The sequence below is a fragment of the Bipolaris oryzae genome, assembly GCF_000523455.1.
Source record: "Bipolaris oryzae ATCC 44560 unplaced genomic scaffold scaffold_72, whole genome shotgun sequence".
Classification (NCBI taxonomy): domain Eukaryota; kingdom Fungi; phylum Ascomycota; class Dothideomycetes; order Pleosporales; family Pleosporaceae; genus Bipolaris; species Bipolaris oryzae.
This window is the reverse complement of record NW_006911348.1, coordinates 9325-131561: the sequence shown is the minus strand read 5'-3', so window position 1 is coordinate 131561 and position 122237 is coordinate 9325. Positions and strand designations below refer to the sequence as shown.

The 122237-nt window shown below is 51.0% G+C and overlaps 42 protein-coding genes across 42 annotated transcripts; 18 read left to right on the top strand and 24 right to left on the bottom strand.

The window, feature by feature from the left end:
• Positions 1–771: 771 nt before the first annotated feature.
• On the bottom strand, positions 772–1424 carry COCMIDRAFT_96345 (uncharacterized protein; the record flags this gene model as incomplete). The annotated part of the gene is made up of 3 exons (XM_007690176.1): positions 772–1154; positions 1233–1320; positions 1404–1424. 3 exons carry the CDS (start codon positions 1422–1424, stop codon positions 772–774), a joined length of 492 nt encoding a protein of 163 aa, XP_007688366.1.
• Positions 1425–3666: 2242 nt separating this feature from the next.
• Positions 3667–4869, top strand: COCMIDRAFT_5648 (glycoside hydrolase family 76 protein; the record flags this gene model as incomplete). Its single annotated transcript, XM_007690142.1, has 1 exon — positions 3667–4869. One exon carries the CDS (start codon positions 3667–3669, stop codon positions 4867–4869), a length of 1203 nt encoding a protein of 400 aa, XP_007688332.1.
• Positions 4870–5802: 933 nt separating this feature from the next.
• COCMIDRAFT_49975 (uncharacterized protein) lies at positions 5803–6820 on the bottom strand (the record flags this gene model as incomplete). Its single annotated transcript, XM_007690175.1, has 4 exons — positions 5803–6075; positions 6130–6159; positions 6210–6341; positions 6395–6820. Coding segments are annotated over 4 exons (861 nt in total), but the record flags the coding sequence as incomplete, so codon positions are not given.
• A 1969-nt stretch (positions 6821–8789) lies between these two features.
• Positions 8790–9669, bottom strand: COCMIDRAFT_5646 (polysaccharide lyase family 3 protein; the record flags this gene model as incomplete). The annotated part of the gene is made up of 3 exons (XM_007690141.1): positions 8790–9073; positions 9134–9278; positions 9331–9669. The coding sequence occupies 3 exons, from the start codon at positions 9667–9669 to the stop codon at positions 8790–8792; spliced, it is 768 nt and encodes a 255-aa protein (XP_007688331.1).
• Positions 9670–12784: 3115 nt separating this feature from the next.
• Positions 12785–14323, bottom strand: COCMIDRAFT_26652 (uncharacterized protein; the record flags this gene model as incomplete). Its single annotated transcript, XM_007690146.1, has 2 exons — positions 12785–13006; positions 13100–14323. The coding sequence occupies 2 exons, from the start codon at positions 14321–14323 to the stop codon at positions 12785–12787; spliced, it is 1446 nt and encodes a 481-aa protein (XP_007688336.1).
• Positions 14324–15615: 1292 nt separating this feature from the next.
• Positions 15616–16132, bottom strand: COCMIDRAFT_96375 (uncharacterized protein; the record flags this gene model as incomplete). Its single annotated transcript, XM_007690174.1, has 2 exons — positions 15616–15890; positions 16030–16132. 2 exons carry the CDS (start codon positions 16130–16132, stop codon positions 15616–15618), a joined length of 378 nt encoding a protein of 125 aa, XP_007688364.1.
• A 505-nt stretch (positions 16133–16637) lies between these two features.
• Positions 16638–17559, bottom strand: COCMIDRAFT_96323 (uncharacterized protein; the record flags this gene model as incomplete). The annotated part of the gene is made up of 2 exons (XM_007690173.1): positions 16638–17295; positions 17345–17559. The coding sequence occupies 2 exons, from the start codon at positions 17557–17559 to the stop codon at positions 16638–16640; spliced, it is 873 nt and encodes a 290-aa protein (XP_007688363.1).
• Positions 17560–19690: 2131 nt separating this feature from the next.
• COCMIDRAFT_96328 (uncharacterized protein) lies at positions 19691–21130 on the top strand (the record flags this gene model as incomplete). The annotated part of the gene is made up of 1 exon (XM_007690172.1): positions 19691–21130. One exon carries the CDS (start codon positions 19691–19693, stop codon positions 21128–21130), a length of 1440 nt encoding a protein of 479 aa, XP_007688362.1.
• A 2080-nt stretch (positions 21131–23210) lies between these two features.
• Positions 23211–25539, bottom strand: COCMIDRAFT_96396 (uncharacterized protein; the record flags this gene model as incomplete). The annotated part of the gene is made up of 2 exons (XM_007690171.1): positions 23211–25090; positions 25191–25539. The coding sequence occupies 2 exons, from the start codon at positions 25537–25539 to the stop codon at positions 23211–23213; spliced, it is 2229 nt and encodes a 742-aa protein (XP_007688361.1).
• A 1366-nt stretch (positions 25540–26905) lies between these two features.
• Positions 26906–27196, top strand: COCMIDRAFT_96407 (uncharacterized protein; the record flags this gene model as incomplete). The annotated part of the gene is made up of 1 exon (XM_007690170.1): positions 26906–27196. One exon carries the CDS (start codon positions 26906–26908, stop codon positions 27194–27196), a length of 291 nt encoding a protein of 96 aa, XP_007688360.1.
• A 74-nt stretch (positions 27197–27270) lies between these two features.
• On the top strand, positions 27271–29384 carry COCMIDRAFT_26648 (uncharacterized protein; the record flags this gene model as incomplete). The annotated part of the gene is made up of 6 exons (XM_007690145.1): positions 27271–27429; positions 27486–27583; positions 27641–27648; positions 27736–27843; positions 27893–28285; positions 28333–29384. 6 exons carry the CDS (start codon positions 27271–27273, stop codon positions 29382–29384), a joined length of 1818 nt encoding a protein of 605 aa, XP_007688335.1.
• Positions 29385–29791: 407 nt separating this feature from the next.
• Positions 29792–30528, bottom strand: COCMIDRAFT_37111 (uncharacterized protein; the record flags this gene model as incomplete). The annotated part of the gene is made up of 5 exons (XM_007690154.1): positions 29792–30040; positions 30107–30183; positions 30259–30285; positions 30373–30377; positions 30440–30528. The coding sequence occupies 5 exons, from the start codon at positions 30526–30528 to the stop codon at positions 29792–29794; spliced, it is 447 nt and encodes a 148-aa protein (XP_007688344.1).
• Positions 30529–31307: 779 nt separating this feature from the next.
• COCMIDRAFT_96332 (glycoside hydrolase family 93 protein) lies at positions 31308–32453 on the bottom strand (the record flags this gene model as incomplete). Its single annotated transcript, XM_007690169.1, has 1 exon — positions 31308–32453. One exon carries the CDS (start codon positions 32451–32453, stop codon positions 31308–31310), a length of 1146 nt encoding a protein of 381 aa, XP_007688359.1.
• Positions 32454–33630: 1177 nt separating this feature from the next.
• On the top strand, positions 33631–36593 carry COCMIDRAFT_37109 (uncharacterized protein; the record flags this gene model as incomplete). The annotated part of the gene is made up of 3 exons (XM_007690153.1): positions 33631–33633; positions 33747–35576; positions 35625–36593. The coding sequence occupies 3 exons, from the start codon at positions 33631–33633 to the stop codon at positions 36591–36593; spliced, it is 2802 nt and encodes a 933-aa protein (XP_007688343.1).
• Positions 36594–38480: 1887 nt separating this feature from the next.
• COCMIDRAFT_5637 (lytic polysaccharide monooxygenase) lies at positions 38481–39509 on the top strand (the record flags this gene model as incomplete). Its single annotated transcript, XM_007690140.1, has 1 exon — positions 38481–39509. One exon carries the CDS (start codon positions 38481–38483, stop codon positions 39507–39509), a length of 1029 nt encoding a protein of 342 aa, XP_007688330.1.
• Positions 39510–40098: 589 nt separating this feature from the next.
• Positions 40099–41033, bottom strand: COCMIDRAFT_37107 (uncharacterized protein; the record flags this gene model as incomplete). The annotated part of the gene is made up of 2 exons (XM_007690152.1): positions 40099–40740; positions 41013–41033. The coding sequence occupies 2 exons, from the start codon at positions 41031–41033 to the stop codon at positions 40099–40101; spliced, it is 663 nt and encodes a 220-aa protein (XP_007688342.1).
• Positions 41034–41898: 865 nt separating this feature from the next.
• Positions 41899–44392, top strand: COCMIDRAFT_96373 (uncharacterized protein; the record flags this gene model as incomplete). The annotated part of the gene is made up of 3 exons (XM_007690168.1): positions 41899–42829; positions 42883–43536; positions 43587–44392. 3 exons carry the CDS (start codon positions 41899–41901, stop codon positions 44390–44392), a joined length of 2391 nt encoding a protein of 796 aa, XP_007688358.1.
• Positions 44393–45226: 834 nt separating this feature from the next.
• COCMIDRAFT_5634 (uncharacterized protein) lies at positions 45227–45779 on the bottom strand (the record flags this gene model as incomplete). Its single annotated transcript, XM_007690139.1, has 2 exons — positions 45227–45301; positions 45366–45779. The coding sequence occupies 2 exons, from the start codon at positions 45777–45779 to the stop codon at positions 45227–45229; spliced, it is 489 nt and encodes a 162-aa protein (XP_007688329.1).
• Positions 45780–54516: 8737 nt separating this feature from the next.
• COCMIDRAFT_37104 (uncharacterized protein) lies at positions 54517–57560 on the top strand (the record flags this gene model as incomplete). The annotated part of the gene is made up of 2 exons (XM_007690151.1): positions 54517–55671; positions 55722–57560. 2 exons carry the CDS (start codon positions 54517–54519, stop codon positions 57558–57560), a joined length of 2994 nt encoding a protein of 997 aa, XP_007688341.1.
• An 82-nt stretch (positions 57561–57642) lies between these two features.
• On the bottom strand, positions 57643–60184 carry COCMIDRAFT_96310 (uncharacterized protein; the record flags this gene model as incomplete). Its single annotated transcript, XM_007690167.1, has 4 exons — positions 57643–59109; positions 59157–59291; positions 59343–60041; positions 60137–60184. The coding sequence occupies 4 exons, from the start codon at positions 60182–60184 to the stop codon at positions 57643–57645; spliced, it is 2349 nt and encodes a 782-aa protein (XP_007688357.1).
• A 503-nt stretch (positions 60185–60687) lies between these two features.
• Positions 60688–62642, bottom strand: COCMIDRAFT_5631 (uncharacterized protein; the record flags this gene model as incomplete). The annotated part of the gene is made up of 2 exons (XM_007690138.1): positions 60688–61243; positions 61294–62642. 2 exons carry the CDS (start codon positions 62640–62642, stop codon positions 60688–60690), a joined length of 1905 nt encoding a protein of 634 aa, XP_007688328.1.
• Positions 62643–65051: 2409 nt separating this feature from the next.
• COCMIDRAFT_5630 (uncharacterized protein) lies at positions 65052–66241 on the top strand (the record flags this gene model as incomplete). The annotated part of the gene is made up of 2 exons (XM_007690137.1): positions 65052–65347; positions 65902–66241. 2 exons carry the CDS (start codon positions 65052–65054, stop codon positions 66239–66241), a joined length of 636 nt encoding a protein of 211 aa, XP_007688327.1.
• A 714-nt stretch (positions 66242–66955) lies between these two features.
• Positions 66956–70148, bottom strand: COCMIDRAFT_5629 (glycoside hydrolase family 115 protein; the record flags this gene model as incomplete). The annotated part of the gene is made up of 3 exons (XM_007690136.1): positions 66956–67994; positions 68053–69577; positions 69626–70148. 3 exons carry the CDS (start codon positions 70146–70148, stop codon positions 66956–66958), a joined length of 3087 nt encoding a protein of 1028 aa, XP_007688326.1.
• Positions 70149–71249: 1101 nt separating this feature from the next.
• Positions 71250–71432, top strand: COCMIDRAFT_57332 (uncharacterized protein; the record flags this gene model as incomplete). The annotated part of the gene is made up of 1 exon (XM_007690166.1): positions 71250–71432. A coding segment is annotated over one exon (183 nt), but the record flags the coding sequence as incomplete, so codon positions are not given.
• Positions 71433–71835: 403 nt separating this feature from the next.
• COCMIDRAFT_37097 (uncharacterized protein) lies at positions 71836–73466 on the bottom strand (the record flags this gene model as incomplete). The annotated part of the gene is made up of 2 exons (XM_007690150.1): positions 71836–72812; positions 72863–73466. 2 exons carry the CDS (start codon positions 73464–73466, stop codon positions 71836–71838), a joined length of 1581 nt encoding a protein of 526 aa, XP_007688340.1.
• Positions 73467–74021: 555 nt separating this feature from the next.
• On the top strand, positions 74022–77122 carry COCMIDRAFT_37096 (uncharacterized protein; the record flags this gene model as incomplete). The annotated part of the gene is made up of 2 exons (XM_007690149.1): positions 74022–75296; positions 75344–77122. The coding sequence occupies 2 exons, from the start codon at positions 74022–74024 to the stop codon at positions 77120–77122; spliced, it is 3054 nt and encodes a 1017-aa protein (XP_007688339.1).
• A 543-nt stretch (positions 77123–77665) lies between these two features.
• COCMIDRAFT_5625 (uncharacterized protein) lies at positions 77666–79291 on the top strand (the record flags this gene model as incomplete). Its single annotated transcript, XM_007690135.1, has 3 exons — positions 77666–77888; positions 77936–78640; positions 78693–79291. 3 exons carry the CDS (start codon positions 77666–77668, stop codon positions 79289–79291), a joined length of 1527 nt encoding a protein of 508 aa, XP_007688325.1.
• A 548-nt stretch (positions 79292–79839) lies between these two features.
• On the bottom strand, positions 79840–81441 carry COCMIDRAFT_96423 (uncharacterized protein; the record flags this gene model as incomplete). Its single annotated transcript, XM_007690165.1, has 2 exons — positions 79840–79923; positions 79975–81441. 2 exons carry the CDS (start codon positions 81439–81441, stop codon positions 79840–79842), a joined length of 1551 nt encoding a protein of 516 aa, XP_007688355.1.
• A 992-nt stretch (positions 81442–82433) lies between these two features.
• Positions 82434–84304, top strand: COCMIDRAFT_96363 (uncharacterized protein; the record flags this gene model as incomplete). The annotated part of the gene is made up of 5 exons (XM_007690164.1): positions 82434–82555; positions 82606–82636; positions 82723–83184; positions 83248–83326; positions 83385–84304. 5 exons carry the CDS (start codon positions 82434–82436, stop codon positions 84302–84304), a joined length of 1614 nt encoding a protein of 537 aa, XP_007688354.1.
• A 94-nt stretch (positions 84305–84398) lies between these two features.
• Positions 84399–85568, bottom strand: COCMIDRAFT_26632 (uncharacterized protein; the record flags this gene model as incomplete). The annotated part of the gene is made up of 1 exon (XM_007690144.1): positions 84399–85568. One exon carries the CDS (start codon positions 85566–85568, stop codon positions 84399–84401), a length of 1170 nt encoding a protein of 389 aa, XP_007688334.1.
• A 346-nt stretch (positions 85569–85914) lies between these two features.
• Positions 85915–86920, top strand: COCMIDRAFT_96320 (uncharacterized protein; the record flags this gene model as incomplete). The annotated part of the gene is made up of 2 exons (XM_007690163.1): positions 85915–86766; positions 86813–86920. 2 exons carry the CDS (start codon positions 85915–85917, stop codon positions 86918–86920), a joined length of 960 nt encoding a protein of 319 aa, XP_007688353.1.
• Positions 86921–88013: 1093 nt separating this feature from the next.
• COCMIDRAFT_96381 (uncharacterized protein) lies at positions 88014–90011 on the bottom strand (the record flags this gene model as incomplete). Its single annotated transcript, XM_007690162.1, has 2 exons — positions 88014–89750; positions 89802–90011. The coding sequence occupies 2 exons, from the start codon at positions 90009–90011 to the stop codon at positions 88014–88016; spliced, it is 1947 nt and encodes a 648-aa protein (XP_007688352.1).
• Positions 90012–90469: 458 nt separating this feature from the next.
• Positions 90470–91580, top strand: COCMIDRAFT_5619 (uncharacterized protein; the record flags this gene model as incomplete). The annotated part of the gene is made up of 3 exons (XM_007690134.1): positions 90470–90768; positions 90844–91379; positions 91432–91580. The coding sequence occupies 3 exons, from the start codon at positions 90470–90472 to the stop codon at positions 91578–91580; spliced, it is 984 nt and encodes a 327-aa protein (XP_007688324.1).
• Positions 91581–93105: 1525 nt separating this feature from the next.
• Positions 93106–96173, bottom strand: COCMIDRAFT_96318 (uncharacterized protein; the record flags this gene model as incomplete). Its single annotated transcript, XM_007690161.1, has 3 exons — positions 93106–94435; positions 94488–95617; positions 95745–96173. The coding sequence occupies 3 exons, from the start codon at positions 96171–96173 to the stop codon at positions 93106–93108; spliced, it is 2889 nt and encodes a 962-aa protein (XP_007688351.1).
• A 1081-nt stretch (positions 96174–97254) lies between these two features.
• Positions 97255–101681, top strand: COCMIDRAFT_96341 (uncharacterized protein; the record flags this gene model as incomplete). Its single annotated transcript, XM_007690160.1, has 2 exons — positions 97255–97427; positions 97868–101681. 2 exons carry the CDS (start codon positions 97255–97257, stop codon positions 101679–101681), a joined length of 3987 nt encoding a protein of 1328 aa, XP_007688350.1.
• Positions 101682–105103: 3422 nt separating this feature from the next.
• On the bottom strand, positions 105104–105530 carry COCMIDRAFT_96372 (uncharacterized protein; the record flags this gene model as incomplete). The annotated part of the gene is made up of 3 exons (XM_007690159.1): positions 105104–105313; positions 105371–105390; positions 105500–105530. The coding sequence occupies 3 exons, from the start codon at positions 105528–105530 to the stop codon at positions 105104–105106; spliced, it is 261 nt and encodes an 86-aa protein (XP_007688349.1).
• Positions 105531–108448: 2918 nt separating this feature from the next.
• Positions 108449–109746, bottom strand: COCMIDRAFT_5615 (glycoside hydrolase family 7 protein; the record flags this gene model as incomplete). The annotated part of the gene is made up of 2 exons (XM_007690133.1): positions 108449–109087; positions 109141–109746. 2 exons carry the CDS (start codon positions 109744–109746, stop codon positions 108449–108451), a joined length of 1245 nt encoding a protein of 414 aa, XP_007688323.1.
• Positions 109747–111485: 1739 nt separating this feature from the next.
• On the top strand, positions 111486–112147 carry COCMIDRAFT_37084 (uncharacterized protein; the record flags this gene model as incomplete). The annotated part of the gene is made up of 4 exons (XM_007690148.1): positions 111486–111502; positions 111592–111642; positions 111742–112066; positions 112115–112147. The coding sequence occupies 4 exons, from the start codon at positions 111486–111488 to the stop codon at positions 112145–112147; spliced, it is 426 nt and encodes a 141-aa protein (XP_007688338.1).
• A 316-nt stretch (positions 112148–112463) lies between these two features.
• On the bottom strand, positions 112464–113588 carry COCMIDRAFT_5613 (uncharacterized protein; the record flags this gene model as incomplete). The annotated part of the gene is made up of 1 exon (XM_007690132.1): positions 112464–113588. One exon carries the CDS (start codon positions 113586–113588, stop codon positions 112464–112466), a length of 1125 nt encoding a protein of 374 aa, XP_007688322.1.
• Positions 113589–115041: 1453 nt separating this feature from the next.
• On the top strand, positions 115042–117135 carry COCMIDRAFT_96322 (GMC oxidoreductase; the record flags this gene model as incomplete). The annotated part of the gene is made up of 6 exons (XM_007690158.1): positions 115042–115103; positions 115187–115306; positions 115356–115572; positions 115626–116162; positions 116216–116819; positions 116888–117135. 6 exons carry the CDS (start codon positions 115042–115044, stop codon positions 117133–117135), a joined length of 1788 nt encoding a protein of 595 aa, XP_007688348.1.
• A 280-nt stretch (positions 117136–117415) lies between these two features.
• On the bottom strand, positions 117416–119497 carry COCMIDRAFT_96400 (uncharacterized protein; the record flags this gene model as incomplete). Its single annotated transcript, XM_007690157.1, has 1 exon — positions 117416–119497. One exon carries the CDS (start codon positions 119495–119497, stop codon positions 117416–117418), a length of 2082 nt encoding a protein of 693 aa, XP_007688347.1.
• A 366-nt stretch (positions 119498–119863) lies between these two features.
• COCMIDRAFT_5610 (uncharacterized protein) lies at positions 119864–121602 on the bottom strand (the record flags this gene model as incomplete). Its single annotated transcript, XM_007690131.1, has 5 exons — positions 119864–121138; positions 121182–121263; positions 121311–121359; positions 121408–121470; positions 121521–121602. The coding sequence occupies 5 exons, from the start codon at positions 121600–121602 to the stop codon at positions 119864–119866; spliced, it is 1551 nt and encodes a 516-aa protein (XP_007688321.1).
• Positions 121603–122237: the final 635 nt, after the last annotated feature.

Genomic DNA, 122237 nt, shown 5'->3' with positions numbered 1-122237 from the left:
ATATGCTATATAAATGGGGGGAGGGGGAGGGGGAGGGGGGCAAAGAAAAAAGCTACAAAAGTTCACGTACATATATATATATATATACCCAAGTTCCCCCGACTTGACTTACTCCCAAAGACCAGAAAAGAGACTCTCTCTCTCTCTCTCGCACTTCACCGGCAAAATCCCAGACATTTGACATTTCGAGCGAATCGAAACATACGACGTTCGAAGTTGGAAACCCAAAGAGAAATGTGCAAAGATATACACAGGCGCTACCTTCGCTGCAACCACTACGACTACGTTCTCGTCAAGCCGTGTCGCGATGTGCGCAGGGCGCTGGACAGGATTAATGAGCCGTGCTTTCATCTCGAGCAGGTGGGCGTCGTGCCGTATAGCCAGTCGGCGAGGTGTAGGTTGCAGACGGTGTATCAGGTTTATGACGGGTATTGTACGCCGTGTGATATGAAGAGGGAGGGGTGGAGGTTTAGGGGGTATGTGGCGGGGTGTGGGGGGTGGCCGAGGTATATGTGAGGATTTGGTAAGGGAGGAGATGATGTGCAGAGGTGTTGACTTTTACAATCTGAATATGCAATTCACATTATGTTGTTAGCGACTAACCGTAGACCTTATGCTCTCTCTCTCTCTCTTACTTCTTCTTCCCCAGCCCCAATGCAAGATGTACTTGTAAGTTCCACTCTCGCTACCGCGTCACTGCTCATATATACCAATCGCCGACTTCAAATCTACCGCCTTTCCAAGTTCAATATCTCCCAAAGAATCACCCACTCATCTCACCTTCTTCGCAGCCTGCTCAACAGACATATCCCCCGCATCACTCTGCAGTAAAGCCAGTGTAAAAAGTCCCGTCAGCGACAACCAAATGTTGCCCCAAACGCCAATGCCCATACTAGTATTGTAATGGCTCGGCAGCTTATAGTGCTGGTACGCCCCAATCCCCGTCGCAACGTGGTGGAAGATGGTCGCCGCGACAATAGCCTTAGCGTACGGTACCGACGAAAACTTCTTCGCCGACTCCGCGGTAAACGGGACGGCGTTGGTAAGAGAAATGAGGACGAGAGCGAGCGTGATGAGGCACCAGCCGTCGTTGCGCACGTTGTAGGTTTCGAGGTCGTTGGGGGCAAGGTTGAGTTGTGAGGGGGGACGGAACCCTTGAAAGTCATTGTTAGTTTGGTGTGGATTGGCTGGAAGGGGTACGCTGGTTGAAAGGGCGGGTGAGGTATACGTACATCCGATTACCATGATAGGGTCATATACACGGCACAAGCCACGCAGGCCGTACCAGAATGCTGTGCCGTACGCATATGCGTGGAAGACCTGGTAGCTATTATTAGACCCTTCTTTCTCTCTCTCTCTCTATATATATATCTTAGTCTGCTTTCTCAGCGGGAAATACATACGGTAGAGTTCATAGAAGGCATGTTTGTCGACGAAAGGTTGATTCGATATCGCAACGTTTGGGAGCGCAAGTGTACAAACTCAACTATTTAACTCTACTCTCCAATACCCTCCTCCTCCCGTCTTTTTAAATCATATTTGTTGGGAACTAAACCTCCTGGCCCAACATGCATGTTCCGCGACGTCATAATGAGAGCTCCATTGGCTCCATCGGTGTTACTCGTGCGTGAGTTGTAAGCCCAGCAGCCGCATAGAGGGGGTGTTTCCCCGCATAATCCGATCCAAGTGAGATGATCGTGCAAATTGTAGATTCGATGCGATCGCGCTTGATTGTTTTTGGGGAGCGGGGGCTTGTAGATTTCCCGCTCAATGGTTAGCCGCCGGATGGTGTCGGGAGCCAGATCTAAGGCAGATCGACTACAGATCTGAAGACGCCATGCTGTAGAAGATCACGCAACTAGTAATAGTGCAGTGTGGTACGTAGTCTTTGAGACATTCGGGAAGAATGCGTCTGCATGTAAACCTATCTCTTTCTCAACTTGCCAGGTCTGAAGCTGATAGCTCAAAGCTGAGCATGTTCAGTAGTACGATGACGACATAGTACTTCTTATCTTATCAGCTTAGCTGCTCTCACCAAGTTGCTTTTGTTTTCTCAGCGCAGCATCCTCGGAGCTTACGCCTTCCCGTGCTATGACCGTCCAGTTGGACCCTCGGCACGAAAGACGGTGACTACACGTTGTTCATCTCGGCCATTTAGCCGTGTCGCGATGCCATGGCGCCGCCTGGCTTGGTTTAGATGACACGTCTCGTCCACTTGTCGCACTACTTACCCACTGCAACTATTCCATTAACAATCAGTTTCAATCAGCCAGTTACGGCGGCATTTACTTCCATGCTCGGATGCAAGAGACGAAGAAAAGTGTAAGGGCAGGCTGGAAATGCCGGATGTGTCAACGGTGGGAACGTGGCAATACTGGTGAGATTCTCTTGACACATCTAGCTGCGAAACTCACAGAGCAAAGTTGTGATGCAAGAAACGAAGAGTGTTTGATAGAGGGCGTGATGGTATGGCGCATTGATCGGAACATATAGCAGTGCTAACAGCCATCTTCAGCAGTTTAGTCCGTAGCAACTAAACGTGAATCAATCCACCGAAACAATGCGCAAACACGAAAACACGATGAACTCATCTGCTTAAACGATCAGTCCGCTAATAGAACGCGTGGGTTAAAAGTTACCGATAAGAGCATGGGTGTCACATTTGCAGCGCTATAAATCAACGGCCAAAAGTATTATATTTGACCTCGTCACACCAGAGACGTCTTCGTAACCATGACGATCGACATATCCACACGGTCGTAAATCAATGCAATCGCAAAGCGCATCGCAAATCCTGATTGCATGCATAGTTTACCGTCACCACTCCCGCACATCAACGACACCATGCCACCTTCTTCCAGGGCATACGCACATCAGCGATTCAGCATAAACACACAATCTTGATTTGGCTTTCAACGGTTTCGTCCGTCCAAATCGGAGAGGTTTCTTTATTTGGATACCGTTGGACACCTCAGGAATTTTGCACATGCAGCCAATCACGCCTCAGCGGGTACATGGCATGGCGTGTTTCAGAATTTGGCTCGGCTGTACAGGGATCTAAGGACATAAAATTGGGTCGCTACCTGGAAATCAGGGGTACAGGCTCGGCAACGTGGGCAAAAGATACGGATATGCGAATAGGAAGATGGGAAAATCTCTTGTTGCACAACGCATGCGTGTGCATGGATTTGGCGATAAGAGCTGCCCACAGCCTTCGGCCATACAGTGGAATGTGTGGGTGGAGACACCTCAACGGTGCTAATTTACGGTACGACGCGTTCAAATTTAAGTGGATGGCTATGATGTCGAACCGAATTCTAGAATCCGTGCCATGAAAAAGGAGATATGCGGTGGGTGTGGCTTAGTATCAGTAGGCTGAGTCGAATCCTCCTGTGGCAATGATTTGACTGGGTCCCACCGCTCCATCCTTCTTCCTTCCACTTGTCTTGGTTTGCGGATCACTCATTTTTCTTAACGGCCTCTGCCTCGTCGTTTTCGACGATTTTCGTTCTTTACTTCACATTCCTTTGAAGCCTTTGGGTACTGCGTGCCACACTACATTCATTTCACAGCGCAAAGTCGTTGCTGCAACCTCATTCTTTACCTTTTGACGAGATTTACCTACAATCATTTTTCTATTGTTTTTTTGTTATTTTTCTAACCAATATGATACCACCCAATTTTGCCAACGCCATAACCGTCGTTCTTCAATCCGCAGCGATTGCTTCTCAACCACCCGCGCCAGCGCCTGCCACCTTACTCGCTACAGCCCCACGTGTCGCAGGATCCCTCAAAGCCAGCTTTCCTAACCCAAATCTCGCTCTGTTTCCACAACCGTTTTGGTGGTGGCAATCTGGTTGTGCCGTCGATGCGCTGCTTACATATACCGATGTGACCGGAGACCGCCAATATGAACCACTACTCGAACAAACCATTCTCAGCCAAGCGACACCAACCAATGACTTCCTCACTATCGACGCCACCGGCAACGACGACCAGACATGGTGGGCCCTTGCTGCTGCAACAGCAGCTGAGCTCAAATTCCCTGAGCCCCAGGGAAGTGTACCATGGATCGACCTTGCACGCAACGTCTTTGCGCAACAGAGAGAGCGATGGGGCAACGAGAAGAAGGGAGCAGCAGGATGCAAAGGTGGTCTCGGTTGGAAGATTGCAAAGGGCGACGGCAACGATGGCTTCTTCTACAAAAACAGCATTTCCAACGGCCTGATGTTCCAACTTGCTGCGCGCCTGGGAAAACTATCGATGGCCACCAACGAGACCGCCGCCAAGGAGGCGCAAGAGTGGGCGGAGAAGGTGTACGACTGGAGTCTGCATGTGGGGCTTGTGAGCGATCAGTTCGACGTGTTTGACGGCACCGACGAGAAGAATGGATGTGCGGATCTGAACCACAACAAGTGGAGTTACAACGTCGGCGTGTACATGTATGGCAGCGCAGTCATGGCGGTGCAGACTGGCGACGCGAAATGGGTCCAGAGGACAAGAGGCTTTATCCAATCCGCAAACCGCACGTTTGTGAATCAAGAGACTGGGGCCTTGTGGGAGGAGAAATGTGAGGGTCAGACGGGAGAGGAGGCTTGTAATACCGATCAAGTCTCGTTCAAGGGCCTGTTGGCACGGTGGTTGGGCGCGACGGCGGAAATACTGCCAGAGGTCAGCCTAGACGCAAAGGCGATTGTCAGTCGGGCTGCGACGGCGATGCTCGACGGAAAGACGGAGGGTCTGGGCCCGATTGACTCGTTCAACGCTGTTGAGATTCTCGTTGCTAGTCTCAAGACGCAGGGAGTCAAGGGAGAGGGTGGCATGATTGCACCGCGAAGCACAAAGAGGGCACGAAGGGGAATCGCATAAGCTTTCAGTGACAATTTATATGTAGACTGTCCAATATATTGTATCCTACTAGACTAAAGCAATGTGTATGTAAATATGCTACTGGGCATCATGTGATGATGTGTAGTGATGATGTGCACTACAGATGCCTCTGCTAAGATACTCTGAAGGAGTGGAGTGAAGTGGAGCATCAATCGTATGCCTACGACTCATGTAGTAGATCTCTACCAACCCATGAGTCGCACGCCTTCTCGTAAGAATCCAGGGCATCAAAGCGCCTCCTTCCATGTACCTTCCGACATCCATGCAAGTATGTGTGTGTGTGTGTGTGCTGAAGCGACGCTCGTTCGTCAGTTCTCAAACTGGCGAGTTAGCTGTGTTGCTTGCTCAGTGAGTGCCACGTAGCGAAGCCAACGTCCTTGCATTCTCTGCAGCGACGTCGTCACGATCCCTGAGCTCGCGTGAGCTGCTGCCCGTGTTGTGGGAAGAGGCATGTGCGTGCGAACTTGCGGAGCTGGATCCATCTTTCGGATGGGTAGTGAGAGAAAAGGAGGCTATTGTCTTATATACCCTGCCGGAAGTATAGTTTGTACCGCTCGCCAGCTCAACAATGTCATTCTTGTTGATGGTGGTGCCGGAAGTATTCTTTGCACCGCCAGCTTGCTCAGCAGTGTCATTCTTGTTCATGGTGGTCTTGGTTCGTCGCTTAGTGCCACGCTTCACTTCATCATCGCCCTTTGGCAATGGTCCATGCATGAGGGCAATGATCTCGGCGTCACGTTCATAGTCTGTGAAGGACGAGAATCCAAGAGCTGAAGAAGGAGCTGGTGCCTGTGGAGTCGTCGTCGCGTCGTTTGACGCTGGAGAAGGATTGACCGGTGTGTCCATGAGCTTCCTGTACTGAGCTGAGCAATTGAGAGGATCGTCAGTTATATAGTAACCAGGATAATTTAGATATATATAGTGCTTACCGAGCTCAGTGACTGCGTCGCTCTGTGGCTTCGAGGCTTTGTTACCCGTGTCAGAAGCATTGCCAATGACTTCCTCCTGGTCGTCCGCGAAATGGATCGTCTTCCTACGCTTGTTGACACGAGCTTGATGTTCAGTGTCCGCTTGACGACCGCTCTTGACCCATGCTCCGCGGTTGGCGTTCGCAATGGTGTTGGTCAATGTGCTCTGGTACATCTTGTGAGGTGCACCGATGATGGTCCACGCCTTTTCATTCTTCTATAGCGGCATTAGCAAATTGAGGCAGTGATATATAGCTCAGGACAAACAAACCATGAGGTTAGCAGCGACGTTCTTGGAAGTCTATAGTGACAGTCAGCATGCCGTTTGCCGTACGCAAACGAGTATCATACCTTGAGAACAGTGCAGATCCAGTCGATGCGCTCCTCAAAAGTCCATTCCTGAGTTTGACCGATGTAGTTGACCAGGTTCTTGTCGTAAATCGGAACCCTGAAGCCATCGGTGTGTATAGATTTGGCCATCCGCTACATGGCATGATCAGTAACATTTTTATATAGTTTCACAGTCGTGAACTCACAACGATATCCCAAGCACATGCCTCGATTGCCCAATCCTGATAGTACGACGCTTCGCCTGGGGTTAGACGTTTGCGGTAAGCGTTCTCTGCAGTATCCTTAGCCGTGGACATGTCTTTGAAAGACGACACAAGCTTCCTGATTACATCCTGATGGTCTTTGTCAGTCTGCGGGATAGTGCTGTCCGATACTGGTGCACGCCACTGGATGTCGTTCATAACAGCCTGTGCGTCAGCCATATTCTGGAAGTATAGGCCATTGACTTCAACAAGATTCTTGTCGAGGCATGCAGAGGTGGGAGGCTTGGGACGACAACTAGGCTTCAAGTAGCGGCTTGGGCTTGTCGGGGAGTTCTCGTTGAAATCGGAATGGGCGTTGTCTGAATGAGACTGTATAGCAGGTCGTGGAAGCAAGGTGTCGGTAGGCATCGTGCCACCTGCCTTGCTGAGAGCATACTCAACAAAGGTATAATTGAGGTCTTTATCCGACATGATACGACTGTTACTGCTGGATGGAGAAATGAGCCTGTTTATATCGCAAAGGTTAGCCGCGTCTTTCGAGTTAGTATCCGGAATCTAAGGCTCTGGAGGTTCGACTGCGGGTTCGCCGGGAGGTATCGTCAAGAATTGGATAGAGGCTGAGATCGAAATATATATACTCCCCAGAAACGGAGTGAATTGGGGTGGAATTGACGCGTGACACCTTTACCTCGAAGTCGCAACCAAAAATCTGAGTGAATTGGATATCGCATGACAGCAGCAAACGCTACAATGTCCCTATACGCCTCTTCAGTGGAGGAGAATGGTCAGCCGGGCTGTTGCCTTGTTTTGGCGTTTGAACACGCCGCAGTGAAAGGATTTTTATATCGGATTTTGGAGGAATGCCGTATATAAGGTTGACCTGAGTTGAGTAGGGTAGCATGTGAATTTAGTGAATGCGGTTGCTTGCTCGAATGGCAGAACAATATGATCCATATATAGGTAGAGGCGTGTATGCGACGTAGTCCATCTTCGAATTCCTGCCGTCGCCCTTTGGTCCAGTCCAGTGTGTGGGTTTGCGGATGCTGTATATATTGAACATGTCGTTCATTTTGATTAGATAGTCGTCTTACGCGGCGGATAAATGATTGTATATATGTGTCGAAAATCTTTGTTCATGGGGGGCGAATAGTTGCTTCAAATATCTTCCAGCGGTATCAGATACTCAAGATCATCGTTCATTATCACGATCATTGTGAGGTAATCGAAGTAACTCAAAACGTAATTTTCACTGCGTAGGCCGCTGTAGAGGCGATACAATGTTGTGACTCTCACTAGCAGGTGTATGTGGGATAGCTGCGCTACTCAAAACATCATGTGAAGATATCAGAAGCGCTATCCCCCAGAAGCACACTACCTGTCCTGGTATGACAATTCCCGATCGGTAGTTAGTTGCTTTTGGTATAGAAGATACGTTGCATAGTTCAAAGACTCTTCAATTCTGATTTGATCATCACAAATCCAAACATATCTTACAAAGCGCACATATTCGAATCACAAGCGGAAAAGTGTCTCGGCGTTATCTCACCCTACATAACAAGTCGCATTCCCACATTCCCAGACCGTCGCAACGACCATATTTGTATGCCAAGCGCTTTCTTACCACCCGTATTCTTATTCGGTAGCTCTCCCCGCCTTCTAAATAAAGATATCCGAGCAACGATGGTGAACTCGATAATCAGGGTCCTGTTATACGCGGAACTAACATCTACTACAGCACTTGGCCAGATGCTCCATCCCGGTATTCGGGATTACTTTAAGCGAATCTATACGCTCGCGGTCCTTCTCTTAGAGTGACAGTAGTACGGCAGTAAGAGCGCATCCCGATTGGACCTCCCAAAAGGGCTTGTATTGAAAATCTTTGGCTAAAAGAAAAGGGGAACATAGGTTTTGCCAGGGGACTCCCGAATGAGCCCCGTTACGACCAAGCGCACATGAGATAGATTAAACAAGTGGCGTGAAAAAGGACCCCATGGGGTGTTGGCGAGGCTAATAAATTAAGCTGCCAAGACTCGGGTAAGACTTGTCTTGGTAAATATTCCTCCGTCCGCTGCGCGAGCTAGATAGTATTCGGGCCTTATGGAGACGCGCGTTGTGGTAATCTAGATCCGACGAGCTAGTCAGACATCAGCTGTTCATGACATGTTCACACAGCCAAGTACATAGTAGCATCAACAAGACGAAGGGAGCAAACTGGTGTTCTTTTGGTGTTTGGAAAAAACATGCACTGCATGTATTAATATGTGCTGAGAAAGAAGTAGTATATACACTAAGAATCCAAAATCCAACAATTCAGACCATATATCTCAAACTCTCCAAGTCTCACATCGACCCCCTACTGACTCAGGATATAGGGCGTTTAGCAAGTCTTGATGGCGGAAGCGGTGTACTTGCAGTTGGCGGAAGGACCCTTGGAGACGGATGAAGGCTCCTTTCCGGGGGTGGTACCCTTGAACTCCTCGCAGATGGTCTTGACGGAGGTAGCGCAGGTGTTGGAGATGGTGGAGCTGTCACCGAAGTTGGGGTTGATGCCAGTCAGGACCTTTCCGCTGTAGGCCTTGACGTTCTTGACAACAACATGGCGGGTGACGCTGTTCTTGCAGTTACCGCAGGCACGGTAGAGCTTACCGAAGTCAACGGCGGCTGGAAGTAGTTAGTATTTGTAGTTCTCGGTGATGAAGAAGTAGTAGGGGGTGAACTTACTGAAGCCGTCAATGGTAACCGTACCCTTTCCGTTGTGCTGGATGACCTTATCAGCGGCAGCCTGGGCACCTCCGCCCCTGACCACAGCGTTACCGTCACCCTTGAGACTGAGAGCATCCTCGCAAACGTCGACCCACCAGACATTCTAGTTCAAAAGTCAGCTAATCATTCTAGCCCAGAATAGACAGATATCTTACCTCGATCGTGCAGGAACCCTCGCAGTGGACACCCTCGATCTGGTCCTTTCCAATGATGGCGTTCTTGAGAGTACCGCCGTTCTTGACGATGAAGACGGCGTCCTTGTCACCACCCTCAACCTGACCAGTGCAGCTGACACCACGGCCGTAGGTCTTCATGCCACCATCAAAGGTGCCACTGACGGCCTGAGGAGCCTTAAGGGTAACGGATCCCTTGGAGGCGGGGATGGGGAGAGAGGCGCGCTTGGCAAGGGTGAAGGCATCGTTGGGGGTGGGGGCAGCAGGGCCAGCGGCGGCGAGGCCAGAAGCAGCGGCAATGAGGGCGATGGAGAACTTCATTTTGATGGAGATTTTATTGGGTTGGGATGCTTTGGAAAAAGTGGTATATGCAGCACGAATAGAAACGAATTGAAGATATAGGGAGTGTGGTATGCGTCAAGCAAATAAAGGACTGAATGGATTCGGTGTTGGATGCCCTCTTCTTTATGGGGGTGTTTGTTGCACTTATACTCGTTTGACTGCCACTCCCGCTCTCCAGCAATTGCTCCGCGCGCGTTCCAGGTACAGACGGTGGAATGTCTCCCCAGTGGGGGTCGAGACCAAAGCGCAGCGCATCATGCGTCTGAATCAAAGAGCCTGAGGAGGTGCTTTGATTGGACGCCGCGCCTCACAGATGGCAGCTGTTTCGTGGAATGTAAATAGGGCATCGCGGCAATTGAAGTCGATTGGAGCTAGAAACAGACTGCCGCGCCGACGCTAGCCCGTGGAAAGATGCCAAGCTGTGTAGTGAAACGGTAGAGAGGTCCACCTCAATCCCATTCATCTGGGACGCCAAGGCGCGCGACGATTTCCGCTCTCTAGATAGAACGCCTGGCCAGTCAAGCAATTTTCCGCCACCTCCTCACGGTTGAAATTCAAGTCGTTCGCGACTCAAGGCGCGGGGCGGGTGGTCACACCAGAATGCACACTTGACCAAGTGAAGATTGTTCCGCTACACCTCCTTCCGTCCCTCCCTTCCTCCCTATCTTAGTGCCTCGTCGGTACCGAGTTCATTTAAGCTCAAAACTACGCAGTGTATCTTGGCATAGCGGACCTCGTATTACTGGTGGGGTAGACCATAAGGCTTCCACTTCTGCTCTGTCGATCCTGCAGCATCTCATCTACTATGCCTTTATGCGACTAGTGAAGCTTCTCCCAAGTACGTGCCGTGCGCTGTATCTGAATGACTGATTCCACACCGGATTCTGGATTATTTTCCGATAGGTCCAGATTCTTGTCTTGTGTTTGGCGCAATCTCACAATGCCATGGAATTATAGATTGGTGGCTGAATTCGCATAGGAAAATCTGTTTCCGCCTACGGGATTATGGCGTTTCATCACCAGGAGCTATGTTTCTCAATGTTTGGACGTTGCCGTGTGTCGACTCATGGGGCCGCGTGGCATAGAATTGTTTTTCAGAAGGACTAAAGGACATTAGGTGGATCAAATGTTGCAATGATGCTTGGATATGGCTGAGTAGTAGCATCCGTCCATAAGACTGATAGCCAAGGTGCCTGGCTGAGCACATTTTGCGGCAGTAGGCTGTCAAGGAGGTGGCGTTTCGAGTTCTCGCGAAGCCAGATATGTCACTCGAGACCCGTGCGTTTTCCACTGCAGAATGTCACGTGACAAACATGTCAAGGTGATCTCAAAGTTCCACAAGCCGCTGTCAACACTGGAAATATTGTGGAAGTACATGGTTGTTCTTTCAGGTATCGAAATTTGGAAGACAGGGGTCCTCATTTCGTCGGGGATCTTGCGTTCTATTACCAAGGTTCCACATTCTGAAATCTCAATGTACCCTGTACTCAAACACGGCTCTCGGACATGCTTGTTGGTTCCGTTGACGCATGCAGCTACCCGAAAACTGTGGGCAATAAGTAGAACCCGCCCTGCCAAGCAAATTCTTGGTGGAGTCTAAACAAGAGCAGTAAGTAAACCGCTACCCAGGTTTTCTTTGAGATTCGTCATGCAAACGATGAAAATCATGAAGGATCATGAATACTAACAAATCTCATCAGTATAGGACGGCTACGCAGCGATCTTTTTGATTCTGCCTTGTGTCTTTGGCGGAATTACTTGGACGCGTAGGCACTCATTGTCACAACCTCCAATTTCTTGGCTCATACGTATGTAAAGATTTCATGTAGATCGGGCCTTTCCACTCTAAAATGGGGTGCATCGTCCGGTAAATAGTTAATTTAAAGTTGTTATCTGCGCATCATCGTGTAGGCCATCTCACTGGCTGCCTTACCGTCTCTATAATTTTCCCCGGCAAACCTGCCAAACAATTATTTCCCACATCATGCTGTACGTACGTCGTTGCCAAGAGGTCTCTTCATCTCAATGTCTACATAAGTATAGGGGAAGCATCTCTTGATGTTCCATGTTGGAGATGGCTTGGTTTCCTCGAACGATCTTCCGAATAAAGAGAAATGCTTCCTCTCTCTTCTCTCAGAGATTTCACAGACAGACATCCATGCTCAAAACCATTCTGTCATATTGAGACATACGACCGTATACTATGGCATAAAGGTTCACTTTGCTTGCGTCCTATTCGTAAGTAGGAACGTACTTCCAGAATCTTGAAATCATCTGTTGAAAAAAAATGCCCGTTGAGAAAACGCACAAACCCAGTGGCAAGGAGCGGACAAAATCGGGATCAGTAAGCGTAACAGCAGATCGAAGATCGCAGAATGGGTCTGGCCAGTCAAGGCGTGTAAATGAGTCATAACGAGCAATTTCATCACCTCCTTGAGCTCGAAAAAAGTCGTAGCTTGACGTGTCTATGCTCCGGCCACCCTGCCCCGTGCCTTCCTTTCCCAAGACTTATTTCTGAGAGCACACGACAGACTTGCTAGCAATCATGACGATAGCCAGAAAAGAAAAGAAAAAAAACTTTGCTCTTTCGCCGCTACATACACGCAGTCGGCCGCTAATTTCCGCACCAAGTACTGCAAATCAGACATGCACAAACCCTCCCCTCCCCTCCCCCCCTTTTGCTTGCTCAATCAAAGAAAAAAACACCCTCTAACCCATCTTTTCCCCGAGAAATATAAAGGATTCATCAGTTGCAAAGCAGAAAAAAATGGACCATGACATCAAGTACAACAAGTGCGAAGTGAATTTTAATTTCACATATCGAACAGGGATGGCCCCGTTATCGATGCCACCCGCCAACCAGGTTTAAATCCCCTCCCCCTCCAAACAAACAAACAAACTTTAACACTGATTTATTTTCCCGCAGCCTATAGTCTGCCTCTCTCTTTCTCTCTCTGTAAAGTATGCCATGTATATCTCCCTCAATCCCAGTTTTGTGCTTCATTCGCAGTAAGAAACCCCCGCCCCCCGTCTCTCTCTTACCCAATAAACGATATCGTACTTGATTTCCTTTTTCATTTGTGACTACATAGACTCACACACCCGTCTTCGGTCTACCATACGGCTCCGAATCCGGCGGGAGGTACTGCGGACAGATACGAAACGGGATGGCGCCCTGTGACGCGAGGTAGCGCTTGTACTTGAGTGCTTTGCCGAGGACTTGTGCTTGGTTGATGCCGAATTCTTTTTGGATGCGCACCATGCATTTTGCGACAAAGTCTTGGCTCGAGGGCGAGGCGATGGGCATGGAACCGGCCTTTGGAAAGGTTAGAAAGGGGAAAAAAAATAAAACGGAATTAGTAAGAGGTGGTGGGGGAATGTAGAGGGGGGGGAGAAGGGGAATACGTACAACATAGAGTGCCCATACGGTTGAGTAGCCGCCTGCTACGCGGACGATGGGGAGACGGTCTTTGACTGAGCCGGTGCCGATGAGGGCTTTGACGACGCCTGATGGCATACCCTTGAAATTTTGATCGAGGGTCTTGAGAGCGGTCTGGAACTCTGCAGGTGAGTTTGGGGGGGTTTTGGGGGAAGCTGCGGTTGCGGGTGATGCGCTGAGTTCATCGCCGACAGACGTTGGTGTTGACTTGTTGCTGGTGTCATCTGACACTTCGCTTGGTACTTCGCTAGGTACGTCATGGAGGAATTGCGGCATACCAGCTAGAATATCTGATTGTAAACTGTACAAGGTACGGACGCTTGTTTCTAGTTGTTCGTGGTACTTTGATCCGACGAGGGCTGGTGGTGTAGACGCGAAGCCGGCTAGTATACAATTTCGGATAATGTCATGAAAGTATATTCTGTTGTAGCGCACCCAGTTCCATGTCTGAGCAGCTATCGCCGTGTAGTAGACATGGTAGAAGTGGTCGAAGATCTCGGGTCGCTTCTCGCATAGGACAATATCGTAGTCCCATTCTGGTCCTGAGTCTTTGAAGATATTGGCTGCAATGTTATCGAGCTCAAGCGCTGACTCTATGATTTCGGGTAGTGAGTGGGTTTGCTGGTTCAATATGCGTGCTCGAAGGTCAATGGTTTTGATGTGGAGAAAGAAGAAGCGGTTTCTAGGGTCATTGGTGTCCAAGTGCTTTATGACTTCAGTATTGAGGTCGTGAACAAATTTGGGAAGGGGCATGCCCTTTCCCATGCAGTTCATGGTAAGAAGGCCAACAGTATGGAGGTACATGCGCTGCCCAGCTGGGGTTGAAAACTGGTCCATGCCTCGCATCTTGATGAGAGAGGCAGCACCTTCGACATGATTGCTCCACCCTTGCAAACTATTCTCATTCGAAGTCGCTTCAACCATGCCCAACAGATTAATGGATGCGAGGGTGCTATCGGCTGTGACAGCTGTAGGGGACGATATGGCGGCGTTTGTCATCTTGATGGCATCCAAATACCAGCGAGTGGCTTCACGCTTTAGGCGAGGGTCCATGTACAGATTTGCTATTCCAGCGATGCCCAAAGCTGTCATGGATGTGGAGACCAATGGATGGAAGCCATGGGTCGACAGATGTTTCGAGTATTCATCGGACTGTATAGGCGGCTGATCAACGCCAAGCGTATAGTATGACATGAAGAACGAGATTCCTTGATCGATGAGTGACGCTGTTACAGCCGGCGTTGGCGATAATTGGGCTATTATGTGCAGGTAAGCTTCCCGCAAATTACGCGCCTCGATTTCATCCTGAGCATCACGAGCCGCAATAGCTTTTGCCTTTGATTTCTTTGCCTTTGCCTGAATATGGGCTGTTTCATCGTGGAAGAAGTTGTCGATGTTGCGATCGTACCCTGGGCATTGGAGATGGCGATCAGAGCATTTGACGCAGCCACCGGGGCGCTCATCACACTATGGTTTCGATCGGGTAAGTGTCTTGCATTCAAGATGGACCGAGCTCACGGCCTAGTACGCACTTTAATTCTACGCTCACGACATTTTTTGCACCCAGTAGAAGGCCGGCCACGATACACCATACTGACAGCTCCTGAGCTTGAGAACGTGCTTTCGTATAGTACTTTGAACAGATACGATGGGGATATTAACAAACAACTGGAATATTTCCACCAAGAGATAGACTGCGAGAGCCGTCACAAGGCTGAAGGATGGTTTACAGGCACATGGTATAAGGCTTAGTTGTTGATGTGGCTGTGCAGGGGCCATGGTGGGCGGTGACCGGAAGGCCCGAAGACAAAGCCTCTTGGGTACGCACGTCAGATACCGTTAAGATGGAAGGCCTAACACTAAAAATATGTTGTTTGTCGTATCAGTGGCGATGGGGTGTTGGTGTTGCCTCTATCAATTTTGGATAGAACAAAGGTAAAGTGGAAGTTGTTTCTATTCGAAGCAAAGTCAGTAGTTCTTCGGCTCGTCCACACCGTCCAAACAATGAATATAAACATTTTAATTTTAGCTTACGTCATCGAATAACCAAAAGGCGTTGTGGCGGAGTGGTTATCGCGCAAGACTAGAAATCTTGTTCCTTCGGGAGCGTCAGTTCGAATCTGGCCAACGTCGTTCTTTTTCTTTTGCGTGTTGAACATTCTAACGAGTCAGACATGTATACTTTTTTTTTGGCCTAATTAAGGTTCTTTCCGTTGTCGCGGGGTTATTAGTTTGAGTTTTCCCGATAGGTATAATTTATCGTCCTGGTCATAGTGATAATGAGAATATTAATATTTATAATAAGAAGAATAAAAAGAAGAAGAAGAGGTATTGATTATATCGATAACACACAAAACCTTGGCTATAGTCGTATAATAAGTAAGAGTAATAAGTACAAAAGTAAATAGGCATATGACCTCATGCTATACTTGTTATACCCAAGAGAATGTTTGAAACCTACTACTAACTAGTACTATCCACCATGACTAAACCTGACCATCACACACGCCAGCATGACAGTACTTTCCGCAACCTTGTTCCCAAGTCCACGCATTAACATGAGTAGTACTTTTATCATCATCATTGTGATCATCATTGCCATCATCGTCTTCATGTCTCTTGGCTTGATGATGACTCCAAACCCCATTTCCACACTCGTAAATGCAAGTGCAGTACTCTGAGGCGTCGTCCTGGCGGGTGCACAGGGAGCGATCGCCTGTCTGTTTCGCGTACAAGGCACCCAGACTGCCTATGGAGATGTCTGTGCGGGTGTCAGATAATAATCTGTGTTTGATAATAATAGATTCGGGGAGTGATGGAAAGGGTCTGGTTAATTGGTTGGGGGGGGGGGGGGCGAGTAATGTTGTGTCTGTGTGTGTGGAGGGAAGGGAAAGACGCACTGAAGTTCTGCATGAGTTCCCAACCACACGCTTTCTTCTTCTGGGGTGTTTTGGGGGTGTCTGCGATAGAGGCCGAGACAAGGGAGAGTGATAGGAGTAGCATTGCGATCAACATGGTTATGGAGAGTGGATGCTTCATGGTTTGTGGGTGATGGCTGTGGAGAAGAAGAAAAAGAGGCGAATACATGTGGAAGGTTTCAGGGTTAGTCGCAGCGTTGGAAGGTGTTTGGCGTTGGGTTTGCTTCTTTTACCGGCGAGTAGAGCATGTTCATGGGAGGTGGTGTTTGCACGCACACGTGGCTAGTTGCAGGCCGTGCAACCAAGCCACAACGGTGTGAAGAGACGTGCATTGAATATCGTCGTCGTCGTATCAAGGCGTTATGTGTCACTTGGCAATCGCACGGTTATCACGGGAATGGTTGATATGTGGACCAATTGGAAGTGGTATCTGCGTAAGACCAAGTATTTCATTCATACAAGTATCCCATAATTATATGATCATCAACTGGTCAATGTGATACCCCGAACGCCTCGCTATGCAAATGGGTATCAAAAGGCTGTCTCTAGCCAGCACGAAAACAAAAGACAAAAACGGCATAGAGGTGAAATCAGAACCATGCAAGACTCCAGAGCGCGGGCATGTTTGGCCAGCGCTCTTGCCATGTGGCGAGAATCTCCGGCACACGCTCGTCAAAGCCAGAACGAGCAGCACCGCCACCAGACTGCCATCCGCTGTCACCATGTATCTCTCGCTCTTTGGCAGCAGCTTCATTCAGACTGAGAGCAAGATCTAGGATAGCTTTGCCGCCAACAAGGGCTTCCTCGTGGTTGTCCTTGATGTCGACATTGAAGACATGCACAGGACGGTTGAGCTTTCCGCCCTTGTTATGTAGATCCTCGAGCACAGCATCAAAACAACGTTCTTCACAGGTGATGACGACGTCAACTACTCCAGCCTCAGTACCTTGGGAGCCCTTGTCCTCAGCGTGGTCAAGGCGAGGCTTGCCGGGTACCCAGTCCTGGAAGCGCTCAGGGTAACCCTTGATGTTTAAATTACGACCCAACATGTTGAGCAGGCCATTGTTTGTGTACAGAGCGGTGTTTTGCTCGGCGAGCTCATCATGGATGGCACGGTACGTGGTGCTATTAAAGTGATACACATTGGGCTGGGTAATGGTCGGCCCGGGCAGACGCACGAGGGAGCCGGTACCGAAGCTGATAGTTGGAAGATGGGCTGATGCCAGCTGGAGATGAGCTTCCATGGAGCTGGCCAAGTTAGGATCAAGGTGTGAGAAGAGCAAACGCATGTACATACCGATTCTGATTACTAGCACATACGGTGCAGAACTTTAGCTTGAAACTGTTGTCGGGGACTACATTCGGGTCTGGCTGGGTGTCACCGGCACCGTCCATGCCCATAGGCTGGGGCTCGGCGGGCGGGGGCGGAGGAGGTGGAGGCACAGCTGCAGGCGTCGCCTGTTGTTGCTGCTGCTGCTGCTGCCTCGCGCGTAGTCGTGGGTCGGCCGACATTATTATTATTTTTTTCGCGTCTTTGGGCGCAGCTCTGCAAATTCTTCACCAGAGTCAGTCGTGCTTCTACATGTGTGTATGCAGTAACGGTGGCAGTGATCACGCGAGGTTCAGAATTTTCAGTGTATATTATTATTGAGAGTCCTCAAAGGCTAGTGCCTAGGACAGCTCCAATATGTGTTCATCATCTCACAGGCAGGGCGGGCAGCGGGAAGGGGCGGGCGCAAGGGAGGGGGAACTGGAGACGTACAGTATACAGGAGGAGTGGTCCAGGTCATAGCCTCTGACACGCAAAGGCTGAGGTTGAGGCCAAAGGGGGTTGCTGTGGTGGTGGTGGATGTTTGCTTGTGAAAGGCACGAAGCCAGTGGAGGAGCAAGCTTTGTCGAGCTCGCACTCGCACTCAGCAGGTCATTGTGCCTGTAGCGGGGCTGACTAAGCGGGCCGTGCTGGGGGCTACGGGCAGGTGGGGCAGGCCGAGCAGCATGCGTCACGCACTCGCAAACGGCGCAATGGAGGGGCTACACAGTAAAGTCAGTACTAATGCTGCTACTACGACTGTCATGACTACTGCTAATACTACTAACGACTGCTAGTAAGTTGCCATGATGCTACCGGCATGCAAGTATACCATGGCCGCCGAGTACTTACTGTACCCAAGTATGCCGTGGGCCCGGCGCGGTGCCATGGACATGGGCCTCGCTTGCTGTTCCTGGACCTGGACGCTGTCGCTCTCGGCCGGGCGGGCTTGTTGGGCATGGTGAGATTGTGCTGGGTAGGTAGGTATTGCGCAAGCAGGCCATCTGTGGCCCGATCAGGACGCGGCGCGGCTCGGCCTGCCTGTCAGACAGCGTGCCCGGACAGGGACGTGGAGATGCAGCAACACAGGCAGACCAGACAGGCTATGCGTTTGGGCGTCTTTTGGCAGCGTGACAGCATACGGTGAAGGCTGGCCAGGGAAGTTCCTCGCTGCCGTCGCAGCACAAGACGGCGTAGGTCGTCTGCAAGCAGCTAGCCCCCCCGCGCCTGAAACAATCTAGAGGCCAACAGGGCTAAGCCGGAGCGGTTTGCACGCCTCCAAGGCTGAACACACGCAACAACTCACACGCACGCACGCACGCAGACACACAGACACACAGGCACAGCCCCTCGTCCATGCTGCCGGCTAGTACCATCCCGCCCACCACACTCGTCCTACATGGCATGAACCATTGCGCTGCTGCTCCTCTGCTACTACATCCACCTCGTCCACGCCCACGTCCACGCCCACGCCCACCACCACATGGCTCTGGACGCCCGCAGCGCCTTGGACTGATTCTGAAACGCAGAACCGGCGTCTAGCATGTCCCCCGCCAGCCCGTCCCAAAAATAGAGCATCTGCACCCATTCCCAACCCGCCTTCGTCCACCACGCGCCGCTCCACTGACTGCACTCGACGCTGTGTCCTCGCTCCCTGCCGAGACACTCCCGAAGCCTCGACATTATCCGTCAGGCGCGCAACTGTTGCATCCTTCACTGCCAAGCCCTAGCGCCAGTCCTGTGCCTGCACCCCCACAACCCCATCCACTCCTTCTCCAGCCGCTTCACTGCCCAAACATTCTTCTCCCACACGGACCCTCCCCCCAATCGCCACGCCCGCCTCTCCCAAGCCCTCGAGTGCGCCCGCCAACCCATTGGCCATCGCCCGCCTTCTCCCCTCCACACGCCTACCTGGTTCCACTCGCGCCGCCATCTCCCACAACCGCTCCCGGCCCAGCCTCAGAGCCCTCATCTCTGGCTCGCTCCAGCCCTGCGTGTGCGCCTCGCTCCCTGGTCCACTCAGCGCCAATTGCGCCGGTGCTCTTGTGTGCTCATTCCCGATTACGCCAACTTTATCCGTCTGGTGCGCCGCCTTGCTGCCCGCACTGCCCGCACTACCCACTACACTGCCTTCTGCTGCGCTTCCAGCAGTCCATATAGACCATCGCTGACGATTCAGTCTCGACTCTAACCTCCCCTCCCTTCCCCCCCCCCAAAAAAAATCTATTGCGCATGACCGACACCGGCACCGCTCCAGACACGCCTGTCTACACTCAACGGCTAGACGAACCCACGGAACCGGCTGCAGCGCGCGCACATCAGCCTGACCAAAATATGGCTGCCGATGTCCTATCCCCACGTAGCGACCCGAATGCTGCGCAGGCAGGCGTGAACCGCACCTCACTACCCCCACTCGTCACCTCCCCGCCTTCCAAGGCCAAGCTTGAGCGCGCCAGTTCCTACCTCAACAAGCGCCTCTCAACCTTCTCAAACATCTCAAACACATCAAACACACACCAGTCGGTACGCTCACGGCCGCAATCAACCGCCTTTCCCATCTTCCACTCGAGCCTGCCCTACTCACTGGTGCGCGACTTTGCTTACGACCCGCTCCATCCTCTGTTCTACGGTCCCCTCCCGGAACAGCCATCAGACATATCCACCCCCGCAAGCGAGCATAGCCGGAGACTTTCGGACCCACCCCCGGTAGCATGGCGCAACGAACGAAGCGGTTGGTCAGCGGGGTCGTGGGATGAAAAAGAAGGCGAACAACTCCCCCAGACCTCGTACGACGGAGGCCCACCATATAGCGAGGACGAAGACATCTCCAGCCCCGTAGTCACTAGCCACCACGGCGCACGACACAAGAAACACAAGTCCAACATTGTCAACTTTGATCACACACGCGGGCGAAGAGGATACCCGGAAGAACAACGGCGTAGCTCCATTCTGCCCCTCAATGGCGACAGCAGCCAATTCGGCAATGGCAACGACGATACTGCTAATGGTTCTAGCAGCGAGTACATCACATACCCGCCAGAGTCATCCCGACTTGGCGTCCCCGAAGGTGCGTCGCGGCGTGATTCCCATTTTGCGACAACCCTACCACCACGTGCCTATGCCGACGCCGATACAGCTCTCCAACAAGGCCCACCATACGATTCAGACGACGACATGTCCGAGCCTGAAGACTACATATACGACGACAGCCGCTTCTCACGCGATTACCAGTTTACCATTGCTTCACCCGATGAGGAGATGCACGGTAAGGCAGTTGCCTTATTCGACTTTGCCCGCGAAAACGATAACGAGCTACCATTGGTAGAAGGCCAGGTCATTCTAGTATCATACAGACACGGTCAAGGCTGGCTAGTGGCCCAAGACCCAAAGACCGGGGAGAGCGGTCTAGTACCTGAGGAGTACGTGCGCCTACTCCGCGACATCGAAGGAGGCTGGAACGGCCTAGTAGGTGCTATTCATTCGCAAACCGAATTACAACTTCCCGAAGGCAAGCACGGACCAGAAAGTCTGTTGAGCCCCGTTTCTGCTGGGCCAGAAGCCAAAACGCCCACACAGGCTGATCATCCTCAGAACTATACTCCGGTCATATCGACCTTCTCAACTAGCCACAAGGACCTTGAAAAGTACCCCACGGAAAGGCTTGGAACACCCACTACTACCGAGGGTAGTGTCTTTCCACGAAGCAAAGAGGGTGGCGCTATGGAGGGTGTAGAGACGACCCCGGAACCGCAGTCTCAAGAACAGAGGTTGTGACTCCGACATGACAGTTTGCTCCCATTACTATGAGGGTGAGCGTACAGACATTCGAGTAGGGGATTCCAATCCACCTCACAACCACCGGGGGGAGCACCTCCATATGGCTGTGCCATCAGCCCAAACGCCAGGACCGAGAAATTGTAGCAACTCTGACTCACCACAAGGCCTACGCAGCACACGAGCATTCAAAATCGCTTTTTTTTTCTCAACACATTCGCTTCGATCCCGTGTCTTATTTCTATCTATATTGACGAATGCATTGCGAGGCGCTGCGGTAGGAAGTCTCGAGACCCAGACTAAGTCCATAACGGGGCCATGTACGAGCTTGTTTAAAGCTATTTTATTTTTTTACCATGGAAGAGGAAAAGGAGGAAAAGAACCAAGGCGAACGGAAAGGGAAAAAAATGGTTGATCGTAGAAGGAAGGGACTTTCACGAGGCTAGGATCAAAAAGCTATATCATGATCTGGCAGGGGGAAACTTTGAATGATGAACGACGATGTGGAGGATATCAATGTTCTCTTTTCTTACCATTTTTTTTCTCTTCTCTCGTTCCACCATCATTGTCGCTATCATCATCATCATCATTATTATTACCATCACCGTCATCATCATCATGTTCATCAGAGGAAGAAGAAAGAATCCATCCACGGTTTTCAATCAATGTAGTTGTACTCTTTTTTTTTCTCTTGATTGCATCTTCATCTTGCTACAAACCTCCCCCTTTTTTTCTCTCTCTCCTTCCCCTTTCTAGCACTCTCTATCTATCTCTCTTACACCTGCACTCATCTCGCAACAATAACCCCCCCATCGAACTAATCAAACAGCGTGAACTTTTTAGTATCAAACCAACGCCTCCTCCCCCTTTTCCCTCCTTTTTTTTTCCTTCCCTCGTTCCGCGGACAAACCAAAAGAAAGAAAAAAAACTCCCCGGAAACGGAAACGGGAATAGAAACGGCAATGGAACCGGGGAAAAAAAAACCCCCCCCTCGGTCGAGGAAAATCATAACTGGGGGGTTTTTTTTTCTTGTTTTTTCTTTTTCCCCCATTGTTGATTTTTATCTTTATTTTCTGTTTCTCTTCTCTTTCTCTTTTCAATCTCTCTCTCTCTCTCTCTCCGTTTTCGGCGAATATATATATAAAAAGAGAGAGGAAGAGGAAGAGAAAAAGAGAAAGAGGGGGGGGGGAGAGAGAGAGGAGGAAGGGGAAAATTAAAGACGAACGTTCCGGTTAGGAGTTGAACAAAAAAAAACTCTAAATTAAAACTAAACGGCTGGAAAGAGGAGGAAGAAGAAGGAGAAGGAGGAGGAGGAGGGTATTATTGACTAATGCGTGAAATTGGGTTGACAAAAGAGATGGAGAGAGAGAATTTATTTACACACACAAAAAAAAAGAATTGTTTCAAACTTCGACATCTGGTCTTTGTATCTTTCTCTCTCTCTCTCTCTCTCTCTCGCTTTGCATAATCAACGGGTGAATGTTGTGTGATTTTTCTTATTCTCAACACGTTCAAACCGAATGGACATTGGGGATGGTGGGGTACCCAAACACACAGCATGTGGAACAAGAGTACTCAGAGAGGGGGAGGGAAAGAAAAGAAAAGAAAGAAGCGATATAATCGCGATTTCTATAGCAGTGAATAGAGAGAAAGACGACGAAACAAGACGCGAATCTCAATGCATCTAACAATAACCATGATGATGATGATTACCATAGTCCTGAATCTCTCTCTATGTATGTGAATGTGTGTGTGTGTGTGTGTGTCCTGATAACACGAAGAACCGAAACCCCCCAAATCCCCAACCCATTCCAAATCAAACCCCAAGTGTACAAACAAGAAAAAGTGAAAAATGAGAAAGAGAGGAAGAAAGAAACAACGCCAAAAACGCTTACGCTTTACCCCCGACCAAAAAAAATACTCGACTACAAAAAGGGGGAACCCCTTTTTGAGAGAATTGGTTGATACTTGTACAACAAGAAGCCTGATCCCAAACGCTAACAAAATGCACACACCAAGAAAGGAAAAAAAAAGAGTTGGTTAAATAAACGAAAGAAAACACCATTAACGAGGCATCTGTTCAGAGAGTAGGCGCTCTCTTGAGACCCTGACAATATCTCACATACAAGGCGTCGATAAAATGCGAGTGACGAATCCCCGGCGGACGCGCTGTCTGAAACGCATCAAGCGCATCTTCGACCTTGTAACCCAAACGCTCAATGAGGTACGAGACGAGGAAGAAGCCTGTGCGGTTGAATCCGTAGTGGCAATGGACGCCAATGAGACCGGGTCGGTGTTCCGCGCGGATTCTATCGACGAGATCGAAGAACTCTTTAACCTCGGCGGGTTGTGGAGGCTGCTTGGATACGGTGGGGAATTTGTAGTAGGGGATGCCGCCTTCTTCTAGGCCTTTGGGGTCGTAGACGGGGTTGTCGTGTGAGATGTCGATGACGGCGCAGAGCTTGCCGGCCCACTTCTTCGTGAGCACCTTGGGTGTGTGCTCCTCGTCGACTTCTCGGAGCGTCTTCATTGCCCGAAAGACGTTGGCAATGGGTGCAGATACTGGTTGCACTACCTTCCACTTTTCGAGATTCTTGACATCCCATTTGCCTTCGGTCGATAGGTAGCTAAGTTGCCAAGCCAATGATAGACGAGGGTCAATGTAGTCAGCAAAGAAAGTACCGATAAGTCCGGCTATGATACGCGAGGTAGATGGAGCAAAGAGCAGAGAGTGAGCTGCTGGTTTGGGCATGATTGCTGTCTTAACAACAAGCTTGCGTGGGTGAGGTGACGGCGTGGTTGACGATGACGTCGAAGTCCCCGAGAGAAGTGGACCGTCTGCAGTGGTCATACTTCCCTCCCTGGTACCATCCTCTGTAGACATAAGACTGCCATCAGCGGTGGATACGGAAGTTGATTCAATTGTCTTGTTGTCTTCTTCGCATCGTGGCAGATCCTTCGCGTCAATACCCGAGTCTTTGTGCTCTTTCGTAGGCACCTCTGACATGATAGAGGCAGGAACAAATGGTGCGGCTGCGATAGGTAGACTAGCCCTCTCGCTTGGCGGCTCAATGGCACTAACATCTCTTCCCAAAAATTCAACGACGCGTTTAACATTTGAGGCTGGCGTCACACCATCCATCTCACCAGCAGTGAGGAACACGGGCATGTTTAGACCACTCCAGACTTGTCTTCCGGGAAGGCCGCCCCTTGGTGAGCCATCGGAGTAATCAGGACACATGCCTCGTGCCATCCTCTGCCAGACTGCACTTCGACTTTGTTGGTTGAAGAGCAGTTGCATTCTTCTCGTCTCCACGTCTGCATCTGCTCCTGTCATGCGTAAAACACTCTTGCTGCCAACACCCCCTCTCCGATCCCAGCGTCTAGCCAGGTCAAACAGGAATGGTGGTACTGACGAGAGGTACTGCAGTTGTTTGACTTGTTTCTCAGTGGGAGGGTCGGCTTGTGGACATATAGCAATCAAGCCACTGACGTACTGCGACAGAAGATGGGCATATGGAGAGGTAGGAGAGGCTAGGAGGGCGGCTAGCGAGCAGCCCATGCTATGGCCGACCAGAACGATAGGCTGCCTTTCGTCGGAAGCACGGTGCTCTTCAATAACGACTGCAAGAAGACGGACAAGGGCTTCGGTCGTGTAGGCTTCCCATGCTTTTGGTTCAAAAGTCGATGCACCGCATCCAGGAAGGTCTAGAGCCAAGCATGGTGCTAGATTGGAAAGACTGATAAGGATAGGGCTGAATTGGGCAATAGATCCGCCAAGGCCATGGATGAAGACCAGAAGGGGAATCGAGCAAGGGTCCTTTGGTAGCTTGCTTTCTTGGTGGTGTGGACGATAAAAGGTACGCAGTTGAGGATAAGTGAAGCCAGTAGAGGGCACGGTGTAGGACTTGGCTGCAGAGTACTTCTTTATGAGTGCCGGGTCGGTGATGGCAGCATCATCTATGGAGCGTTAGCGCGACAAGCATAGTACTTGGACATGTGCATTAGCTGGGCCACGTGATGGAATGGACGGGTCGTTAATCTGACAAAACCAACGTACCGGTTGCGGCCTCGGATGCGTGCTGAGTTCCCCCAGGCCTGGTCTTGCCCCCCCTTTTCCTCCGGATCCAAAGTGCAGACGCGACTCCACACAGCGCTGTCAACTCAACCATGCCCGCAGGAGTCAAAGACCAATTGCCGTGGCGGAGTACGAAGGGAGTGAGCGGGTTGAGGAAACGGTAGACAGACTTGTTTATATCCGCGGCACTCCAGGGGACCAGGTGGGAGTCGGTCTGTGTCACTTGATGGCTGGGCGAGCCTGCACGAGTGGTCTTCAGGAGTGACAGCAGAGCCTGTGGAAGACGCAACGTGCCATTCTGGGCCGTGCAAGGACGCGAATGAGGCTCCATAGACTTTGGCGTGGAACGACGGTGGATGTATATCCAACGGGCCGTGGGAGTGCTGGCGTGCAGCAAGGTGACGGGCGATCTGGGGCCAGCCAATGGAATCGGATAGAAGGACTCGTGCCCCAACTGCTGGCGGGAACGAGCCGGTGCCTGGAAAGTTTGGTACGGGGGAGAGGCGGGCACGTTGGACGAACAACAAATACAGGGCTAGCAATGCCTCGTCATCAGCAGCTGGACGAATTGTGCGATGTGGATGGGCATCCTGTCCAAAAGGAATTACGCGAGATGGAGTCGTGGGCGGGCGATGACGAGGCTGGGATGGAACTTGCGAGATGGCGTGTCTGCTTAGGGCTGGCAGCGACCAGAGATGGCTTGTTGATGGGCGGTGATGGTAGTAGCCGTGGTGTTGTGGTGGTGGTGATTTCCTCGACAGCCGAATTTTGGTGGTTGCTGTGACTCTGGCGAGCAACGGGCAAAATGACGTTGGCGGTTGGGTGGGCGCTCCTGCCACTCGCAGGCCGGATGCGGGAGCGACGCCTCTGCCTTGCACTTGCATCGTGCAACTTGGCAGGGCTGACTGGACGCCACCACCCTCAGCCCTATCACAGCTGGCCTCTTGCTGTTCACCATCTGCGTCTTCTTTATCATCACCTTCTTCTTCCTTTTCCTCCTCCTCCTATCAACCCCCCACAGACTGCTCTTCCTGTCCGACGCTCCCTCCACTCGCCAGGTCCATCGTGACGTCACCACAGCTCCTCCCCCACGCCCTCAAGCCATCTGTCCTGACAGGTTTTTTTTCGCTCCCCGATGAGGACCAGGTAGAGTATGTAGGTCGACCCATCTCGATTCGCACAGGCGCGCGTTGGATTTACCCATTGACTCTAGCGGATACCGAGGGAAGATGCCGACACGGTATTCATCCTGGGTCACGTCCCACTTTTGATGCGACATGGATACTACACCTACGTAGCAGAGGATTCAGAAACTCCGCACTTGGTCTACATACGCACTATTATCTTAGTGTATCTACATATACTTTACCCCAAGTGTGCCTGTCAATGCCATGGCTAGCCGAGCCGCAAAAGCGGTGACTGGCCCCGGCCTTCCAGAAGACAGGTAGCATTTCGCCGTTGAAAGCGCCGCACTCTGGCGGTGGGCCAGCACATGTCGCGCCCACTGCCCAGGCGCCAGGTCACGCTGCAAATGCAAGTCCGATGCGGCGCACTTCGGGACTTGATACCGCGGAGGAAATCTTTCACGCTACCATCCCAACGCCAGCGCGACCATGGGTCCGCTAGCATTCTGCCTGACCCAATCGCCATAGTTCGGCTTCATCTCGTCCGGTCGCATTGGCTGCTGCTTACTGTCCATGGACGACACACAACGCGTAGCCTTCCGGCCCTGGACTGGCACTTGTCATGCTCCACGATACCCCTCCTCCGCGACGGTTTGGGCCCCAGACGACACTGATAGAGGCGTGACCACGGCCCACATATACGTCGACGCGAGTACCTTAGACAGCCCTGACCATGTTAGACTGTGCAAGTGCCCCTGTTCCGGTAGTACCTGGGTACACGCGGTATCGATTAGCCATCCTCACTATCTCGTTCCCGCAATACCACACCATTTTCCTTTCTGTCAATCTTCCCTCTCGCCCTGATTTCCTTTTTCGCCTACCCGTTCCATTGCCGTACCTGCCATAGACTCCCTTTTTGGCTTTTTGGCTGCCTCAAAATGGATCCCAAGAACCTTCAGAAGCAACGGGAGCCAGAGGAGCCGCGCTTTCTCAGTTTTCCACATCTTCCAGACGATGCGAAAAATGAAAATGGCCAACCAGCACTCAACAAGTACTCGTCCACGCTCACCACGGGCCATAACTTCCCTGGGGCACAGGTTCGCTACCATTGCCATTTGAATTGCATCAGTAGTTGACATGGTCCAAATAATAGGCCATGCTCTATGCCGCCGGGGTACCCTCACGAGAAGCAATGAAGACACAACCTCATGTCGGTATAGCATCTGTGTGGTGGGAAGGCAATCCATGCAAGTTAGTTTTGACCCTCGCGCACAAGAATATTTTGGCCACAAACTGACAATGTCACAGCATGCACTGTAAGTTCCTCAATCTAGCCCACGCGTAGCGAGACCATTAGGGTGCAGCAGTCAATCGTGCGCGCATAATCCACTGACATTCTACAGTGCTGGACCTGGGAAAGGAGATTAAGAAGCATGTTCAAAACGATAATATGCTTGCGTGGCAGTACAATACCATCGGTGTCTCGGATGGCATCACAATGGGTGGTGAAGGTACCATGACTCCTCTACATCTGGCGAACTTTGGATTGATCTCGACTAGGGATGCGCTTCTCTCTCCAAACCCGTGAAATAATAGCCGATAGCATTGAGACCGTTACATGTGCTCAGCACCACGATGCCTGCATAGCGATTCCAGGTTGCGACAAGAATATGCCTGGAGTCATTATGGCTTTCGCAAGACACAACCGTCCGTCGCTCATGGTTTATGGCGGTTCCATAATGCCAGGCTACTCAGAGACACTCAAGAAGCCCATCAACATCTCCACCTGCTATGAAAGCCACGGCGCATACATATACAAAAACCTGAAGAGCGCGAGCGATGGTAAATTCTCACCAGATGAGATCATGGAAGATATTGAGAGAAATGCATGCCCTGGTGCAGGCGCTTGTGGTGGCATGTACACGGCAAATACTATGTCCACATCGATTGAAGGTACAACAGGCTCACATCTGCCATTACGACACACTAACAAATCACAGCAATGGGCCTTACTCTACCCAACTCGTCCACCACGCCTGCGACCTCTCCTGCCAAGATGCGCGAATGCGCCAAAGCTGCTGCTGCCATTCGTGTGTGCATGGAAAAGAACATTACACCTCGCAAACTTCTCACAAAGGCATCTTTCGAAAATGCCCTTGTCATGATGATGGTGCTGGGTGGTTCCACAAATGCCGTCCTACATCTTCTCGCCATGGCCGGCACAGCGGGCGTTCCTTTGACTCTCGACGATTTCCAACGTGTCTCAAACAAGATTCCCTTCCTCGCTGATCTGGCACCCAGTGGTCGCTACATGGCAGCCGATCTATTTGAGATTGGCGGCATGCCGTCCGTTATGAAATTGCTCGTTGCAGCCAAACTACTCGATGGTTCCATTCTCACCGTGACCGGAAAGACACTCGCAGAAAATATCGAAGGATACCCATCTCTGCCCCAAGATCAAACCCTCATTCGCCCCCTAAGCAACCCAATCAAACCCACTGGCCACATCGAAATCCTCCGCGGTAACCTCGCACCCTCTGGCGCAGTAGCAAAGATCACAGGAAAAGAAGGCCTAAAGTTTACCGGCAAAGCCATTGTCTTCAACAAAGAGCACGAGCTAGATAGCGCGCTCAACCAAGGCCAGATTCCACATGGCGAGAACGTTGTAGTTGTAGTCCGCTATGAAGGACCCAAAGGCGGCCCTGGAATGCCCGAACAACTCAAAGCCTCCGCTGCCATCATGGGAGCCAAGCTGACCAATGTCGCCTTGATCACAGACGGCAGATATTCTGGCGCGTCTCATGGCTTCATCGTGGGTCACATCTGTCCCGAGGCGGCTGTAGGCGGTCCCATTGCGGTGGTGCAGAATGGCGACATAATTACGATTGATGCGGAGAAGAACAGGATAGATATGGATGTCAGCGATGAGGAGATTGAGGAGAGGCTGAAGGCGTGGGTGCCGCCTAGCATGCCAGTTACGAGGGGTGTGCTGGCCAAGTATGCTAGGCTGGTGGGCGATGCTAGTCACGGCGCCATGACTGACCTTTTCTAAAGCATTGTCAGTCATGGTCGCGTTTTGTACCCGTAGAAATTTCATACATTAAAAACATTAATGCAATTCCGTTTTCTGTATGAATCGAACTATGAAAAGACGCAGAAAAAAAGTTGCAGTTGTTGAGCGATGAAAACAATTGGCAAAGATATCGTCGTCATAATCATTTCACGGCGAATCGAATAGAGAGAGAGAGAGAGCACCAGACAAGAGTCAAGGGGTATCATGTTGCTTTTCAGGCCCAAGCCCAGTGTCATTGGTTATCCTAGGCTAAAAGCAGGCCCAGCGAAGTCATGTCTTCAACGCCATAAGCCGTAAAACCGTGTAGATCCGTAACCGCCCCGCAATCAAATGCTTTGAACAGCCGTTGTTTTTTGCCCGCGCATCATAATCCTGTGCGAAACATTCTACTCGTCATCCTCCTCCTCGGCCTCGAGGGTGGTCTGCGCAATACGGTCCAAATCACGCTGGCCAGACTGTGTGATGCGGCGGCCACCCTTGTCCTCGTCCTGCTCGAGAACACCAATCTTCTCAAGAGCCTGCATGACCTTGCGGTCAACGGAGCCGGAGGCGTCGACGTGGTGGGAAGGGCGGGAGCCGCGGTTCTTGGTGGATCCGTGGACCTTGCGGAGGCGGCCTACACCGACAGTCTTGCGCTGTTCAGTTTGTTAGTACTGTGCGACTCTTCTTCTCAATTCGTGTGTGCGAGGGGTTTCGCGTACCATGTAGATGTGGCGGGCAATGGCAGCGGCGCGGACGTAGAACCAGTCGATGTCCTGGGGAGGGAGCTCATTGGAGTCTGCACAATGTTAGACGACGGTTTGCGCGAATGAGAAATTTCCTTCTTTTCTCAGGATCTCGGATTTATACGTACGGCTCGTCTTGACAGTGTCAACCCAGCCTGTAGATAAGAGTCAGCGAACTGAGGTTTATCCCCCATTTACGGGATTCAGGCTTTTCATCCTTCACCCGCTGGATAGAGACGAACCTGGACTGCGAAAAAAAGTTAGCGCTTTGGTCCTCTCTCTGTACTTATTTGGGAAAAAGAGGCTTACATGGGGAGCTTTCCCTGACGCTTCAAGAAAGCGGCGTACGCCTTCACGAAAGTGTGAGACTCAATGTCCTTGACGGTAACACCACCCATTTTGTCGGTATTGGAGAAGAGATTGTCGGTTTGGGGGGAGAGGAGGCGTTCGGGCTTGACGGTGGTTGCTGCAAATGTCAATGACTACCGCGATGCTCAATTTGCGCCTTCGGTGGTCTCGCTTAGGAAGAATGGTCGGCCCGGCGCTAGTGGGTGGGTGGGGGCGTGTTGGATCGTCTGAACTATTCCGAGGTTCCAGGCCTGCCCCAACGTTACTATCATTGGCTCCGCGTATCGATTCCAAACAAAGATTGAGCATTGTCCATCTCACGAAACTGCATGCACAAGCATCGCATGATACGAAAGAGCGTAAAAGCGTAAGATTGCAATACGCGTAGCCTTCGTGTCAGCTTAACTCGGGGTTCATATATGTTATAGAAGACAGTTACTATTGCTCCTTCGGAAATTACAGTTGTGTCGAATGTTCAGTTCAAAGCTCTTAACAATCCATGTCATCGTTCTTGTTGCTTACTATGTTTTCCATAAGTTGCTCGGGCAGTATGTAGGGAGTGGGTCGCCCATGTTGCTTCGTGAACCCAGAATATCGTATACATGTATGCATTTGGAAATTCAAGTATAATAGAAGACAATGACTCTACAAAGATAGCCTAGGGCAAGTTTTGGGAACTCACTATGAATTCACATTACTAGGATTTATGATACGACCGTTATATTTTATCATTATGTAGTCTTATGGTACCCGTAATGGTGTGCAATTATGGTAGGGATCCAAAATATAACGAAGAATGTACATAGAATACTCACAGCACGCCACACAATCACCACTTGCTGATATCAACAACGGTAACGGTGATTGAGTTGGTGGTGCTAGGTGGCAGCTGTCCTCCGCCCATAAGCAACAACTTGGTGGGGTCATTGAGGACGCGAAGGTGCCTTGTGTAAGAGTTCGCCTCGGGAGTGTCAATCTTGATCCAGTTGCCCTGTCCAAGACCCCTGTTGATGAAAACCTGCGAACCGCTGTGTGCGCTCGCAATAATCGTGCCATTTGCACCACCGACCGAACTCCAGACTACGTACGGCGATCCAGTAGGAATAGTGCCGTCAGTGGCCTTGAGGCTGATGCCTTGGGCTTGGCCGAACTTTTCGGGGTCGGACACAATCTTGTAGTAGACGGGGAACTGGTAGGAGTTGGGGATAGCAGGACCACCGCCGTATTCGTAAGTCATGATAAACTGTCCGTTTGGCAGCTTGGCGACGGTGGGCATGCCTGGGCGGTCGGTGTACTTGGAGTATGCGACATCATTGACAACTGGGCCCCATGTCTTTAGGTCCGTAGTGGTCTGGTGGACCATCTTCTGGCCGTAGGTGGCGTTCTCGCGCTGGTCCGAGTAGTAGCAGATCAACTTCTTGTTGTGCAACATCAGGAAAGGCTCCCAGACAGGTGTCAAGCCGTTGTTAGGACGAGCTTCACCACCGGCTGCAATATGAGAGACGAAAGTCCAGGTCAGTCCAGAGTCTCGAGATGCGTAAAGTTCAATATGGGTGCTGGAAAGGTCCGTGGGGATGGCCGAGCCTGAAACAAGAACTGTTCCGGCCGGGAAGCCGCCAATGCTCTCAGGTAAGACGTAGATGAAAGGCTGGTACCGCAAACCATAGCCATACTGGGTATCCTGGACGCGCGAGATTTCTCTCCATGTAAGGCCGCCATCAGATGACTTGAAGATGGGAAAGTACACCTTTGGTGGCTCGGGGGAATAGTTCTCCCAGGTTGCGAGCAGGGAGCCATCGGCAAGCTGTGCACTGCGGGCATAGAGAACACTTGGATCAGTCCAGCCAGCATTCCTCGGAGGGGTGAAGATAACATTGCGAGAGAAGGTGGGTTGTGTGGTCTGGCGTTTAGGAAGCGCAGAGGCAGTGGTAGAGACCACGCCGATCAACGACAGGAAAAGAGTTGAGAGACGCATCTTGACGGCTTGAGCTCTTGCAAGATGTCCAGAAATCGAGCAGGAATACACAAAGCTATATAAAGCATTGCCAATGCCTACTTGTTACAATAATAACGGCCGTTCTTGGTGAAAACATCCGCTTTGGGCTGGCTATGTTCCTGGCGCTTGAACAGGCCAAAAGCACGGAACATGCCTATTAACGTCATGATCACCCTAGGATACATGATGCATATTCTTGACTCGCGTCCATCTCGCGTTTCCCAATGGCGGGGAATCTCGAGGCCGCACGACGGAGAAATGGTAGACAGGAGGGATCATCCGTTATTGCGGGGAAGCCGGCGGTTTATAGACCGAGCCATGTCAGTTTGGGTGTTCAAGTGAGCAAATAATCATGTCGGAAGCGTGCCGAGGTGCGGAAGAGAAGCCGTCTACGGACTAGGCGAGCAGACCACCAAGCGCACATGATCGAGCAATTGCAGACTCCGTTTAGCCAAGTCCTTGGTGCCTGGAATAACTAAAGTTATTATGCCGAAGAGCTCGTGAAAAGTAGGTTACATGAGGGTAACAAGGTTTAGACCATGGCGTATGGTATTGTTGTTGGTAGTATTGTTGTGTTGGCGAGGGCGAGGGTGGGAAGGAGCGACATGACTGCCTGTCTACCATTCTGTCAGCCACGAAACGTATCTCAGCCTCACCTCGGTCTTTTTCACAGTTCCGTTACTTGCGCATAGTCTCTACCGGTGACCCATTCTATCTCACATTCAGCTTGATATCGTCATGAGCGCCTCCACCTTGTCCACGGCTTTTCGCTGCTCGCAATTCAGCCGGCCACGGCAAAACGGGGTCGCACAACAAGGAACTCACTCATGTGCCAAGTTTGCAACGCCTGTACAATGGCGAAACCAGGAAAGCTAATAAACATGTTCAAAAGCACGAGGATTTTTGACGTGGAAGGTGCGCTGTATTCAATAGGCTCCTCTCTTGTGGAAATCTCCAATCAGCCTTGCAACACAGCAGCCTTGTCCGTCACACTGCAGGAGGTGGTGGCAGTGCACGAACGGCCGCAGCAGCTGCCTGTGGCCTTCTCACCATCGACCCGTTTGTAGTGCTCACCGGTCAAAAATGTGCATACTTCGCCCTTCTCTGTGCCTCTCAGGCTTCTGTTCCTGTTTTCCACTGGGAATGCTATGCCAACATGGTAAGTCCACTTCTCGACTACGCGCTAATAAAATGGCTTCTTGTTGCCGTTGCAAGGCTGGCAAACAGCAGTTCATGTAAGACCGTTTGATGGCTGACAGCGCGTTGCGCCAGGCTTCCACAATAGCCTCCCCGGTCCCACTGCGCTTCAACCAGTCTCCACGAACGACCAATGAACGCGAGGCTGTCGACCCAGGACGCGATACTCCTCTTCCACAGTATGAGAAGACGCAGTCGGTGCCAGTTACTTTGAAACTCCAGGAAGATGCCCAAAATCCAGGCCGGTTTCAGCTTGTATTGGACATTGGTGCGAAGCTGCAATCACCAGATGGATTGCCCTTGAATACATTGTTCAACCTTCCAAATACGATCAATAGCGCTACCAAGGGTGACGAAAATTCTAGTCGAGATACATCCAGTCCACCTACGACACCACTTTCGGAGAAGCAGGGCTGGGCCGATTTAGATCATGTGCCCCCTGAATTTCTCAACAAAGTTGTACCAGATTGGAATGTATCGTTTTCTCGGAGTGATTCGACAGTATCCACACAGACAAAGCGTCTTGCCGAGATCAAAGCCAAGATCAAGAAGAAGGGAAAGGGCTACGTAGTTCGGCTCTTGAAAGGATCCGCCACAGACTCGAACGAGATTGCTGAAGTAGACTTGGGTTCAGATGCCACCAGATCCCGAGCAAACATCTCTGAGCTTGACTCCGCAATTCTGCCAGCCGAACTTCACTCGGTACCGTTCTCTGTGCCATCAAATTCTATAAGTCCTGTCGATGGAGGCCCGATATGCGAAATCGGTACTTCAAATGAAGATGGCATCAGGCGGCCGCAAGATCCCATTGCTCCTGGACCTGATTCAAATAGTGAAACACATGCGAGGCTATTGGAAGGGAGTCGGTTAGTACAAATCTCAACCACCGAAGAAGGAATGAGCGATGCGGAAACCCTGATATCCGACCTTCGCCCAATCGATCGGCATGTGGACGGGGAACAAACCTTTGGCGAGTCCTTGCGTCAAAGTGACTTCTTGACTCCAATCCGATCAGGTTCAGTATCTAGCATTGTGAAAACACCTACCCGGGGCTTATCGCTTATTGGGCCAGTCAGGAAAAGGGTCGAGAAGAAGGCTCGTCCCCGTATAAACTGCCGAACCGCAAACATGAATCTGAAACGATCGGATGCTCACAAATCTATCAAGAGTCGTTCTAATTCAACTACCATTGAAACCGAAGATTGGTTTGATGAATTTGGAACGAATTCGACTAACATGCGGCAATGTCAGCGTCTGTCACCTCGTAAGTCTAAGGATTCTGACCGAAATTTCCAAGATCATGGGACATGGCAAAATTCAATACGACATACCGGAAGGATGAGACCTCGAAACGCTCGTCATTCATCCGTAGATGATCTCCAAGTACCCGCGAAGTCCAAGTATGGATTGCGGTTGCAAACCAACGTACCCAAAACAAGATCCGCTCACGTATCCCCAGTAACTCAGCGGAAAGGGCCACCGAACGTGCGGAAACAAAAATCCTCGTCGAATTCGCCAGGTGGGGTGTACGATGATGATGTAGCATCTTCACCTGAATTGCAAGAAGCGAGCCATTCAGAGGTGCTCAGAGAGGCTTTGAGGGCTTTGAGTGATATTGTTTCGGACCCAAGCAACGGCAATCAAGGCATTGATGATACGCAAGACCCTGCTGTGCACCGCCTTGCTGAGCCGGTAAATAAAGATTGTATTGGTGATATAGTGTTGCCCTCGGAAACCGAGATCAGGTCGGCACCTAGTGGAGTGCGCAACCCAGCATTGGTGTACTGGGCCCTCGCATTTGGTGCGTTATCAGACAAGGTATACGAAGGATTCAAAGTACTTCGAGATGTTGTCGGTCCTGAGCGACCCGTTCCGAGAGGTCATGTTCGTGTTCGATGGACTTGCGTAAGTGATAATTTCCTAATTGCGATTAGCTATACTGATACTTTACAGTCATGTGGAGAGTCACTTTATGATGACTTCATTGAGCAACGACCGAATGCAGCCCGACTTCTAGAAGCCTACTTGAACCGTCCGAGAGTGCACACTTACCAAAGCCCCGCCAGCCAGAGCAGTACAGTGTCATCCGTGTCCTCTATCTTCGACTCTTCTAGTCGAGCTTCAACCCTGGCGACGCCATCATCTACATATGGTGGATCTGCTCCATGGTCTAGAGGCAGTGATCCATCAAAGTACAACCCGTCCCGTGTGCGAGCCGACAGTGCATTCAGTGTTCGCATGCCCAATTATGCCGAAGAATCGTGGCTTCTCACCTGCGCAAACGAGGGGCGTCTTACGCCCAAGATTGTGCATCTCGACGTCAACGAAGGCCGGATAAGAAGCGATAAAGACTTAGCACTCTCCCTACGAGAGCACTACGACCAGCTACATCGCCGATGGTACGACTGGACACGATTGCGTGGACTAACGACCATCGAATTTGTACAGTTCGAAGTTCATCGTAATCGATTTGCTGATATTCGGGCCGCGCCATCTATGCCTCCGAAATCTGCGACGTCTTCAGTGTCTGCAGCTGGAGGCCCAGAGAAATCTCAGGGGGCATCACAGCATCCATATACTTTTGAGCCAAATGACCTTTTACCTCCTGTCGGCAGCACCTACCTCCTTCATCTTTTCAAGCACCCAAACGATTATGACAGCGAGTTGGTAACGTATCTACGTAGTCCGAAGCGGCGTCAGCGGTTAGAGTTCGGCATGGGGTGGGGTGTTCATCTTGTGGAAGGATTCCTGGCCCAACGTGTTTGGGCGTTTACAGTGGGTATTTGTGGCCTGAGTAGTGCAGTGTTTGCCGCTCTGTGGGCGATTATGAAGGAAGATGTGCAAGGTGCATTTGGAGTTGCGCAGTGGGTATTGGGTCTCGCTGTGCTAATGGTCGGTGGCATACAGGCGTGGCTAGAGTAGACTGCAAGTCAACGAAAGTGGCGAAATTGTCGTCGGTAAACCTACACGAGCGAAATTCCCTCAATGGCCTGTCCTTGTATATCTCGCTCTCTCCACCTACATTCAGTTTACCTACTACGAAGATGGCTACTTAATTATCAGAAACATTACGCCGAACAAGTAGTGCTTCTGTGTTAACGGTAAGGATACTCCAATATTGCGTCCGCTGTGCATGCCGCCCATGGGTGCTTGCGGGAATGACGAAGTTGTGCAAGGCTCCCCCCTTCCTTTCCCCCCCTTGCAAATGCGTCTTCAGGTCTAAAGGCTCGCGACGTCAACGTTATCTTCTCTCTGGCATGGCGTCATGACACAAGGGACGGAAACCTGGCATCCCTTATGGCGACTGAATGAAGAAGGTAATAAGAGATTTCAGCATGTGATTCATCATGACTAGGCTTGGAGGATACTGTAGTGTAAGTAGAGCTCTAGGCATGTGTCTCCATTTTTTTTGTGAAAGCTTTGGTCTTGGTAGGCGGGGGATCACTGATTGCTGCCATACTCAACTCTCGCTCGTTTCGAAAACTATATTGGAGACGTCTACAAACGGCGCCCCAGCGGCTGAAAGCCGGCTAAAGAGACCGAGAACAAGCAACGCATGAACGGCGGCGGCGCAGCACCGGCGATGCTGTCTGGGATTCGAGAGTGTAATCACTGACTGAATCCCCGGCACCGCGTCCAACTCCAATTTCACCGACGATGTTTCGACTGGTCAGTTGTATGCGGGCCATTCTTAACAAAGAAGTTGTCGCCGGTGCACTAGTATTGGGCAAAGAAAAATCCACTGTTTCATGTTTGAAACAATACTGTTGGCAAAGTAAGCGAGCGAGGTCAGGAACAGAGCGGCACAGCTGTGGGGCAGTAGGATTGTCTTCATTGTCAGGGGTGCATGGCCCGTTGCGCACGCGCTGTTCGAGGCGCTTCTATGTCAGTACACTACACACAACGGCCGACTACCTATTTACACTTAGGCTTTGCATTGGGCATGACGCGTATGTTTGGAGCACGCAATGCAATGGTCAAACCAAAGCCAAAGCTTGGAGAGCAGTAATCTTACTGTACTCCTCCAGACCAAACAGTTGCTCATGTTTGTGACGGAACGTTCCGGCGAATGCATGAACACCAAGTCTCCCGTTCATCGATGTCAAGATGCCAGGCACATCAGGTAGCGCCACCGACGGACGCCACGATCAATGCCTCCCTGCCCGGCATCTCCTTTGGCACCAGTAAACAAGCGCTTGACTAACGCCCATATGCACGGGCAAAACACTGGCTACATTGTGGCTACCCAGCTTTCATGCCGCCAGGTTAGACCCGCTCGCTTGAGACCAGAACTACCAATTCTCCGGGCCACCCGACTCATCCCTATGCATGTTAATCATATCATCCACACAGTATGATGGCATAACCATGCGCTGCCGTTCCACAGCTGCGTCTTGCCGCTTGTGCGTGGAGTCCTGTGCATCCTGCCAATGTCGCTTGTCAGGCTCAAAATGGAAATATGGCGATCAAAACAATATCAGGTGGAGGCTCTGTTTAGTCGTTTTGGCTTGGTGCCATTGTGCCGGGCATTCTTCCACGAGTCACCCATGCCATGCATGCCGTGGGTTCCAGGCCACCAAGTACCAGATCTCAACGGAATAAATAGAGCCCTGAGGTTCCCCCATGGCAAGGTACCTTCATCGCTACAGCTTCAATTTGTTGGTTTCTATACCCGTCCCTTCTTTCCTGCACATTCGTTCATCAAGTCCGCTCACTGTGTGAAGCCGGCAGACATTCTTTCATTCCCATCGATCATTCACTTCCATCGAACACCTTGAACCTTCCACAGATCATTCTCAATCTACCACAATGTACAAGTCTCTCGTCTCCACCATCACTGCCATCGCGGCTCTTGCTGCTACCGCCACTGCCCACGGCTCCCTCACCGGTGTCAGCCTCAATGGCGTCTACGAGCAGGGCTTTCTTCTCGAATACTACTATGCCATGCAGCAAGGCGGCAAGGTCCCTGAGCACCTTGGCTGGTATGCCGAGAACCTCGACAACGGCTTCGTAGAACCATCCAAGTTCGGCACTGGCGACATCATCTGCCACAAGGCCGGTAGCCCCAAGGGTAGCTCGGACACAATGGGCAAAATCCCTGCCGGTGGCAAGATCGACTTCCACTGGAACACCTGGCCCGCGTCCCACGTTGGTCCTGTCCTCACCTACGCTGCTTCCTACACTGGCGACCTCCAGTCCGTCAAGAAGGAGGAGCTCAAGTGGTTCAAGATTGAGGGTGTCGGTTACGAGAACGGCGAGTGGGCTGCCGTCAAGATGATTGCCAACAACAACACCTGGACCACCACTGTCCCTACATCCCTTGCCGCTGGCAAGTACGTCTTCCGCCACGAGATCATCGCCCTCCACGCTGCTGGCCAGGAGAACGGTGCCCAGAACTACCCCCAGTGCGTCAACATTGAGGTTACCGGCAGCGGTACCGAGAAGCCCGAGGGTGTTGTTGGCACTAAGCTTTACACCTCCACCGACCCCGGTATCAAGTTCGACGTCTACCAAGGCAAGCTCGACAGCTACGTTGTCCCCGGTCCTCCCGCCATGGCCGCTGGCTCTGGCTCTGGCTCTGGCTCTGGCTCTGGCTCTGGCTCTGGCTCCGGCACCGCCCCTGCTCCCACCAAGCCTTCCCCCTCCAGCGCTCCTTCTACTCCCTCCCCAACCCCATCTGCTTCTGCTGCCCCCGTCACTCCTGAGGCTCAGGAGCCCGCTCCTTCCAGCGGTAACCTCCCCGAGACCTTCACCCTCGAGACCTTCATCACCTGGCTCGAGGGCAAGGCCAGCAGCTCTGCTAGCAAGGCCCGCCGCCACGCTCGTGCTTTCTTGTAAGTAATGTTCATGATGGCTTGATAAGCCATTCCTCACGGCGATGAGATGACGTGATGGAATTCTTTTGAGGTTCGTTCGTTCGTTGGATACGACGAGTGCCTTCGATTCTTTGTGTATAGTACATACCCCCTTTTTTTGTAGCGTAGCGCTCTGAACATATACCTTTTGACCATCGAGATTCTTTTTGCGATATGCATGTGACTGTGACTGCAACTGTACTTTGTGTATTTTTTGGGGAAGAACTAGAGTATACGGCCAAGTGCGCTTGCGATTGAGATGGAACCTAGCACTCGTCGAGGATTGAAGACAACATCACGACAGCATGAAGATTGCTTTGACATGTAGAGGATGAGAAGTATCATTAGGAAGTCGAAGCTCGTTTTGGTAACGCTGCCGAGCTCCCAGCATGACGGCATTATCCATGCTCGTCGAAGACACAGAACACTACTGTCCCACCCAGACGTCCTTATACATGCATGTAAGACGCAAACGAAACCCCTAGCCAAGCGCAATTCGGTACCAGGTAGTAAACAAGAAAGAAGAAAGAAAAGCCGCCATAGCGCTGAAGCCGCAGGGTATAACCCTCTCCTCAACCCTTCTTGTTCTTATTAACAAGCTCCCAGAACTCAGCGTCAAGCCTTTTCTCCTCGGCCACGGCCTCTTCAAGCAGGCGTGCCCGCCTTCCCACCTCGAGCTGCATCTTGATGACCTCGTCTAGCGTTTGGCGCTCTCGCTCGCAGGTGATGTAGAGCATGGCCAAGTTGACTTCGGGATCGAGGTCCACGTAGGGCTTGTACTCCCTCTTAAGGCACATGCGGTAGTGCTTGTGGCTGGCGTCGATGAAAACCTTGGATCTGGAGGCCACCTTGTTGTGGATGATTTCCAGTCTCTTGAGGATCTGCTGCTTGCGGCCTTCATGGTCTTGACTCGTGGTGTAGGTGGGAGTTGCAGTGCCTGGAGGCGTGGCTGCAGTTGGTGTAGCTGGTAATGGTACAGCGGGTTGAGAAGTCTTTGTGGACTTCATAGCTGTGGGAGGTAGTCTTGTGGGAGGCGGGCTTTTTGATGTGCTTTTTGCCTTTTGTAGTGGTGGGTGAGGTAAAGTGCGTGGAGAGGGAGGTAACAGCGGATGTGAAGGGTAATCAGCACGTCTGACTAGCACTCGCAAACGCTTTTTGCACTCATTTTTTAGCCTAGTAAAGGACCAGTGAACGTGACAGGTTAAGACTAGGCACTGGGAGATATCCAGGAATCATGTGGACCCCAACTCCTCTGTTTGAGTGGCACTTCTCCGTGTGCATAGCATTCCTTTTGGTCTTTCTGTGCTGTTACTACGGCTTGATTCGGCCGATGCATCATTTGGAACTGATTTATACTGCTCACGAAGCCCTATAGAGAATGCTTGCGAGGACAAAGTCTTCTGGTTCAGCACAGCGGATATTAGGGCATGTGAAGCGCTCTAGATATCTCCATGCCAACAGTGACATCTGATTCTTGAATACTTACTTCCCATTGTACTTCGCTCATTGTATGTACTTGTGTTTTTTCAAAGCTGCATAGGGCACTGCAGGTTCACGCATGCCGTTGCATGGTGCGCGTTGATCTTCTGTAATACTTATCAGTTGTGGTAGTACAGTGAGAATGGCTCTCATTGCTCAGTTCGAAGTCTGGAAGGGTTATTGTCAGTGTAGCGGTGAGGCGAATAAGGGTTTGAATACCAGTATCTCGCTGAATATCTGGGGGGGGGGGGGGCGGTGGAAGAACTGACATCCAAGCTGCTCAAGTTCTGAAACGGGTCGGGCTTTTGGAAGTGATTTTGAGGATTCCACGCCAAAACAAAGCGCTGCGTGTGCTGAGATTGGCGTTGTGTGATCCAATTAGATAGCTAAGATGCAGCCAAGGGAAAAAAACAACAAAAAAGCTTGGATACAATCAAAAGAGCACTCCGCGAAATTATGTGGACGACAGCTGTCGACTTCACGGCGAGCACTTGCGATTGTTCTGCGTTTGGCTGCTTCTGAATTGCTGTGTAAGTGCCGGCACTCACCCCTGCTCACTGGAATGGCATCATCAAGGCCACCAACACCAGCCCATGCCGGCGATGAAATGGAGATACAGCAAAAATGAGATATGTCCAAATTTTGTTGTAGTTGCCTGTAACTTCAATGTGCACGTAGATGCCGCGGCTCTCTGCACCCCTGACAGAAGATGCGCGCTAAGATACGAGCGGATAAGATGTTCAGTCAGGCAGGTGACGCCATTCGAGCCGAAACAGCGCGATAGCTTGCTGGGTGGAGTTAGCCTTATCATCTCCAAAACCTCTGGTTAGGTATTGAAGACTCATCGTTTCTTGTATACAAAGCTCCTGGCGAGCAATGAAAAGCTAACAGCCATGGCCGACGAAAGAAGTCCATTGATTCAACGCGTCGATGTGCGCCCCCATCGCGACCGTTACCCGCACCATCGCCTTCGATTCTTCTGCACTACCTTCCTGAGCGCTACGATAATCGCTGGTGGACTTGCTGCCATCTTCTTTTTCGCCATTGCGCCTCCTACCCAAGACGACGAAGCTTCTGTATTACGAGCATCGGCATTCCTGCCCTCGTCTGCTTCACTGGTCCCTGAAGAATGGGCACGCAAAACGGCACTAGACTTTGACAACCTACAAAAGACTTTGCTTGAGACACCAAGTGCAGAGAAGGCGGAATACTGGAGCAGGTACTATACCGGCGGGTCACATCTTGCCGGAAAGAACTTTAGCCAGGCACTATGGACAAGAGAACGATGGGAGGAGTGGGGAGTTGCTAGCACCATCGTTGACTATGAAGTGTACATTAACTATCCAAAAGGTCACCGGTTGGCTCTGATGAAAAGGATTGGAGCCGGGCACGAGAAAAATGATATTTCCGCTAGTTCAGAGGATGCATGGAAGGTTACCTATGAAGCGCGGTTGGAAGAAGATGTCCTGGACGAGGACAAGTCTAGCCAACTTGCAGACCGAGTACCCACCTTCCACGGATATAGCGCTTCAGGGAATGTCACGGCTCCATATGTCTTCGTCAACTATGGCACATACAAGGATTTTGAGGAGCTCAGGGCAGCAAACGTCAGTCTGGAAGGCAAGATTGCGTTGGCAAAGTATGGCGGGGTCTTTCGTGGCCTGAAGGTCAAGCGTGCCCAGGAACTAGGTATGGTTGGCGTGGTCATGTACAGCGATCCTGGTGATGATGGTGAGGTCACCGAGAAGAACGGCGTCGCATGTTATCCAGACGGTCCAGCCAGAGAGCCTAGCAGTGTCCAGCGAGGAAGCGTACAGTTCCTGAGTAAGTTGAGCCTTATCCTTCCAGTGCTTTGCTAATATTGTATCCCCCTTTAGGTTTCGCACCAGGTGACCCAACTACTCCTGGCTACCCTTCAAAGCCTGGTTGTCCTCGCCAGCCCGTCGATCATGCTATGCCACGTATTCCATCTCTGCCTATCTCCTACCTCGACGCCCTTCCTCTCCTCAAAGCTCTCAATGGACATGGTCCAAAAGCATCATCTTTCAACGAGCATTGGCACGGTGGTGGCTTGGACTACAAGGGCGTGGAGTACAATATTGGACCGTCTCCAGATGACGTTGTCTTGAATCTCGTTAACGAACAGGATTACATTACAACACCGCTGTGGAATGTGATTGGAGTTATCAACGGCACGATCAAAGACGAAGTCATTGTCTTGGGAAATCATCGGGATGCGTGGATTGCCGGAGGCGCAGGGGACCCTAATAGCGGCTCTGCAGCTCTGAATGAAGTGATCCGAAGCTTCAGTGCTGCGATGGAATCTGGATGGAAGCCGTGGAGAACCATCGTGTTCGCGAGCTGGGATGGCGAAGAGTACGGTTTGGTCGGAAGTACGGAGTGGGTGGAGGAATACTTGCCCTGGCTTTCTGCCTCGGCTGTCGCATACCTCAACGTCGACGTTGGTACAAATGGGCCAGACTTCAAGCTTTCAGCTGCACCGTTGTTGAGCAGGGTAGTTGAGGAAACCAGTAAGTGCACATTGATGCTCCATTGATCGGACATGGCTAATTCAACCTAGTTCAAATAGTTGCCTCTCCTAACCAGACCGTACCTGGCCAGTCAGTATACAACGTATGGGATAAGAAGATCGACACAATGGGATCCGGCAGCGACTTCACGGCCTTTCAAGACTTTGCTGGTATCCCGTCGATTGATATGGGCTTTGGCTTTGACGCCAAGTCTGCAGTCTACCACTACCACAGCAACTACGACTCTTTCGACTGGATGAAAAAGTACGGCGATCCTGATTTTGAATACCATGCTACTATATCAAAGATCTGGGCACTCGTAGCAGCCAAACTCGTTGACTCGCCTGTTCTTCAGTTGAATGCTACAGACTACGCGCTCGGCCTGAGCAAGTACGTCCAAGCCGCCAAACATACAGCACAGGTGGCTTCTCCAGATAAGACATCATTCGAAAGCTGGCAACCTCTTGATGACGCGGTATCCCATTTTCTTGAAGCCTCTGCAGCTCACGAGGAAAGAGCTGCCGATCTTGAACTTCAGTACTCCCTCATCGACAATATCCCCTGGTGGCAGCCCTGGAAGAAGCTCCAACTCTTTGTTGCTATTCGCGCAGTCAACAATAAGTACAAATACTTGGAACGCAAGTTCTTATTTCCCGAGGGACTTGATGGACGAAGCTGGTTCAAGCATGTGGTCTTTGCACCAGGCAAGTGGACTGGCTACTCCGGTGCGACCTTTCCTGGTATTGTGGAAGCCATTGGAGAGGGTGATGAGGCGGCTACCAAACGCTGGGTTGGCATCGTTACCAAGGCCATCGACAGTGCTGCGGATTGGTTGGAAAAGGACGATTGGGCATGAAGCTATTTGCTTGTATATGGGTGAAGCAGTGTACGAAGTGATAGGTACATTGCCTTCATAGTGATATCCCCGGTAGTTGCAGAAGGAATTTGAATCACGCAGTCATGTAGCACGTTGTATTGGTTCAACACAAGAGATTATATATTAAGTAGTTATACTCAAGAAACAGAAAACCAGAATTTAAAGCCAATCTTTTCTTAGTCACTATTTCTTCTCCTTTGTCCTGCTTGCCAACTGACAATGGTGGGGCCCTGTGACCCGTGGAGAAGATCCGACATTTGGTGCAGATGTGGCTTAGAAAAGATTTAAGCGGGTGGGGTGGGTATAAGGCGGAGAAGCAGGGACTGGCGGACTATATATCGATGAAGGAGGGGTATGGCAGAAGTTCAGTTAGGGAGGTTGCTCGGGCTTTTGAGCGATGCGGCGGCAGTAAAGAGGGCTTAACTAAATGTACGTCGTTAGCTTCTTGTTTTTGTCCACATATAAAGTTGAAAATAATGGATAGAAATGTCATCGCTTTGTCTTTACTGCAGGATAATAATCTTAATCGCTGCAGTACAGTTAAAAGTGATGATACCCCTCTGCCCGTACATTCGAACTCTGTACTCAAGAAATATGAGAGCGGGTTATAGAACGTAGGATAGAAAAGGTATTTGCTCTTGCGACTCTGTGTGCCACTGTGCTTATAGGAGAAGCATGAGGATAGAGCGGGAAAGTCGCAATGAATGTGGAGATGGGGAGGGAGATAGCGAAAAGCTAGACGTACCTGGGAATGACTCCGGTGATGTGCGTCGCTGGAGCCCAATCATTGCTGTATTTGCCAGCACCTTTGGTTTACAACCAAGCCTTTGCTGGCCATCGCCGTGGAGCCATGTCTTGGGCCAGAGATAGGCGCTCTTGTTGCTCAGCCTTTGGTGGTAGTCAGTAAGCTTACGGTGGTTTTATCTCCAAGTCACGTGTGGGATAGACTTACAGGACTCAGGGTACTCCACCACTGGTAGAAGTTTCGTTCCCGCTCCCTAGCAGCTTCCATGTCAACATGAGCCCGAAGATATACATGAAACTCGTAATGGTAAGCGTCCATATGTCGCTGGACGATGGCGAGGTCCGAAGTGCCGTCCTCCATTAAGGAAGTGATGATGCGTGCTCTCTCGGCGAGGCTGGCAAAGATTCTATCGGCGTCTTCCCGGAGTTCTCTTGCCAATCCCATTGGTATGATGCGAAATGGCGGTGGAGGGGAATCAGGGCGAGGTGAAGAGGGTGTACCACTTGGAGGAGGTGGAGGATTCCTCGTAAGTGGAGGTGGAGCAGCCCGTGATGGCTGCAAGTTGCCTCGACGACCAACAGGACGGCCTGTTCCTCGAATGTTGGAATGGTTAGTGGGCATTTGGATAGGAATTTTTTATAAAGTTTGTGTGTTAGGTGTATTGTTTGGTGTCAATATCAAGGTATATTGCACCAGTGCGCAAGGTGCGTTTGCTCCAGAGCCGGCGACCACCACGCAACGCCCCACTTTTCAGGTCACTGTCTGACTACTCACTATAAAAACCCCCTCACTCACTTTCTATGAGCTCTCCTACACTCAAATCCAACCCTCTGTGAGGCTCAACAATGGCACTCTATCCCCCTCTTTCTCCCATACCAAGCTGAGTTTACCCCTTACCATCTCTCTCCCACATCAACACCGCGTCCGATGATGATTGTCTTTACGACAGTTGTAGTTATTGACTTATCCATGATAACGATACTTTTGTATCACGAGCACTCGACTGAGGACAGCTCACTGACTCATAGATACACCAGGCGCCTCTTCTGTACATGACTGACGCCCTGCAGGTTTGCCAGGTCTCTGAGAGACATACAAACTCAAACATTGACTGAGGAATATCACCAAAACAACAATCAATACCCCGCATGGTAACATCAAGCTGAGTCTTCCTTTACTCCCCTCACTGCTTACACATGGGAGCGGCCTATCAGCATTCTGTGATGAACGGATAAATTGTAGTTTTCAACGCAGACTTCAAATGAAGATAACATTGCTTCTTCTGAGAGTGCTATAAGTGAGGTTTACTCACTTATTTGCTTTGCTTACTCGCTTTCATTTTTCTCCTTTCAGTCACTGACACACTCCAGGTTTCCTCAGCCAATCTCGAATCACGACAGCTGTCGCGCAGCAGCGATACTTATCGCTAGGATATATGTGAGATTCTGACGCAAATCTTTGTTCTTTGTGTTTGGCTATCTGATTAAGCAGAGATATGGTATTTCAATTACCGCCGTCTCCAAGAACAGTGGCCTAGATCAATATCCCATCTCGAAACGAAGGCGACATGCTCTCACGTTATGGCCTCCGAGAAAAGCATGGGTACATTCATACATAGATCAATGGTAATGTGTTTTCTACTCTACTTTTCAGCGCTACGACTTATCGCGTGTGGAGATTTGCGTGAGTGTGCGTACAATTTGACAAACAAGCGCGCTGAGAGCTCAGCTGAATACTGCAACAAAAGAGTGAACAGCATAGGTGGACACAAATGGAAGCGGCAAGAGATATAAGCAGTACAATATTTTGCGCTCTGCGCTTAGGTGTTATGATTTTTAGACCCGATCTATACCCTAATTCGCTCGCTGTAAAGAAAATAAGCTTACGGTCGTGCCGGTATGCGCTGTTGAGAAACCTATACACATCCCAGTATCGCCTCTCTGGCATGGGGCTCAAGGAGGTGACCTATCTATGCTAATCAAAAGCTCCACTGTTTCTATCACAGCCTTTGTACCTATGCCAGCCGTCCTGCATCTGCTCGAACATTCGTGCCGAGAGTTGCGCCAGCCATGTGGGTTGACAGCATCATGGCATCAAGCTTCAGCCTCATACTGAACATTTTTTTTCCTCTAGATACGCCTGTTTCCTTGTATCCTAAACTCCTGGGCTTATGCATTGTATTCGTGCAGAGTATGCGTGGGTGTAGCGCTCGATATTTCATTTTATCCATCATGATCGTCGAAGTCGGTTGGGGGGCGTGGGCTCGCAAAGAAGGGTTACGGTTGATATTCAGGTCTCTCTACAGTATCGCTCTGTCCGTATTATCAGAAACAAACAGAAGAACTCAAAAAGGGGTGTGCTGCTGATGGGAATGCCGTAACAACCAGTAAACAGAGAGGGTGTGAAAAGGTAGCTGACCTGGAAACCCGTAAGGCTAATGAAACACCAGAAGCAGATATCGAATAGGATCCCAAAAACCTCAACACAAGGAATTTTGGACTTTGATACTTGTTGCCTGATTGCAGCGCTGGGAGTCGTACCTTGTAGTACTGCTACCACCGCAGCAAGCTGTGCCAAGACCTGGCATCAAAGCCTCACCAGTCCGCCTTCTATACAGACAGAGATCAAACTATCACAATATCAAAGGTACAACACAGTATCAGAAGTACTCTGAGTGAATACAAGATGGCTGCTAAGCATAGGTGAGTACTGATCAATACAGGGTACTCAAGTGTCTCAACTTGAAACTCTGGAAGTCAGCCTATACAAGCGCGTATTCGCACCGCTACTACAAAAGACTCCCCTGTTCTCTTCTTCATTCGAAAAAGGAGACTTAGGAGCAGAGGTCCATCTTAAAGTAGTTTTCTGCCCGATGCATGCTACCGCGAAGCTGGTTGTGGCATTACTAAGAAGCATCCTTCTGACTAAGGTTTGTTTCCATAGTAATACCGGTATATCAAGAGACACTTCAAGCTGCAAGATCTAACAGAGGCCTAGGAAAAGCCTCAATAGGCGTACTTTCCCGATACCATGAAAGAAACTCATGGCCCCGAGCCTGTCCCGCGATTACTTCTCGATCGAGCCGCGGACGATACACTGCCAGCGACCTATCAGGCGACATATGACAACCACATAAAGATTCAGATGTCAAAATGAATCAGAGGAAGCCCTGTCAGCGGCATGGCATAGGAAACTTGGAGGAAGCGATTGCGACGAGTCGGCTGATGTCACTGCATGTTTGAGCAAGCATGAGGACGTGTAAGCATAATAGAACTGCATGGACAAGCAGCTGATGGCATGTGCTAGAACCAAGAAATTCGTGCGCCCGAGGGCATGTCGTCATTCTGCGACAGCAAGCATGGTTGGCACCAGGGAAAGCATCCTACTGGAGTGTAGTAACGCAACCAAGGCGAGCGCAAAGATACAACGAGCAGGGCTAGTCTTTCTGGCATAAGGGTATACCAAAAAACAGTGTGGGGCCACTGTATTTGGCAAACCAAAAGACGGTGCTATTGCGCGCAATAGCAAAAGAGATACCTCCCCGCTGTGTAATCCAAGTTAGGCATTTGGCGATGAAGGGGCATGCGAGAGATGGAAATCCAAACTGGGGATCGAGAAAGAAACTGCGAAGGGCAAGAAAGAAAAGTATTTCCTCAAATCGTGTGTGTGTGCACACACACACAAGAAAAGATGCAAAGCTGACGAGAACGTAGGGAGATATGGGTATCTCTTCTTCCAGACCAACCGCGCTCCATCTTCCCCATAATTACTACCACGCTCTTATAGACCCCCTACATCTCTCCTCGTCCACCTTTCGATCCGCATCTTACCGCCCTTCGACCCGCCATCTGCCCTGATACAGCCAAAACCTACACGGCGCGGACCCAGCGGCTCCTTTCCACCCCACATCACAACATACAAAAGAGCAATCTCAGGGCCTGCAAGAGGATAAGAATGTCTGTAGTTATGATACTAGCAAAGTCCCTTGTGCTGGGATCGCTGAAGGGTAGAAGGCGTGGATCTGAACGCTTTTCGGAGTTGATGTAAGGAGAGACCGGGACATTCCTTTGAGGGGGCTAAGATGCGGGAACGACAAATAGATTTGGGGAGAATACTGGGTGTTCAGAAAGAAGGAGGCAGCGACAGAAGAGGATAGGAGGGGGTAGTGACGGGAAAGGGGATTTACGGCATTGAAGGACAGGGGAACGGGCCATACAAGGGGGATAGGGTCAGAGGAAATAGGCAGATGGAAACAGATTGGAGAAGGAGGAGACTGATACAGAGAAGGAGTCTCGCCTGCAGAAAGACAGAGTTGGTATGCAGGATCATATGTGACTTGGGTGCGGTTTTTTTGGCTTACCTTTGCACGAGGGCAAGAGCTTTCATCTGTTGAATTCATTGGTTTGACCCGTGCTGTAATATTTAGTTACTCTGAACGTTAGTGTCCCTATGGGTAGCTATAGAAGTTTCTGTGTATCTGCTAGAAGCCTTTGCCACGACTTCCTTCTATGGCTTTTAGTGTACATTAGTTGCATGACCTTACCTCATCACTGAGACCACATATAGGCTTCCTACGGGACGAACACTATGCCGTCACAGGCGTCTGCATTAATGGTGCCTTGTTCGAAAAGCATGATAACAGAATGGGTGTGGCTGCTGTGATTTCAACGAGCCGCATATACATCAGCTTGCGAACTCATACAGAGTACAGCCCTGTCGTAAGTACAAGGAGCCGCTCTAACAGCATATAGCTGCTATTAATTGATACTGTTTGACAAAGTTCAGGCCAAACATACTTTTACCTCTGTGTCTACTTCAGCAAGAGGAAGTTGCCTCTTTCTTGTACTGGCGACATGTCTGGAATCATATTATCATGATGGTAGCTGCATAATAAGCATCAGGAATCTTGTACGAGCGCTAGCTTTAAGTGTCGACTGGAAAACAGAATCATATCATGCGTATGAAAGTTAGAGACTGTTCTGGAAGTCTCTTAGGCTTTTCAGTTCAAATGTTCATCGGGATGTGAGAATTATATCTCGGTTCCTGATTGTCGCAATGTATCGGCGCTATGGCTTCTGACAGACGCGAAGATGAGCCTTCCGCATCACATCTCACTGTAGAGCACGCAGGAGCAACTCTTTCGTCGCTGGTAACTGACATGAGAGACAAGACCATCTTGCACTCACATCAGCCCTGTCTGTGACACGTGGCCAAGTATCTGAACAGCAGAGTTGGTCTTGCACTCCTCCTAAAGCATCACTGTTCCTGCGAACAAAGAGCGTTGGACAGGCCTCACAGGCCGTCTTGTGATGAATATGGCGTTTCTGGCACGACTGCCTGGCCAAGTGCTTCTCTTTCCGCTAGGAGGGCCCGTAACTTTGACAGTCACTCTCGGCACCATCTTCTCGTTCTCATGACAAGAGCACTATTGTAAGGCGCTCTCTCAGTCGTGATGGCCCGTGCGACATAAGAGGTTATCCATGAGGGTAAAACTTGTTTGCCGCCCTGTCTTCCGACCTCCAACAAAACCGTCAGGCCTCGTACAACTGTCCATGTATCGATCTTCCCTTTATCTCTGATACTACTAAGACGAAATTGCACTCCCGATACCGCTATGATGAAGCTCGTGGGTTTGCCGCGAAGGGGACAACCGATGGGGAGCATCATCACCACCCGTTCGGAATTACACAGACATGCTGCAGCCTTCCGTGAACTCGCAGATGCCTTCTATAAGAGGGAATTGACGAACAAGGCATCTACGACTGCGGTTGCATCAGCCGTAGCCGTCTGCATATATATCGGGGTCGCACGATGAAGGCAGACCGATGACCCAGGTCCACGCACACTCTGGTCTCGAACGACGGCGGCATACTTGCGACATCTAAGTGGGTAAGAGATTGCCTCTGAGAGATCGCCAGCATGAGTGTTGATACCTCCCCTACTGCAACTGGCGAGATGCAACCTTAAACGATATCTCAGCTTGGACAGCTACTACTCCAGAATCGCTTCGTGGCCAAGAGCGATCCAGTATGAAGAAACAGCGTAGCTCGGAATTTCTGGCCGGCGATGACAAGTACAGTGATGCCTAATGGCGATGCTTCTCGCCAACAACACCGCATCCATTGAGAATGGCGCAACGACTACTGCGCCCTCAACATGCCCAAATTGACGAGACCAACGGAATGAGGCTCTGCTCATAACCGTCGGGGAAAAGCCTGGAAACAGATAACGGAAGCAAGACAAATTCCGTGTTTGAGCGGAGATCCCCACACGCCAGACGTCAATCCAGGTGGCTGGTTATCGGCAAACACCTTTGCGAGTATTTTGCGCGTTTTGCCCTACCACGATGTTGACAGATTGCACAGGACAGAGCGAAATTTTCCTGCAGATTCCCCATACCCGCAAGCGCCGCTATACGAGATCCAGTCGACCGCCGACAACAATACATATCCAATATTGGGCCCCCGGCTAGTCATAAAGCCATGCCAATCTCAAGTGTTCCGTCTAGATCATTTTGAACTTTACGGCACATGTTATCCGGGTCGACAGAGCAACTCACGCAGAGACCAAAGTAGATGCTAAACCGGGCCTCCGCGTCGGCGGTGTAAACAATTTGAGGACCCTCACAATGACTTCGCTAATGGGACCACTCCTATGATCCCCCACGTCTAGGCCACAGCGCGAAACAATGGTCTGTGTGCCTTGCTGACGTAGAAGCAATACCACCTTTGCAGAGACCAGATGTCGCCAGTACCCCCGGTTGCCGAGAACTAGCCGCCAGTAGAGTCGCAAAAGCGTTTTCAAGCCGATATCAAGTTAGTGCTGAATTCCGGTTGAGAAGCTTATAAGAAAGAGATGTATCGGCGTGAATCCAGAACCGCGCGCGTGACGCAAGCAGCAAGTTGGTCCATGCGGATACCTTTGGCGGAAAGTATAGGTTGAGCAAGTGTCGTCCATGGATGCAGAACAAGGACAGAATCTTGAGCAACAGAATTATGCTGCTAAAGCAGATTGAGGTCCCCCACACGATAAGAAGTTTGGTATTGTCACAACCAGCTGTATAGGTCTGTTGGTCCGGAGCGTGTTCCACATGGTCGACATTGACATCCGACTTTTGGACCTAAGTACGACGATGGACGCCTTCAGTTTAGACAGTTCGACGCAACGCCACACCCGTTCTGATTCAATACTCGGAAAACACCAGATATCGCTTGCACGGGACCAGATTGGTTGACTTTGACGTAAACTCATGGCAGATAGGCCAAAGGCGAACTTCTTCCCAGGGCATCGATTCCGCTTGATCGAACCATTCTCGGAGGCCATATCAATTTTCTCAAACCAACAATCGGGTCGCTGATTTTTGCTAGACGTCATTGAGATGTGCTGAAATCAAAGCACTGGCATCCTTCCGAAGAACCCTGGAGGATAAAGAGACTTACTTCCGGAGTATGTACAGAGCCATCGGATATCCCGCCATCGAGGAACGCGACATGAGCAATTTTCTGCATTGCTGCATGGTAGTACGGGTCAAACTTCTTTCGGAACGATTAAGATCTAACGCCACTATGCCTTAGATTTCCGTCGAAGCGGATGTCGAGGTTGGTTTTAATAACAGAAGTAGGAGTCGAAGCTGACGAGGGCTCTTATTACATGGCGAAATCGCTCGAAGGTTGACACTGCCGTTACTCGGGTCTTCTACGACAAAATATCATACCTAAGGTCCAAAGGCGGAGAAAGAGCTGGATTGTGCTGTCGAGTCATTGAATGGCGCCACTCCTGGGCCGATCGAGCCCTGGATTTGATATTTGATATTTGAATTTGAATCGACTGCAGTCCCGAAGTTCAGCAAGGCATCTCAACTTGATGTGATGGAGCGAAGCATCGTTGTGTGCACACTCGGCGTTACACAATAAGCTAAATAACAGTGTCCCGTACTTCGTCGCGTCAGCACCGCGCATCAACATAATGGAATTCGTCCGGTCGAAGTAATGGACAAATTACAAGTCGAAGGCTGGCTTTGAGTGCATAGAGGTGTGGGAGCGAACCGAGTGCTCTTATAGATGTGTACGACGACAGCGTTATTTTCGAGTGAGAATATGATGTCGACCCTTTCGTATATTCTAAGGTTTTTCAGGATGACTAGCAAGCCAGGCTCAAGAATTAGGTTGCTATCCTTTTGTAGGTTGTGATCCTGGTAGGCGCGGCAACAGTATCGGGAGCGGCCGCTTTGAGTCTTTGATGATGGAGTGTCTAAGGGCAGCGAGAAGGCCATACCTGCCTCGGAAAGGGCTAACCCATTATCCAGCTTTCAGCTTTGAACAAAGCGTCAGTATCACCAGAGCTGCTTGTCCATCAGGTACGGTTTTGTCGACAGTCGCTGCTGGTATTGGAGCGCTCGCGGGTATAACGGAGAGAAAAATGACAATCCATTGGGCCATGCTGACCCTAAAGGAATTGGGCTTCACCTGGTTGAGTCCATCGAAACGCTGGAAGAAAGATTTCCTATGCGCTTTGTTTGTCCGGTTTGAAGAATTTGCCGACAGAGATGGCAAGACTCGAAAATGACACGCTACAGTCATGGTCAATAAGAAACACAAGAAACCTATCGCAGTTGGTTGGTCAGCTTTTGTGCGTGTGCAGTGTCAGGTTTGCTAAAGCTTGAGCACTGGTGGGGTTGCCTCAGAGGGGTTTTGGGAAAAGGAAGCATGCTCAGGCAAGAGCTACCAGCCACACAGAGTCAGCAGTGATGCTGGGAAAGACTTACCAAGTACCGTGGGAGGCTGCTTCTGTGTATGACCTGAGCGCTGAGAGAGGACGCAACAGCCCAAGTCCAACGATCGGAGCCGCTGTGGGAGGGCTTCTGCGAGCTTTAATCTCGACCGCAACATCAGGGCAATCGGAAGACTCCGGTCCTGATAAACGGAAGAGATGCATTGGTCTCCTCACAACTCGTTGGCGGCTAGGTTTTGCTGTGGTGTGAGCAGCGGAGCAGAGGCCCACAGCTGCGGTCTTGAAGGGCTGCCATTGGGACCATTACCAAGCCGAAGATGACCCAAGAGAAGAGATGGAATCGATGAAGAGGACGAAGAGGCCGTTGCAAGGCTTTGGAGAGACGCGCAGATGAATTGTGAAAAGTTGACAACTACGCCTTGTTGGTGGTGGGGCAAGGGTGTGGAAAGTGGTGATAGTCATTTTGGTGTTGCAGCAATGAACTTCAATTGACGCCAACGACCGTGCATTGTTCTGGGTTCACAACGCCACCCTCTACTCACTGCCTACACTACACCATTGAAGCACATGGCTTGTGCCTCCTCCCTCTTCAAAATTGGCTACCCAGAGGCTGTTTCCGCGCCTCAGCATGGTAGGCAGTACCTATGATGTCGTAATACTGAGCTCGAGTCCGCCGGCGATTTCCCCGCAGCGCAATGCCCCCTCCCGTCGCGTCGCAGTACCCGCATCCTCACCTCTGGTACTCTCTCGTCCTGCAAGTCCACTGAGATCAACAACCGGCGCGTCGACGACTAACCCTAGAGCTGTCCCTATCCCTGAGAGTGCACTCAGGGGATTTGCCACCGTTGGCAACCTGGTACGATCCGAACACTTTACAAGCCGGCTAGACGATGACTTTACGGCGATACAAGAAGCGCGATTGCAGAAGGATGCAGTAGATAGTATAGAGAACATCGAAAAGCCTCGCAAGCGGCCTACGAGGAAGTCCATTGCTGCTACAGATGAATCTGAGAAGCCTAAGCCTAAGCCTCGAGCGCGCAAGCAGAAACCCAAGTCAGACAAAGAGATTCTAGACTCAGACGATGAGCTACGACGCCCACAACGGCCTACAAAGTCGCCTTTCTTCAATGACGAACCTTCTGAGTCCGCCACCAAACCCCCAAGTGAGACTACGGATGCGCCGAAACTCACCAAGTCGGGGAAGCCACGCAAGCCGCGGGCTAAGAAACAGAAGGCTGAAGAAGAAGAGGCTGCAGAGTCTGTTGTGAAACCGAAGAGAACGAGAGTCACAAAACCTAAGAAGACGGCCGTGAAGAGCGGCAACGAACAACCCGATGACGTATCCGTTGTCTCTGCGCATTTCCAAACGGGTGTGGACAAGGATGACGGCTCGAGACCAACGTCGGTTCAGAATTCGGTAGAGACAAAAGACAGTTCAGGTGGTCATCCTGCATCTATATGGGATGTACCAGATAGTCCACGGCCTAAGAAGGCCGCTTCACTGAAACAGCGACCACCAACTTCTGTTGCAGAGCCACTGGAGCTCGAACAAGCTCTAGTGCGAAGGCAAGATTGGACGCCTCCTCGTGACACGACCACAACATCGCCAAATGCAGATTCGACAGGAAAGGAAAATATATCGCTAGTACATAATGCTGAGGATAACTTCACAAACATGCTCTCTAACTTTACCTACGCACAATCGCCCTCGGCTCAAACAACTACAAAAACGGGTTGTTTGACTGGAGAGGTGATGGCCACTACAAAAAGAAGACGTATAGAGGTAGGTGCTGTCACTGATTACCAAATCACTATACTGATGTTTGTCTTCAGTTAGTAGAGATACCCGGCAACCAGACCAACTCCCGTGAATCCTCACCCGAGAAAGGCAAAGCTCCCAAGAAAAAACCACGCACCATCACAGACCTTGTGACAGAACAATACGGTCAAAGAGATGAAGAATCTGACTCGAATAATGCATTGGGGAATTTCTTTGAGCCTCGAACATCAACAACCATGATGCCATCGAACGATATAGCTACATCGGTTACCAATTCACCCCAGAAGAAATTACCGCGTAAGCGTAATAGCCCAAAGGTGCCGGCTGAGAAAGGCGAGCCGAAGACAAAGTCGAAGTCTAAGAGAGTATCGGCTAAATCCGCTGCTAAACCCAAGCTCGTCGCCGAAAAGCTGCTCAGCCCTGCCGCTGCAATGTTACGACTTAATCAACAGGATGTGCTTTTTGGAACGTCAAGTCAATTGGCACTGGAAGAATCCCCAACAATGATTCGCCAAATCCAGTTCGCGATCAAGGAGTCAGAACAAGATGCAGATAGGGCTGATAACTATTCCTTTGTCGCGCCTTCAGCATGGTCTAGACTCACCAAGGCCAAGGGCCAGAAAGCCTTATGGGCTGCAAGTACGCGGGATGATGATGGTGGCATGTTAGAGCATATGCAAGATGTGTATATTCCCGAGCCTGACCGAACGCAAGACATCCCACTGTTAATGGATGTCACTCACAACAAGCCTGATGGTGCCCGGAACGACCATGTTGGCCCATCGTCATTTATTGATATTGATGACATACCTCACGACCCTCCTCCACCCATTGCCATCTCGTCTGATGAGCAAACACCTCCTCCTCACTCCCCAAAATCCCTTCGGCTACAGGGTTCGAGAACACAAAATTACGATATAAACGAACTGGATTTCAAAGACATCCATACCTTCGAATCAGAACTACCACCCTCGAATCAGAATGCAGAATCTCAACATACTTTTGTGGACATTGACGACTTTGACTTACCACCTTCGGCGCAGCTGCAGTATAGCCCCGCAACCAAGTTGAGGCCGCCTGCACCTACGTCGAGAACGGGTGATAGATCGCCCAAGAAACGTGGTAGACAGCCAAAGTCACAATCTACTGTTTCTAAAGCCTCTGCGTCTTCCACTCCGATACTGAAGCCATCATCCTCAAAACGTAGGGCGAAGCCGAAGGAGAAGACCGTAGTGCCATCCACTCCGCCCAGTGAACCAAGTCGGTTTATTGATATCGACGAGATTCTTGACTCGGAAGATGACGCCCTCGAAGCATTGTCTCCCACTCCACCGCGGGTCTACAAACATCTCGATGCAGAGCCGTTGCCACTCATATCTCTGTCACCTACTACATCGCCCAGCAAAGCCACCACGGGTACTGGTATCAAATCCAAACATGGCCCATTATCTGATGCAAGCCTAACGCCGGTACACTGCATACCAACCAAGATGCTAGAGTGGATCCATATCAAATCTGACATCTTTGCACAAATCACAGCGCATATCCGCTCGCTACCGCCTACCAAAGATCCTACGAAACCCACGTGGCACGAGAAAATCCTCATGTACGACCCCATTGTCCTCGAAGATTTCACGAGCTATCTCAACGATCGTACCAGCATCCGTGTGTTCAAAAAGGCTACGCAAAAGCAGGTCAAGGCATGGAACCAGCAGCAAAGAGTCAATGGCGAACCCATTCTAGCGGTTGAAAAGGGTGGCGAAGAAGACGTGTTGGCTGTCACAAAAGAACTTGAGGCACTAATGGTTCAAAGTTGGTGTGAGAGTCTAAGTATATGCTGTGTATGGGGCGAAGGACGAGGAAAGAGTGGGGCACGGAAAGGACTCTATTAGACGATACAATCATGATAATGAAATGTTGATGAATGTAACATAGGAATACATATAGTGGTAGCACCTGCCCGAACCACATCCGCTAACCCTCATTAGTCCACGCAGGTGAAAAACACGCATTCTTCTTGTTGTTGTTAAACGTAACCGTCACGCTCCTCCCATCCGCCGGTGGCGTAGAAAAGCTCCTCCGAGCAGAGTCCGACAAACTTATAGACCCGTCGGGGGACTGAGGCCACCAGGTTGACGCCAAACTTGGGTTACGATCCGTCCTCGTATCTGCATCCGTAGCCTCTCCGCTAGATCCAGGAGACATGCGCGGAAATGCAGAGGGCTCATGTGTGGGGTCGAACAGGACAGTAGCCGTTCTAGGCGTTTCGGGCCACCATCCAGACGTCGAACAGAGATTTCTTCCAGTGCCGTGTATGAAATCCGCAGGTCGAGGGTACGACTTTAGATACTCATTCTCTTGTTGAGTACTTTGCTTTACCTGCTCAGTCGCACCTTCATCTCCTTGCACATCTGCGCCTCTGATTGGAAGCTCGTGAACATGCAGAGCCTCTCGCTGCCACTCCTGGCCCGGTAAACCTGGGTGCGGCGAGCGTTGTTTGGGCTGCTCATTGATATCATATCGTTCCGAGTAGCTACCTGTTTTATTCTCGTAGTCTAGCTTCATGACCATTTCGCCGTCTTCGGCTTCAAAGCGCACGCGGACGGGTAGCCAATCTGGTATCGGTTCGCCGGACATGGCTTCGAGGGCTTCGAGGAGGGGTTTTTCTTCAAGGGCAGAAACGCCCCATAGCAAGTGGATTTTGTTGCATTCGTCAACGGCCCAGGTTTTCATGCGTTCGGCTCGGGATATCTCGGCATCGATGTCGGGTTGTATGCCTGGAGAAGCGGAGCGCAGGGCTGAGAGATGACGGATGGTTCGTTGCCATGGTCCGATGGAGATTTGTATTGGCGTATGCATGCGCAATGGTACGAGAGGTAAGTCTTGAGAGACAGAATTGGCCCATCGAAGGGATTTGGCGAGATGCAGTGCGCTATCAACGTCGATGACTCGCAGTCTTTCTGGAGATGGCAGCAATGAGAGAGCCGCTTCTGCGGGGAAATGTCGGTATAGTGTATCGGCAAGGCCACACAATAGGTTCTGTAACATCCAGTATCTTGTGCAAAGAATCATGTTCTGCACAGTATCGAATTCTAGAGTATCTGGCATAAGATCGGCGAACTCTGGCGACGCGGGAATTGGTACGATGGTGATTGCTGTTTGCATTAGCTCAGATACATGTTGCGAGAGATTGATTTGTATTAGCGACTCCATATGCGAGACTGCCGCCGCGAGTGCGCTAGTATCTTTGGGGTTTAGAATTGCCTGTCTGATCAAGCATACTATTTGAGGGCATTGGATGAAAACATGCATAATCGCCATCGATGCTCGTTGTGCTGGTGAAAGCGATATCGGTGCGTTTATGGGCGGTGGATATGTAGCCGACAAGTAGAAATCGTTATAGTAGACCGATCGCCGGCCTGCCAACATGGATTCATTGACCTTTTACATGTTAAAATGCCGACGCTTAAGTAGAAGAAGAAACTCACATCGTCAACATATGTGTTATCAATCAGATTCCAATAGTGCTCGTCATCGACTTCTGAGGCCTTACCCGACTTCATCAGTTCAGCCAGTCCAAAGGCGTGAATGGCATGGTACATAGAATCAATTCCCATGAGAGCCTAGCATGTGTGAGTAGATTGCATCCAAGCATAGCAGTCGCAGTCCCTCACCTCAGCCGCATAGTGCATCTTAGTGGCTAGTAAAAGGTCATACGTAGGCTCAGTACGAGCATTCAGAACAACAAGCTGCAATTCCCTCAAAGCCTTGGCTTTTGTGGCTTTGGCAAGCCTTCGTTTCGAGTGCATTCCATCCCGGTATGCTGCATAGCTATTCAATAAAAACTCTACAGCAAGATCCAGCATCCGATTGTGACCTATACGCGACGGCATGGTTTCAATCCAAGTACCCAGAATGGCAAGCGGCTGTTTTCCAGAAACATCTGGTCCAAGCATATCGATGTAGCGGCTGATCAGTGCGGTTTCCGGAGACGATGGTTGATATGGTACTATAATAGACTCCTTTTCTAGATGCTGAAGGTACGCTTCCAGTGCACGTTGCTGCATACTGGCCTTCTTTTTCGACGGTCTAGGCTTGGACTTAGAGGTTGGTGCTAAGGTCTGAAAGAAGCCTTGCCCATCACCCACTCGTCTTTCGGTGGTGATGCGCAATTCTGAAGATGCTGAAAAAGATGAGACCGCATCGTCCTCAGAAGAACTGAAACTATGTACCACAAACGGAACCCTTGATTTGCCATGTTTTGTTAACTGGTTCGGGTCTTGCACAATGAAAGCTGATGGTCTTCCATATGAGTAGGCACAGGGGCGATCTTTCTTCTTGCATGCACCGCATTTAGGCTTCTCTTCATCGCACTACATATGTATCAGTAAATGTCTATATATAATCAAGTTTTTCACTTTTCACGTCCGGAACCTTCCAGATAGAGGTATACAAGAGAATCTCGTACCTTGACTTTCCGCTGGCGACACGTGTCGCATTTCCCCGTTTGGGTCATTGCGGAGTTTTGAGAAAGATACAACAATCCTTCGAATGGCTATGAAGGTATTATATTCAAGCACTACTCTTGACGACCAACGTTACGGTTTGATAAGCGGAAATCTCCAGATGCTGAAGCCTAAATAAAGCTTAGATCAGATGATAAAAGATCGAACACAAACAACAGTTCAAGGATACTGAGCCAATGCAGGTAGTTCAGACAACTCTTACATTGTATCGAAACTCTCGCATTTGCCTAGGAACTTTGCAAAGAACAAGCGCGGTATACTAACACTGAAATATGACGTCGAGTTGTTGCGACGGAGGGAGGCTTCAGGCCAAACTCCAATACAGTTAGCGTGCTAGACCCTTGGCATGACTAGCTAAATATAGCAGCCTCTCCACACATAGCAGAGCAATTCACGCTCACCACATGTCCACAAATGTGCATAAATCACGTGATAATGGCATGTCCTAGTGATGGAAATTACAAACAACGATATTGAAGAAGGGAACACTCCCTTACGCAGTCTCTCTCCCAATACCAGCCTTGTACCTCGCCAAACACCTCTCTCGCGCAAATTTGTGCTCCACAATTGGTTCAGGGTACCCATTTTTCTTTGCAATCTTGGCCGCCTCACCTTTCGCCTGGTAGGGATTGTGTATCGCGGCCCCTTGCACATCCTCTAGCTCCTTGACCCATAGCCTAATGAATTCACCTTGCTCGTCAAACTTCTCAGACTGTGTCCAAGGATTAAAGATACGGAAGTATGGTTGAGGATCCACGCCTGTTGAAGCACTGAAGCCCCAGCCGCCGTTATTTGAAGCAAAATCACCGTCAATGAGGTGCGTGATGAAGTATTGTTCGCCAAGGCGCCAGTCTAGCAAGAGATGTTTGGCCAGGAAGGATGCTGTTATCATACGAAGTCGGTTGTGCATGTAGCCCGTGTGCTTGAGACAGCGCATTGCGGCATCAACGATGGGATAACCTGTACGACCTTGCGTCCAGGCCTCGAAGTGGGCATCATTGTATTCCCATTCGATGTTTGTGTACTCGTACTTGAAAGGCTTGTTCATGCTGCACGAAACTTAGTTATGGAGTGATGAAGAGGAAGCAGAAATGCATACCATACATAGGGCCAGTGAACTAAAACATGTCTGTAAAAGTCCCTCCAGGCTACTTCTCCAATCCAGCCTTTTATGCCCTCCTTGCCCCCATCGAGCTTTTTCACGCTGTTGATGTCCCTCGCCATACGCACACTCGTTCGAGCGGCTAGTGTGCCAGCTGCATGATGTGCACTGATTCGGCCAGTACTGTTCAGCGCAGGGAAGTTGCGCGTATCCTTGTACTTTATTACTTTCTCGGTGAGGAAACGTTCTAATCGATCGATAGCTGCTGCCTCGCCGGCTGGCCATAGATGATGAAACCGCTCTTTCTCTTCGGCTGTAAGAGACTTACAATCTGGAAGATCAGGGACTCTGGAATCGAAGAGCTTGGTAAATTTCTCACGGAAACCAGTAGGATTCTTCTCTGGCATGGAGCGCTCGTTGAGAAGATGAGGATGTGCATGGAGGTATGCAATCCAGGCGCGGTACCAGGGCGTGTATACTGCGTACTGTTTTCCGGTACCCGTCTTCAGACTTCCGGGTGGTACGACGCAGTCATCGTGTTGTGGGTCCATGTTGATACCTTTCTCCAACATCATACGTACTAGCCTCTCTTCCCGGCGCAGCTCGTCGGGCTCGTATTCAAGGTTACAGAAGACGCTCTTTACGTTCCACTCAAGCGCCATTTCAACCAATCGCTTTTTTATGTTCTTCCTCTCGTGCACCGTCTCAATGTACAGGGGTATGTCGAGCTCTTCTAGTTCTTGCTTGAGCAGCTGTACCGAACGAAGCTCAAAATCACACTTGGGTGGGCTGACAAGATGTGCTTCCCAGTCTTGTGGGCTCATTATCCAGACAGCAACCAGGCCAATTCCTTTACTCTTTGCGAGTTCTGCAGCTTTCGAGAGGCCTGTGTTGTCTCGTACACGCAAGTCGCGCTTGAACCAATGCATGACTGCATCGCCGTGCCCATTTTCGTTTCCGCTTTGTATCTTATCCCTCCTCTGCTTCGTATCTTTCAAAGTTTTCTCCAAGATTGCAATTGGCCGTGGAATTTCGTTAGCGTTGTACATGGCGCATCGCTCGTTGCTCATTTCTGCTGGATAGTATTGCCGATCGACTATGCCTGCTCGTTCTTCTGGCCTCGAATGGTCAAAATTACCTTCTTCCTTCTTGACAGCATCTCCAGGTGCGCCATTTTTAGAGCTTCTCACAATCGCATCTATGAGTGGCGCGCTGTTTGTGGAGGCTTTATCGAGAGGTTTGGCTATGCGTGAGCGCTTGTTGGGTGCGTTACCGGATGCGTCAGTGTACTTGTTCGCAGATTTGACATTGTGTGGAATGCCGTTAGATTTACGCTTTGGAGGCATTGTAAGGGGGCCTTTCGAAGAATGTATGAAAGGTCGAGACGATACGTAGCCCAGGTAGGTCAAGTATGCCCTATGGATTGGAAACAACAGTATAGAATCAAATGGTCTGAGAGGAGCAAAACAGCGCATGCGCAGGTACCTAGCCTCACACTGCCAGCCAACAATTGAAACCTGTACAGAGAAAGATGCAGGTTGACATCTTGTGTTCTCCTGACGCGTTAATCTTTCGCGTTGGCTTAGCACCGATCAATGACGCAGATCGTCCCTGAAACATTGAGTCGAGATCGGTTGGCCAGATTAGCGAAGCCAGCCCCTGTCAACGTCCCCCGCGATTCAACGGGCGCACAGTTTTATAGCTGTGGCCACGTCTCGACACGCATCGTTGGTAACGATTCCCATATGGTTTGCAAGAGGCTGCTACGCGTCCAAGGTCCAGTAAACAGCTAACGGAACCATCTCGGGAGAGAGGTAGGGACTGGTGGGGTCAAGCCGGAGAATGGGCCATCTGCGCGCGTGCTCTTTCTGAGTCTGTTGTTTCCGACCCCAACTCCATCGCGTGAGTTTTGATTTCAAAACACAACCCGGCTTATGTACGAGGCACATTTGAAGCGACGACGGAGCCCGGTAGAGCGAACATGACGCAATTCTGACATTCTGAGTGTTCGTCCTGATATGTGACCGCTGGTGGATAGAGGCTCTACTAGCCGCTATCGTTCTATCTTATGTCTCTTTGGGGGGGCCATTGGTAATCATACGTAATCGGCCCAAGCACGTAGGGCTACTATAGATATTTTGAAGCATGGAAAGGTCGGTGTAATCTTGCGTGAGATTGAAGAGTCGACCGATGACCGACGGGACGAGAACTTGGCGGCGCGCCTCAGCAATGCCGAGCGGAGAGAAGAGGTCGCAAATGATACTTGGGCTAGAAGCTATTGATATTTCCAGTATGACGGCATAGCGAGGGTCATGGCCCGTAGTACAATTGGAAGGATGAGGATGCAGGCCGTTATGGAAGGCTTGGTGGCGTCATAATTAGGCCCGGCCCAGCACTGCCATTGGCCCCCGGCAAGCGAATAGCTTAGGGCAAGGCAGACATGATTGGGATACGGATTTAATCCTGGAAGCAGCATCGCAGCTCCACGTGAATCATTATTTTTATAGCTGAGATAAGATTGCGATGGCTGGGCAACCTGGACGTCGGTTGAGGCCCGAGGAGGTGGTAGAGGATACGATTGGCCATGGCAGTTTACCAATCGCAAGTAGTATGGCCAACGGGATGGTGATTGGGGGGCCAAAGTGCTGACTCGTGCGCGCGTGATGAGAAGAGCAGGGGCGGCAAAGGCGAGCTACTGCTACTCTTGTTGTCGCTGGCGGTGGTAGCGGTAGTGGTAGTGGTGATGGTGGTGGGCATGATGAAGATGATGATGAAGGTGGTGGTGATGGTGACGACAAGACTTGGGATACGGCAAAGGGCGTTGAGAGAGGGACGGGCAGGCACAGGTACGAGCCGCGTGAAGCGAGGGCGGTGGAGTGGAGTGGTGGAGTGGTGGAGGAGTGGAAGCGGGGCGGCGGGCCTAGGTACCAAGGCAGCCACAACATAGTCGGCACAGGCAAACACCAGCTATTCCACGCTGCCGTCCCAGACTAATGCAAACACTCCAACCCCAACCTATTTCGCGGTATCGTTCTGCTTCCAGATGAGTGCTGGCCTCTTTTGTTCATCCACCACCATTAGGGGGGCAGCCTATCGTAAGCCTCGATGCTCGGCCCTACAAGGCGTCCAGCTAAGGACATTTGCATGCGGCCAGTCGCACACCAAAGACGAAGCCGTCTGATGCCTCTCGCACAGCCACGGTACAGCAGCAGCATTGCCTACCACGCGACTTGTTTGGAAGCAACCAGGATGGCTCACACGTGTCTGCGCAAAATGGCTCGCCTAACGTACCTGTCCTCATCTCACTTACTATCCCCGAGGGGGGGCCTCGCAGCTAAACACCAGGCCGGGCAATGACGAGAAACATGCACCAAAGCTTAACTTGAGCCTCTTCAGGCACCCCACTGACTAGACTCCCGTCCCTCCAATGGATTCCCACCCATCCCACTCGCTGCGGACAAGGGCCGCCCCAAAGATAGCCTATTCACACAAGACTACCGCGTTCTGGCCGAGCGTTCACCCACGGCCTTAGCGCGTCTTTGATCATGGAAACGGCCTCCGCCTACTCGTGGACCTGGATTTGGGAAGGATCATGGGGCCGAAGTAGGAGATCATGATGCTGCTGCGAAGGCAGTGACTCGTGAAGGTCAACAGGCAGAACTGCACTAAGGAATTGCACAAGCGTGTGCTGAGATGAGAGGCCTCATGGCATATATAAGACTTGAGACGGAATGCCTCATGGATCATCAACAACAATGGCCAACGTGGATATCGCCCGGTCTTCAGCGCCCGTCGTGGCATCCTTTGAACTGCAGTCTTCGCTCGCCCACTCGCATCCCTTGATAGTTTCCCACGCCCTATCCGTGGCTGAAACCTGTTCCCTACTGCTTGAAATCTACGACTTGGCCTACAAGTCGCTATACCATATTCACGCCTTATCGACGATGTCTCGACACTCCAGCACAGATTTGAGTCCGTCAAATTCAAGTCTCCAGGTCAATGACTGTCAGAGAGCGCCACCACAGCCAGACCCGGAACCTGCCGCACCACCGTATGTACCAACCAATCAATTGTCCGAACATCTGCAGATGTACATAATTTTAGCTGCGTGGAAAATGTCCAGTCATACTGACTTGGTGCAATTAGTATAATCATTCTTGCCCGAAGTGGTAATAAACGAGCAGTGCAGCCTAGACCCCAAATTCAGGTACCGGCCCCTGCTGAACAGGGTCTTCGGGCTCGCCCTCCTACGTCATCCTGGCCGTACGTAGACCCTTGCCCAACCCACGCCCTATTGACTTTCCCTCTCTTCCGCCTGATGCGATTCTGACTTCTTGTTTCCCACCCACTACAGGCAGCGACAGACGTCACGCTATAACCTTAGAAGCCGATCCAACAAACAACCATTATCCCGCCCGCCAAACAAGCCCAGACCCCAACCCGAACCACATCCTGCTCCTCCGTAAGTCACATGGCCCCGACCAATATCAAGAGGGCATACAAATATGGCACGCGACACCATCGCGCTCCCTTTTGCACACTCGATCTCGATTTTTCCGACTACATCCGTCGTATATTTTTCTTTTTACTAACGGCAGACTGTAGTGTCATAATCCTCTCCAACGAGCAACAACAACAACAGCAGCAGCAACAACAAAACCAAGCACCTCCTCCACTCAACCCTATCTCACCCTTATCTCCAGTACCCACACCTCGCACACCCCACACAAACACACCATCACACAGTGCAATGGGTTCCAAAGTCAGCAAAGTGCGCGAGCGAGCTCAAGATGGCAAATTGCAGCCTTCGCAAGAACAGCTGGATAAGGAGCAAATGAAGGAGCCCAGTAACTACTACACGCATCGCAGCAAGAGCATGCGCAGGAAGGCGGGAAAGGGAGGTGATGCAGGCGGCAGCGCTGCTGGCGCTTCGGGGACCGCCTAGCTAGCTAGCTAGCCAGCTAGCCAGATAGCTATCTGAATCAGGCAAGCAGGCAAGCAAGCAAGCAGGTTAATTGTTGGGTTCACGTCCTATTGGACTTGGGGCGGGAGCTGCCAACAGACATGGGTTCGGGGGGCGGTGTGGGGGGGGGGGGAGTAAGCCGGCACAAAGATGGTTTGGTGCTGGCGAGACGGGCCGAGGTCGACATTTGCAATCGAGATGGGCCATGACTGACGGGACGGGTTTGTGCTTTCATTGGGAGGTATAACTTTTTTTTGTTCTTCGTGTTGAGATATTTGTTGATAGAGGTACCGCTCGGAGTTTTTTCTTTCTTTTTCATTTTTTTTGGTCAAAGCTCAGCCAGAACCTGGCTGCCGTGGCCATTGGCGTTCTTCTCAATTTGCCGACATTTTGGGTGTGGGCAAAAGTCCACTCAATGCATCTTTTTTCTTGTCCATCTTCTTCACAAAACTATAATTAGTAAATCACCTCAGCTAATATCCACATCACCTTCCATCTCTCCCGCTCACTCATGTCAGCAGTGAAAGAACCGGACCAAATCGCCGGACTACTTGCGAACATCCATACCGTGGAAATGTAAACATCACAATGACAACACGAGTATTCCATGTGTTTGAAAAAAAAACTTCTTGAATTACATTACTTCGTTCAGTCCTCTAACAAAGACAGTGTTTCTATTTCAAAACTAGAAATTATTTACTTGTGCATAGTAGAGTTGCTAGCACTACCGCCAACACTGTAGCTCTCAGGCGGGCCATTGTGGCTCTTCATGACGCCTCCGAGATCGAGCACAACTTTCTGCAGCACAACGTTCGCCTCGACAAGCCACAGCTTGAGCGTGTGCTTGCCCGGCTCGAGCGCACCGTGGTTCGTGGTGTTGTACCACGCGCTGTCGGCGACGGCAGTGCCCCAGTTGACAGGGAAGTTGGGCTGCTTCTGGTCGATAACGTACTGGCGACGGACCTGTGGCTTGTCGTCGATTTGCGCAATGTACGCGAGCGGCTTCTTGGGGTTGATGTTGTGGGTTGGGGTGAGGATGAGGGTGAGGTTGACGCCCTTCTCTTTAGGTAGCTTAGTAAAAGTGACAAAGTCGTATTCGAGGCTGGGGGCGCTGGTAGAGTCCAGACCCTCGGCGAGGTTGTCGGCTAGCTTGACGGCGGAGAGGGTGCGGCCGTATTTTGGAAGGATCCTGTAGGTGTGGTTTGAGGAGCCGGGGGTCGAGCGGGTGTAGTGCTCGGCTTCGAATGCAAGTTGGCCAGCAGACTCGACGAATCCATCGGTGAAGTCGGATGGGATGGAGGTCTTGTTCACCATGAAGGTGACCTTGGGTTTACCTCCCGCGGTGCCAGCGTTGGTGGAAGAGCTGAAGTTGAGACTGCTCTGCGCACCGAATCCGTCCTGTACCTTGGTCCAGTCTACATCCACGTAGACGCGGACATCTGGGTCGTTGGGCTTCATGGTTCCCTTTGCTTGGGAAAGCGTCACGAAAGGATCGGCACTGATGTTCCATGAGTACTCCTCTGTTCCACGGTGCGAGATTTCGATCCAGCGCTTGGGAGTGAAGGGTGTGATGTCCGGCAGGGTCAAAGAAGATCCGCCGTTGCTGTGGTACATGTCGTCACCAGGGATACTGGCGTTGGAGCCCTGCACGTGGATGGCCATGTCGCCTGCTAGCGAGCGCTCCCATACCTGTACCCAGCGAAGGTCAGGGGTGGACTGGCGCATTGGTTGTTGCCTATTGAATAGTCAATATCGTTCAAGGTAGGTTCTCGATAGAAAAATCGCAAGCTTACCAGTATCCTTGGTATCCCAAGTGGGTCTGATCCATCATGTGATTCCACTTTCCGTTCAGCATGGTGTGGTATTGCTTGGTGAGGTTGTAGTCCTTCATCATGCCATCAATCACGCGCTGCATCCAGGCGTTGGCGCTGTTGCGGCCCTGTTGTGCGTAGATGATATTCCTGGCTCCAGCAATCTGGATTGCAACGTGGTTGCCACCAGCGAGCACACGGTTGAGGACAATCTGGTAGAAAGCGGGCCTCTGCTCAGCGGGAAGAGCATCGTTGATTGCACTGGCCTTTTCGGCGATATCTTCCCAGCGGGCAAGAATTTGATCAGCCTCTTCATAGTTGAGAACACTGTAAGAAGATGGTTCAACCCATTCGAACTTGCGCATGTTAGAAAGCGCGCCATATTCGTCAAGGATGTCTGAGATGGCCTGAGCGTGCTCGGAACCAAAGTTTCGGGCCGCAAAACCAGTAAGCCATTCAGGAACAGACGTCTCATCGTAAGCGTCGATGTCGTAGGCAATGTCAAACCAGTGGCTGATTGCGATTTCCGCAGGCTTGATGTCTCCAACGTTGACAATCCAGATGCGGTCCGCGTCGCGATCCTTGGCCAGTCTCATCTGGTCGTAGGTCTTCTGAAGCTGGATAGTGTCTTGCCACTTGTAGTTTCGCGAGTCACCGACGTAGTCGAAGTGATAGTAAACACCGGCACCGCCGGATCGCTTCTTCTCATCGCCGACAGGAAGACGACGGATGTTTTGCCAGTTGTCTTCGGTCCAGAGGAGTGTAACCCAGTCGGGAACTTCCATACCCGCCTCGAAATAGTCCTGAACTTCCTTGTACAAACACCACATCTGGGGAACTTCAGATGCGTTACCATGAACCTTTGTCAAAATCTCCTGCTGTGCTTGAACAACAGCCTCGAGTACTCCAGTTTGAACATCTGCGGACATGGCTGTATCGTGGTATCCTCGCATACCGACTGTAACAACATTCTCATAGGGAGCAGCACGCTGGGCGCCCTCCATAAAGAAGTCATAAAGAGTCGCATTGTTTGTGGCCCATGACCAACCTGATTCAGAACCCTTGGCCACCTTGCTCCATTCCTGGGTAGCGCGGACCATTGGCTCAGTGTGTGATGTTCCCATTACGATACCGTATTCGTCAGCCAGAGGCTGGTTGCGTGCGTCGTCTACGTTGAACATGCCGTTCCACATAGCCGGCCAAAGATAGTTAGCCTTTGATCTGAGCAGCAGCTCGAATACATGGGAGTAGAATTGCGCTCCAAAGGCAGAGTTGTAGGGAGACATGGGGTAGCGCTCGTTGACCCAGCCGGTCAAAGCGGGCGCCTCATCGTTGATGAAGAAACCACGATACTTGACAGAAGGGCTTTTTTGGACCTTGGTAGTCTTGAGTAGGTAGATAGAGTCGTGCTTCTGGGCTGGCACGTCGGCAAACCAATGCCATGGAGATACGCCAATTTGCTCAGAGACATCGTAAATGCCGTAGATGGCACCACGTCGATCGCTACCTGTTAGGGATTAGCATCCAGAATGGTCGGCTGTTTCAGTGCACGTACCAGCGATGACGAGCGTTTCCCCAGTCGTATTACCAGCGTTCTGCACAACAGCGCTTACATACGCTTCCCATTGACCTTCGATTCCGCTGACATCGAGCTGGCCACTTGCAATCAAGCTATCGATTAGGCTTGAGTTGCCAATGGTGCCAACAATGATGGTGCCTGTAGAGGAGGAGTTTGCTGCGTTGCTGCCGCCAACACTCCAGTCCTCACTGATGCCTGTGACATTGAAGATCATGGAAGCGTTTGCGGTCGCTGTACCAGAAGTCTTCAGGGTACCATTGGTACCAGTAACGCGTCCGAAGTCGATGGCAAGATCATGCGCCGCACGCAGAACACCAGGCCAGTCTGCAGCATCGGCATGAATGGTTACTGGAGAACCGCGAGATGCAAGAAGAGCGGTGCCATTGCCGTTGGAGGTAGAGATGGTAGGTTTGCGGAAAGGCTCTATGGCGGAGGCAGAGCCAGCAAAAGCAACTGACAGCGACAAGGCGCTGAGTACAGTGCGGGAGAGGCGCTCCATGGTGCTTGGACAGGAACTTGAGCAGACGTCCTGAACGAAGCCATAAAGACGTGGAGATACCCTGCTTTTGAATGCTTCCCCCAGATCATAGTCCCGTGATCTGCACGTCTACCCCGTTGCCCTCAATCTCCACCAATCTATACCTTTAAGAACTAGTCACTGTGCATGTGGCAAATGGTGCTCCAACTCTCTGCTAGTAATAAAGCAACCTTCCATGTAGATCCAGGAACAGCGGGTGTCCCAGCCCGACCGGCTGTAATGTAAGGCTAAATTGATGCGACGTACATGATCCAATCCTCTTTGAGCTGGACTTCTTCCAGAAGAGCAGACGAAGCGACCTTGGCCATGTAGGGAAACGAGTAAAGTGCATCATGGTGTAAATATACGATTGAGCGATGATGGGCGATTGATATCGATATTCAAGCGTGGGCGCTGTCACCATTGAGTAATGAGAGAATTATTCCGGGTGTTCTCTCGCGCATCTTCTTCGGCGAAAACGACGACAAAGTGCAGGTGACCCTGTTTTTACGGAGAATTACAGTGTGAATAGAGAGTAAGAGGCTTGGGAGACGGGTTCTTGGGCCATGGGGCGGCTCCCCGCGTTGGGGTGAAAAGGCTAAATGTGCATTTCTCCCCACAAAGCGCCGTGCCTGCTTGGGCTAGTCTGTGGACGCACGCCAAGCATCTCGAGAAAAAAAACGTCGGAGAGGGCAAGCCGAGAATTAGCCAGAGTAGCCGTCTTTGCTCGTGGCTCCACCACAGCAAGAGTGGAACATTCCGCTGCGCGCTCACCTCGTCCCGTGACCAATACTCGGAGCACGCTTGTCCGAGGTTGATTTTCTCTAAGCCCAATCGCACAGCATTGCTTGTATCCGAATCTCCGCTCCCATCTTCGCCCCACGCTCCCAGGAACGACCTCCGCAATGGCTCAAGGCGCAGTCAAGAAGACCAAGGCCGCGGCTCCTAAGAAGTAAGTTCACATCTCCCGCTGATGCCACTGTTTCCCGCGCGCCATGCCTAAACCTTGCGCACGTCGTCGCAATCCCATCTACCTTGTCCCGACTGCTCGATCTGATACTGACCATATTTTCTTTTCACTCTAGGCCCTCCCAGCGTGTCCAGCACGGCGCCCGTGTCATTAAACCCAAGAAGGCCTCCATCATCTCACAGAACAAGATCAAGCACAAGAGTAGCGCTGGCCTGGTCGGGCAAACTGAGAAACTTCTGGCGCAAAAGGCTGGACATTTGGAGATGCTCAAAGGAGGCAAGAAGGACAAGAAGGAAGGCGGGGATAAGAAGAAATCTGGTTGAAAGGGTTTCAGAAATGTCAACCACCTTCCCAGGGCACTGCACGAGCAAGCTGTTCTACGTTTGCAGGCCTGACATGCCCTGAGCCTCCCTCGGCTCGCTTTGGACGTAGCAAAATGCAGAACTAAGCAAAGCGAGGCCTACGAATGCCGAGGATTGAGCATTCAATAATGCGCTCCCATCGAGAGAAATCTCTGACTTCTACCCACTCACACTCACCATACAGGAGCGCATTGAAGCAGGGTGAACAAGGGGCCAGAAAACCATCTTGTTAGCATATGAGATGCTTTGCTCATCTCATTGGAGCTGTAACGTAGTTTAGCCCGAGCCGTGCCGTTGACCAAAGAAACAAAAAGAACCTTGCCAACTAGAAAGCTCCTCAAATGATTCCAGCTCGTGCAGCTTCACCTCCTCCAGCGTCCACAACCGCCTCTCTCTTCATTCCTCTACCAAGACCGCCTTCACCAACCCCCATTCGGCGTGCAACATAGCGCTGCGCCACAATGCCCACACTGAGGTTGATGGTCTCTTCCATCCACTCACTAACCCACTCCCGTGGATCGACTCCTCCACTCTCAATGATTTCTGCGATTTCTTGCGGTACTTGGCCTTCCTCGCCCTCGGCCTCGGTATTGGCGGGCGCGTCCAGCCACTCTACCCACTTGGCGGGAATCGATTGTGAAAGGCCCTTGAAGCTAATGCTGTGTATGGGGTCATATAAGTAGATTGCGAATGCCACCTGCTCTTCGTCCTCGTCCTCGTCTGAATCATCATCCGAGTCATCTGAATCGTCATCGTCATCTTCCTCTTCTGCTTTCTCCTTCTGACCTGCGGATGAGGCTGCAAACAGACCCTCTTGCTGTGGGTAACTGATGGCCTGGATTGCAATAAATATGTCGCTGCTCCTCACAGGGTTGGTCTCACTCAGAACTTCCGTCGCTTGCTTTGCGGCTGCTTCTATGCCTCCTCTGGCGTTGAAAAACTCGTTGGCATAGGATTCAGCGCTCACTCGGGCAAGCTTGGTGCCTTCAACGAGCCCTTTGACTACACTCAAGTCGCGCTTCTCTGTGTGGCGCCACCATGGACCGTCATTCCAGCTTCCACCGCCACCCCGGTATCCCTCTAATGAACCTCGCTGCGTTGACTCGGAGCCGCGCTGGACAACCATGAGGTCGCCGCCTTCTACTTGTGACATGACCCCAGAGAAGGTTTGGTAGATGAAGGGGTCGAGGGAGGGGTAGCCGATGAGGTCGTGTGTAATGTGAATCTGTAGCCGTTCATGCTGAGAGATTGGCGGTGCGAGTGTGTTTAAGAGGTTTGTGAAGGTGGGTACGGCACGCTTGCCAAGCTCGCCGCCTGTAGTCTGTCAGTAGGGTAATGGTGTGACTTGGTGGCTGCATTCGTACCAATGCCACGAAGGGCGCCGACGTTCCCTCGCACTTGCTCCGCCCATCGCTGGGCCTCTTGGTTCTTCTGGATCTCTTGGTAGGCCGCCTCGGCTTGCTTCCGCGCCGTCTCTGCTGCTGCAGTGGCAGTCGACACAAGCCCTCCCCATCCGCCTCCCCACCATGACCCTCCTCCAGACGAGCGTTCCTCTTTTGGCTCGGACGCTTGTGCTTTGGCAGGTTCCTCTTTGGTCGGCACAAAGCTCTGGTGGTAGGAGCGGGTGCTCTCGCCGGACTTCCTTGGTGCTGACGGCCTGTTGTCTTCGCTTGTGCGTGCTGAGCCGGTGGATGAGGGTGTCGCGACGCCTGGTGCCCGGCGGTTGCTGGAGGCGGATGACGACGCTACTTTGGGGGTGTTGGGGCGGCTGATCTGGCGAGGCACGGCAGACTGTGGCGCCTTGCCCAATTGCTCGAGCTCATCGAGGTCTTTGAGCGCATCGTCCTCGACCTCAAACTTCTGGCGAGGCGCACGAGTCCCTCTGGCATGCTTGTTAGGCGGGGGTGCGGGTGCCTCGGCCAGCTTCTCCAGTTCGGCGAGCTCTTCGTCCGCCGTCTTGGGGGGCATGGCGGCTCAAGAGAGAAGAGAGAAAAAAGAAAAAAAGAAACACCACAAGGCAATGGCCGAAGAAGGCAGAGCAGACTCTGGGTGCAGGCAGAGATAGTGTGCGTGAGTATAGTTACCGTATGCACCCACGGCGGCCGTACGTAGAGACGTCGGCGGATTGTCTGGACCATCTGACAGGTACATGCTGGTCAATTTAGCGTCAGGCCCGTCATTGGTTGGGCGACCATCTGCCAAGCGCATCATGGTTCGCTTTTGCTGTAGCAGCCACGACCCCGAGACAAAGATCATCACACGCCGTATCGCGTACTATTCCATTTGGCATTTTCTTTCCTTGATACCCTCTATCTGCCGCTTGCGCCGGTTTGCGCGACCTCGTTGCTGCGGCATAAGGTTTTGTTCGCCTGGCCGGCCTGCAGTTTTGCGTCTCCTTAGCAGGCTTACGATTCGCGCGCTACGCCTCCCTGGGACCCTCCATGGAAGCATTGCGTCGTCGACACATGCGCCGTAATCTCAACCCGACGCAAATTGTTGCTCCTGTGTCGCTGGCTTGCCCCAATGCCCCTCTCCAAGAATGCGCCTGCGCGCTCCTCACAGCGCAGGAATTCGCTGCAAGACGACACGCCTACCCGGACCCGTGGTCGAGGAGCAAAACCAGCCCCATCAAAATCAGATGCTCCAGAGGGCGTCGCACCAAACAGCAGTCCTACTAAACTCAGTCCCACCATGACGAGGAAGACGACTCGTTCAGCCTCAAACATTTCAGGTAATTCGCTCGAGGCTGCATCCGACATCTACGCCTCGTACGAGCATCCCCTGTTTATGGTGTTTGGCCTGTCGCCCGAGTTTTTCAACAACCTCAAGAAGCATCACGGCAAACTCCCAAAAGAGCGGAAAATTATCGTCGGTTCCTTCACTGAGGGCTCCCCTACTCCAGAAGAAGATGCAACTGAATCTGAAGAAGAGAGTGCCTCAGAAAGCGAAGATGACATGCCTGTGGCGCCTCAACCTGCGCCAAGAGGCCGCGGTCGCGGTGGTCGAGGCTCGCGCGGTGGACGCGGTCGAGGCGGCCGTGGACGAGGCAGAGGCGGACGCGGCAGAGGAGGCTTTGGAAAAGCGACTCCATCTTCTTCTTCAAGAGCTCGCAATGGTTCTGCCATCTTCCCCTTCACAGATGGAGATGATGCTCTGTCCAACCAGAGCACGCCGATCAACAATGCCAAGACGCGATCACGCTTGGATGGTAGCGCGTCAGAATACAGCTCAGACGATGACAATGAAGAAGCAATTGAAGATGACGAAAGCGAGCCTGATTACGATGGCATGGACGTTTCACAAAAATCCCAAGGAACGCCACACGGCTCTCAACCGCCCGACATGGACGATTCCATCCATGCAAGCGCACACATGTCGGGACCGGCGCCTGACTCCAAATCCGAATCAACAACAAAGACATCCAACAGACTTGGTGTTCCCAGGATTGCCTTGTTGCCGCAGTCAACATCGCAGACACCGAGAGATTCTGCATCGACGCCGGCAGAATCCGCTGTTCCCAAGTTGCTCGACCCCGAAGAGGACGTTCTCTCAGACTCTGACCTTCCCGATCCATTCATTTACGACGCGCCGTCTCCAGTTGAGGCCGATTGTGAGGACAGGGCCGACTTTCTTTTGCAAAAGCGTTTCAAGCCAATGGCAGATGTGCAGGCTGCCATTGCCGCCCTGACCAAGTTCCCTGCCTCTCAAAGAAGTACAGAGAATCTCTATGCATTAACCGAAAACGCACAACACATTCTCAAAGCCTGGCAAGATGAATATCTCATGTTGGATGCAAGGGTGGGTGTAGCCTGTAAATTTGACTTGTTCTTGACTAACAGCCCCAGACCGCACCCCACATGCACCCGGCCAAGAAAGCTTGCAATGGCGGGCGAATTCCATTGGGACCTGAGGTCTTCGAAGACATGAAAGAGGCGGATCTGTATGGCTACACTTATGATCCCAAAAAGCCATTAGGATGTCAGGACCCCTGGGCTCAACGACCAGGTGCAGAAAAGGGTGGCCGCAGAGAACTTCGAACGCGCCGAACCCGTGACATGTTAGAATCAGCAGCCCCAAGCGAAGAAGAATACGAGGACGAGAACGATGGTCGCCCCTCCAAGCGACAACGAAAGGCCCCCCGCAAATTTGATGGCACTGAGGTTGCCACAGGTGCTACCACGCCAAAGAAGCACAATGGGTGGGGTGGCGCACGTAAGAAGGGCGTCAGTAGGTTTGCCAAACCTGCGTCCGAGACTCCAGAGCCGGAGTCAAGGCCTGTGAAACGTGCAAGGGCAACAGCCAGTAATCTGCTCCACCAGCGTATTCAGGAAATGCGGGAAGAATCTATCATCGGAAGCTCCGGAGACGAAGAGTCCTCAGCCGTGGATGTTGATGAATATACAGAAGTCAACCCCAAACGCGGGCGTCCGGCTGGTAGCAAGAATTCCGCTCGACGCAGCGACTACGGAGTGAAGAAAGGCCCACGCAAGAAGACAAGCGATGCAGGCACGCCTGTACCGTCCGCACATGGCCCTAATGCACCACCACCTGCACTTAACTCAATGAGTGAAGGCCAAGGTCAGTTTACCATTGAAACCCAGCCTTTTGCAGAAAGTACACCCTTGATGGCACCGAACTCTGCTGAGACGGTTTTCCAAGGCACGCCGCAAAATTCTGCACCGCCTCAAGAGGTGCCGCTGGTGCATCCGAGTGAGTCTAGTACGCCAGATGCGTACATGCTCACTGCACCGCTAAGTCAGTACACCAACAATTATGTTGATGAGTCGACACCTGCCTCAGGGTCGAGAAGGAAGCCACGCGTTAAGAGCGAAAAGCGAAGTCAGTCGATGACTATGTGGTGGGCCGAACGTAAAGCCAAGAAACGAGAGCAGGACGAGAAGGAAGGCAAGCCAGCGAAACCTACACCGTCAAGGTCAAATTCTGCAAGTCGAAAGGGGGCTAGACAATCTGGAGGATCCGTGGCTGCTGCAACACCACAGTCACAACAGCCAGAGTCGCAGCAAGCATCTCCAGTTCCCCATGCACAGCACGCTCCTCCGCAGCACGCTCCTCCGCAGCACAGTCCTCACCATGCGCCTCCCGAAGCATACCTTCATTATACACAAGGGCCACCTGGACCACCACAGCACTACATGTATGTCTCTGCTCCAGGGCCGCCACACCACATGATGATGTCTTATTCGCCGCTTGCTGCGCTTCCAACTGGCTCGTTCCCAGGCCCATTTTCGCATCATCCACCACATCACCAGCAAGGCATTCCTCTTGCCCAACCTAGCTCTACAGGTGGACCGTTCGGAGGTGGGCCACGCCAACTTGCCCCGGCACCCACGAACATGCCGACCTATCCTAGTCCATACGGCCCGCAGAGCCCGGCCGGCGGGAGACCAAAGAGCCGTGGTCAGTCAATACCCAAGAGTGCTGGAAATGGACAGCAGGCGCTGGCGCCAGCACCGCCTCAGCAACAACAGGGACAACATTCTCAACAGAGCCCACCAATCTTTACTCCATATGTGCCTGTCAGTATGGCCGGGGGTATAGGGCGCGAAATGCCCTTCAAGGTCATGGTCCCTGGGCCCACTCCGGAGAGGAGGGAAAGTCGTTAGGTACGGCTGCTTGCTGAAGGTACCAAAAGTGGGAAGGTCAGGGATGAAAGCGAAGACGAGACTTGGATGCTTGTATAGAGGGCGGGGTTTTTCTGTTTGGTTCGTAATAGGAACTCCAAAGCGAAGGTGCGATTGCATAATCCAGGGCAAAGGTCACGAGAAGTCCTTTGTATTATAGTTCTTACACTGAAGCGTTGGTTTTTTGTCGGTTTGTATGTCTGCATTGAGCATCGCGTGGTTATGGGCCTTTCACTTCTTTCACTAGGCTGTATATCTCTCTTCAGAACAAGAAATTTAAACATGTTTGTCTTGTGCGATTGTTGTACTCTAGTTGGCTAGTGTGAGACTCGCACGCCGCTCCTTCCTCGACGTTTGCAGGACTGCCTTGGCGAAGCGGTGACTGCGACCTCTCTCACTAACTTCCTCTATCACTCCCCCCTCTCTCTCACTTCCTCGCCCCACCTGCCAACGAAACGACATCCAGAAGACTAAGACTATCCCTTTAACTTTCTTGTTGTCTTCCCATCGAAGACTTCCAGCACTATGGACGAAGACTCTAGTGGTCTTCGAAACGATATCATTACCTCTACCACCTCCTTGGATGACTTTGATTGCTCCTCAAGCATACCCCCGCCTACCAAAAGACCTACGAAACAATCGCATCACGACAGCTTCTTCGAACTTGCACGTTTGATGAAAGAGAAGAAACCGTATACTGCCACTCCAAATCTGACTTCACGCCTATCGCTCCCTACTGGGCCAAACAGTAATTAATACCATAGAACTGTACAACCACACGCTGAGATGATATAGGTTCACACTCTAGCGATCGTATTCTCCATGCAGATCGCGCTTTTTCCCACTCGACGAAGCCCTTCACTGCGCCAGAGACTGTCGCTGAATTTCTTGAGAAGCAAGAGTTTGCTTCTCCAGCCAATTGTTCAAAAGATGCTATCACGGGCCACCTGTTTAAAAAGGAGGTACAACCCCAGAATCGAGTGGGTGACAAAGTTGGTCTCAGCCTTGTAGACGAGAGTGTATGTTCGCACGAGGCACAGCCAACCATATCTCCGAGCAGTGACATAGCGTGTCTCTTAGACCTTGAGCCGCTTTCACGCGTGGTACCAGTCGAGTCATCAACCTCTACTGAATCCCTTCAAACGCCTCGACTAGCACATCAAACCAAGACTGATTACATAACGCAATTGACAAAACCAATATGGCATCCCATGAGGAATGACTTTGATGGTGCAGAGGAACACATGCCAATTCTCGGACTACACATTCCAGCTCTCAAGCAAAGTGACGAAGAAATAAGAAGAACAAAGGACGATGAAGAGTCGCAGTTGTGTAGGCTGAAGTATCGAAATGAAGTTAACAAAGACCAGAAAGCATCAATGTGCCGACTCTTGGCTGAAAAGGAGAATCAGATCAAGACTCAACAGCTAGCACTTGATACCGTGGCTCAGAGAATGGCAGAACTAGAGGCAGAACTTGAGGGCTTGGGAAAAGTGACTGGTAAGCTGGATAGCTTTATAGTTTCTACTTTCATCAAACTGACAGCTGATAGGGGAGCGCGATTTCCTGTGCGGCACTGTCGCGAAACTAGCCCGTGAACGAGATGAAGCCTTGCAAGCCTCTACCAGCGCGCAAGATTATCAAGCCCACATCCAAAAGCTTACCGATACTCTTGCGAAGTTCAAAGAAGTCAACATCGAGCTACGTCGAAAGCTTGTACAAGAAAGCCTCAGTAGGACTACTCTGGAAGATGACAATGAAGATCTCAAAGCCAAACTTCACGAAAAGACCAGTATTTGTAACCGCCAGCGCGACCAGCTAAGGACTACCGAACGCGAACTTCAGATCTCTGAAAAGCGTGTCAGCGATACAAAGAACGGTCAGTTGTTGCAGGGCGCTGCCCATCTTGTCAAGCCACACATGAATGCTGAGCTGCCCAAGACGGTGGTTGCATGCTCCGAGTGCTACGCCAATAATCTGGAGTGCGATAGTAAGGCGAGGTGTCGCAACTGTACCGAACGTGGCGTATCGTGTGGACGTTGGAGGTGCTCAATGAAGCACAAGCTGGGCGACTGTCCTCTTACACCATGCAAACTCTCGCACGACTCACAGGGCTGGCTTATTCTACCAAAAGAAAGGCCTCAATGGTGAAGAATTTGCCTTGATTGGACATGGTACTGCGTGAATGGAAAAGGTGTAAATCGGGTAGTTGCTTTCAAGCGGGTTTGCGAATAGGTCTTAGTAGCCGAGTTAAGGGACGATGGGGAATGCATGGTTTCTATGATACAGGCTACCATACATGCGCATACGTATGGTGGATGAGCCTTTGCAAAACTTTCCATGAGGTTATGAATATCGATATATGCGATACGAGAGTCTCAATCCCATGTCTTGGAGGCTCTGGTATGTAAATCCAAGCACATATTTATTTCTCTTGTCCCTTCTTGCAAGTTTTCTGATCATTGTTTTTGATCTAGTCTTTATCTCCTAATTATGGCACATAAGTATATGCTATTGGAGGGAGGGAGGCGTGATAAGGAATAAATTCAACTTTTAAGCACTGGCATGTGCTCTATATCTATGCTGTTACGTAGTCTAGTGAGAAATCTCATGTGATAAAGCTGCTAGATGTTCAAGTAGCCGCTATAATCTTTGCATCCGAGGAATAGCTTTGGTGGCTTTTTGGATCATATATCTAATCATCTGCCAAATCGCTTAAGCTCCCACATCCTGAGTGGCGGATACACGACCGAAGCCCATGCAAAACCGACAAAGTTGCCCATCTAGAAGGTATTAGCATGAGTTGCCAAAGTTTGCACATGCATTTCACATACATCAGCACCGTAAGTTCCAACTTGTTTGGCGATAGGCCCAATGTACCAGACCTGTGCCATGCACATGATAGCGCCAATCCAACCGATGACAAAGGCAACTAACGCTGCAATGCCCAATGGTAGCTTCTTCTTCTGGTTCCATACCTCCCAGTTGAAGCCGATCTTGCGGCGGAAGATCAAATGCTCCTCTAGGATAATGGCAATCCAGATAGACACCCAATAGCCCATAAGAGCCAGGAAATTGGTAAAGATTTCCGCAAGGTGCGCACGTCCTGCCAGCGCGCAGACTGTGAAGATGATGACGCCAACAGTGTTCCAGATCACTCTTGGTATGGCGGCGGCGTAACGACCGAGAATTTGTGCATCAATCCCAGAAGAGTACGTTGGCACGATGAGGTTGGCGACGAGTCCCAAAGCGACAATCACGCCACAAAAAGAGCCAAAAGTGCCGAGAGGCTTGTATCCCTCCACAATGAGCGCACCTTGGGATACGCCGTACGCTGCTTCCCAGTTTGCATTGTTCGACATGCCGGATGCCAGTCCAATGCCCAGGACAAAAGCGAATGTAAAGCTACACATTAGGCCGATCATGGTCATGCTGAAGATGCTTAGAGACGATGCATGTTCAGGATAGTAAACGAAGTAGTCGGCCGCACCACCACCGTATGTGATCGCCGCTGCAAGAGTAAGGCCAAAGAAGCTGATGCGGTTCCCGACGATGGTACTTGGATTTTGATCGCCATGTGACTTGGAAGATGTGTCGAATCGCGGGCCTGCGACGCCCGCCAAGATGCAGAGCACCACCAGCTGCGGCAGCCATGCCCAGCGCTCGTAATAGTGAAATATCTGGTATCCGAATGTGGTAATTGCCCAAGCAATGACGGCCACGATGATAATGCCGACCACAACGGACATGGAATTTGTCGAAACGGCAGACAGGATTTGGCCTGCGACTACGCAGTCGATCATGCCATATCCAAGCAGTACGATGATGTTGAGTAACACAATGATCTTGGACGGCCACCAACCCGTAATGTACCGCGAGAAGATCATGGTACGGTTACCACTCTTGGGGCCAAATGTGGCTACATAGGCGACTACTAGGCAACCAACCAGTGCACCGAAGACACTCAACAAACAGGCATCTGTGAAGCCGAGAGCGAAAACGGCAGGGCCAAGCATGCCCAGTGTGATGTTGTTCGCTGCCAAGTTGACACTGAACCACATGATTGCGACCTGCGAATACCCCAAAAGGCGCAAATCATGACGTTCGTGGGGCTCGACACGCTGGATGCCGCGGGCCTCGAGATTGTACGCTACAAGCTGGCTCTCGAATGTTTTCCAAGTCTTTTGCCATTTTGCATAGCATATATCATCCTGTCGCTCGATATCGTGAGTCAATGGCGAACTGCTTGCGCCCGGGGCATCTGGTGTATTCCCATTGTGTGACTTCGCGATGGAGTCCATGGCACCGACCTAGAGCCATTAGCAGCAGCCTCTAGATTTGGAAGGGAGCAAAGCATGAGTCCTTTCGCAGGTTTTAACCTGATCAAGTTCAGACCGTATATCTCAGATCGCTGCCATCCACAAAGGAAATGAATGGCGAGCGAACACCGGTCTCATGCATTATGTTACCTGAGGTTACCTTGATCGGGCGACATTCTGCTACTTGGTTGCATCATGGCTGCAATGCCGTACTTTGTTTTGAATTGGGAGTTTGTAATGTAGTACAGAGAGATGAATTGGGAGAGAGGTGCAGGAGGCGTTGATTCAGAAAAGAACCATCACGTGTGGGGGGTGATTATCAGGAAGCCCCGCCCGCGGACATCGTGCCGTCTGAAAACCCCCTGCGCATCCCGCGCAGCCCAGCCGTAACCCCTGTAACGCGACGTGATAATGACCCGCAGTTGTTGTCATTGAATTTCGTGTTGTGGGCATGGCTTCTGCTGCGTACTACTCTAGAGACGGACTGAACTCTAGAAGCGGCGTGAAAAGTCAAGCTTTGAAGAAATAAGCTTGTCAACCGCTGATACGTTCAAGTCAGCCTCTGTGCTAGTTTAACATCACGACTGCACCACGCTAGACATGAGATGGTGGCTATCAACACCACCGTGCGCGTTCAACAAGTCTGCGTGACTCTTTACCGCCTACTACTTCAAGGCTAGTCCATATCACACAGAGTTTCCGCTCGACTTTTGCGGATCGTCCAAAACCGGGGCAAGGGTAACCCCACAACAAGGCAGCATCCACTCTCCTCGTATTCGATTGGAATATCCAATGTCGAGTCCAGTCATGTAGCTTCGCAGCATGATTTCGCGAAGGCTAAACCGGTTGTCGACCATCGTGCCAATAAACATCCCATTATGGTTTTCCTGATGGCGATTTAAATATATGGCGAAGCGCCCTGGCAGTGATACCTTTTTGCAGCTGACCAAATTATCCTTCACGTCTCTGGCATCATGGAGTGGATGAAGAGCCTCCTACTAGCCATCGAGCTGGCGCCAGCTCTAACTTACGCTGCGCCAACAATTCATGGACGCGACACAAACAGCACATGCAGAAGAACCAAAGTAGCAATTATGTATGTTAGATTACATCTACTACGCAGTATCAGCGACTGATCTTGTTTAGAGGCGGCGGCGTTGCTGGCATAACAGCAGCTGTGAGTATGACTTGTTCCAAACGGTCTCTACCTGACTCGGGATTCATCATACTCAAACTTGTATCATCATGTTGACTTCTCTTCAGCAAGCACTGTCCAACCAATCAGTCTCCGACTTCCTCATCTTTGAATACCAGGATCGCATCGGAGGCCGCATGCTGAACACCAAATTTGGCTCAGACTCCAACGGCAATCCATACACGGTCGAACTCGGCGCAAACTGGATTTCGGGATTAGGCGAAAACACCAAAAACGGCCCAGAAAACCCAGTCTGGACTTTCTCAAAGCATGTCAATTTAACGAGTCCCGATTCCGATGCTTTTTCCATTGCTACTTACAATGAGACTGGAGCTGTCGATTACACCAGTATCCTTGATGAGTTTGAAGAAACTTGGACTAGCTTTGAGCAGAGGGCAGGTACGATACTTTCAGAAAACCTACAGGACAGGAGTGCCCGTGCGGGCTTTTGGCAGAGCGGATGGCGACCAAAAGGCGATCCCATGCGGAAAGCAGTCGAGTATTACCTATGGGATTGGGAGACAGCGCAGGTGAGCTCTTACCATAATTCTTGAATAGTGAAAGTATGCTGATTTTATGATCGTGTTACAAAGACACCCGAGGAATCAGGCTTTGTATACGGAATCACAGGATGGAACTTGACATACTATGGATTCTCTGAGGAGAGCAAGTGTAAGTCCTCATCCAAATGCACGCGGAAAATGCTTTTCTGATTTCGGCGGCTTCACAGTCTGTGCTGACCCACGCGGCTTCAGCACGTGGCTCAAACACCAAGCATCCAAATTTCTCCAACCAAATGACCCTCGTCTCCTTCTTAACGCTGTCGTAACAAATATCAGCTACTCAGATACTGGTGTACACATCACCACGTCGGATGGCTCCTGCATAGAGGCTGATTTTGCTATCTCTACCGTATCTCTCGGCGTTCTGCAGAACGAAGTCATTACCTTTGAGCCCGAGCTACCAGAATGGAAGCAATCTGCCATTGCCACTTTCGCGTTTGGCACATATACAAAGATCTTCTTCCAATTTAACGAGACCTTTTGGCCAGATGACAAGCAATTCCTCCTCTATGCAGATCCCACGAACCGCGGTTACTGGGCCGTCTGGCAAAGTCTCTCAACCGAAGGCTATTATCCCGGCTCCAACATTATTTTCGCTACACTCGTGGACGAGCAATCGTACCGCGTCGAAGCGCAAGATGACGAAGCTACCAAAGCAGAAGGTATGGCTGTCCTGCGCAAAATGTTTCCCAATGTTACTATTCCGGAACCGATAGCGTTCACATATCCGCGCTGGACTCAAACGCCGTGGTCGTACGGTTCTTATTCGAACTGGCCCGTTGGCACAACGCTCGAGATGCATGAGAACCTGCGCGCGAGCGTGGGCAGATTGTTTTTCGCGGGTGAGGCTATGAGCACAGAGTACTGGGGCTTCCTCCATGGAGCGTGGTATGAAGGTCGCGAAGTGGGACAACGCATTGCTGGGCAGCTGACTACTGAGTGCGTCAACGTTGCAAGCGGGTGCGGCGATATGAGTAAGTATGAGGTGCTGCATGGTACGACGGAGCTTTGGGAAGTCAATGCGTTTAATGGCATGAGGACGAGTCCGTTCTTTGTTGCTGAGAGTGGAGATAAGCAAGATATATAAAACTAATATGGATACATCTATAACCCAATGAAAGCTCAATGGTTGGCTATCAAATATAATGAGGTATCATGTGAAATGTACCATTGTCGTCTTGTCATTCCCTGTTTATTTTGAATTCAATATCCGCCCATATTGGCACGTGATCGCTGGGCCCTCGTTCTGCCTCACTGTTCATAATCCCACAAGCCTTTACACATCCCTTTTCCCAAAGTCTCCGCCCGGCGATAAAGTAATCCACTCTATCACAGCTAGTTCCCCATTCCCTGGTGCGCGGATAGTAGGTGTACCTCCTCTCTTGTTCATGCATTTTTCTCCAGATATCAATGCCGTTCAGCCCAATAGATTTCTTCTCTTCATCCCTTCCCTCAAGCAACATGTCGTGAAAATCTGCACGATTAACGACGTGGTCCCTAGGAAAGACCCTTAATTTAGGATGCCCATCACGCTCATCAGGAGCAACATTCATATCACCCGCAAGCAACACATCCCAGCCCTGCCGCTCTAGCCTCTTACATTCCTCCATCAACAAACGATGGAACTCTCTCTTGCGATCGTGTCTCGTTCCCTGCACAGCTCCACTACGTGTATCATGATACAAGTATTCTGTTCCATTGACAGCGTAGATGTGGAAGATTGCGAGTTTCGATAATGTGACTCGACATGTGATTTCTACTATTGAGATTCGGCCTTCGCGATCCCAATCAACGGTTCGCACTGTTGTGGTATAAATATTGTTCAAGTCCCTGCGCAAAATGCTGCATACTCCATATACTTTTCCGCTTCCCCGTGGACCCCGAGCATTGTGGGGATCGGTGGGAAGGGTGAAGTGCGCGTCATACAGGGGACCTTTGGAAGTGTTTGAACTAGTCTCTGGGGGCAAGTACGAGTTGATGGCTGTTCTCACAGCATCTTGTGTTTTTATGTCTTTGGATGCGATTTTGACTTCTTGGAGGAAGAGGATAGATGGCCAGTGGTGGCGGTGCAAGAAGGCCCGGAGTGAAGTAGGATATATTTCATCTTTGCTATCCTCATTATGGCTACCTTTTGGTGCCTTGAAGAATGACGTAATTGATGGTTGGAGGAAGGGTGAGATTCCATTGATGTTCCACGAGAAAATGCGGAAGGTGTTTGCTTCCAGTGGTGGAAGAATGGTAGAACTGATGGATGATGTGGTCTCCTGGGAACTTTTCGTCGATGCAGTTGACTTGGTAGTAGTAGTAGTCTTGCGCCGCTTGGCGGGCGGTGGACTAATGGCACGATTCATGAATATCCCATGTCGATATATTGAAGTTTGCAGCCCCCTGAGGGCATCTATAATATTATGTGACGTCATATACCATCGAATATATCAGAGGTGGTACGGGCTGATATGTGCTGCAAGACATTTGCTAGTGACGGTCGATCGCGCGTGCACGTGGCCGGGACGGGACGCGTCAATCAGCATGCTTCACATGCGTTGATTGGGCAGGGATCGGCCACATCATTCATCGACCCCTCTCAACCGCTTAACACTCTAACTTCAACGCCACCCCTCCGCCACTATTGTACTATAAACCCTAGTCCCCAATTCCTCAGCCACACCCATATCTCACAATTCAAATTCCTCTAAAATGGCCTACCAACGCAAGAAGAGCCTCCTCATCGGCATCAACTATGTCGGCAGTAGCCACGAACTACGCGGCTGCCACGCTGATGTAGACAACATGGCTGAGTTCCTTTACTACCGTGGCTACAACAACTCTCCAAAGGACCGTGTTATTCTGACCGACCGTCCCGAAGTCCCACCCGACTCTCCCTACTACCCCACCGGCCACAACATCCTTGCAGCAATGGACTGGCTCGTCTCGGAACCTGGATGCACTCTTTTCCTTCACTACTCAGGTCACGGCGGCCAAGTTGCGGATGTGGACGGAAACAGAACGACGGGTCTGGACACATCCCTTGTTCCCATTGACTTTGAGCAGAGAGGTCAGATTTCAAGTACGATTCTGCACCAGCATCTTGTCACTCGCATGGCACGTGATTGTACGCTCTTCGTAATCATGGACTGCTGCCACTCTGGAAGTGCGCTAGAACTCCCCTATGTTTACCGCTCCGACAGTGACGGCCAGATCAGTTTGATGGACAATCTGAAGACGGGTCTCCATCTTGCAGAAGAAGCCCGCGATATCATCTCAGGTGGCTTTACGTTCGATAAGGTTGGCGAGGCGCAACAGCTTCTTGCCGGAGCCAGCAGCTTTTTCAAGGGTCTCAGACATATGGGTGAGGAGCAAGAGGAAGGGCTTGAACACGGAGAGTTTGCTGACCAGTATGGTCATGAACGGAAAATGGTCACCATGTTCTCTGGTTGTAAAGATGAGCAGACGAGCGCCGATGCGCATATTGAAGGGCGTGCAACCGGAGCCATGACTTGGGCGTTTCTAGAAATGATGAAGACTACGGAACGCCCAAGTTACGCTGAGGTATGTTTTCCATGCTATGGTATTGTGCTTTGCTGACCATCTAAAGACCCTCAAACATACAAGAAAGCTGCTGGATGAAAGCAACTATACGCAGATTCCCCAGCTGAGCTGTGGGCTGGATATTGATCTGGATGAGATGACACTGGTGCTATAATCTTGATGAGATATGCAAAAAAAAGCAGGCAGTAGCCACCAAACATGATCTATTGATGTATTGCCAAAATTTGACATTAGAATTAGAATTATGGTTGACCTAGCGACATACTTCAGTTTGATATTCTATGTGTTCGCCCATGTCATGTTGATACCGACAAAACTGTGCTTTTTTATGTCAGGCAACGGGAACACTGGTAAAGCGCTATGGCCAACTTGATCCAAAGTTTTTCAAGACAAGCAAGCAATATCATAAGGATCAAATAGTGCGTTATGATTCAGCAGGTATTCTGTCAATGTTTTCTTAACTACCCAACGTACTAGAAATCAATATCAAATCCCCCCACGCCCACAAACAGATATGACAGATGACCCCATAACGGCCCTATACACATGCATCTACTTTAAAATTAATCTGATCCTTGCTCCACATAGTAACCGGCGGAAAGCCCGTGAACGAAGTATCAAGCTGGTTCACAAGATCTCTCTCGTGGTGCAAAATGAGCCGACGAGGTTGTGTGACCGGAATGCCCGCAGAATCCCGTATGCATGTGCTTATTCAGTATATCGGCCAAGATGGGCATTGTGAGAGTTTGGTTAATGGACTTGCGCCTATTGCGGAACATGTGTTGGAGGGGCGAGCAAAGGGAGACGAAGATTTGGTGGGTGCATGTGAAGCGACGAAGAAAAGAGAGCAATGTCAAAAGCATAGGAACGCAGACCCGGTGTGAGATCGTTAACGGTGGGACGAGGATTCCTGAGCCCACTGGCAACATGCATTCTACAGAAAGAAACCCACAAGACGCATAGCATGCAGTTGGAATAAGGATTGATTCTCGGTAACGAGGTACATAGCCAGAAAAAACAGCCAATCGTTCATATGTACTTAGATCAGAGGTATGAGTAAGAAAAAGGACGAAACAGACATACAAAAGGTATCCCCAATATCCAATGATAATCCATACACACCAAAAACACCTGTCCCGCTGCCTTTCCAATGCCACGAAGGAAAAGGATTGCGACCAGAAATAAACGCCTCTCGAATGCAACTATTTACCACCCGTCATGCGTTGGAGGCGTCCTCTCAAAGACACCTAGTCCTTGGCGACCTCCGCCCTGACCTCACCCTTGACGTTTTCAGTGTCGCGTTCCGCTTCACCCTCCTCTTTTGCTGCGGTAGTCTCCTCCTTATCGTCAGTTTCTGCCATTTCCACGTCAGCGACTGGGGCTGATGTGGGTGCCATTGTAGCGGGCACAGCAGTGGGTGGTGACTCAGGTGGGGTTACAACGCCTGCAGGAGATGGTTCCCGCTCAGGTGCAGCAGCAGGAGCGGCAGTATCGGTAGTCTCAGTGGCCGCCGGGGGAGCAGCGGCGGGATCAGTCTCAGGAGCAGTCTCGGGGGCAGCCTCGGGAACAGGTTCAGGGGCAGCTTCAGGGACGGGTGCGTCCATGTCGACATCACCATCTTTGTCAACCTCCTGCTCAGCAGCAGCAGGCGTCTGTGTACGCGACTTTGCGCCTGCAGAGGATTGTCGGGTCGAAACAGCGCTTCCGCCATTGATGTCTTCCATGAGATCCAGGGCATCAGCCGGGGCTGCATTAGGGTTGGGGAAGTCGGTAATGTTTCGTCTCTTCTTGGCGCTGGGTTGAGCACGCACTCCGAGGTTGTTCTTGTAATCCTCATCATCGCTTGCATCATAGAGTTCACCGTCATGCTCGATTTGCTTATCACGTTGGCGCTGTGTCATGCGTACATCTCGGTTTTCGTCCGCATCCATATCGTCTTCTTCGTCTTCAGCATCTGAGTCCATTGCGCGACCTAGAGCCGTGGGCACATCTGGGATTGTTGTGAAAGCCTCAACTGACGGTCGTCCTGTTCTGCGAATGTTCTCAATGACAGCTGATTTGATCTTATGCAAATAGTCGTGGGAATTGGCGTTTTCCATATTTGAGGGCCGGACATCAAGTTCGTAGTCGGGCGCAAAGTACTCGTAGTAGTCGTTGAAAGGTAGCTGCTTGGACATTTTCTGCGAAACAAGCTCTCCAGTCTCGTATGCCCAAGTTCGCGCGACATTCCTCATGGTGTAACCGCCACCTCCTAAGACGATGACTGGTACACCAAAGCTCTTGACGTACCTGACACAGTTGGCGTGTCCGTCCATGCTCAAATTGAAGCAACCGAGCCTGTCTCCCGAAAGACTATCGCCACCGCATTGCAGAACGATGGCTTCAGGTCCATAATAAGTCATTACTGCCTCGATGACTGGCTCAAAGATATTTCGGTATGTCTCGTCGGTGATACCGTCTCGAAGAGGGAAGTTGACAGAGTAATTCTTGCCACTACCAACTCCAATGTCGCGAAGTTCACCAGTACCGGGGAAGTATTCTCCATATTTGTGAAACGAGACAGTCATGACACGATCGGTAGTGTAAAAGGCCTCTTCAACACCGTCTCCATGGTGAACGTCGATGTCGATGTAAAGAACACGCTGCTTATACCTAAGCAACTCGATGATTCCGAGGACAATGTCATTGACATAGCAGAATCCACTAGCCTCGCTCTTTTTCGCGTGATGGAGACCACCAGCCCAGTTTACAGCGACGTCGCATTTCCCTCGGTTCAGGCGAGCGGCGCCCTCCATGGTACCGCCAGCGCTGATACCGCAAAACTCAAATAGGCCGTCAAACACAGGGCAATCGTCTCCCACGTTATATTTACTTTGCTCGCGGGTAAATTGCTCCATGTTGTCTGGCGTGACCTTGTGCAGGAATTCGATGTACTCGTCCGTGTGGAACTGCGTCATCTCGTACTTGGAGGCAGGTTTCGCGCGCTGGATCTTGTTAGAGATTGTCGTAAGGAACGACATTCAGGGTCCACCTACATAGATTTCCATCTTTGTGTAGAGGCCGTAATTCATAATGAGACTATGCGCCATTCGTATACGATGCGGCTTCATTGGATGCCCCGCAACATAGGCGTAGTTACCGACGTCGGAATCGTAAAAGTATGCGACCTTCTTTGGCTGCGACGCAGTGCCGTTATTGATGTGGACAGCGCCAGTTGGGCCTGCCATGTCGTTTCCGTCCACCATGTCTGTGGTGGTTGCGCACAACTACGTGACTATATTGTGGTGATTGGGATGCTCTCAAAGCTTTGGGGAGAAAACCAAGCGGTCTTTGGTATGCGCGAAGGGTGTGAGAGTTTATGGAGTCCTCGAGACTGAAGGGTCAGGAAAAAGTGGAGGGGCCTGGGCGAGAGATGGGGAAGCTTTGAACAAAGACGCGGGCATGGAGCATTCGAGCTGCGCCGGGGTACCCCTGCTTAGCGCCGGTACCGGAACAACAGCATCGCCGGATATGGCAGTCGCGCAGTTACGTGAAGCTCCGAGCATCGATAGCTCGAAGCCATCATCGCCCTCGCCGCCGCCTCACCCAAACAACCACTTCACTCACTCGTGGCGGACAACCCCGTCTTTCTCTTAAGCCCTTTGAAAAAGCCTCGTCGAGAAGACCTACTTACAACACCCCCACTATGGACCGGTTAAGCAGAATGCTCGCCGCCGCTCAAGGCATGGGTGGCATGGGAGGGCCGCAGGCGGATACCAACCTCATCGACAACTCGGAAACCGTTTACATCTCCTCACTTGCACTACTCAAAATGTTGCGACACGGTCGGGCTGGTGTGCCCATGGAAGTCATGGGGCTGATGTTGGGAGAGTTCGTCGATGACTACACAGTACGGGTGGTGGACGTGTTTGCGATGCCGCAGTCCGGAACTGGTGTCTCCGTCGAGGCTGTCGATCCCGTCTTCCAGACTAAGATGATGGACATGCTTCGCCAAACAGGAAGGTATGCAGTCAAGCATTGGGCCCTCGGGATTGCCATAGGTTCTCACATGGTTCACTGAGTCGCTGACAAACACAGGCAAGAAACCGTTGTCGGATGGTACCACTCACATCCCGGGTTTGGCTGCTGGTTATCGTCAGTCGATATCAACACACAGCAATCGTTCGAGCAGCTCACACCTCGTGCCGTCGCCGTCGTAGTCGACCCCATCCAGTCCGTCAAGGGCAAAGTCGTCATCGATGCCTTTCGCTTAATCAACCCGCAAACGCTCATGATGGGCCATGAGCCCCGCCAAACCACATCCAACGTTGGCCACCTCAACAAGCCCTCTATCCAAGCCCTCATCCACGGCCTGAACCGCCACTACTACTCGATTGGCATCAACTACCGAAAGACCGCATTGGAGGAGAACATGTTGATGAACCTGCACAAGCATGTGTGGACCGAGGCACTGCTTATGGATGATTTCAAGAGCGAGGGTGAGCGGAACGTGGATAGGCTGCAGAAGCTGGTCACATTGGCGGACGGTTACGAGAAGCGAGTCAAGGAAGAGACGGAATTGACAAAGGAGCAACTGAAGACACGATATGTTGGAAAGGTGGACCCGAAGAAGCGTATGTTTACTCGTGTGTGGTGCAATAGAAATTTACTAACAAAAGCTGCCAGACATCTCGGACGTTGGCCAGCAACTGATCGAAGACAACATTGTGTCTGTCTCACGGCAAATGATTGACAAGGAAGCCTCAGTACCCAAGCCAAATGCGCGACAAAGCGGCCATGCCAGTGGTGGCGATGATGTGGAGATGGAGGAATAAATGTGGGGTAGCTCGAGCCGCATGTGAAGAATGCCTGGCACTGAGCAATATGCTATGTCATTTGTCAGTCCATGTGTATCCTGGCTTAGGACTGGTGGGGTTGTGCGCCCTGACAGGCAGCGCGAGTCAGAGTATACGTAATCACATAGTCGAGAGACGCATACGAACGCCGTAATGCATAGAGTATGAGACAATGATACTACTACTCTACACGTGTCTTTTATTGCCACCTACTGGGATGTTGATGACCAAGGCGCACAGGGAAGTTCCTTGGAAAAATATGTCCACATGTACATTGGCGACTGGGACGTCTAATCACATGGACACGGACTAGAGGCCCTTTCTGTAACTTTTTTTGTATTGATTTCTCTCCATTTGCCACGTACGAAATAACTGAAGGAAAGGGAAACACTCCCCCCCCCACCCCGCCTCAAAAAAAACTAGATGATCCTTTTTACAACAAAAATTAAATCCACATGACTTCTATCCCAAAGCCCCATGATTGACGCCATTACAAAGAAAGTTAAAAAAAAGGCAGTAAACAAGGGGAGAGTAAGGGGACAAGACAATGAACAACAAAGACAGAACAGTACCAAAAAAACAACAGCAACAACAACGTCAGCAAGAACACGTGCCCCCCATGATTTTTATCCACATCAAATCATTTCTTCATTTTTTGTGTGCGCCGTGCAACATGACGAGAAGCCCTTTTCGCTGTCTCCCGCTGTCGCCCCCAAGTGAGAAAAGGGCGGGAGAGAGGGAGAGGGGAGAAAGCAAAAGAGCAAAACCAAACTGTGATAAAAAAACGCATAACCCCTTCCTTCATTTCCCAGCCCCCCAATGCGCGTGTGCGTATTCGTCTTTGGTATATAAAAACAGCGAATTTGCCTCCATTTTCCAACATACACAACTCTGTTTTTCTTTTCTTCGTCTGTCTTTCTTTTCTTGTCCCATTGGTTAACATGGGAAGAGTGTGGAAAGGAAAGGAAAAAGAACCGGAAGAGAGAGAGAGAGAGAGAGGAGGTTGACAGATTCCCCAAACGAAACAACATAAACAAACAAGAAGCGATACAATCCAATTTCCTCCACAGGTATAATATATATGTCCATTTCCGCATAACTGATTCGATTCGAAGCATTTCTCGTTTTCTTTTATTTCCCCGGCGCGAAAAAAAAGTATATAGCAGACATCCGACGGGCATCTTGGGAAACTCCAGTTGGAAGGTGAAAGTAAAAGACGTCTATTTGAGGTGGGGTAACATCGCGAGATAGAGAGTGAGAGAGACATGGGGCGTGACTGATGGAAAAGTCGGACCTTGTTTTTTTCCAAAATAAACAGGAAGAAGTCGTTTCCAGAGAGAGAGAGAGAGAGAGAGATGAGATGCACATGGCGACTGTTGAAGACCAGTATTCTTGATTGGCCAGATCCTTGACAGCGATGTGTCGATTGGCAATGTTTGATAATGCAACAACAGATGGTTACATGGTCAGTGGCTACTTCTCAGTAAGCCAAAGCCGTACCAGACTAAGGGTGCCCATGCGGTTTGCTTGAGCTTCCGTCTTGGTGGGATCCATTCTGCGCTGTCGAGCGCCTTCTTCTCGCATTCTCGTCGTCAGAGCTGGAATGACTACTGCTTCCATCCTCGAGACCAATGCTTCCATCCTTGGATTCCCGACGGAGCCTATCGGCCTTGTCTTTGAGGTATTGAGCCTGCTCGGCTGCTCGCTGTGCACGAATCTGCTTCTTCCACATGGCAGCGTAATGACCATTTCGGTCAAGGAGCTCCTCATGCGTTCCACGTTCTTGGACCTTACCCTTGTGGAGAACAAGAATTTGGTCAGCGTGAGTAATGGTACTGAGACGATGAGCAATGATGAGCATTGTTCGGCCCTTTGCCAAAGTCGTAAAGGCTTCTTGAATGTGCTGCTCCGTTTCGGTGTCAAGAGCGGCTGTTGCTTCGTCAAGCATGATGATTCGTGGGTTCTTCAAGATGGTGCGCGCAATGGCAACGCGTTGTTTCTCACCTCCTGAGAGCCGCAGACCGCGGTCACCAACCTTGGTATTATACCTATCTGGGAAAGTCATGATTTTGTCGTGGATGCTTGCAGCCTTGCACGCCTCGTGCACGTCCTCGTCTGTTGCCTCTGGGTTGGCATACTTGAGGTTATACATGAGAGTCTCGTTGAAAAGGACAGTATCTTGTGGCACAACACCGATATGGCTACGGACCGAATCGATGGTCAAATCTTCTACGTCATGTCCATCGACTTGGATGCTACCAGACATGGTATTGTAGAAGCGGTATAGCAGACGGAATACGGTCGATTTACCACCGCCAGACTCACCGACAAACGCAGTCGTCGTACCGGGTTTGCAGTGGAAATCGAGACCGGTCAGTGCGGGCTTACGTTGGTCGTAGGCAAAGTGTACATCCTGGAAGCGGAGGTTACCTTCGCAAGACACCAAGGGTTGCGCGTTCTCCTTGTCGACTACAGTGGGCTGCTCCTTGAAGAGCTCAAGCATTCGCTCCGAGTTGATCATAGCGGACTGGATCATGCGGTAGAATGTGCCGAAGAAGTTGAGGGGACTCTGCAGCTGGCCCATGTATGTGATGAGCGTGACAAACTTGCCAACTTCTAGATCGCCAATGGCAACTTGGTATGCTGCGATGAAGCAAGTTACGAGAAGTCCCACCATGAAGACCATGTTTTGGGTAATGTTCATAATGTTGAGCGAGAGCATGACCTTGTACTCTGCATTTTGATACTTGCGGACGGCTTCACGGTAACGGTTGAACTCGTAAGCTTCGGCGTTGAAATACTTGACCGTCTCATAGGATACCATTGAGTCATTTCTGTGGGGCGTCAGCTGAGGGGGAGAGCTAGAGAAATACCAAGACTACTCACTTGACTGCATCTTCCTCTCGGTCAGCATTGACCATTTCACGGCGGATTTCCGCGCGCCATTGGGCCATGCGAATCGTCAGGTAGATGTACCAGAAGGTGACAATGGCGATGACGAGGGCGTAGTAGGCATCGAATCGGACGAGGAAGTAAGCGATGGCAACGGCCAGATCGATGAGCATGGGCACTACGGAGAAGGTGACTTGTTCAAGGAAGGTGTTGATGGAGCTGCCCTTTCCTAACGCGGACAGGACCTCACCGGTCTTCTTGCCGAGGTGGAAATCGAGACTAAGGCTGTGCACGTGCTCAAATGCCGCAACGGACAATTCACGGTACGAGTACTGCGAAACAGGAATCCACAAAGCTGAGCGGGCTGCACCGAGCAGGCCATTGCTTCCTTGCAAAAAGCGAAAAGCAATGTAGACCATGATGGCCGTCCATGGATTGCCCTTCTTGGGGTCCTTGAGACGGTCGACAATCTCACCAGTCAAATCCGGGACCAGGACGTTGACGACGCGCTGAGCCAAAACAAGCATAAAACAAGCAACAACAACGAGCTGCAGCTTGCCGTCCTTGGATGGCCAGAGGTAAGGGAAAAATACGTGATAGCCCTTGATGTACTCCCACCAGCTGCGGGCAGGCGCGCCCGTGGGTCGGCTCCAAGCAGGCGGTGCACCCTCGGTGTGCTGGTGTTTGCCACCGACTGGGTGGACGGAGCCGTAGGAACCGTTGGTGTGACCATTTTCCGCATGACCATTCTGATCGGCGCCACCCAACAAGGACGTGCTCTCAGTCGGCGATCCCGTATCTTGGTGCGCCTTTCGCTGGGGCATGACGACGAACATGACATAGAATCCGATAAGGGAAAGCAACAAGAGGATGCGCAGCAGGTCCATGGCGACTTCGCCGGCTTCCCAGTCCGTCATTCCAAAGCGCAGGCGCTTCGGGGGCGGGCCTGCAGTGGGCTCCTTGTGGGGGTGCGTGTAGATGGCGAAGGAGAGAGCGACGAGAACGATTTCCAGTACTGTTGCTAGGACCCATGTTGCTAGATGGGCCTCTGTGGGCGAGGGTTTCGAGTCAACGAGGGAGATGAGGAAGAGACAGTAGACGAAGAAGGAGCCCACGAGATAGATCTGGTAGAGTCAGGACATGTATATATACATTCATATATTTTTTGGGGGAGGGGGGTTTGTTTTGTTTTCCCTTTGGGGGAGGGGGACATGACGACTGATTGGGTTGGTGGAGTTGCACATAACATACCACGACGGCTTTGCCAGCCCACCAGTGCTGCTGTTTTTCGACCAGGGCATGGGCGACGACGAGGACGGAATTGCCGACAAAGGTAAAAGCAGTGGCGAGCGAGACCCATTCGAAGACTCTCTTTTGGCCTTGGGTGACATGATCGTGGGCGGTCCTCTTGACGAAATTGCGGGTTGGGTCGGTGGCGGGTAGGGGTTTGCCTCCAGGGCCGGTTGTAGTAGGTTTGGCGATATTAGTATTAGACTTGGAGGCGGCGATGCTGCGGGTGGTGAAGGCGGCCAGAAAGAAAACGAGCATAACGATGGGGTAGGCATATTGCAGGATGGCCGTGACGGCGCGGACAGGACGTGCATAGGCCCAGCGGTCGTCGTCGAGGTCGTCAAAAGGCGAAGGGTTGGCGGCGTGGAGCAGCAGCAATGGTTCGGCCATGGTGTGTGTCTCGGGCTCGGACTCGCGCGCTCCACTTGAGCATGAGACGCGGGAGCAACTCGCAGTCGGAGAGGACGTTGATTGCGAGGCGGGGGAGGAGGAGGGGAGGAGAAGAAGAAGGAAGGGAGAGGAGGAGAGGAAGAAGAAGAGGAGCGAGGGGATTGCTTGGGGTGGATGGAGGGCGATGCTGGAGGAGAGGAACACACGGTGACATTGGCGCATGCGTTGCTTTCCGTCGTGGGCGAGAGGCGTCTTGAGTGCAGGGATGGCGGGCGGCCCGTGCGTGATGATCGATTTCCATCTGGACCTCGACCTGGTCGGGCTGGTCGGGCTGGGACGCGACAAGTCATTATGGGGCCGCCCCAGCGTTTCTCTCCTGCATGGCCCTGCCCGGCCTGCCCTGTCCTGCCCAGTCCTGCCCTGCCCACCCGCCTGCAGTAGGCGCAGTAGTGTAGCACCATCACCACCACCACCAGCCCCAGCAGCCCCGGCAGCCCCAGCAGCACCATAGTGGAGACGGCTATCTCTGCAACTATTGCTGTGGGCATGTACGTATACATCCATCCAGCCATACATGCATACACACATACATACATACAGCCATACAGCCATACAGCCCAGGCATCCATCCATACATTGATACATCCATACATCCATACATACTTACAATACAGTATACTACTACTATTTACTTGCTTGCTTGCTTGCTCCGGTACATAGCAGGACCAGCCCACCAGCAAGCAGCCCACCAGCAAGCAGCCTACCAGCAGCCGCCAGCCCAGGGCCCGCCAACCACGCCATATCCCCACGGCCCTTTGCTGGTACTGCTGCTGATGCTACTTACTGTTGCTGCTGGTGCTGGTGCTGGTGCTCCTCCTTCCACGGCTTCGCTACTGCTGCCCGCCCTGTGCTTCACCGTCTGTCTTCGCGCTGCCGCACCACTGCCACCACCACCCCTCCGCTACTTTCCCCCCCCCTCCTCCTTCCCCGACTCGCCTTCTGGCACCGCGTGCAGAAACAGACTAGCATAGCATAGCATAGCACGCCCCAGATGAGCGCCGAACACCGTCGCGCGTCAGCCATGTCGTCGCCCAAGATACCGCCTGCACCGCCGCTGCCTCTGCCCAAGAGGCCGCGCTCGTACTTTGAGCGCTTCGTCGCCCAGCCGCTGACGACGGCATACTCGTCGCGGCCCCCGAGCGTGCAGCCCGACGGCGCCCGGCTGCCGAATCCTCTGGTGCCGAAAGTTCCCGGGTAAGTCACGCAAAACGGCTGTGTGTGTGTGTACATGGCTGGCTGGCTGGCTGGCCTGTCTCCCTGCTCCCCCTACTCTCCGCCGTCCCATACTACATACATACACACCTACTCCACCCTACCTGCCCCTCTAGTCGCCGTGCCCGCAATCCCCTCCTGCCCCTCTCCCATTGGCCGCCTGCCCCTGCCCGCCCCTGTCCCCGTTGCGCCTTCCTGCTTTGGGCCCCTGCACATGTCAAAAGTCCATGTGTAGATGCTTGGCCGTTGCTGCCTCGTCCCCCACCACCTGCACCTGCACCCGCACCTGCCTCTCGCCCTGCTCCATGTTCACCTCCATGACCATGACCATGACCATGTCCATGTCCATGTACTACCTATACATACACATGCACATGTACACGCTCTCATCTCCCCGACCATGCCACTGAGTGCTTCTGCAGTGTCCGCACAGGCTATTCGCAGCATGCAAGCCACAAGACGGGCCTCGACATCTCGGCCCTCGACATCAACCGCGAGCGCACTCATGCCGTCCTCGCTGGCAAGGAGCTGCTCAAGACGGTCCGCGTCCAAGATGCCCGCATCGTCGACGAGACCAATCTGCGTGCTGCCGTCCTCAACTATGCAGACTCGCACGCCCGCCAGCGCGAGGGCCTGGGCATCCACGATGTCAAGTGGTCCCATGGCCAGTTCAGCTCGCATATAGCCACGGCTGCTGCAAATGGCAAGGTCATCCTCTATGACCTCAACCGTGCCAGCGTAGAGCTTACCCGTCTGCATGAGCACACCCGTCAGGTACACAAGCTTGCATTCAACCCCCACCAGGGGCATCTGTTGCTCTCCGCAAGCCATGACTCCACCGTCCGCCTGTGGGACTTGCGCGACATGCGCAGGGACGCTACCATCTGTCCCAGCAGAGACCAGTACCATGGCATGAATGGTGGTATCCGTGATGTCCAATGGTCCCCGACTGACGCTGTAGAATTCGCCTTTGGCACAGACAATGGTACCATCCAGCGTTGGGACTTTCGCTATACCAAGGGCCCCAAGCAGAAAATCACTGCCCACGACCAGCGCATCTGCACCTCCATCGACTGGCACCCAGACGGTAAGCATCTCCTCAGCGCCGGCGTCGATCGTACCGTCAAGGTCTGGGACTTTTCTATTACCGGCCGCCGCCAGAAAGCCGCCCATGTTCTGCACACGCCCTTTCCCGTCTACAAGGCGCGTTGGCGGCCACCATCTTGGTCCGATGACCACGACGACAAAGGTGTCTACCAGTGCACGCAGGTTGCCACATCATATGATCGCGAGCATCCAGCCATCCATGTCTGGGACTTTCGCCGCCCCTTCCTGCCCTTTAGGGACATCAATTGTTTCTCCACTGCGCCATCTGACATGCTTTGGCACTCGCGTGACACACTATGGACTGTTGGCAAGGAAGGCATCTTCCAGCAAAATGATGTCCATCATGCCCCCAAAACTATTGATCGTCGCAATCTGCAGGCCTTTGCCATATCACCTACCGGCGAGATTGGCGCAGTCGCCCAGAAAAGGTCACACCCGCGTTCCTCTGCGGGTCTCGCCTACGTGGACGACGCCTACCTTGGCGAAGCCCATGATAGGCGCCATAGCTCTGGAAAGGCAAGTCTTCGAAACTCAGCAGACGACAGCCTAGATGACAGCTTTCTTGCCTCTGCCATGAAGCGCCATCATGTGCGTGCTGCCAGCAACAGGTCGACCAAGTCGTTTAGTACAACTCCACCTTCTGACGTTGGTCCCAAGGTCATGCTCTTGAGTGACTCCATGGTTATGCACAGCGATTCCCACCGGCCAAACCAGACAGCCATTCGAGGTCTCTTGCCTGGTACAACCAATACGCAGATCTTTGCCTATCTGGCTCAAAAATACAAAAACATAGCCCTGCCTGACCCTCCCGATCTCGACTCTTTTCTTCGAGTGGAAAGAGTCTTTGAGCAAAATGCCGAATACGCACAGCGCGCAGCAATGTACCGCCTCGCTCAGTCGTGGAGGATCATGGGTGTGTCCATTGCCGTAGCGACACGGCGTCGAGCAGAGTTACACAGACAGCAAAGAAGGTTGCACCCGCATATCCCTGCCCTGCGGCTATCCAACAAACTGCTCGAGCCGTCATCTGCGCCCATGGAAGCCCATGACAAGCGGCTGGCAGCGGCAGCGTCTGTGAATCCTGCCGTGCGCGCTATTCTCGGTACCTTGGAGAAACCAGCGCCGCCAGCCAGACCACCCACCACGATAATAGAGAGCACCTCCAATATATCAACACCTCTTGCTCGTCCAGTGAGGACCGGCTTTGGCAATGACACAAAAAGGCCTGACCTTCTTGACATTGATAAAGAGGACATGGTCCAACTACCACCAGCAATCACTGCAACGCCTACTCAGACAAGTAGCACGTTTGTGCCTCCACATAAAACGTTCAGCAGCCCCCAGTGGTATCACTCTGGTGATGGCCTTGACGAGCGTCGCGCCTTGAGTGGCAGCTACAGAGCATCGCCTCGAATTCCTCTAAGTCTCACGCCAAGCAGCGTGCAAGGCATGACCATCAACGCACCTCGTTCAATAGAGCGACATGACTCTGGGGAAAGTTTTGCGATGTTCTCGGCCTCTTCGGACTCCCAAAAGGGAAATTCGATGCCTAGTTCATTTGCAAGCGGTGACTCGCCATCAAACCGGGAAAAGCTCTCATCAGAGGACTGGGACACGGTTCCGGAACACTCTAGCTTTGGAAAGCCTAGAAACTCTAAAGATGAAGATCTAGGTAAAAGCGTGCCAATATCTCCAACCACTATTCCTATTGGTGGAAACGGTTCTCTGAATCGACAGCATACCGAAGGCCCCGCAAGCAAAGGAATGAACCATGCTGATCAATCTGACAATGGAGAAACGGTCGTTCGTGACATGGAGAACCTGCGACGGAACAATCAACTGCTTCGTCAGGATAGTTCGGATTCCGAAGCACTCACCAGCATATACTCATCCTCGTATGACCACAATATAGACATGGAGGCAAGTGGGACAATCGTGCCTGACGTGGATGACATGCGATCGCCTCATGTCCAAAAGCAGCCGCCGCCGCCGCCAAATATGCCACATGCATCTGGAAGCGCGCCCCCTGTGATGGATCCAACCACGGAGGATGGCTTGTTGCTGTCCGACTTCACGGCCATACATGTCGATGCAGAAGCAGGATCGCCTTATTCCGTGATCGGCTTGCTGAACAGCGTTCTTGCATACCATACACAAGCGTCGGATGCGCAGTTTCCTTCAATCCTTCTTCTCCTTCTCCAACCACTCCTTCCGCAGACACAAAGTCCAACAGATGACCCCGGTGCAAATGTAGGCGATGTCCTCAACGCCTTTGCGGATACCTTTGTGGCTCTTGGGCTCAGTCCAGCACAGGCAAAGGCCATCCTCTCGACACAGTTGAGTCAGCTTATAGCCACAGGGATCAATCCTTATCAAGCAGAGTCTATTCTTCATACCTACCACTCACAACTGCACTCGCTATCATTGTTCAACTCTGCGGCTACGCTACGCAGGCTAGCCTATCCCGCCTATCCCGCCGTGTACGAACAAGCGCTCAAAGAAACACAACTCGGATTGCTGTGTCTCAGCTGCAAGTCGCCAATCAATAATCCCAAAGACAAGATGCGATGTGAGTCGTGTAAGCGAACACAGGCGCCATGCCCAATTTGCTGGGCCAAGTGTCCGGCCTTTGAGCCGCTTACCGCAAAAAAGGCCAAGTCAAAGTTTCGTTCTAATCTAAAGGACCGAGGACACAAGCGGCAGCGATCGTCTCTTACTTCGGGCCAAAACCTTGGGGACGATCGTGATGCTGTCGGGCCATCACCGTCCGTCCCGACGGAGTGGTCTGCACCTACGGCCACGTTGTGGACGTGGTGTCCGCTTTGTGGACATGGTGGACATGCGAATTGTCTTTCGACATGGTTTGCGGACCCGGTTTTATCAGAAGGTGCATGTCCAACCGAAGGTTGTCTCTGTGATTGCGTCCAGGGCACTCGGCGAGACGCAAAGATTGAAGAAATGTTGCTCAAGAAGGCAGAAAAGGACCGATCTAAATTGGTACGCAAAGGTGATGATTGGAAGGTAAAAGAAAGTAAAGCCGTCTCGGCAGTCCGGAATGCGGCTCTCGATACTATTCCAGATCATCCTCAGCATTCCGGTTCCGGGACCACGACGCCGACGCGCAGATAGTAGAATATACCATGAATCATCTAAATGCCGCAACCCTTGCCCAATGGCAGAAATCAAGCGGTGGTACATTGTACACTGGCCGGCCCGTTTCTCGCTCAGGCCTGCTACCTCTACATATTACCTAGTACATGAATGCAGCGGTCTCATCGCTCCACAAGAAGCGAATTTTTTCCGCCCTATTGCTGGGGATCCTGGGAGCGGTCTGACATCATATCCCAGTTTAAAAGTGCATCATCAAGTTTTGCCATGCTGGAGTACCTTCCACGAAGCTGTCTGCAGTATGCATAATCACACCGCCTGTATGCGCGCCAAGGCATGCAGCACGCGCCCGCTTCCCCGGGTATGTGTGTATGCGTGGGTCCGCCACGTGTTTCTAGTAGCCGACTGGACGGTGCTGGGCTTTCCGCCAGCGTTCGTTGTAATGCTTGTCCGGGCTTATTCTACAGGTGGTACCATTACGAAGCTAGGGAGACCGTCTCCGCGATTCATCGATTGCTCAGCTACAGCTGCGGGACTATAACCCACCGGACACGCCAAAGTTTGTCAATGGGTACAAGCGACTGCCCACCTCCTGCGGCCAATTGTGGAGCCCTTTAGAAGACGTATTCTCGAGCATCTGGAAGCATGGCTGGTTGATGTCATCGGCCAATCCCAACCTGGTCACAGCAGAGGGCCACAACTATGTCTAGCGTTGCTGCAGCCCTACCGATGCTTCATTTCATCCATTTCATCCACTATACTGCATACATCAGGTCACTCGTATTCCTTGATGTAGTCGCAATTCAACACGAAGGCAGTGCACAATGTACTATGCAATGACTAAGAAATGACCAATTTTGCTGACAGGTGCGAGAAGAAAAGCAATTCATTGTCTGTGCCCAAAAATGGGTTCGGAAAACGGAACAGGAGGTACGCGCACTATCACGTACCGCATTGACAAGGCGATATCGGTCCTTGATGCTCTATGTATCTCAACGAAAGAGTTTTTGTATGTGAAGCACGCGTGTGCAGTTGCCATGTACGGAGTCCAAATACCTCGTCCATGGCACTTAACAATGTCTTTGTGCTCAGGTAAGCATACTTGAGAATGGACGCATGTGTAGTTACGTGCAGTAATACCAATTCAATTCCTGCTCCTACGCCACACATGAAAAAAGCAAAAGCAACTGGGATAAAAGCAAAGAAATGAGCTAAGAGGAAATACTTGGCGCATATTCGTTAGGCAAACCTTACTGTAACCTCGCATACCTCCAATCACTACATTACCCAACACGTATCCAAATCAATAACATCATCTTTCCAATAGTTCCAACACAACACACACATCTCCTGTCCTTGACGCCTCTTCTCCGCCATCTGTTGACCCCCTCCACATTCCTACTCAGATACCGATATTGCACGCCATCGGCCCTGCTATTGATCGGTGTGCTTACTGCACACATACAAGGGTGGGTAGGGGGAGGGGGAAGTGTCATCTGTTTTTCTCTTTCCCCCCTTCTCACTCTCTCGCTCTCTCTTCGTTACTCAAGCGCCCGCATAACAAAACCTCAACGCCTCTTTCCATAACCCTTCCCCTTCCCCTCCCCCCACCCCTCTCTTCGCTTACGTTACCCCAGTGTTCCCTGCGATATCAGTAATCCCGAGGAAACCCACTAACTATATGTACGTGTACATACATGCATTTCCAACTCATTTTTTTTTTGCTTTCATTTAGACGCTTTGGCTGGCGAAAGAACCTTTTTTTTTCTCTCTCTTCGCAATCGGTCCGTATATGTATGATTTTGAATTGAGTTTTCTTGGTCTCCGAGTTCTCGTATCGTGGTACCTTGATTATCCACGTGTTCTAGAATCTTGACATGGATGGGAGGGGCGGGCACTAAAGGCGATAAGGGCAAGATCGGAATGTTTGGACAGCGATCTTTTTGTCTTGTCCTCTCTCTCTCCCTCTCCACTTTTCTTTTGTGTGTCTGTGTGTCTGTGTGTCTGTGTGTGTGTGTGCCTATCCATGTTGTAGATTTTGAAAAATTGCCAATTGCAGTATGTACCTACTACACACTAGCTACAGAACCAATGCGACAAATTTCCAATAAAATTAGAAAGAAAAAAAGAGAGATGTACCGTTTTTTTTGGCCCTACTATCCCCCGCACGGAAACTATTGGCTGCTCGGGACCTTCATCTCGTCGTGTTTTTCCCAAACCCTTCTCTCTTTTCCATTCTCTAGCTGCAGAATGTAGAGGGGAAAAAAGTCTAGACCACATCCCCTCCCCCGCATCTCTTTTTTCTTTGTCTCTCTCTTTACATGGTAGTCTTGGCCTCGTCAAACGTTACACGGCAGCTCTCGCCCGCCCGCTCGCTCGGCTGCGCGGCATGAGGCATGTAGTTGCATAAGTGGCAAGTGTATACATGCGCTTATCCTTGGCCTGAGGAGCGGGGACGTGACGGCGGCGAGGCAAGGAGAGGGACAGAGCTGTCGTTTAGGCGAGGTGTGGTGGGGCAGTTGGGTTGCTTCTTGTTATTTTTGTTTGGTTGTTTCTGAGTGTGTGTGTGTGTGTGTGAGAGAGAGAGAGAGAGACAAAGAGAGAAAGGGTACGAACTGGCCAACACAAATGAGAGGGTGGAAGGCTGCATTGCTGATCTCTACCTATCACTTCGCGTAATTCCTCTGTGGTGTAACATCACCCAGATACATGTGTGCGAGCCTTCGGGTGGCTTTGGGAAGCGTAGATGATGTCTGATGGTTAGGGAACTGTATGTCGCAGAGCCACGTAACGGTGCATCGTGTGCATTCTACTGGGGAATTACATATCGGTATCTGTACATGCGGTTGGGTAATGAGTACGATGTGGGTGACGGAGTTGCGCATATAATGTGACATGGCTGGTCATAGATTGGTCAACAAGGCTGCGCATTGAAGTCGGGCGTGAGCGTATGTATGGATCTCACTGTCGATAATAATCTAGTGCGAGAACAAGAATGTGAGTTAGTAATGAGCAGCTGATGTATCCGATCGATGCAAGATATGGTTGGATGAGGTTCAGATCGTGTTATTAAGGATTTGTCAGTGGCTAGCCTGATTACTCGACAGTATGATCATTTTAAGTCAATACTATTTTCATCGCATGACATGACAAATACGGAAACAATGTCACGGCCAAGAAGAACGAGATTCATAGCTGCATTGATCGTAAACAGAGTTTTACGAATTCGATGGTCCTCATATCTCAACCGATTCCCATTCCTCGTGCCATCGTTGGTCTGTCGGAAAAAGGAAATGAAGCCTTGGCCGTAGAGTGCACACCTCCGTCTTCGAAAGAGATCTAACATGCCAAATTCCTGGCTCCTGTCAGCTGATGTCGTTTCCATATACAGGTACCCCAAGGTACCGCCACATGTCATACCTCCACCCGTAATCCCCAACCACTTAACGAGACGCGCTCCAGACGGACTTGAGGAAGCCGTCCTTTTGTGTGAGCCTGTTAAGGCTGTCGTCGGACTCGCCCATGGCGCGAACGAAGCCGGAGATGGCGTAGACCTGGTTGTCACCGGTGTAGCGGCCGTTCTCGTCAACTTTGCCGATGCTCAGTTGGACAGAGGCGTGGTCCTTGGCCCTGATGATGCGTCCGGTAGCCGACTTGAAGGGGTCAGTATCGCCGCTCATGATTCATTCACTTGTCTGACGGGTACTCACGCATTTGCGGGGGACGTAGACTGTGAACAAGTTAGCGGTGGTGGTTCGCAAGTACAGTGTGCGCGCTGGCGGGGCCGCGCTGTGGGCAAAACATCGCCAGCCGCCGCGCGAGGGAAAGATAGCTCTTACGGTCAACGAGCTCGCCGCGTTCGTTCTCCATTTTGACTGATGTGTAGGTAGAGGGCGGGGTGTTGGGTGTGGGGCTTGGTTGTGTCGATGTCGTCGGCGGTCAATGGTGGATGAACTGAATTTCGACATTCGATTATCGCAAAACCGCGCTAACCGGATCTGGAATAGCGATATTTTCACATACTACCATTCACTCCTCCAATTCAGTCTGCAGCGAGTATTTTGAAACATAGAGAGTGCTCATGATTGTGACTCGTCGTACCAAGGTCTGAGGCGCGGTGTTGAGTGGAAAATGTGGCTTCGTTTCATACTCAGCCAGAGCATCAAGCTCGCTACGCAGCTTTTGCGCACAATGCAATACAACCTGCAAAACAACGAAAAGAGAGGGAAGACCTATCAGATTCTGTACAGGATGATCTAAGATACTGAGATCTTCTACTCGTGGGCTTTTTACTCTGCTACCTAGCCAAGTTCTGTCAGGCTTTTACACCTGATGACTATTTTCGGTTCAAGGTATTGACTACTTTAGAACTTATGTTCTATTTACTAGTGAAATACAAAACCGTAAACCTTTGAATGAGATCTACGCTTTTACAAGATCCATTGCAGAAATGGCACAAAGAGTAATGTCGACGACAGTTCTAGAAATAGCACACATAGCTGCGAAGAACACTATTCAAAACAAACCGCGCCTGTCAACAGTATCTTAGGGCTGAAAATATAAGTCTCACAAGAACATCCCCAGTCCAACAGGTACTCAGCCTGAAAGCGGGAGCAAAAAGGTCGTCACAGTGAATAGATCACGTGACGGAAAATGCTCCGCTAACAGCACGACATCCCGATGCTGGTCAATCCTTTCATCGATGCCATCAGAAAAGCAAAAATAAATGCATCGGCCGGGAATCGAACCCGGGGCTAGCCGAAACTGTTTTCAAGGAGAGATGGCAACGGCTAATTTTACCACTAAACCACCGATGCTATTCTTCGGATGGTGATCATCCAGAGGTTGTTTGATTGATGGAAGAGGGAAAATTTTGAAAAAACATATCCTTAGGAATTTTATAGACTACGAAAAAAATTGTTCGCCTAAACTGCATGACGATCGGACCGGTCCTGACCATGGAGATCATCTGTGGGCCAAATATCAATGTAGCGCTTTCGTGGAAACTGCACTTTTCCTGTGTCTCCTGGCGTTGGGAAGGCTCTAGGGGCTGGCGCACATGGTTGGTTGTAATCTAAAAGAGGTCTCTGCATAGCTCGTAACTATGCGCGGAATATCAACGGTGGCATAATATGTGTTGCTGCTCTGCCTCCTCCTTCCGGTCATAGCTAGTGGGTCCATCTTTCCAGAATAGTCAACTGTACCGGGCGCCAACTCAAGGCTGGCAAACTAACGAGGTGGGCGACCGGTCAATCTCAGCTTGTTCCGACACTTTGGTTGCACCGGTTCGTTTTTCCACCACGAACGCTAGATTCATGCAACGAAAATTGCGCACTGAAAATGCTGTTTGATGATGAAATTTCGCATCCTCTTGTGTGGTCTGGTGGGTCATGCCTCCAATGTGCTGCAATCAAATCTTCCACATATTAGTGGTAGTTTTATAAGCCTGCGGCGGCCAGACCATCTGCAACACTCCTTCACAGATGCGCAATATCCTCAGACCTACTGAACTCAGGAAGAGTGTAAGATTCATTGGATAGGCTCTCATGAACTTCTTACATCAGACAACTACAGCCCGCATTACATACATAGTGTGTTAAACCTTGAATAATGAACAAAATTGACCTTATGTGAGGAGGATTGCCCTGCCACTTCATAGTACAGGAAACAGCGAAGCTGCAATCCAGGTAACCAAGATATGTTTCCCCGTGAGGAACAGGACAAGTGTCTCACGATTGATTCCTCCAGTATCATGCTATGACCTGTGCTTGTACGCCTTTTCGCAGCGCCATAACAGTATTGCCGCCTGTTCTCATTCAGGAATACTTATTACAGATAGACACCAGCGATATTATATGGTACTACATAGCCGAGGTCCTTGTTTGTGATAGTGTTTATAATTCCATTGCTGGGGTAAAGAGGATCAGAGAGGCGCTGGCGCTGGCGATAGTGAAAAGCGCTACGATAAGCATCACATGTATGTGCAGTCACAACAAAAGAATACGTTCTTGCCCAAAGGGCCAGCAAGTATTATGCGTATACATGATTGACTTCTAAATAAGCTTACTGAAGGAGTCATAAGTTAAGTCCATTATGTAGTTTCCGCCATCTGTACTCACTCATACTCGTAGATCTTTTGGCAAGGTACTGGCTGATGAACATTAGCTTGTAAAATCTAGCTGATACGGCTCCTTCTTTCGCATATGTGAGTGATTTCAATGGCAGCTGAGAACCTTCACAAGTAAACTCCGCCACATTGTGTTTACCAGTTCTTAGTGAGAGGAGACGAGTAAGTACCGTACCGTACATAAGAATCCCGGGCTGGAATCCTTGCTAATGAGTTTACAAGATGAACTATGCGATATAACATGTTGCAATAGGTCTCCCTTACGATCGGCAAATGCTGTGTCTGAATGTGGTGCAGTTCGATGAAGGCGCGACTATAATAGTATCTCTAGGATGTTACATCATCATGCAACGGTATAGAGAGGCATTTCGATATTCTTTTCTCAACCATAACAACATGTAATGAGAATAACCAATATAAATAGTATAAGAAGTCTTCACACAACCTCGTAGTCATTGCTTTGTGAGAAATTTCATCGGATTTTGGAGTGTCGGTTTATGGTGAAACACATTCGTTCACTTCTGTAGTGCAATATTGCTCTTCGCCCAATTGACAATTTGATTCCTTGTATCCGTGACACCTCATAACCTTGTGGGATTCGGATGATGTTTGGCGGCTACCAAAATACCCCGTAGCTGGCAAAATTCTTGTCGCGCTCACTCTACTGTAAAGTTTGGTTTGTTCCAAATGTCGAGCCTATTTCCCCCCATTTAATTTCGCTAAAAGTGACAGTGGGGTTCTTCACCTTCTGCTGAATAATATCAGGAAAATCCTCAGCAGGGCTGCAAGGTCCATTTAGCCCCCCGTCAAGCCACTGCATCCCCCCGTTCTTGTCCCACCATAGACTAAATGTAAGGACCATGCCACGAGCAAGAGCGTCGCCCATAGTTTTGTGGCCACCAAATTTGTTGTATTCCTTGGCACGAGCCTGAGCTGAGCACCAGACTTGATCCATAGTAACGTTTGACATGGCGTTCTCAGTAACGACACCATCCTGGACATATTTTCGAATGATAGCTTGGAGAACACCATACTTCTCTGGGAACTGAGTGACAACAGTAAAAGGCCTAGTTGTATCAACTTTGAGACCAGGGCCATAGAAGTCCTTGGAGTTTCGAAAGTTGTAAGCGTTGTCTCCACAGCCAGTCTTGCCACAAACACCAGATACGCCGCAATCGTCGCCAGTGCATTTAATCACACCTTCTTTGGCACACACGTGGGGCGCAATCTGGTTTGCTCGGCTGTTAGCCTCCCAAATGTCCATTTCGTTGCAGCATGCGCCTTCCTTGTCGATATTGGCCTACATTGAGTTAGCCATTGCTCGATAGGACCATGTTACTTAACCATGCTTACTTCGCCGTCTAGAAATGGCTTGACAGAACACTGCGCATCACAGTATCCCCACCCCATATTGGCACCAGTAGGGTTCAATTTCGAGCGTCCACCATCGGCCTTCATCTCATTAAGATACAAGGCGCTGTTCATACCACAAGGGAGCTTTGACATGTCAACGTCGAATGAAAACTCCTGGCCATTCAATTGCAACATCTCGTAGTTTACTTTGTCTTCGCCTAGCAGGTACACTCTGGGGCTCATATACTCGCCGCTTGGGTTAAACATATCCAGACGAAGCTTTCCACCATCAGTAAATACTGCTTGTGTTGAATAATCTTGGATGCCTTCGATGACGCAGTTTTGGGCGCATGTCGCTTTGTCCGGACACACCGTTAGGTTGAGCGGGTTATTTCGATCGCCGCAGCTCGAAGTCGCGCTCGGATCAGATTTCGGGTGGACCTTGTGTCTCAAAGAATCGATAACAATCGAAGTGTCCAGCATCTTGCATCCGCCAGCTTTTGTGCATTTCCAGGTTGATAGCTTTGGATGTACTTCAGGTGTGGTCCCCATCGTTTGAGCGGAGGCTAGACCCAACAGGGTTGCTGCGAAAAATAATGGTGCCATGTTGAGGTGTTTCGAGAGTAAAAGAAGCCTTTCTCAAGAGAGGCGAAGGTTGGTAAATTGTTTCCGATGATTCGCTTTACAATTTATACTTCTCCGCAGAGTTACCGGGACGGGAGAAGCGTCCAGGGGTTCGTGTTTAAGCGTGTGTGTTAATATAAGCTCGGATGTCATCGGCGCATTGTCATGACTTCTGTTGACGCGAGCAGTCGGTGTATTCCACTAAAAAGGACATTTCCTAGCCTTATTCGTATAGTGTGCGCTGTTGCAGGTTGCTGTAATATCTTAAAAACATGAAGTGGTCCAGAATATTAACATCTGCGGCAAGTTGTTCACTCTATCCAGTGACATGCGTGGTGCCGGGGTAGATAGAGTTCAATGCCAAGTGCTTGGTTACTATTAGGGCTTACTGTTTGGGATAGAAAACGGGAACTTGAACAACAGCATCTTTAATCAGTCGCGGATTGCTTACACAGTACGCTTAGAGTGGCCTCACCTGATGAATAAAAACCGCTTGTGTGCAGGAACGTACTAAGATGCGTCTAGCTTACCCCAACTCCCTGTACTAGATACGAAAAATTTCTTGTGTTCCTATAAAGACACCAGCTGCTCGTAGCTCTGCATATCGCATCACAGTCTGAGACTGCTTGCGAGCCTAATAGTGGGAAATTAGTGTATAGGATACAACAGAGATGCGCTGTCCCGCAAACCTTTGAGCCCTACCACTGTCAGCAGATCACCGAGGTCATGCCCAGCACCATTGATTAGCAAGTACGCATGATACGATCGCTTATAAGCGCATCACTGGCCATATATAATCATTCCTTTCTTTTCCATAAAGCGGCGGATGATGCGCCATGACGGCTGAATGCGTTAAACTCTGGACATTACGATAGTGCGTTGAGTAAGAAAGCTCAATACTCCGAAATGGACCTAACTCTGTTCCAAGAAATCAAGTAGTCTTCTTGAAATTTTGTAATCGGACAAGAGGGGATTTATGTGAATGGTTAGAGCCGTACTTGAAGTCAGTACGAGCAACGAGTTCCAGCCCTTGTCCTTGCACACACTTAGTCTCAAAAACAAGATAGAAAATAGAATCTATCATTTTTGGTCGTGCTTGCCGCGGATCATCCCTCAAGTCGGGAAATACGAAAGTACCAAAGTCTGGAAGATATTCTGTGGATCAACGCCAGTACTATAATATTGAAGCATGTGATGTATGAGTATACTTTAAGAAAACCAATCAGTATGGTATAGATAAGACCTAGAGCCTGATGCGCATGGAACGATGCTGCTCGCAGTGCATCGGTATAGAGGCGAGGCTTTCTCGAAGTATGTAGTCCATAACCTGGCAGTCCAGAACAAGAGCCATGATACAAGCGTGGTTGAGAAACACAATAGGTAGGTAAGTACCTATGCGATCGCAGATCAGATTGACAACAGCACGAATAAACTTCGTGTCTTCCATTCGATCGATCCTGCATGATGTCCGTATCAACAAAGTGGAAGAGCCATCTGAACATCAGCCCAGGTCATTATGGTTAGAGGCATTCGGCTGCAAATCACATGAGCATACACCTACACAGGGCTCGGCGGGTGCACTGACAAGCGCACAGACCACGCACACAGAATTTCGTTAGCGAGCGCAACCCACCTGGCGAACTTCACGCAGCTCCCGACAACTTCAGCGACGACGCACCCAAAACCCGCCAAATCGAATATCCCCCCGATAATCATCCAAAATGTCTGGAAAGCGCGGGTATGTTATTCTCTCGGCTGGAGAGGCAGAAGAAAAAACCTCGAGACGCCGTCATGTATGTGGTGAAGTGGTGGCTAACGCGCACACAGTCGAGGTTCTACCTCCGGTAACAAGCTCAAGATGACTCTTGGTCTGCCAGTGTACGTTGAAACCCGCCGCGACCGCTCCGCCGAGCCTTCTCCCGCCCGCGATACATCTAGAGAATACAATGCAAGGAATAAAGACTAATGGACATGTAGCGGTGCTGTCATGAACTGCTGCGACAACTCCGGTGCCCGTAACCTGTACATCATCTCCGTCAAGGGTATCGGTGCACGCCTCAACCGTCTGCCCGCTGGTGGTGCCGGTGACATGGTCATGGCGACTGTCAAGAAGGGAAAGCCCGAGCTGAGGAAGAAGGTCATGCCCGCCGTCATTGTCCGCCAGAGCAAGCCCTGGAGGCGGGCGGACGGAATCTACCTGTACTTTGAAGACAACGCCGGTGTCATTGTCAACCCCAAGGGTGAAATGAAGGGCTCTGCCATTACCGGACCCGTCGCCAAGGAGGCCGCTGAGCTGTGGCCGGTATGTATAAACCATGGATTACCAAGGCGGTTTGCTAATAATGCCCAGCGTATCGCCTCCAACTCCGGTGTCGTCATGTGAGGTGTCTCTTTTCCTGCTTTCGATAACATTCATGGGTTTATGGGCACGGCGAAAATGCATTTACGGGGTGAAGGATTTGGGCGACGACATTGCGGCTATGATTAGCAATGGGGCGACCTTCACAATACCAGTCAAATGAACATTACGACCAAACCACAACCTGCACCCCGACCTCCAGTGATGGCTGCATGACTCGACTTGACTCGCGACCTGCAAATGACAACATGGATACGTGCTAGAGATATTTGACGAAATAGATATTGTTATGCTGACGCACCGCCAGACGTGGAAATATATGTACTGAACATTAGGACTCTTAAAGTCGGGGCTCGTCGCCCGAGCACGAACTCCGATCGCATGCCAACATCTCAAACGCGGTCTCCTCAACAACCTCTTGCGCCCACCTCATCTGTATCATACTCTTGGCTTCTTCTGAGCGCTTCCTTCCACCGACAAACTGCAAATTCTCGTTTCCAACCACACCCGTTGTCACTACGCCAGTACTGGGCGCACCAATTCCCTTGACCGCACCATTACCACCCTGCATTACACTTGCGTAGCTCGAGGACATTGTTTGCACACCAGAAACAAAGTCCAGCCCATCAAACTCGCAGTGTCCGCCAGCAGGTGTGTTGTCTACAGTCTGCAGCTGGTTGATCTGAGCCGCCGACAAGCCTGCATCGGATGCAAGCTGCTCGTACGCCGCCACGGCCTGTGGGATACTGCCTTGAAGCAGTTGGAGCTCACTCTGGGTAGACTGGTAATGAATTCTTGTCTGGCTCATGACGGTGGCCGCGTTTTGAAACTGGACTTGTGGGGGCATGCCTCCGCAGTTGAGTTCAACAGCACTGTTTGGGTAGTTTTGCATTTGTGCTGGGATGAAGAAGCCGCTCATCATAAGACTACCGCCACTGACACCTGTGAATACGATGTTCGACATGTTGACTGCCACGCGCTGGGGCAGCTCAGTTTGGATAAAGTCGTTGACTGCCTGTGCGTGTGCTACACCATCTGTTCGCTGCAGACCAGCGCCTCCACCCCAGAAAAGGTTGTCGTCAGGCGCGAGAAGGGCGACTCCCATAGTGTTGGCCTGTACAGCCTGGTTTGGCATGTCGAAGAAGCTTTGTCCTCCATCGCCATGGAGCAGGACGTTGGCTCCCAGAGTTCCGTTTGAAGATGTGGCTGCTGCACCAGGTACGCCTGAGGCAGGAAGGAATTGATCTGCTGGGGCAGAGATCTTGAATCGTATAGGAAGATTGTTGACCATTACAGTATCATCCAAGATTGTAGACCCATCGGTAGCTTGTGAGATACCCTGGGGGATCTGAGCAGCTCGTTGAAAGGCCGTGGCTTGTTGGCTGTTGCCACGATTGCCGCCTCGGTTTCGCTGAGGCAAAGCAGATGTGAGACCTAGTAGAGATAGGGTGATGAGCTTATACATTTTGAGCTGCGTGATGTTGGTGCAAATTGTCGATCGGACGAAGAAACAAAATATTAATTATGAAACGGTGGACCGGCCAAAACGAAGCAAAAATAAAGAGGAGGCAAACAGTACCGCACGGCAGTATACAGAAAGAAAAAGTAAGAAGGAAGAGAGTATGGGGGAATATAGTGCATCTATGTATACGACTATCCACCTGCCTCATTGTCGCGCTCTAGACTGCTTCGAATTCTAAACACCTATCCACCTAGCCAAGCCTCTCCACGAAGCTCCATTTTGCCCGTAAAGAGCCTAACGGTATAGGCCCTGATGTTTGCATTGGTGCATTAATGGTCAAATAAGTGGATGCTGGTGTTTGATGCGCCTAGGCTGCAGCATGTGTGGTTTGAAATCTCGGGGCTGCTGCCGGTCATTATGTTTCGAAAATGCGCTCGGTTGCTCGTGCTTGTAACGTGGGCTGAGGCTTGGAGAATAGGCTTGTCTGGGCTTAGCTGGCGCTTTGGAAGGTCTTGATTAGGCTGGAGTTTTACTTCGTGCCTTGTCGCTAGGAGAGGTGTGGAACGGAGGGCAAGGGGCAGCGGCACGATGGCGTGAGAGGGCGGTAACGGGGTAGTATGGACAGGGGCCTGTGCTATGCTCGCCTTGTGGGAGGGAGTGTCTCGCTTTACGAGATGATGGATTCAAGGCTAGAAATTGGGTTTATCGTTTCTGGTTGCTTATTCTATCGTTAGAGAGGCAGCTCCCGAGAATTACAACGCAAGGTTGTAGTATTTATGAGTATGGTTTTGGGACAACAAAGGATCATGTACAAAACATCGAGGAGGCTACAATAGCCAGTCGCAGGGCAACACTCAAATAACACTACACACGTAATGCAAGAAGTTTTTCAGATCCCCAAACACAGAATGCTTTGGGGACGAATTCCGCACTCACAGCTTGGTACTTCCGGCTCAATTGCCCTACCCCGCATCATACCCCACACCAGGAGGCAAGACTAGACAGTGGATACATCGCGAGCTTTCCTACCATTCGCTATAACACATTCTATCTGACAGCAGATCTTTCCGACATTTCAAAAGTGTAAGCAAGACAGGAAACTTACTGTGCTAGGTAGACCGTGCTTATGGTCGGACCCTGCCCACGCTTTGTAATGGATACAGTAGAGCTATTGAGATGCATACATGTACAGTCAGTGTTCTAAATAGGTTGGGTCACCGTAGATGGTATTGGCTGAGTCTTATTAGAGTTCCCATTCACGGACGGGTAGCCGGCAGATCGTCCTTGTGACATGCATAATCATGTGCAGATGGTCTACGGCATTTTTCCACAGTATGTGGGGCTGTAAACCGAAAAGAGTATAAAGCTCAGTCGCGAAGTAGGCGAAAGGCTGGGGTTGGACTGTGAACGGTATTTTATTTTCTCCTAAGTTGAAGGTAGCATTACCGCAGCCATCATGTCACTTCAACAAATCAACTCGATTGACCCCGCAGAGATCTATGACTACATAATCTGTGGGTAGGTTATTTTTCATGTTTCAATAGATACGGATACAGAAGACAGGGTTGTTCGCAATGGGAGCATCGGCTTACAACCGCTAGTGGTGGTACGTCTGGTTGCGTGATAGCAGGCCGCCTTGCCGAAGACCCCAACGTAAAAGTCCTTGTATTGGAAGCAGGACCGGACAGTTCAGATCTAGAGAATGTTCACATGGCGGGAGGGTAAGTTGAACCACTGCTTTCTGGTCCGTTTTGCTGAGTCGGCATGCAGATGGAGCAACAATTTCGACAGCGAGACGGATTGGAACATTGTTACGGAACCCATGGAAAATATTGACAATCGTCAAGTCAAAGTTAGCAGAGGCCGGTTTCTTGGCGGTTCGAGTGGTGTTAATGGTACTTTGTGTATCCGCGGGACGAAACAGGATTACGACGACTGGGGTTTGGACGAGTGGAGTGGTGATAAGATGTTCGAGTATATGAAGAAGGTACGAGACTTCCATTCAACATCGATAGTTTGGATAAGTTGACCCCGAACTAGGCGGAAACATTCCATGGAAAGCATTGGCACAAAGCTGATCTTTCAGTCCATGGGACATCGGGTCCTCTTCACACCGAGCCACACGACCTAGCACCTATTTCAGAACTCGTGCGAGAAAGCCTGGTAGAAAAGGGACTCCCATATCGTCCCGACATGTTTTCCACTGGAGAAACAGCGCATGGATGTGGTGATGTTCCGCGAACAGTGCACCAAGGTATTCGAACAATGGCCGCAGATTTCATTACCAAGGATCGAAAACGAGACAACATTACGATCAAGACTGAGGTGACTGTCGACAAGGTCATTCTGAGTCAAGACAGCGATGAACTTACTGCAACGGGCGTTGCCGCTATTTCGAAAACTGGCCAAACAATTGAATACAAAGCGAGAAAAGAAGTCATAATCACAGCAGGTGCATACTGCAGTCCAACGATCCTTATGCGTTCAGGGATTGGACCAAAAGACGAACTAGAAAAACACAAGATTGACTGCCTCGTCAATCTCTCTGGTGTCGGCAAGAACCTCATGGACCACGTCGTATGTTCCCATCACTATGCAAAGCATGCAACTACTGACCCACACACCCTCAGCTCTGCTTTATCTTCTACGAAGTCTCCTCCCCAAATCTAACAAACGACCACCTCGCCCACCACGGCAACGCCATAGAAACCACCTACAAACTTTGGCAAGACAAGAAAACCGGCGTCCTCTCCACCTTCCCCTTCGGCATCTTCAGCTGGGCCCGCCTCGACTCGCGCCTCGCCTCCTCCCCCCTCTGGACCAGCGCCCCCCGCCTACCGGGCCGAGACCCCATGGGCCTACTACCCAATCAACCCAACGTCGAGTTCTGGAACACAGAAATGTACGGGGGCCCCAAACAATACACTGACTTTCCTGTAGACAACAAGCACGCATTTGCCATGTGCGCGTTGCTATTTAACCAGCATAGCAGGGGCAGTGTGAGGCTCAGGTCGAAAGATGCACGGGAGAACCCGGTGGTGGATCACGGGTACCTGGAGCATCCGCTTGATATGCTTGTTATGAGCGAGGCGTGCCGGTTTGCGAATGAGGTTGTGATGGAGGGGGTTGCGACGAAGGGTGTGGTTAAGGGGAGTTGGCCGCCGGGGTTGAGGCATCATGAGTACACCAAGAGGGAGGAGTGGGAGGGATATGTTAGGGAGCATGCTACGACTTGTAAGTCATGTTCTACTTGGATGTTTGTTTGTTCAGTGGTCGGAGCTGATCGAGTTGCGTGCGTCTAGGTTACCATGCTTCGGGCACTTGCGCGATGGGTAAATCAGATGATGCGAATGCTGTTCTTGACTCGCGGCTTCGTGTACGTGGCGTTCGTAACCTGCGTGTTGCGGATGTTTCGTCAATACCCAAGGTCAATAATGGACATACACAGATGGTGGCGTATGGTATTGGAGAAGGGGCTACAGAAATGATTAAAGAGGATGCAAGAAATGGGGAGTACATGGCAAGCCGAGCAATGATGCCACGCCTTTAAATATATGTTTCAAAACAACTCGAGAGTCTACAAGTTACTCATCATCTCAATGTAATCATGATTGTATTGCCTGAACCGCCTTTTGACCCTGTCACTCCGCCACGCGCTCTGCATTACTGAGATCTTAGCACCGACAGTATCATCCAACTCATTAATGCTCTATTGCGATTCACCCACTCTCTACAACTGGTCCCTTCTCAGCGTTTCAGTCACACCTTGCAAATAATTCGAAGCATGCTCTGGCATATTCCGATAGTATCAACAGTTGGAACCAACATCTCTATATCCGTCGCTTCGTGACTCCACTAACCGAAGCCGTTCTAGCGCTTGTGCTGCTATACACAGCAGTCTCCTTCTCACTGGATTTTACGTCACTTGTATCCAGCTCAGTAGACTTCTTTCTCTCTTCTACACCCTGTAAAGTTACCAACTGCTCCACCACTCGGGCAACAACCGCACCAAATAGGGCAATGACCAGCACCAAATCCACAATATGAATCCCCCACCACCAGTGTTGTACGCCAAGCCCGCACGTACTAAACTCAAACACCCATTCACCCCTCTCGCCCTTTTGCTCGTCGAACCAGGCAGACAAGAAACCCGCGTAACCAGAGTACTCGCCCATCATACTGCGCAGCGTGATCTCACGGATGTGAGGGGAAGCATTGATATCAGTACATTCGTTATCGGGCGTAATTTCGTAACGGCGGTGCGGAAAGCGGCGAGCACGCCATGCTGGTGTTGGAGGATTTGGTGTAGACGTTTCTGTAGGCTGAGAAGACTCTGTGGAAGACTCAGACGCAGCATCAACATCAGGCGGTGCGTCTTGCTCGGCATCAGTGTCGTTGGCAGCGACTATATTGATACCCGAGCTATCAATATCTGTTGGTGTGGGGATCATGGTTTCGTTAGCAGCCCGGGTCAGCCAGTATGCATCTTCCTCCATGATCGCTTCCGGTTGGCACGTATCCTCGACACCGCGTTGCCTGATGTAATGGACGACATCACAGCCAGCGTGATCGTGTCCGTTGATAATAACGCCCCTTCTGCCCATTCCTAGGCCAGCGACATACCTCTTCCAGCTCATGCCAAAGAGACTTTCCAGGACTGTTCTGCTAGAATGATCTGACAGCATATTCTGCTCCTTCAATCCGTGTCCGCTTTCAAAAAAATCAAAGTATGGACTGTCGACGCATATGCCGTTTTCCTTCTCCAAAGGAATGTGCGTGAGAAGGATAGTTGCGTGCGTTTTGTCATTGACGGGGAGCGAATTGGAGATGATGTAGTTCAGGAAGTTGTACGTTTCAGTCTGTAGATCTGGGGACCAAGCAGGCGTGTCCAAGTTCATAGAATTCAGGACGACAAGGCGGAGGGTTGGTGGTCTGTCGGGGTGTCGTCTTGATACATGGGCCGTCTCGTTAGAGCGCAGTGCGTCGGGCAGTGTAAACCATATGTCCCAGTTGACGCTACCAAAGGCTCGCTCGAACCGGTCAATGCGCGACTGATCGATATCTCCTGCATATCCAACGTCGTGGTTTCCTGCGATGTTGATTACGCGCTTCTCCCAACAAGTGTCTGCGCCAAGGACTTCTTTTGTGCCACCCCAATATGCTTTTCGCTCCGGCTTCTCTTCCTTATCGACTACTGCTTCTGCCTCTTCATCTCTACCTTCATCTTCCTGTTCAACGGTAGGCTGTGTAGTCGGCTCTGCTGTCTCGGAATCTCCGCCTATGCCATCACCTTTTTGTTCCGCATTCTGCTCTACGGCTGGCTTCGTTGGCTCTTCCTTGGGCAACTCAGGCTCAACACCAAATATGGCATCCGGCACTTTCTCCAGCCCTTTCATGACGGTGTTCCAGTATCTTCCCGCACGTTTACTGAACTCGCCATCAGTAACCCATTGGCTGCCGAGCAAGTCTCCCAGCACACTGATGTGCGTTGGTTGAGTCCACCACCGCAAGCTCCTCACAATATGCGCCAAATAGCGATCATTTCCCCAGAGATCAACTTCCTTTCTCTTTCCCTCCAACCATTTCCGCGCGTTTTTTACAACGCCCCTTGCGGCTTCATTTACAATATCGATCCTCTCAGCAAAATCTTCTGCATCGCGGAGATCAGTGACAAGGAACTCGACGGACGGAAAGATGAGGGCGTTGGGGTCAGGTAGCGACGAGTCGCCTTCGAGTTGCGGGTCACCGAGTGACAGGAGGCGAAAGGGCGCCAGGGGCTGCGGATGTGTGGATGGTGGAGTGGGGAACGCGCAGCCGTGGAAGATTGGGTACAAGTACAGCCATGTTGTGCCGATGGAAGCTACAGGAAGCAGCAGCAATGCGATGCGAATAAGTAATCTCGAGATCAGCATTGAAGCATGCCCGGACAGCGAGAAAAGATGAGGTTATGGTTTCCCATGTTGTGCCTCAGGATGGATCCTGGCTGCAGCAGGGTAGGCTCGGAATACTACTAGGCGCGCAGGGGTACCGCACCGCCGCAACCAATCAAGTAGCCGCATTTGCGGGGAACCAACGTGGGACGCAACCTAGGCTCTGTAGGGTACACACAAACACTCAAGGCTTCACCATAGGCTTACAAGCCAATTGCAATCAAAAATCGGATCGTCGTGCATTTCAATGGTCTACAGGATCAACTTCACTACCCTATCGCAGTACGCCCCCATTTTGTACCCCAACGCCAGTCGTGGATGGATGATGCATACAAACAATGACATCGCTCATCCCAACAAGTCACCTAAGGCACCACCAGGCTTAGAGCCCGACTGCGGTGTTTGGGTAGCAGGCGTGCTAGAAGCAGAAGATGTAGGAGCTCCCCACAGCCCCTGGGACGTCTTCTGTTTGGCCAAATCACCCATAGTGACCTTTTGCGTGGGCGTAGAGGCCTTCTTAGGTGCAACCCCACCAAGCAACGAGGCGAAGGCGTCGCCTCCAGCTTTCTTAGGAGCAGCTCCACCTCCAATGCGGCCGCCTGAGGATATGGCAGAAGGTGTCGAGGCTCCTGATTGAGGAGCGGGCTGAGGTACAGATGTGAAGTAGTTCGGACCTGTTGCCTGGTACCCGGATGGCTGAGGCGGCTGGGAGATGGGCGAAACAACAGACGGTGGACTGCTCATTTTGTTTGCAGCGGGTGGTGGCGAGACCGTGGCAAACAAATTGCTCAAATTGTTGTTCTGTGAAGCAGACTGAGCTTGTGGTGCGGCGAATTGAGTCGAGGAAGTGATGGTGGATGTAGACGCTGGAGGGGCCATGTTGAAAGCTGCCGCAGCAGGAGCAGGAGCAGGCTTGGCTGCGGGTGCCGCGGGTGCTGCAGACTGGAAATCGTCGAAATCATCGTCGTCTCCAAAGTCGTCATTTGCAGCGGCAATAGGCTTCTTTCCAGCGGAGGTTGAGGCTGGCGCAGGCTCGTCATCCCAGGCCAGCAGATCGACCACTGGCTCGGGCGCCTTCGCCTTTGGCTCTTCCTTCTTGACTTCTTTTCGGCTTGCTGTGGGTTCTTTTCTTCGTGCAGGTGCAGGGCTTGCGCTCTCACCCTCATCGTACTCGTCATACTCGTCGAATCGCTCACGTCGCTGTTGTGTGTCTGCAAAGCCTGACTGATTGCCCCCGAAACCACCGCCATCACCATAGACTTCTCCTCTGTAACCACCATAGTCTGCCGACTCGCTGCCAAATCCACCATACCTGCTGCCTCCACTGCCCCCAGAGAAGCCTCCACTTCCGGAGAAGCCGCCCATGCCCGCTCCACCCTCGACGCCGCCAAACTTGTTCCGGTTCGCGCGGGCCTTCTTGCGCTCGGTTCGGATACGGTCGACATCGCTGAGAAGCTCGGCCAGTTCTTTGGCGCGGTTCCGTACATTAATGCCCTGATCTTTGCCGTTCTGGTCAATGTAGTGGAACTGTCGCAGCATCTTGAGCAGTGATACATGAGAGCGGGCATCGTCAATTACTCGCTCCGAGCCGTGTTTGATGAGGTATTCGAGAAGTTGCAAAGCCTAGACTGTCAGCTTGCGTGGTGCCATTGAGCGCTTGAAGTACCTTGTAGATCTGTCGCCACTCTTCCGAAGCCTTTTCTGTGAAACGCTTGTAGATCATGGGCATAATTTCATTCAGTAGTTGGCTGCGCTGTCAGCAGCATTCTTTGGGCCTCTGATGAACAAGACCTACTAGTTGAACGTCGCATTGGCAATCTCTTGTAATGCAGTCGAGGAGGCGCCTTGCTGGCCGTTAGCAACTGCTCATAAGATGCGCACAAGCTGCTTACCCCATGGTTCGTTGTTTGTGGCCTCGCGCACCTTGGCCTCCATCTCAGTGTAGTTCATGACGGCTAGGCAGCGTGTCAGTGATGGCCAGCTGGCTTCTCTCTCATGGGCGTACCATTTTGGGCTTTGCGGAATCCGGCCTTGAGATCGTAGAGCGTGAGATTGCTCACTTGGTCTTTCAAGCTGCTCAAATCCATGACTGTGGCTGTGGCTGTTGCGCGCGTTGTTGGGGGTTGTTTGTCGACGTGGGTGTGCTGGTATGGGGGGAGGCAGCTTGGGTACTGATGGGCTCGGTAGCGGACCCCCGAGAGCGCCCTTGCAAACGCCGGGACGGGCGAGGATGTCACAGAAGGTTTAACGGGGCAAGGCGAGCTGGGAGGAACTCGTACCAGCAGCATCAACCCATGTGCACACACTGAAACTGATTACGCTTATGCCCATTTGCTCTGTCTGGCCCAATCCCGCCGTATGGCCGAATGGCCTCTGAGGTTGCTCCATGCACACACACACACATATACACGTGACAAACGCTTGGCTCTCTCTCCATCACCTCCCAGCACAAACCCAACTTTTATTTATCCACGAATACAGTGACGCAGAGACGCAAAGGTCGCAGACTCTCCTTCGCACATGGCTGTGGCAGACACAAGCGGTCCGTCTGCAACGGCTGTCTGTAGGAGACCCACCAGGAAACAGATGGGTTCGGAATGGTATTTACTTACTTAGTAGAGCAATGGATCCGCCGAATCGGGGAACGCGCTAAAGTCGGCGGTTTGTGCTTAAGCTCGAGGTATCCAAAGTTTTCTATCCCATCTGCCATTCGCCTGCTCCG